Source organism: Cornus florida, unplaced genomic scaffold (assembly GCF_030987335.1).
Source record: "Cornus florida cultivar Cherokee Brave unplaced genomic scaffold, ASM3098733v1 CherokeeBrave_3.0.0_Hap2_Chr02, whole genome shotgun sequence".
Classification (NCBI taxonomy): Eukaryota; Viridiplantae; Streptophyta; class Magnoliopsida; order Cornales; family Cornaceae; genus Cornus; species Cornus florida.
In genome coordinates, this window is record NW_026775572.1 from 22,828,155 (window position 1) to 22,946,066 (window position 117,912).

Genomic DNA, 117,912 nt, shown 5'->3' on the forward strand with positions numbered 1-117,912 from the left:
TATCCAACAATAATCCAACATGCACAGTTGACAATACAATTTATAAATGTAATTATCGACAAATTTATATATCCAACAGTAAACAGTAAACCATTTATGTGTAAGCACCAACTGTTTTATATTAAGCATGCTAAACCTTATAATTTAACAGGCCTAATTAATACCACTCCATACAGTTCCATGATTAATAATACGAACCATAAATGTACTCTCACTTACATCCAAATAAGCGAAACTTAGTATATAAATTTACAGGCTTACCTTAGAATACTCCACAGTTGTTTAGGAACTATTAAAACACTTAATATATTTATACATTCTTGTTTTATTATATGCATGTAATCATATTGTGATCTAACATGCCTATAAATTATTCCAGAACCATAACCAACCCATAACTCCATTCACAGATAAACTGCTAATTGTGCAGTTTAAATCCTTAGTCCACAATAGTCCACTGATTTACCTAGAAATTATATACTGTTCCAAACAATAACATTAATTGGTTTATTATGTATTAGCAAGCCCTCTAAAGATCTAAATTAATCTCAGACATCAACCAAAGTTCCCATTCACAGCTCCTAAACATATCTGCCAAGTCCAAACAAGTCCAAAACTCGTAGAAAACCAACAAAACTGGAAAAACATGAAAGGAGCCAGCTCCAAACAAGTTGGAGCCGCCTCCAAACAAGATGGAGCCGGCTCCAAACCACTTGGAGCCACCTCCAAGTTAATTAGAGCCGTCTCCATGATTCCATAGAGCCGCCTTTCTTTCCCCTCTTCTCTTATCTGTTTGTTTCGTCTCCGATGAACTCCATGGCTTCCATCCCTCCCCGCTACAGTCTCTAACGCTTTTAATTATGTTTAGACTTAACCAGAGAAGATCTATCTAACTCCTTTAGGCATTGATTAACAGCAATTACAAGAATTAATACACAGTCGAACACAAGACAAATAAATTACAACTCGTTTCAACACATACTGATATAATAAGTTTTAAACATGCATAGTCAATTAATTCCGTTTAATGATTTCCTGGAACTGCTTAAGCATGCAAAAAACACGAGTAAAAGGGAAAGAGTGAGATTAGAACTTGCCTTTGAGATTTCGGTTCAAAAATCCCAACGTCGTCTTCTAAGTTCTCCGGTGAACTACTATAATTCTCATCCGTTCCTTCTCTGCCTCTACTATCGTGAATAGGGTTCTAAAACCCTAGGCAGAACGTATTACACATATTTATAGGCCACCCTTAAACCTAAGTCCAACTAAACCTTAAACTGAAACTCGGCCCATCGAGAAAGCTAGTTTAAAACTATGTCAGTTACTTATGTGTAAACTCTATAGGCAAGCAACCCTACAGTTACGTTAACAACGAATTAAATTTAATTAAATAAAATCATACCATTAAATTAACTAATTAAAACAAACAAAATTTTAAAAAATTAATTACAACAAAACAACATATATACACTTAAACAATACAAATGAAATTTAAACAATAAAGAAAATATTTAAACAATAAAGAAAATACTAGGACTATCCTTTTTGAAATTAGGGGTATTATAATGCCTACCATCAATCACTTCATCCACAACAACCAAACATACCAATGACTACATACTACCTACCTTATTATGCAATCCTATACTACACAACTAAAACTGACCACTATACCTCACCTCGAGACTCTCTCGACAACTGTGACAACCTACAACCCCGCTCATCAACCGAGCAATACAATCAACTCACCGAGATTCAATTACCCGCAACACACTCCCGTAGATATCAAAAACAAGAATCACTCCTCTATAAACCAGTCTCTAAAATAGATTCTCACAACCCATGAACTGAATCACATCAAACGATCGGTCACCTGGTACTGGCATGACTCCAGTAAATGTCTACGTCACCCTAGACTCATAGAGTCCAACAATTCCCTTAACCACCATAACCAACACGATTCCTTAGACCAAACTAGAATACTCAAAATACACATCTATAACCCATAGACTACACTTAAGACTTTAGTAACCTCTATCACACCTACCACAAATTGGTTCAAAGAGAACCCCTGTATAAACCGCAACCTAAGTCATAAACACTAACTTCTAAAAGTCATACACACCTCACGAAAACCTCACATCGTAGACCTGACCTCCATGATCACAGGAACCCACGCGCTAACACATAAAACTCATACGTCTCCCCCTGGACATTGCACTGTACCGTAGCAATCGTTCGAAGGTCGTGCCCCAAGCACTACGCCCTAAAAACAATGAAAAAACTGAAGCAACCATGCACTGAATAGCTCGATCCATGAGCTAAAGACCTACATCATTCATTCGATAAGAACTGGCACTCAAACAACCCTAGAGCAACAGAGCTCCTCCCCTACTCAGGTTAAAACTTACACAGCCATCAATGCTGCAACAAGTACTCTACTGTACTAGCAACCACCCCATGCTCGACCGCATAAACACATATAAGTATATAAATATATACATATACCAAATAATTGAAACTCACAATACCATACGAAACATGCTTCCATACCCATGCCCATTACTTGTCACATTAGCTGTAATGACCCAGTCATTTACATTCCTTTCATTTTTCTGAAATTTCACGGATAAATTTTTTCCGTTTAATTTTCTTTCTGAGTTCTATTTCTCGTCGCTTGGTGTCGTCTTGAGTGCTCGGAAATGGTTTCTGAGACTCTTTCGTTCGGATTGACAACTTCTTTTGAGGACCAAGTCATTTCCACATTTTTATTTTTTCAACACTATTCACTTTTCGTCCTTTTCCTTATTCTGTCTTTTCCTCATTTGTCACTTTGTTGGCAAAACCTCACTTTTCATGCTTGGAGTTGCTTTTTGACTTCACGTGCCTTCATTCTAAGTGGTTTCCACGAAATACGTATCTTTACTTTTGCAAGAAAGTACTCTGGTTGCTCCCGGTGTCCATAAGGGCATGGATGCACAGTTCTCCAGAATCTTTTTCTTTTCTTGGAGTTTTTTTTCATAAATATCTTTTGAAGATATTTTATTTCAGGGGTTTTTAAGAAAATATTTTTGGAAGATATTTTCATTCTAGGTCATTAATGTAGTTAACCATTTTTGGAGGGGCCATTGTGCAATTAACGAAAGTTATTACAAAAATGTCTCGTTTTGAGCCTGGATCCTCGTACGAGATTCATTTTCACATTTCGTCGAGTCGTGTATTCCTAGAATTCTGTTCTGATCATTTTTCTCCAGTTTTACAGTTTCTGACTCTAGTTGTCGCCGAACTTGTTCAGGGCATATCTCTCTGCTCGGAACTCAGTTTTTGACGTTGTTTCTTTTGTTGTTCATATTTTATCATTTTGAATCTTTTTTGTTCATGAAGTTTTTCCATTTGAGCGTGTTTGCTCAAATTCCACTTTTCCGGACCCGGCGGGACCATTTCGGGGCACTTTTAGGGTTTTTCTATAAATAGGGGACTTAAAGAAGAAAAAATCAAATTTTTCTCTTCTTCTTCCTTTCTTGGCCGGTAGCCATTAATGTCCATGGAGCTGCCACCTTCTCTCTCTTCCATTGATCCACTTTTCCTTAGTGAAAAGTCTTCGGCTTTAACGTTTATTGTTCTCCTCGACGTGCTCTACCTTTCACCCTTAATTGAATCCATTTCTGACCAGAGTTCGGGTTTGAAGTCAAGTTGTGATTTTCATGGGGCTTCCTTGGGATTTTTGTTCATCGTGTTGTCCCCAACAAAACCCTTCGGTATCGTTGGATTCGGAGCACTTTTCTTTCAGTGGGAATTTGAGATTTTCATCTCAACTTGAGGTAGGGGGTGTTATAATTTATGATTCTTGTTATATAGCATGTTATTGATGCTTTTACAACATGTATGCTTGTTTTTGTTCAAGATGTAGAAATTTATTTAAATTTAATTTATATTCTACTTAATTGTACCATGCTTGTTTTCCATTTTTGACTTGATATACGGCATGGCCATGACTTAATCCTTGACATATATTAATCTTGAATCATTTGAACAACTTTTGAAATCTAAAGATTTACTTAATTTTCAATTAATTAAATTCCACATGATGTTATCTTGCTCACCTTGTAAAATTGATGTGATATTTGCAATCACCATGGAATGGACATTCACATATATTATTTTGAGAATTTTTGGACAACTTTGCTTTTTGGAGAAATTAATTAATTAGGTTAATTAATTTCTACTTAGTATTCTAATGAATTAGACTTGTATTTCATGGGGCTTTTGCCTAATTATCATGTATCATGACTTGTTACAACTTAGCTCCATTAATGTGGTTAATGAACTTGCACCCTTACATTGGAATGATTTAATTGTTCAAGAATTGTTAAACCAATAATTAAATCATTAATCTTATACTTGTGGTATATTTACATCAATGGATTCCTTGTGTTTTAAATCCTAGTTTGTAGTCTATGTAGATGCATACTACTATTTCTTGACATTTCACATGCCATTATAGTGATAACTTAGGGCATGACTTGTGTGTTCCAAAATCTTGGTTGTGCATGGAATGTGGTTTAATGCATTACTTGTATCTTGATACACGCTTGGTTGCACAACTTGTTGATTTTGGAACTTGGGATATCAATCAAGAATTGACATGGCTAGGACTTGGTTTTAGTACGGGAGATATTAAGAGCTCACTATCTTATAGTGCGCACTAGGGGAAGGTACCCAAGGGTTAGTAGCCCTAAAGTGATCCCAATAGTACGGCTTTAATCCGGGCGATATCCGAGTTTTTACATTGGTTGATTTCACTCTTTAAATTTCAAGTTGCTATTCCTTGAAGATTTAAATTTGTCGTGTATGTGAAATGCCCCAATCTTGTTTCATTGCATAGATTTTATGCTTCATTCGTGATTTCATATATAACCTTGTTGTGTTAATTGGAATGTTCCAATCTTATTTTATTGCATAGATATTATGCCTTATCCTTGATTTCATGTATTAAACTTTTCGTGTCATGTGGAATGATCTAACTTACTTAAATTGCATAGGCATCATGCATTATCCTTGATTTCAAGCTTGTCCTTGTCGTGTTAATTGAATTATTTCAATCTTGTTAACTTTCTTAGTTATCTCGTTTCATGTTACTTCGTGTTATCGTGACTTAGGAATGATCCAATACGTGTAACTTGACTTAGATTCTAGGTGGCATTGACCATATGTAATGATTTACATCAACATGCAAAACCTCTAAACCCTTAGATTTCAAGTGTTATCTCTTGAAGATCTAAGAACCTTGTCATGTTATATAGAGTATTTCCTACCTTGTTTAATTGCATAGACATTATGCTTTATCATGGATTTCACTCCTTAAGTTTCAAGTGTCCATTCCTTGAAGACTTAAGAACCTCTTGTATTATATGAAATGCCCCAATCTTGTTTACTTGCATAGATATTATGCCTTGTTCTTGATTTCTTGTATAACTTCTATTGTGTTAATGTCCCAATCATGTAAATTGTATTGATAATGTGATTCTTGTATTCTAGTATCTTCTTGTCGTGTTGAATGAATATTTCCAAATCTTGCTTAATTGTATTGATAATGCAATTCATGTTAATCTATATTCAAGTATATTTCCTATCGTGTTCTTTGGATTATCCCAAACTTGATTCGTTTCATATATGTATGTATATCATGATTCTTGTTGACATTGCTCTATAGTAGCTTAGGATGCTCCCTGAGTCGAACCTTTGACATAGACGTTAGGTGGCATGACCCTTTTGAATCGTTTCATGCTAGTCTAAAAATCTAAAAAAAATCGAGTCGATGCATGCTCATTCTCTACGAGTAAACTTGTTTACTCACCCCGAACTTACTGGGGGGCTGTTTCAGGTACAAAAACTTGGTTCGTGATGTTCATCATTGCTTGGATGATTGTAAACTTGAGGGTTTTAAATTCTTGTAAAGGTTGGCTTGAAATGCTATTTGTAGCCTTTTTTGTAAAAATGTGTATATTTGATTCTAGACATATAATGTGTACATAAGTACACTCTTTACAATGTATTTGATATGTATGAGATGAGGCTGGAGGCCAATATCATGTATCTTGTATCCTATGTAACTTTTGATTTCATGAAATATTAAGAAAATATTAAAAAATGCTAAGTCCCTTCATAACTTTTGCATCGGGTGTGGGAATTCCATTTTTTATTCTTTTATAGGGTCTCATTAATCATGTTTGAAGTGTGGCCAAGGGCCAAACGGTAATTTGAAATCATTTGTCAATTTTGGTTTTCATTTTTCCCATTTCAAGTTCATTTTGCCTTTTTGCCCGTTGGTGGGTCGGATTTTGCATCGGCGGTATTTTTAAGCCATGGACCATTGTAGCGCGTCTAAATAGGTAAGTTACGTTTGCGTGCATGGTCGTTTTCATGAAAAACCTCATCCTTGGTGATTTGAGCTTCCTATGAACTCATTTCGAATTTTTATTGCAAAATCTGATTTAGGGGCATTCTTGACTTTTCACATCGGTTTCATTTTCTTCTTTTGACATGATCGCTTAGAAAATGTGATTTTTGGGGGGGTTTCTTCTTCGTGTTTTTGCAGAAAATATCATCTTGCTATCGGAAATCCATTGCAAAGTTCGGCTTTCTGTTTTTCACCGTAACAACTTTTTGGACCTTCATGACCTGATTTCATGGAGGGGCATTTTGGGCATCTTAAAGTGAGTTTTTTTTTATTCTTCTTTAAATGTTATGTAGAAAACTCAATTTTGAGGGGGGTTTCTTCTTTGTGTTTTTCCAAAAAATGTCATCTAGGGCCTCAAAAACTCAATTTTTTGCCGAAAAACTGCTGCCAGGTTTTTGGGTTGAGGGTACTGGTTTTTGCCATCTAACCAGTTAGATGGGGTCTTGTAACCGGTTAGATGAGTGTGGGCAGTGTTTTGGTGGTCATTTTTGGTATTCTAACCGGTTAGAAGGGCTTGGTAACCGATTAGATGACTTAGAGTTAACTATTTTGACCGTTTTACCACTCTTTCTTCCGTTAGCCATATCTTCTTCATCCGAACTCCGAATTAAGTGATTCTTGAGTCTAAGTTCATTAATTTTTCATTATATTTCCAATGGTGTACTCGGTAGCATCCACTTTCAGGTTAGAAATGACCGTTTTGCCCCTAGGCCCATTCTTGTCCATTTTTGAAACGCCGTTTCCGCATTTGTTTTTCTTTGGGTTCTGTGACCTCATTGAGTGTCACATTGGTGTCTTAGAGATGCGTTATATCTCTAAAGACCATTGTTTCATCTTTTGCTTCCGCATTCTGATCCAGTTTGGGTCATCACAGGACACACTGGGTTGAAAAATCCATGGTCGTCACATTAGCATAAAAGAAAATTGTACCCACTGTGCCTACTGCTTGCCACCGTCATGCATCTCATGCCTTCCACCTTATCATATATAACATGATTCCAAATAACATAAACACTTTATTTATATATACCAACAATTTAAACACGTAAGCACTTAACAAATAGGTATGCTTTCAAAACTGTAATCATATAAGCAAGTAACAAGTAGGCATGTTTCTCAAAACAACAAACACTTTAACATACAACACCTTTAAATCACTCAAGTCCCACTTAGGTCAACTGTGATACCCCTCGGATTCGAGACATGGGTTGATCAGGCCCAGGCCCAAACCCGGGGGAATATCAATCAATTAATATGTAATCGAACACAGAATACAAGATGAAATACGAAAAAAACAAAAATAATAATAAGCTGGAAGAATCTAGAAATACAATCCTTTATAATTAAATACTTAAAACCTGATAATCCAAAACTTCATAAGTTTACAACTCGGGAATCCATCCATTAGACCCCTTATTAAAATTCTCCAAAAGATGCTGAAATAATAAAAATAAATTCCAAAGCTAACATAGAGAAGATTCCTACATAATCGGAGGAATGAATAGCTGAATCTGTTCTGCACGTCCAAACTCTAACCCTGGAACTGACGAGCACCTGAAAAATAAAGGAGTGGGTCAGGCCCACATGCAAGTCCTAATCTATTACAATCCAAACAGTAATCCGATACGCAGATACATCCTAGGAAGACTCAACAATATCTAGAATAGTCCATATATGTATATAGTACACACTATAGGACGCTCGCTAGTCTAATAGGTTTGTCTTAGCCTGAATAGAAGGCAACGTGCAAATACGCACCCTAAGGTGGGCATGAGTACCTAGACCTACCAGGGAACAACACCTATGTCCAGTTATCCATCCTAGGCGATATACGCGCCCTAACCATGGTCATGAGACTCAAGCTCATACCACGACACCATATAATATATATATAAAATCCGTACTCCTCCTAATACAATATACCATCCATCTGTGTAGTGGTCTGATATATGTATAACAAATCCATCCTGGAACCATAGTAGGTCATTCAGTTCACAATTGATATGACACATGTAGGTGATGGACTTAACCTATACAATTAATCCATACCTTAATCCATGTTAGATAGGACTTAGTATTTAATCTAGTCCACATCTAGTATGTCACCGTCCCATACCGGTACATACCATCCTCCAATTTAACATAGTTGATAAAAAAATATTAAATAATCATCAACCATTATCCATAATATGCACAAATACCATTTAATACATATAACAAGTCAATAGGAATTATTACAGAATCCATATCACATTTTAATCATTTAAAATGCTAATACAAATCATAATACTCCGATGCTCCATAGAATCCTTAAATTGATAAAACTTATCAATTTATTCCCAATCAAGAATAGATGATTTTAAACACTTACTATTCTTATACTTTTGTTTAAATATTATTAAACAATAAATTATATAACATGGTAATTCCAAACACTAGTACCTAGTTTAATGTTCAAAATCGCCGATAAATCAATACAATCATGACAACTTGAGTATCATGTTTAATCTAATCTAGGTATAGTTAAATATAAGTAATTCACAATACTTATAATACTGGGCTAATATTCCATTATACATATTTAGATCATATATAAAAAACCTTACCCAATTTCAGTAATCAAAACCCACAAGACAGTGTACAAGTTACCAGTTTTCTTTTAGGTTCTCCTTGCTCTAATCTTTAATCTAGCTATGAATTAATATTTCTCCACATGAAACCAGCCTTAAACAATCCAACCCATCATTGAAAACAATTTAAATTAATTGCAGAACCTTGAAAATCCAATGGTTTTAACAAAAACTCGTCACAGTATGTTTCAAGAAGAGCAGGCTCATTAAAAATGGGAGCCTGTTCCAACTTTTCACCTAGAACCGGCTCTAGGATCCCAGAGCCGGCTCCATGATGCCTAGAGCCGGCTCTCCCCTTTGGGAGCCGGCTCTAAGAAGGTTGGGAGCCTTCTCTCCCTCCTCTCTTAGCAGCCTCTTCCGTTTAGCTTTGAGTCCTTCAATTTCAGTAATTCGCAGAACCTCTGTGATGTGTTCTAGATCATATTCAAGGTTCAATCTTAGTCCTAGATAAGTCTAAACCACTGAAATCCAGTCCTAAGATGTGAAGGAACACATGTTTTTAAGCCATGTTTACAAAACCTCTGTTAGAAAGTTTAAGCAACTAACCGTAAATTACTTCAGTGCTCTTTTTATATATACTGTTCTAAATTCTTGTTCTTGAATTCAAACCCAATCCTAGAATAGTTTATAGTCATCCAATCACCTTATTAATCCCAACTGTAGCAAAGCTTAAACATAAACCACAGAAGACTCAAATGACAGAACCTCAAAAGAAATGCAAAATAATTACATCAACGAGTCTAACAAAATTCATACATGCATAACAGACTTGTTTTAATGTTTATTTAAATCTGTTATATCCTTGAATAAATCCCTGGAATCTACACTAGGCATGCACATAACATGAATTATAGAGAAAGAGAAGATCAGAAACTTGCCTTGAGTTTCAGACTTTGAAACTCTACTTCCACAGTTTTTGTAATCTTTCTTGAACTGCTCTACCAATTCCCCAAGTTCACGCTCTGTGTCTTAGCAGCCCTTGGTGATACAGACGTAGCTTTATGTTTTCTAAAACCCTAAACCCCAGTATGTACATGTATATATAGGCTTCAATTTACCCAACCCTATTCCAAGTCTGACTATAAATCGGCCAACGATAAATCCTAAAACCCTAAATTTAGATAAATAAAATAATTACCCCGTGAAAAATTAAACATTTAAATTAAACCAATTAAGTTAAATAAATTAAATTAAGTCAATTAATTAATTCAAAGAACACCAAAACCAATTAAAATAACAATTAAATAAAATCACAATTAATTCAAACATTCCAGCAAGCAAATAATCAATAAAATAAAATAAAATGCAATTAAACAAATAAATAAATACCAATTAAATACGTGTCACATAGGTAAATAATTAAATAAAATAATTAAACCAAATAATCACGCAAAAATACAATAAAAATAATAAATAAATGCCGAGACTATCCTTTTAAAATTAGGGGTATTACATCAACCCTACCCGTCGTCCTTAGGTTTTTGAACCTAACGCTCTGATACCAAATTTGTAACGACCCGAACCCAAGGGTTCGAATCGCTAACCGGGTCCTTACCCGAACCCGAGGTCAACTAAAGACATTACCATCCTTTCCTATGTCAATACTTAATATACGTGTCATCCCAAAGTTTATAAATAAAATAAAATAAATAAATAATAATAATAAAATGAGATCATGGCTACAAAGTATATCAAAATAGTCCACTAACCCATCAAAACCTGTGGAGGAACGTCTCCGCCACTTCCTTTCTGTATCCTGAAAAATGTTAAAATAATGGGGTGAGCTAAACGCTCAGTAGGAAGTGTCTAAGACACACTTCTTACGACCCCGTGAATCCACATAAGGAATAGAGTACAAGTAGATGGGATCATACCTCGGGGAAAACAAGTAAAACAACGATAATATCAATAAATAAATATACACAAGTCGTCTAACCACCAAATGTACAATGTATGCCAACGAAATGCCTTGCCATGCCATGTTGCTCCCTATTTCCGAAACAATACCGTTCCAACTTCCAAACCGTTAGTGCAATCCGACCCAAGGCACCTCCAAGGCGTCAGGAACCATAAGGCACCTTAAAGACGTCGTATCCGGCCTAGTTAGCTCAACCATACTCCCTTCTAGACTATACTAATAACACGGATCGCTAGGCGCCTCTTAGGCGTTCGGTTTTCACAAACACTTTTTTTTTAAAAAAACTTTTCCCAAAAACAATTTCATTTGTTTTAAAAACAAACTTTTCCCTTTATTTTTCCAATGGTAATGCATGAATTATGGAAATCTTTCAATGCGATGACAATATAGAAATTTCAAACATATCATTCACATCATTCAAGTATGTTTAAAACATAATTTTTCACACAATATCACGTTCTCATATTTATAAATTATGGCATTTTACATACTTTCAATTCGCAAATCCAACAACTTAAATACATTAGGCATAAAATAAAGTCATTTATTTTCATAACAACAACATCACTTTCATAACAATTTAAAATCATAAGACATATAATACATCAACACTAAGCATGCTTCTTCACCACAATAATTTAATCATATTCATAAGTTTACTTAACACATAGCATGCCTTTATCACATTAAATACCAACAACCACAACAAACATAATCAAGATAATTACAATTAAGCATGCTTAAAGTCAAATTAAAGGAAAAATTCAGAAGAAATCTAAGAAATTGTGGATTAAAGCACCCATACCTCATAGGATGCAAAACCCCCAATTTTGCCCAATCCAAGCCCTAGATTCGAACTTCCTAAGGTGCCCAAAAGTGTGAATTGTTCCTATCAAAATGGAGATTTCATCAAGCTCTCTAACTTTGTTCAAGGAAGTGCCATCAAATTCCCACAATTGCTAGGCTTAATCAAGCCTTAAAATTGAAGAAGAAAAGAAAAAGAAAAAGAAAAGCAAGGGGAGAGAGAGACTGCCGGGTGAGAGGGGAGAATGAGACCACAAATTGGTCTCTTGTCCACTAATTCAAAGGTGAGTGGGAAGTGGGTCTCACCACTATGCAAAACAACCAACCTTTTTTTTTTTTTTTTTTTCTTAAACATTACAGAAAGAGTAAAGTTCAGCGGGGTTTATTGCACTTTACCCAATAATAAATAATACGCTGAAGAAAACTAATGAATAATAATTTTCATTAATAACTCTCCAACGATTACAATTCGGGAATCCCATAACTCAAGGACCCCTTAACCAAAATCTACTATCCAGAAATTCATCAATAAATACTGAAGTAATAATATCCTACATTGAAATAAAATAAAAATAATGGATAAGTCCTCCAGTTGCTGATCCTCAACCTTGAGACTTGGACCTTCTAATAATCTGAAAAATAATCATGAGTTAGACCCACGAACAAGTTCTCTCTACCAGACCTCTGAAAATCAATAAAGAAATCATCTCTGACCAAAACTAAACTTAATAATTTTTATTTTTATCTTTAATAAACAATGATACACATATAAATAAATAATTATATATAAATATAACAGTTACATCTATTACTAGGGTCATTAATTCCAAAACCATTACCAATGATTAAATAATAGTTATTCCTAGACCAATTCACAATTTCTTTTAAAGAAAAGTTCCTTAACCTCAATCCCGTCCTAGACAGTTAATTAAACATTTAAACAATGTAATTAATTAATATTATATTTAATTCAAAACCCAATAATAATTTAATTATTTAAATCACACATCCAATTTCTAGGCTTTGACAATCGTCCATGTCTCTACCAACATTATTTTATTAATATATATAAAATAATACATTAACCTAGATTATTCTAATTTAAGAATATCCAATCTTAATCCAACCTACACATACAATAACCTTAAATGAAATTTTAATCATCTAACACATAGCAATTTAATTATGTTTTGGTAATTCAACCATGACATTATAAATATATTTATTTATATATTGGCAACTCAACCATGCCTCCTTAAGTATATTTATTTATACATTGGCAATTCAACCGTGCATCTACAAGTATATTTATTTATACATTGACAATTCAACCATGCATCTACAAGTATATTTATCTATACATTGACAATTCAACCATGCATCTACAAGTATATTTATCTATACATTGACAATTCAACCATGCATTCACAAATATATATATTTATACTTTTAAAATAACAACTCATCCATGCTTTCTATGTATATATTTTATTCATACAAATACCTAGGCAATATATTTAAGCCTTTGGCAACTCATCCGTGCCTATAATTCAGCCATGTACCAAACCTTAAAATTAATTTAACAACAAAACAAATCATACATAGGCATTCTATGCATATTATACGCATATTGTTAATTTAACAACGAGCATATCAGGATATACCAAAATAAAAAAATAATATTAATAATCTTAAATAATATATACATATACACATATATTATTTAATATATATATATATATATATATATATATATATGTATAACACATTCTTTAATAATCCTTAATTATTTAAAACCATATATACATATATATTAATAATTATATATATATATACACACACACACACACGTCCATCCAAATAACTTATAAATAAATTAAAGGGGCAAGTGCAAGAAACACCCCCGTAGTATACATTTCATAGCACTTTTACTCCCTATTTAAAAAGGTGTGCAAAAAACACCCCTATTCTTTTTAATATATGCAAAAACACTCATCAATTAATATAATGCCCATTTTACCCTTTTACTCTTTCAAAAATACCCCTCCCAAACCTTACTCTCCACCCCAAAATGGCAACCACTGGGAAAAATGAGTACATATTTTACGATTCTTTATGTTGAGGGCCGGCCACTGAAAGGGATCCGGGCGCTAATGGTTGGGCTTTGGTCCCTTCTCCTTGACTTTGAAATATCACACGGATGCGAAGTACCACGGCTCAGTATCCCGCCATCACCGTGCCCAGGTCCTTGGAATAAAATGTTACCATATTGCTTTTGCTCATTAACAAATGATTATAACCAGAATTTATGACTAAAACCAACGGATAAAGCGATTAGCGATTCTGATGTTAAAACCCTTCACATTGCTAAAATAAAATATATATGCTATTCAATGGACTTGCAGAGAAACATTGTGAATAGGCATGAAAAGATGGAAAACAAGTGAAATTTACCTTCCCTGAGGTATTGAACTAGTGGCTTGAAGTAACCTGCCTCTGCCATATGAAGGGCATTCTGAGTATTACTTGACAAAGTATTTAAAAACATCCCTGCATCATTCGAACCGACTGGATCATCTCCATTGAAAATGGTAACCAACATAATTATGCACCCTCGAATTCTCCCAATCCTTCTTCTGAGCGCAGATAGATCCGAGAGACTTAACAATAGCCCCACTGCTTCCTCCTCTACATCCCGCGTCAAGGACTTCACCAGCATCGACAAACACCCAACATCTACTATTTTTTCCTGTACACTACTTAACTATGTCAGGCACAAATCAAATAGTTCTTCAAATTTTAATAATTTAAAATAATGCATACCCTAAGTTACACAGCCGACCGCAGTTCACTGCCACGAGTTCAACGTCATAGCTGCCGCGAGTTCACCATCACAGTCCGTTGCTTGCCGACTGCCGATTCAGTCCAGCCCTCCACCGGCCGAGCTCTCCTTGCCATTCTCCATCTCTTGCTCGCCACCACTTCTATCACGGCCGAGCCACATCACCGAGCTCTCTCTTACTTGCCACCGCCTCCATCACAGCCAAGCCCATCTTTTACTTGCCCGCCGGTGCCGTGCTGACTCATCATAGCCAAGTCCTCCGTTCCAAGCTCGCCAGTCAAGCCGTCGTTTCACCCATCCCTCACCACCCAAACCCAAATTCCAGTTAAAGGCGTTGAGGAACTAATCCTCGGATTTTGACGGTGAAGAGTTGCTGATTCCGGCACGGACGGCTGATGAAGAAGAAGAAGGGCTAAACCCTTTTTAGTTATTTCACAATATATATATATATATATTATAAAATGTGTTGCTAAGGGCATTTTAGTCCAATTTGAATAAATATGACCTATTTGCACAAATGTCATAGTTTAGGGGTGTTTTTTGCAAGGAAGGGGTGCAATATGCACTGTAAGCATAGTATATGGGTGTTTTTTTGCACTTGACCCTAAATTAAACCAGATATACACATATATAAATAAATATGTAAATATATATACCTCCTTCTATCACCAATATATCAATTTAATTATATTTATGCAAATTAAATACTACTAAATATCGTCATAAATGTTTTCCCATAAATACTTCATCTCGGTGTAAATAATTTTGCGACACCGTCTTACTAAAACAAAAATATCTTCTAGTATGATGGGAATCTGATAATGAAATTGGTACCATTGGAAAAAGGACGAAAAATCCTTAAATTTGAGCTCAAGAATGACCCAATTTCGATTTAAGATGGCTGAGTTATGACTGTTTCAATTTCAAGTGTCGAAATAGGCCAATAGGGATTTCCCACGCGCGCCCACGCGCTTACCATGCACTTACACGTGCAGGATTCAAGCTCTATGTGTGTTGGCGCATTCTGATTGGCTGGAGTCTTTCAGCTCCTGTGAGCTCGCCCACACCAGATTATAGCATTGAGCTCACATGAATGCACCCACACCAAATTAGTTCACTTGAGCTCACATGTATGCACCCACACCTAATTATCTCACCTGAGCTCACATGTATACAGCCACACCAGATCCTCTTACCTGAGCTCATATGTATACACCCACACCAGATCAACTGCCCATTAATCAAGACCCATCAGAAGTCCAGATTTCATGCGTACCGTAATAGCATGTGCCGCATCACACCGGATCGTTTTCAGTCATCATCTCAATGCACCAGCGACCCAGATCTACATGCACACCTATATCTATACTCACACCACATTAGATTATTCACCCCCTTGTCTAATGCGCTGATTCACAGACATGCATATATATATGTATAAACAGTATATATTTATATATAATTTTCCAACAATTATAAAAAAATAAAATATAATAAATTCCTAAAAATATAGAAAAATATCAAAAAATTCAAAAAAATTACAAAAAATTTCCAAAAATTCTATAAACCCTAAATAACCCTCTTGGGTCATAGATTAAACATACAGTTAATTTGAAACATATACAACCTATATATATATATAATTAAAATTTAACAATTCCAAAAATAATAATAATAATAAATCATGTTTTTAATACTCCGATTTAATCCTGATTTAATCAAATAAAATTAATCTAAACATTGATACTTAAGGTGAAAACCTTATGAGTTCTAAAAGAAAAGTTAGAGAAGAACTCGTCTAAAGGTTTCAAAGCAAAACCGACGCTTCAAGACTCTCCAATCCTGACATCCTCTTTCTCCGATCGAGCCTCCTCTTTGTCAGCCTTCTCTTCTTCTTCTCTTTCCTAAATTAATTAAACCAAATAATATATGTGTATATGTATATATCATTTAAGATTATTATTATTAATATTCTTATTTGGTATATAGTATGGTATGCTGTCCAGTGATACAGTAATCTCCTCCTCGGTCGTCTCCTCCATATAGAACAAATAGGTGCTTGTTGTTACATTTAAAGTTTGTACATGGTTGAATTGTAGGCATATATGAGTTGCCAAAGGCATAAATAAATTGGCTTATTAATTGTATGAATAGAATACATACATAAGAAGCAGGGATGAGTTGCTAGTTTAAAAGTATAAATAAATATACATGTGTAGGCATGGTTGAATTGCCAATGTATAAATAAATATACATAAGAAGGCATGGTTAAGTTGCCAATATATAAATAAATATATTTATAATGGCATGGTTGTTTTGCCAAAGCATAAGTTAATGGTTATGTGTATTAGATGTTTAAATTGTATCTATGATTATTGTATGTATAGGTTTGATTAAGAGTAGATGTTCTTAAATTAGAATAATCTAATACTTACAAGTTAGTATATTATTTTATATATATTAATAAAATAATATTGGTGGAGACATGGATGATTTGTCAAAGCCTATATATTGGCTATGTGATTTAAATAATTAAAATTATTATTTGGTATTTGATTAAATGGAATATTCCTTTAAATATAGTTTATTGCTTAAATAATTAATTAACTGTCTAGGATGGGATTAATGTTAAAGAACTTTTTTTTAAAAGAAATGGTGGATTGGTCTAGGTATGATTATTATTTAATCATTGATAATGGTTTTGGAATTAATGAATCTAGTAATAGATGTGACTGTTTTATTTATATATATGTATATCATTGTTTATTAAAGATAAAAACTTTACTAGATTTGGTTTTGGTCAGAGTTGATCTGCTAATTGGTTTTTAGAGGCCTAGTAGAGAGAACTTGCTCGTGGGTTTGACCCACTTATTTTTATCTTTTAGGTTATTAGAGGTTAAAGTTTCAAGGTTGAGGATCCGCAATTAGAAGACTTATCCGTTCTTTTAGTTTATTTCAAAGTAGGATGATAGACTTATTTTTATAGTTGATTGGATTATTGGATAATGTTTTAAGGGGTTCAGGAGTTACGGGATTTCCGAGTTGTAATTGTTGGAGGATTATTAATTAATGAAATATTTATTTATTAGTTTTTTTCAGCTGTTTATTTATTTATTTTATTATTCATCTTTGTATTCCATGCTTGTTTGAAATACTTTAATTTTTTTGATATCCTTTAATTTTGCGCGCGGATCTGATCAACCCGTGTTCCGAAATTAAGGGGTATTTTTTGCAGCTTAGGGGGTGGTTATATTGTGATGACCCTGTGGGCGGGTGTGCCGTGGGCGGGCGTAAAACATTGTCAAGCTACTACACTGGCGAGTTATGGGTGCACAATCCCACATTATCTAGGCAAGGGAAATGTGAAGTACTTATATGTAGGTGTGTCACTCCAATTGGCATGAGGCATTTTTAGGTAAAGCCCAAGAGCAAAACCGTGCAGGTTTAGGCTCAAAGCAGACAATATCATACCATGTGGTGGAGTGAGTCCTTACAAATGGTATCAGAGCCTGACCCAGCCAGAAGTGTGTCTGTAATGAACCGGTCATTTTCTTTCCTTTCATTTTCTCAGATTTTCATGGATATTTTTTTCCGTTGATCTTTTCCTTTCAGAGTTCGGTTTTTTGCCACTTAATGTCATCTTGAGTGCTCGGAGATGGTTTCCGAGACTATTTTCCTTGGATTGACGACTTCCTTTGAGGACTGAGTCATTTTTACATTTTCACTTTTGTGACACTATTCACATTTCGTCTTTTTCTCGATTGTCACTTTATTAGTATAACCTCACTTTTCGTGTTCAGATTTGATTCCGGTTTTGCATGCATCCACGATATTTAAATTCCATACTATGTGTATTTTCACTTTTGTAGAAAAGTATGCTAAGTGCTTACTTTTCTTGTAAAGGGTATAGACGCATAACCTTTTTGTAATATTATAAACTTTTGGGGTTTTTGTGTAATTACTGTAAAGTAATTATTTTTCGTCTTAGAGACCATTTTGCAATTTAATTTGGAAGATATTTTCAAAAAGGACCTTTTTGTAATTTTTAAAAAGTGTGACAAGTGTCACTCTCTCATTGGTCCACTTGTTGACATGTGTGTGGAAATACTTTGATGCCTTGGATGATGACATGTTGTGATACCCCTCAGATCCGAGACACGGGTTGATCAGGCCCAGGCCCAAACCCGAGGGATATCAAACAATTAATATGTAACCGAACACAGAATACAAGATAAAATAAGAAATAAAAATAATAAGCTGGAAGAGTGCTAACTGAAAATCCTTAAGATATAAATATTGAAATCCAAAAGTTTACAACTCGGGAATCCATCCATTGGACTCCTTATTGAAATTCTCCAAAAGATACTGAAATAATAAAAATAAAATCCAAAGCTAACATAGAGAAGGTTCCTACATAATCGGAGGAATGAATAGCTGTATCTATTCTGCATGTCCAAGCTCTAACCCTGGAACTGACGAACACCTAAAAAATAAAGAAGTGGGTCAGGCCCACATGCAAGTCCTAATCTACTACAATCCAAACAGTAATCCGATACGCAGATACATCTTAGGAAGACTCAACAATATCTAGAGTAGTCCATATAAGTATATAGTACACACTATAGGACGCTCGCTAGTCCAGTAGGTTTGTCTCAGCCTGAATAGAAGGCAACATGCAAATACGTACCCTAAGGTGGGCATGAGTACCTAGACCTACCAGGGAACAACACCTATGTCCAGTTATCCATCCTAGGCGATATACACGCCCTAACCATGGTCATGAGACTCAAGCTTATACCACGGCACCATATAATATATATATAAAGTCCGTACTCCTCCTAATACAGTATACCATCCATCTGTGTAGTGGTCTGATATATGTACAACAAATCCATCCTGAAATCCTAGTAGGTCATTCAATTCACAACTGATATGACACATGTAGATGATGGACTTAACCTTTATGATTAATCCATACCTTAATCCAAATTAGGTAGGACTTAATGTTGGAATTAGTCCATACCTAGTATGTCACCGTCCCATACCGGTACATACCATCCTCCAGTTAACAGAGTTGATAAAATAGTATTAGATAGTCATCAACCCAACTCCCAAATTATGCACAAACCAAATTAATCCATAATTATAAAACTTAGGCATTCAGTCCAGGCATAGAAATTATATTCCAACCATTAAATTTGTTATTTATAACACATAGCATTTATAGCATGCATCAAATTCACTAATTGATAAAATTAACTGAATTGTTATATCAATTACTTACAACCAAACATAGATAATTCCAAGAATTTTACTATGCTTATAAAACTGTCTAAACATAATTAAAACAGTAATAAATAAAAATCCCAATTCCAGTCCGTTAATTGACAAAACAAAGGCATGCAATTTATTTCTCCAAACAGTGCCATAACTGGTGCAATTTATATCTAGTTTAAATCATCAGTTAATTCCATCCATATCTACATCTAATTATACTACTATATGCTTAAACCATAATAAAAACATAACTAGCAGTTTAAGATTATACAGAGAAATCAAAATTTCAAAAATAATAGACAAAAGAAAATTAATTCTTCAATCATCCTCCTACGATTCTCTGTTTAAACTAAAGTTAATTCCATCCTCCATACCTACTTGTAACCATGCTTCCAAACATTTTTATAAGTCTTTGGCAATGATTTACACTCTCCAGTAGCTTTTAAATGATTTTAGAAAACCAATTTTCAGCCCAAACGGACCCTAAAATCAACATGCTGGCTAATTAAAGAGGAAGCAGGCTCTAGAAAAAAGTAGAGCCTGCTCTTCCCATCTAGAGCCGGCTCTAGCCTTACTAGAGCCTGCTCTAGTGCACCAAGAGCCGGCTCCTCCTTTTTGGGAGCCGGCTCTAAGGGTTTTGGAAGCCTCTTCTTCCTTCCTTAGCAGCCTTTTGTCCGTTTAAACTTCGTCTTCTCCGATTCCCGTGAGTACCAGTCCTCTGTGGTAACTTTTATTACATGTTTTAAGTTCCATCCCAGTTCCAAATTAATCACAAGACAATGGTACACAATCAAAACTTGAATTTAATTAAACATCAGTTTTTTTTTAAACAACGGCAGTAGGATTCAAAACTGAAATTTTAAACAACTGCAAAACAGATTAATTCTATAATTTTAAACACTGATTAACATGCATACAAGATGTATTTAAAACTTATTTTAATCCCTGGAGTCTTCCTAAACATGCACAGAACACAGATTAAAGGGATAGAGTGGAACAGAGACTTGCCTTGAGTTTCAGACTTTGAAACTCTAAACCTCCGTCTCTGAATTGTCCGTCAACGTCGTCGACTACTGTCTTACTCCTTCGACGCTCTTGGTTCAACCCAGAAAACACCCAGTCCAACCTTCCTTGAACCTCTCTGTATAATACTCAAGTTCCCTCTCTGTTTCTCTGCTCTCACAACTCTTTGTATCACTGTATACGGGAATAGAGTTTTATGTATTTTTTTCCTCAAACTCTAAACCCACATAAGGTCATATATATAGGCATAGTAATCCAACCCTAATCCTTGTATAATTTGAGCCCTAATGCAACACTTAGTCGGCCCAAGAATAACTTAAGTTATAACCTATGTCTGCTAATACGTGAATAAACAGAAAACACAATTCTAATTTAAACCAATTTAATTAAATAAAACCAATTATTAATTAAGTCAAATAAAACACCATAAAACAATTTAATTTAAAATAATTTAATAAAAGAAAACCAAACAATTTAATCAATTAATTAAAACAAAAAAAAACAAATTTAAATAACCATGGAAGAACACACAATTAACAATTTAAATAAAAGATTAAACAATTAAATAAATGCCAACACGCAATTAAACAATTAAATAAAAGATTAAATAATTAAATAAATGCCAGGACTATCCTTTTAAAATTAGGGGTATTACACATGTGGAGGGTGGAGATTTAACCACTTGTTGGCCTAGGATTGGTGCATTTGTTGGCTTGGATGGTTGACAAGTGTAGGTTTGAGATTAAGCCTAGGATAGAGCCTTGGATGAGTGACAAGTGTATGCTCCAAATTAAGTCTTGCAATTGTTTTTGGACCACTTTGTGATTATAGTTTTAAAGAAGGGTTTTTGTGCAATTGACCATAGATGTGTGTGTTGACCATGGTGTGAGTGAGTGGAGGATTTCTACTTCCTCTACTCACACATTTTCACATTATTTCATTTCCTTCCTCGCCAAAAACCGTAGCCTCAATGGATGGAGCTTGAAACCTTAGGTCTTGACCTTGATTTTTTAGAGCCTTCCATTGATTTTCAAGCTTGAACTTGGGAATACTTTTTGTTCCCCTCATCTTCTTCTTCATAACCCTTGAAGGGTTTACCATTTTGTGTTGATTTGCCTTGGATTTTAGAGAGACACTTCTCTAGTAAGGTAGGGGATGTTATAGGGTTATATTTTTGTTTCTTGCATGCTATTGATGCTTTTAAAAGTTGTATGTATGTCTTTTGTTAATTTAAGAAATTAGTGATTTATCATATCTTGCATATAACTCATTTTAGACTTGGTAAATGGCATGGACTTGAGTTGATCTTTGATATATATTAATTTTGAATGATTTAAATGAGTTTTCAAAGCTAGAGATTAAATGGATTTAATTTGATTTAAATTCTAGTAAATTGTATTTTACTTGTATTCCATTTTAGACTTGAGATATGGTATGACCATGACTTGGTGTTTGATATATATTAATTTGGGATTATTTGAATAACTTTTCAAATCTAGAGATTTGATTAATTTAAATTAATTAAATTCTATATGATGCTATCTTGCTCATTTGACACTTTTGATTTGATGTATGTAATGAGCATGCTATGTTGTTTAACATATATTAATTTGAGGTTATTCTAATTTGATTTGAAATCTAGAGAATTTGATTATCTTGTTTAATTAAATTCTATCTAATGGCTCCATGGATTTATTGGTATTTTAGAAATTGTTTCTATATTCAAATCATAGACTTGAACTTGTTATGTATTCACTTTGTTGTGTTTTGAGCATTGGACAACTTTGTTGTTATATTTATATTCATTAGAACATGTTTTCTTTATGGAATATATTGATGCCATCTGTAATAAATTGCACACTTTGTAATTGACATTATATATGCCATTTTAGAATTGAAACTCTAAGGCATGGATTGTGTGGTTTTAACCTACTTGTGCATGGAAGGTGGTTTTCATGCATTATATAAATTATGTATAAGTTGTGAACTTATTTGGTTTATTTTGGAGTCTTGGGACATTGTTGTTACAAATGACATGGCTAGAGTTTGGCTCTAGTGCGGGAGGTATGAGTTCTCCCCAATTGAGATAGTGCACACTTATGGTGGTTTTCCCTGCGGGTTAGTGCTCGGAAAAACCATTGAGGTCTCGGCAGAATTCCAAGCTTAGATATCCAAGTCTTCCACTATTTGTTTTCACATTCAATTCCAAGTTAGCAATCATGTTTATATTGTAACTTGTGGTTTTAGTTATTGGCGATTTTGATGTTGCTAAGTACATCCATATTTATGATTTTAATGAATCATTTTGATATTGTTAAGTACATTTATGTTTATGATTTTAATGAATCATTTTGATGTTGTTAAGCACATCTATGTTTTATGATTTTTGTGAATCATTTTGATGTTGTTAAGCGCATCTATGTTTTATGATTTTAGTGAATCATTGTGAACCTTGATGTTGTTAAGTACATTATGCCTTATATGTTCAAATGTGGTTTATGAATGATCCTATAGATTCATTTGGAATATAGACGTTAGGTGGCATGACCCACTTTGGTTATTCTAGCATTTTAAATTTCAAGTTGATAACTTTGAGAATCTACATCTTGTTGTTTTGTATAGCATGCTCTCATGTTACTTGAATTGCGCGAATGATGTGATTTGTGCTAGAAATGATCTTAGGTAGCTTAGGATGCTCCCTGGGTCACACTTTGACATAGACGTTAGGTGGTATGAGCCCTTTTAACATGTTTCACCTTAAGGTGATAAAATTGTAAAAAGTTAGGTCGATGCATGCTCCTCTCCTACGAGTAGCTTTATATTACTCACCCACGTTGTGGGGATATTTTTCAGGTATAGGAATTAAAGTTGAGACTCTCATTATGCTTGGATGGTTTGTGGACTTGGAGGTTTCCATCTTTGTAAAGGTTGGCTTGGAATGCCATTTGTAACCTTATTTGTCAAATGTGTATATTTGATACTAAACTTGTAGCGTGTGCCTAAGCACACTTTTTGATTCTCATTTTATGTATATGACATGAGGCCAAGAGCCAAACTTCTTTTGAAATCACATATATGTCATGGATGTTAAATTTTCCCTTTAATGAGAATATATGAAAATTTTACATTTTTGTATGTTATTTTGCACCAGAGTGTGCATTGTGTATGAGATTCATCCATCAGCATTCATTAATCATGTATGAAGTGTGGCCAAGGGCCAAACAGTAATTTCCAACCATTTGTTAATTTTGGTTTTCAAAATTTTCATTTCAAGTTCATTTTCGCCTTTTTGGACGTCGGGGGGTCAGATTTTGCATCAGTCGTTTCGGGGAGCTGCGGACCATTCCCGCGCGCTCAAAATCACTTATTAGGTTTGCGTGCATATTCGTTTTCGTTTAAGCCTAGAAGTGCATTTGGGGTCAAATGAATGTTTGGTGCAAACTTACATTTTTGCCGTTTTGAGCCTAAACTAAGCATAAGGGCATTGTGGGATTTTCACATGAAAAATAAAGTTTTCTTTTGGCATGGTTGGCTAGAAACATGATTTTGAGGGGGGTTTCTTCTTTGTGTTTTTTTTAAAAAAAGGCCCAAAAAGTCCTTAAAATTGCATTTCAAGTTGGCATTTCAGGTGCAGCCTACAGTAGAACGAGCACTCCAAAGGGGGTTCGAGCGCTCCAACTTTGGATAGAACTCTCGGGGCTAATTACGAGGGCTCGTAGCCCTTGCTCGAGCGCTCGAGGTACTGTTCACGGGTATATGTGTGTGTCTTGGTTCAGCACTGTACCTCCGACTTCAAATCATCATATCTTATTTGTTTTAACTCCGAATTGGTCCGTTCTTGAATCTAAATTGACCGCGTCGAAATAAAATTTCCAATGGTACCAATTAGAGCTTTATATTCTTCTTGTAGCTCAAGATATTCAAGTTTTAGAAATGTGGTGTCTGTTTTTGGTTTGAACCGGGATAGGGTTTCCCTTCCTTCGATTTCAGAACTTGATATCTTTGTCGTCCGGACTCCGAATCAGGTGATACTTGAGTCTAAATTCATTAATTTTTCGTTGTCTTTCCAATGGTGTGCACGGTGGCACCTATTTCAATGTGGAATGACCATTTTGCCCTTAGGTTCATTCTTGTCCGTTTTTGAAACATCGCTTCGGCATTTGTTTTCTTTGGGTTCCGTGACCTCATTGAGGGTCACATTGGTGTCTTAGAGACGTGTTGTATCTCTAGAGACCATTTTTCTATCCTTTGCTTCCGCATTTTGGATCCATTTCGGGTCATCACAGGACACACTGGGTTGAAAAATCCAGGGTCGTCACAGTGTCGACTGGGACGTCGGGCCTCCAAGGGAGGTGGATTGTGATGACCTTGTGGGCGGGTGTGCCGTGGGCGGGTGCAAGACACTATCATGCTACCATACTGGCGAGTTACAGGTGCACAATCCCATATCGCCTGGGTAAGGGAATGGTGAAGTGCTTAAATGTAAGTGTGTCACTCCAATTGGTATGAAGCCTTATGGGGTAAAGCCCAAGAGCAAAATCATGTGGGCTCAGGCCCAAAGTGGACAATATCATATCATGTGGTGGAGTGAGTCGTTATAGTGACCTGGACGGTGGTCAATGGCTTATAGTGGCTAGCGTAGCTGAGAGTGTTGTTGAAGGTAAAGAACTGTTTGGAGCAATTGGGTATGTCTATAAGGACTAGAATGTCGACAATGAAAAGGTGTTTGGCTTGGGCTTGAACGAATTGGATGCCGGCGTCATTGCAAAGGATTTGAATTTTGAACATGGTGTCTGGGTTGGTGGAGAGTTGACCGGCGAGGCGGGGAAGTGACAGAGAGTTAGAGAGAGGGAGAGAGTTTGAGGAGAGAGATGAAAGAGTCCAATTGGAGATGAGGTGGGCGTGAGAGTACGACACCCTTTTGGATGTATTGGCATGAGAGCATTGGGAGATCAGAGACAGAGAGTTTGAGAGTCTTTAAGTTTGATTTGTGATCTGGGAAGACAGTGCAATTGGAAAGGATGACAACTGAAGAAGACGGCATTTTGATGGATATATTGATTGAGTTGGGGTTTTTGTTTGTGGGAGTGAGTAAAGATGGGAGAGGCTTTGTGGTATGTACAAAGACTGCAGAAGTGGTGTGGGATTGGGATTCATGCACTTGGGTGGTGGTTTCATGGGTTAGTTGGTCTTTGTATGATTTTCTCTCTCTTTTCTAGCTCTATATTTATTATATTGATTTTGAGTACAGGTATATTATGAAGACATTCTCAGCGTACTCAATACTGTCTCTTCTTTTTGGGATCACAGTTTTAACATGAAAATTATATATAAACATGTATGGGTCACACACAATGATGGAAGGAGTTGGAAGAAAAATAAAGAAATTCTTTTTTATTATTATTATAAAGAAATCCATGAACTCCAATTTCAACCTTTAACCTTTTATTGTAAAAAAGAAGAAAGTTCCATTGAAAAAAACAATAATTATTTAATTTTGCAGTAAAAAAATGAAAAAAAAAATATTAGGGAGGAAGAGTTTATATTATTTTTTCATATAAAAATGCAAGTATTGTTTTTTAATATATAAATTATTTCAGAACTCATGTAACTGTAAATTAAAAAATCCGTACCACCAACCTTTGTAATTAAGTGGTACTTTTTCATGTTAATTAGATGGCAGAAAATTAAGAGTTTAAGTAACAAATTGAGTGTGAAAATTAAGAGTAATATATATTATATATAGAATGCTTAAAAACAATGAATTCCTGTATTTAGTTAAAGAGGAAAGAGTAAAGAAAATTAAAAATTATTTTCATGTTTGTAAAAAAACTCTTATATTTTTAAAAGTGTGCAAAAAATCCTGTGTTTTCAAAGGGATATTTTAGGTAGTGCAAAAGGGCAGTTTAGGTATTAAAGGCCAATTTTTAGTCACATACACGGTCCATGCCAATTTTCATAGTCAGAAGTCCTTATTTGCACTATTTTGAAACTACATGGGTGACATTTGAACACCAAAGATGTTATTTGCACACTTTTGAAACTACAAGGTGTCTTTTGCATTTACCCACATAATAAAATTATTTTTATGAGACCTCTACTCCCATTGGGGGCTCACTTAATTGCGTTATGATGACAAGTCTCTCACTTCTTGTAATTAATTAGTTGTCACTCATTCACATTGGGGACTATTTTATTTTTAAATGTCTCAAATTAGTTGTTTATTTTGAAAAGTTAAAACAAATAAATCTTATCTTTTTATCATTGTACTTTATATTTTTTAAAAAATTCAAATTTAGTAACTATACATTATTAAACCATAAAGGGCAAATTGATAATATTAAAAAAGATCAATACATTATTAATTAACTTTAATTTTTAAACATGGTCTTCTGATATGAGACGGTATTAATTTTGTGTGGTTGGAAAGTGGGCCATCCTACATCACAAAATCTGGAGCCAAGATAGTCAAATCACATCCTTACCTTTGAATCACACTCACAACATGATGATGCCACTTGGCGGATCTTTGTAATCTCAAGTTCATCGATTCACACAAAAACATTCCCCAAAAAGAATAAAAAATGTCATAATTAATTTCCCTCCTCATGTAAAACAAACATCACCCTTCTATGCTCTTCGTAGTTTCCGCTTCTCTGAAGCAGAAACCATTTACCCCTCTTTCTCTCTGTCTCTCTCTCTCATTTCACAATTCATTCTCTTTCTGCTCTCTCTCTACAATGGAGAGCTTTGCATTCTCCTCTCCATCTTCAACCTCTTCGTTCTCTCTCTACTCTCGCTTCTCTCTCCACGCCAGATCACGGCCTTCGCTCTTCAAATCAACACCGTCAATATCTCCCAAGCCTTCACTTCGATCCATATCCTCCCTCCGATCACCTTCCTCTTTCTCTACTCTCTATCCCCTCAATCCCAGACCCTTCCTCTTCAATCCTCTCCAAAAACCCTACACCACCCGCAAACCAATCCAAGCCTCATCACCATCATCACCTGATGACAACAGAGGCTCTATCGCCGAATCGAAGCCTCAAGGCGCTAAACTCATACCGTTGATCATCTCACTCTCTATTGGTCTGATTGTTCGTTTCCTCGTCCCGAAACCGCCGGAGGTTTCGATGCAAGCATGGCAATTGCTCTCAATTTTCACATCGACGATCGCCGGACTCGTGCTGAGTCCGTTGCCGGTCGGTGCATGGGCATTTTTAGGGCTCACAACGTCAATTTTGACGAAAACCTTAACTTTCTCGTCCGCTTTTAGTGCGTTCACTAATGAGGTGATTTGGTTGATTGTGATCTCGTTTTTCTTCGCTCGGGGGTTTGTGAAGACCGGGTTGGGTGATCGAATTGCGACGTATTTTGTGAAGTGGTTGGGGAAAAGTACTCTAGGCCTGTCTTATGGGTTGACCATTAGTGAAACTCTTATCGCTCCGGCTATGCCGAGCACGACGGCTAGGGCTGGAGGTGTGTTTTTGCCTATTATTAAGTCATTGTCGCTCTCAGCTGGTAGTAAACCAGGTCACCCATCGGCGAAGAGGCTTGGGTCTTATTTGGTTCAATCTCAGTTTCAGGTTAGTTCAGTATTTAATTGTTTTATATTATACATCTCTGTTTATTGAATTGGATTAAAGAAATAGTTTTATATTATACATCTCTGTTATTGAACTGAATTAAAGAACTTGTTGTATGTTGAGATTGTTTGCTAACAAATGTGGGTAGATGTCAACTTCTTATATATTTTAGTGCTCATTTACTGGGATATGTTTATTGTAGTGCTAAGCTTGGGAAGTTTTTTTATTCGTTTTTCATTTTTTGGCTTTTTGATCTGAGGTAAAGTGTGGATACGTTTGATTATGTATTACAAAAATGGTATTCCTTTTTGGGTACAGAAAGAGAGGAGGAAATGACACTAACAAACTAATGAAGTCGATTTGCTTATGGCATAAAGTTGGATAGGGCAGTGAACCTGAAATTATTTCAAAAAGTTGTCCTATAATTATTCAGTTTTTTTCAAAATTATCACATTTATTTGGGGAAGTATAATGAAATAATTTTAGCATATGATCCTACTAGATAAACTATCTCTCTCTCATTTTTTTTTTTTTTTTTTTTTTTTCCTTTTAAATAATTGGATGATTATGTTAGAGACTGCATATTGTTAAATGAGTATTATCATGTTGATCAAAGGGCAGAATTTACTATGTTTTGTTGATTGGTCAATCAGCTACTCCATTTGGTCATACTTTTATCTTTTTTTCTTGATCAATATTCAATCAGAATACATTTTCGTTATTAGAATTTTTTATTCAGCTTGTAATTCTATCGTTGAATTTAAATTTTTGTGATCATGTAGTATCCGATGACTTATGCATTGCTCTTGTGTGATGCATGACAGTCGGCTTGTAATTCTAGTGCTCTTTTCCTAACTGCTGCAGCTCAAAATCTGCTGTGCCTCAAACTAGCCGAGGAACTCGGGGTGATAATTGTGAACCCATGGGTATCTTGGTTTAAGGCTGCTAGTTTACCTGCAGTTGTTTCTCTCCTAGTTACTCCATTGGTGTTGTATAAGCTTTATCCTCCTGAAATCAAAGACACACCAGATGCCCCTGCTATGGCTACAAAAAAACTGGAGCTTATGGGTCCTGTCACAAAAAATGAATGGGTAATGGTTGGAACAATGCTTCTTGCAGTCTCTTTGTGGGTCTTTGGGTAAGTACTACTATTTCCTACTTCACATTGATTCATATAGAGTCCTGTCAGAGTACTACTTTAGGAAAATCTTTCCATTATATTATTGTGCGTTTTTATTTCTTTTGGTGATAATATTTAGCTACATGTTATTAGATAAAAGTAAACATAGATGAAATATGCTTTTCACTATTCATAGCCATTAATTTTCCTTTTTTGAGTTAATAGCGATTGACCTTAACCTCACCCATCCCATTTAGATGTCATGATAGTTCCTTTCTACTCTGCCGCAAGCTTATGATATGAATATATGGACTTCACATCTAAAATGTAAGTGTTTTGTGACATTAAACAATTCCAGATATTGGATATGAGACGTCATATGCTTCTGTTGGCTATGAAATGAATACATCTGTTGAAATCCCATATTCATTGGAGGCCAAAAGGTAAACAGTAAATAAAGACACCATAGTAACTTATTGACCTACTGGAGTTTTTTTAGAAAAAAAATTCGGGAGTTTATCATCAAACTTCTTGATGTTGTCGTGGATGCTTTATTGGATGTTTAAGAAATCACACTAGTGTTGGCTGGTAATTGCTGTCCCTCAATATTGGTCAGCATCAACTCCACTAGGGTTATTGATATTATATTGATGATTATCATCATGTAAAGCACGTGGCTGTGGTTTTATGGTTGATTTATGTTCTTTGCTTCACTTCCCTGCTTGGAATGCAACAGTTGTTGTTAGAGAAATTACATTTTGTCCAGTGCTTTGATTTTTTGGGTTAATTGATTAATATTATTATAAGTTGTAAATATTGTTTGTATCTTTTGAGCGCATGAATTCGTGATGTTCACCACCAGGCCATTCGTCCATGTGCTACAAACTCTTCTCCCCAAAGGGGAGGTGAAGGTTCAAGCCCCCAGTAGACATTTGTGGTGATGTGTGAGTCTGTGCAAGTATTTACCTAATCAAAAATAAAATAGAATAAAATAAAAAAAATCATGATTTTTAAAATTGATTGCTAGATATATCTAATAAATCACTTATTGCATTTAAACTGACTTGTCATATTCCATTTGCTTGCATGTCATGAATTGATTAAGCTTACAATTAAGTGGGCAACTCGGGCAGGTTGAGTAGTCAACTTGAGATGTCTGTGATACGAAACCCCAAGCCCAAAACTGATTTCAACCTAATGGGTCCAACCAAGCATATTTTTCGAAACTCGGGTTACAATAGAGGAGACATGGTATATAATAAGAAAAAATGGATGGTCGACCCCATTCACATGGTACAAAGGCAAGGATGATGATTAATACTAATATTAACATAGGCTGGGTTCGGGTTGGGATCCACTTAACACGTCTGCCTAACCAAACCTAAACTGAAAATTGAGTTTAAAGCCAAATATGTGCAACAAAAGGTACCACCCATGCCCTTTTGAAGACTGGGTTGGGCCAAGTTGCATGCCTAGAGCCCGTTTGGAATTGCCGTTAGAATGATGAAAGCACTTTTAACAGTAGAGTTGTTACAAAATTGCTGTTAATAAAAATCATGTTATGTGCTTGGTAATGCATTTTATAAAACACTTTTATACTTGAAGCACGTATAAATTTGTTTGGTAACAGTGTTGTTTAAAACACTTTTATTATTAATTTACTGTATTAGACATACACTAATAACGATGTTGTATGATATTAATGTGAGTGATTCATTCACCTGGCATGTTTGTTGGTTAACATTGCATGATTACGTGTTATAAAACTAATTTAAATACACGTTACAACTGAAAATGCTATAATGTTTGTGTGGCTTATTAGATATAATGCGAACAATGACAGTGATGCAGAACAGTAAGGGATAAAATTGTATTTATAAAGAAAAGTGAGGGATTATATTGTTAAAAAAAAGTAGTTACCTAATTCTACCTCGAGCGCAATTCCAAAAGCTACTATTTCTGGCTTCACGTAAAGCCACTTTTTTTAGGAAATCTCTACAGCCTAAACACACTTTCTTTAGTCACCAAATACCTCTAACCGTAGTTTTTTAAAACCTACGCGCTTTTTAGCTACAGAGAAGCAATCCCAAATAGGTACCTAGTCAAAATATATATAAATCTCAAGTCTGCATATGTATGAATCCTATTTAAAGCCAATGGTATCACTGGCCGAGTGCTGAAGTGGAACTGTGAAACCGGTGTTGGTATCTAAACCTTATCAGGCATATGCATATGCATGTTGCATTGGAACTCTGATAGATTTCCATGCTCATATTACGTGTATAGGCAGATTAGTTTATGCAGGATCTTCTAACAATGTAATAGATTCAGCACCTTGATAATCCATATGACTAGACTACGCTGCACAAGAAAACTTTGGCGTGCCACAAGCTTTCTACAATTTTGTGTCAGGTTATATTTTCTTGAGCTTCTTTGGGATAGACCATTCACATTCTGGCTTATAGATGACTTTCAATCATCACACAATGACGGTGTGCAATCCTTGGGAAAAGTGGAAGTGAAAATTTAGCTTGCCCTCAATCATCTTTAATCAATCTTCATACATGTGGTGATTTTGGTTCACTGAATTGTTTTGGAACCACCTTATGTTTTAAGTAACTTCTTATTTGTCCAACTAGAACTTTATACATTGACTTCTGCCAGTCCATTGTGAAACAAATCCATGGTTGACAGTATATTGCATGAAATGATCGGCATATTTGCACCACCACTACAATATCCGTGACACAGTTTGCTTGGATGGTAGCTGAAATCTCAATTTCTGGTGGCTATTTTTAATTTTTAATTTTTAATCTTGTAGTCATTATTTACTAAAATTTAAAATCTCTGATATAGCTTGGTCTGTGAACAGAGACGCTCTTGGTATAGCAAGTGTTGTTGCTGCTATGCTTGGCTTATCGATACTCTTATTGTTGGGGGTGCTTGATTGGGATGACTGCCTAAGTGAAAAATCAGCATGGGATACCTTGGCTTGGTTTGCAGTTCTAGTGGGCATGGCAGGCCAATTGACAAACCTTGGCATCGTAAGCTGGATGTCTAGTTGCGTAGCCAAATTGCTTCATTCTTTCTCCTTGAGTTGGCCTGTTGCATTTGGTATTCTTCAGGCTGCTTACTTCTTCATCCACTACTTATTTGCAAGTCAAACTGGTCATGTGGGAGCTTTATTCTCTGCATTTCTTGCCATGCACTTGGCGTCTGGGGTGCCTGGTGGGTTGGCAGCACTGGCTTTAGCTTACAATACAAACTTATTTGGTGCTTTGACACATTATAGCAGTGGTCAGGCTGCTGTATACTATGGAGGTATGTCTATTTCCATTGACTCACTTTTGCTTCATCTATTTATTTGTAAAGTTCACTTTGATCTGGTAACCAATTTACATAACTTCTTTTTTCCCTTCTGATCGATCAAAATTATTATTCCATATTTAGGTTTTGCTTATAGTTTCTTTTAGTTAATAAATATCTGTTTTTTATAAGATGGACAAAGAGGAACTCAAATTTTGGAATCTATAATAAAATTCTTATCTGAATAAAATTCTATTTACCTATTTGTAGATTTTATTGGGAAGCCATGGAGTACTAATCCTTTTTTTTCTTTTCTTTTTTCTTTTTTCTTTTTTTGTCTTCTCTAATCTTAATATACATGATGGCATGAAGACTGATCAGTATTCCTTTGCTTTGTTTCCACAGCTGGTTATGTAGACCTTCCAGATTTATTCAAGGTGGGCTTTATAATGGCTTTTGTTAATGCCGTGATCTGGGGAGTTGTTGGGGGTTTCTGGTGGAAGTTCTTGGGTCTATATTGATTATCAATTTTCATGTAAGTAGGTGCTAATTTTCCCCCTGTTGTACGATGCCGATGCCCATTTGTTCCTGGGCATGGTCAAGTACATGGTCATTTTCTTTTGAAATTATTCTTCACATTTTAAGTGATTACCTTTTTTAGTTTGAGCTCATTCTCTGGTGCAATAATGCTCATTGCAATTTTAAAGATAAACTTAAATTTTGCAGAATTTAAGAAATGAATTATTTAAATATCATAATACTTCTGATTACATATGTTTTCTGATTGTTTCTTTACATCAATCTCTTCCAATTGTTGTATCACATGATCAGTAGACTGGTACCAAGGTGTCAAGCTCTGAACGTTTCACTCTTTTTCTTTTTTTTTTTATGTTTTGGGCTATTTTTCTGTTTTGTTAGGAAGATGTGATTTTTTTTATGATTGTGAGAAACAATCATGAAAGAGGGAGGAGTTTGTATCGGGAACTCTTCTGATATTATTGAAATTCAATGGTTGGAATAGTAAGGAGTTTCAATTTTAGACATGTCATATATACGGTATAGAAGGTAACTCCTCCTCCCACCGAAATGGCATCCACAATTGAAGTCCTTGGAAACCAGAAACTGCAGTTTGTTTGATGTCTGTCAAGTGGACTTCTGGCAGATGTACACTCTGTCCCTTTTTTAGCTGTGCTAGAAATTTCATACACCACCACCAAGAGAAAAAATGGGCTCACATACACAACACTATGTTGTGCTTTGATGCAGTCATTACTAGGTGAATGGCGCAGATCAGATTTTGAAATATGGGTTGCCTGTAAACGAACTGATCTACATGCTAGCTATTGCCAAGCCACCAATACTTGTTGATTTTCCTTATTTTGCCATTTTTTTCATCTTTTATTATTATTATTTTTATGTATTTGTGGTGGTATGATCCCATAAAGAACATTACTAATTTAGGAAAGTTACTTGAATGCAGCATGAATCGATCAAACTAAAATATACCATATTAACTTTCTCAGACATGCAGAACCGTCCTTTTAAAAACCTTGATGAATAGTTTATTGCATGCGCGCTCTGCAACATGAATATAGTCGAGTTAAATCTTTAGTGGATTAATCAAAATGGAGATTAATGTACCATGAGCGTCATAAAAAAAATGGCTTTGAACAACGTTGACAAGGTTGGTGTATTATAGTACAACACAACCGATCAGAAGTAGGAACCAAATATCAACGACGTGTAAAATAATACAGCGGACAAATCCTAAAACAATCGGTCACTAATATCTACGTGAACACATCTTTCGCTTTGCCATCATTTGGTGCTGACATTGACATGATATTTATACCATCGAGAGTAGCAAATGCATTTGTTCCTGAACATTGCAAATGTGTTTTGAACGAATTAACAAGATGGACTGTACCATACATATATAACCTTTGATCTGCTTAATCGGACCGCCTTTCTTTCTCTCTCTACTTTTTCTCTCGCCTCTCTCTAACCTCAGCTGCCTCCCTTTCATCTGCTATCTTCTGCTCCCCACTCCCTCCCATAGGGGTGGGGAGGGGCCGATCCTTGCCTCCCACCGATAAATAAACTCGGCGTGGTGTAAATAGTTTTGCTCAGTGGGTTTTGTCTCGGGTTAGATCCCTAATCTATGTTGGGTTTTGGTGTCTCCGCCTTTTGTGCAGGGTTTGGGTGATTTTTTCCCCAGTTGGCTGTGCCTTGTGGATACAGCCTTGGAATTGTTGCCTTGATGATGGCATGACCTTTGGGTCACTCCCGTTGCTGCTCTTCTCCCTGGGTAGTCTGCTTGTGTTTTTTGACTTGTTTCTTAATAAATCGGAGGCCTGTTCTTCAGTTTTTATTGTATTGCTTCTTGATTTGTTTGCCTTTGTACACTTATGACGGTGTTTGTAATGCTGTATGGCATGGCATTTTTCTTACCCAAAAAAAAAAAAAGACGGGACTAGCATACCAATTTATTGCTTATGAGGACACATTTATCCGCCTAAAGAAACCAGGACGAAGTTGCAATTGAGAAAACAGTCCTCAATTACAATTTCTGTGTTGAGTATTGTTTTTTTTCGCCCCACAATAGTTAGTTGGGAGAGTGGAGGAATCGAACTTGGTGAGGGACACTTTAGGCCTTAGGCCACAACTTTGGGATGTCTTACACTTTGATGGAAAAAGGAGAACATGAAGACATCTATAACGAGAACTTCAATTTTTAGAAGAAAAAAAGCATTATATTCATTGAACAAATATTTTCATTTGCATCCTTACGAATTCAATGCAGCATTCAATGGTAACAATTACAAGCTTTGGTCTACAATATATATATATTTTTCATGAATAACTACAAATTAATATAATTCAAATCATAGGCTGTTTTTTGTTGTATACAAGTGATGCCCGTGTATAGTTTTAACTGTATGCCCCTCTTGCCGGCTGTAGGCTTTTCTGAGTGGGAAATTTTTTTGGTGGATTGATTGGCAGCATCGAAACATCTGCAGAATCTGCACATCTTGTAGGTATTCTGAAACAAAATCTACAACCACTTGCAGAATTTTCACCACTTCTAATCAACTGTTTCCTGTGGAAGTGTGAAGTATCTGTCATCTGGTGGGCCCTGGCTTCCTGATGTCCATTGAATGATCATCAATATCATAATCATCAGCAGCATAATTCCTACGGTCTACAGTTGGATGTTGCAATCTCTGGAATATTTCATCAAGGGATTCAGATGATGAAACTCTCGAGTGTTTATCCTGAACCTGTGGTAAAGGAAGGAATTTCTTGGCCTCTATATTAGACTTCAGATTTTTAAAACCTGTCTTCATTGATTGCCACGTTGAGGCTAATCCAGAAGATGGTTCAACTGCCATGTTCTGAGAGTTGCCTGTTTCAGATAAAGAGGCTGTGGAGGGGGCTAAGTTTTTCCCTGTCGAATTTAAATTGGTCTCCTGTTTACCCTGTTGTGACCTTATTGCTGTGTACTTTCTGCTGATGGCTTCTCTGCTAGTTTCATGTTCGGGCTCTGCTCTTGAAAGTTTTGAATAACCTCTTTTTCCATCGTCCATCAAACCAGTTGTCCCTTCCATTTCAACAGCAACCTTTCCAAATACCATTTCCAAGTTCAGACGTGATATAAAGGTACCATATTGTGTAAAAATAATAATTAATTTTTTATTTTTATTTTAAAGAAACAGCTTCGTAGGTTCAAGAGCATTGTATAAGGCCTGAAGGCACAGCACATGTTGTACCACATGAGCTGCCAGCCACGGCAAGTTTCTATTTGTGCCATGGTAGAACAACTATGATTAATTTGATAAAAAAAATTTCAAAAAAACGAGAAGCTTCTATCCATGTTATTTGAGTAAAGGTACTTCATTTAGTGTCCAAGCATGTGCCAAATAAAACATAGCTTGGAAGAATAAAAAAATAATGCATTTTAAGTCCCAAATACGCTGGCATTTTAAATGGCATGCTTTGTTAACGACAAACAAATGAGAAGTGGTTCTTATACTTCTGGGATTTACATACCGTGCTATTGCTGCTAGTCTCGAGATCCATACTCACGCTGTTGAAATTCCTTGCTAATGGAATAACAAGTTCACCAACTTTATGTCCTTGTTCAAGCCAAGACCGTTCTACAAAAAGGAAAAATAACATAATTTACAATATTCGAGCAACAATATACCAATTCTGCAATTATAGAAAAGAAAAGAAAACTAAACAAACTGTTCCCTTTCTTTAGTTTTTTGATATAGTAGCCCTTAGCTCCAAGGTTGAAGAACTGAGAATTTCCAAATGCCCATAATTGCTTAACGCAATAAAAAGAGTGATGTCAACTACGTGATCCGCAAGAGTCATGATGTCATAATTTACTCACCTTTCTGCAAAATAATTAATCCTGATGGATTGAATCCATCTATATCATCAGATTCGCTTTGGAAGCTGAATATCTTCCAGTTTCCAAAATAATTAATGACCCGATCAAAAAAATTGCTTGCAATCAATATTGTGTACATAACCATGATAAGTGGATAGATTTTATTGAATCCTTTGCCAAAGAAAGGAACAGCATGATCGATATTCCCCATTCTCTGCACATGAAACAGAGATTTGTTAATGCTTTGTGTTGTACAGTCAATAATTAAGAGAGGAGAAAATACACTACCATTTCTAAACTAAGAGATGAATGCAGATAATAGAATCATCATCATCCTTGCCTTATTCACATATGAATTGGACCAGCCACATGAATCCTTTGTCTCCATTCATTTCTATTACCCGCCATATCAACTAATGACTATGTTTAACTTTTTAAAGTCATTTTTAGAACTTCATCCCAAATTATTTTTGGTCTCCCTTCCATCTCTTACGTTCTATGGAAATTAAACTTTCTCTTCTCACCGGTGCATCTATAAGTCTCTAGTGTATGTGCTCAAACCATCCAAGTCTGCCACACCTAATTTTTCTTTTAAACTTTTCATTTGTGACCCTATCTCTTCTAATCACTCCAACCATCCATCTTAGAATTCTCATTTCAGCTACATGAAGACATTCTCGTCTCTTTTCTAAAGCCCAAAACTCCGCTCCATAAAGCACAGATGGCCTAATAACTGTCCTATAGAATTTTCTCTTTTATCACATAAAGATGCCACTAGCTTGTCTCCATTTTGTCAACCTTGATCCAATTCTACTGGTCATATTACAATCTCTCTCTCCATAACGAAAGTGGTTATTTTGAGTTACCTAATTTTTCTTTTAAACTTTTCATTTATGACCCTATCTCTTCTAATCACTCCAACCATCCATCTTAGAATTCTCATTTCAGCTACATGAAGACGTTCTCGTTTCTTTTTTAAAGCCCCAAATTCCACTCCATAAAGCACAGATGGCCTAATAACTGTCCTATAGAATTTTCTCTTTTATCACATAAAGATGCCACTAGCTTGTCTCCATTTTGTCAACCTTGATCCAATTCTACTAGTTATATTACAATCTCTCTCTCCATAACGAAAGTGGTTATTTTGAGTAATGTTTCTGTTATCACGTGTTATCCGATTCTTTATTGAATTTATATTCCATATATTCCGTTTTAGTTTGATTAAGGGTTAAATTACTAAATACATTAACCTCCCCTGAGATAACCTCCGAACACCACCACCCCCAACCACGATGGCCACCACTCCCTACTAGGGTTGTGAGCCGAGCCGAGCCATGGGTTGTCGGGCTCGGTTTGTCACTTATAGAGAGCCATTCCAGCCAAGCTCGGGTTCAGATCGGCTCAGGCTTAGATACATACCCAACAAATCACTGATGAGATAAATCACAACATCTTCTTCATGAAATGCATCTCAATCTCCGACAAGAAAGAAACAGAACAAATAAAGAACAAACTTTCAAGAAGTAAATAAAATCTTACATGGTTTTAGAAACTGTAGTATATCTTCCATTGTAGCTCCACCTTAAGATCCATTTGCTAGAGAAAGAGTGGGGGAGATAGAGAGAGATCTAAGAAATGGGGTATGCAGTGGGCTGCCGGCAGGGTACACGGTGGATCTGGAGAACGTTTGCGGCAGAGATGCTGGAGAACGTTTGAGGCGATAGATTGTAGTCTTCTAGGGTTTTTTTCTTATCAGTTATCCCTTTTCCTTTAGAATTCAATGGCTGATATGGGTTTAAATCCAAATGCTGAGCTGGAATCTTATATCATGTGGGATGATGGGTTAATGAATTCTTTGGGCCTTACTAGTGAGTTTGGCCAAACTTATATCATATTGACTAAATGTTTTAAATGTGAAAATTGAAATGTAAATGGGATTCTAACTAAACAAGCATGTTCACGAGCCGAGCTCAACATTGTTTAGGCTCGGCTTGTTTAGTAAACGAGGAAAGAGATCGAGATCGAGCTCGCCTCGTTTACTAAACCACCAAGCCCGAGCCAAGATTGAACAATGTTGGCGCTATATATATATATATATATAAAGGCAAATTGCAAAAAAAAAAAAAATAAAAAAAAATAAAATAAAATAAAAAACCTTGATTTGAGATCCTGGCTGTGGTGTATTACAGCTCTGTCCACGGTGACGTTCATCACACGGTTCGATTAAGGCACCAAGAATCAGACGGCCTGAGTGCCACGTTTGCTGTTTCGTAGGGTGGGTTGTGAATGTTTAAGGTCGATGCGTGGAAGAATAATTGGCACCCGATGTTGGGATTGCATCGAATAGTCCTGGTGGGAAATTAACTGGTGGATCAAGACAGTGCACGGTATATTTGTGAGTAATTTTATGCATTGTGTTTTCTCTTTGTTCTAAATGACAAATTATGTAACCATAGATTTTTCTGGGAACCACATTATGTCTTCAGTATAATATGTATGCACAAGGCTTTCAGTATAATATGTATGCACAAGGCTCTTAGGTTGTTGATTTAGACTCCTGTACTCTTTTTGTTTGTTTTGATATGTTGGTTTGCGCCAAATTCCCACATTGATTGATTGTATTTGGTCTATAATTTATCTGTTTAGATCTACAATTCTTTTTCATTTTTCACCCCGGGGAAGTCTAAGTTTGGATGCCTCCAAATACAGAAAAAGGAATGTGGCCTTTCAAAGTATTTGGGGACATCCAAACTTAGAATTCCCCGGGGCGAAAAAAGAAAAAGAAAAAGAAAAAGAAACACAATAAATCAATTATAGATCTAAAGAGATAAATTATAGATCAAATACAGTCGATCGATGTGGGCAATTTGGTACAAACCAACATATCAAAACAAACAAAAATGGTACCAGAGCGTAAATCAACAACATTAAAGCCTTGTGCATTCATATTACATTGAAGGCATAACGTAGTTCCCAGAAAAATATATGGTATCATAATTTGTCATTTAGAACAAAGAGCAAACACATAAAAATTACTCACAAATAAACCGTGCATTGCCTGGATCCACCAGTTAATTTCCCACCAGCACCATTCGATGCGATCCCAACATGGAAGTCTGGGCAATAAACCCTTGTGAACTGCCATCTAGTCTTCCACGCACTGACCTTGAACCTAACCCAACCAAAGAACCTCAAATTGAACCCCGCACCCCCATGCTTCCGCTCCTGATTGATGGCATTCACTACCCACCCTTTGACAAAAGTCGACGATGCAACAAACGTGGCCTTCACGGCCAATGAATTCTTGGTGCCCCGATCAAACCGTGGGACGAACGACGCCATGGACAGAGCCTCCGATCTGTAATACACCACGACCATGATCCCAAATCAAGGGTTTTTTTTTTTTTTGGCAATTCGCCCTCCCTTTTTTTCAAGCATTACATATTAATTGATCTCAAATCATTTACTCAAAAAAGGGCATGAGAACTCACTAGTTTATAGAATTATGCTGTTTCTATCTCCTACATTTATAAAGAACTCACTAGTTTCACCACACACACTACAAAATCTTGTAATTGTGTCCATATACATATCTTGCATACTCTATATTATTTGCATGAGAGTTTGCTTTCTTTCTAGGACCCAGCAAATTATATTTCTTGGAATCCTATCATACACTTTTCTACGTCTTTAAAACCCATATGTACATCATTTTGCAGACTCCTACACTCATTCAACTAATTGTCTAAATAAAGATATAGCTTCCATTGTTCATCTTCCTGACATGAATCCGAATTGGTTTTCGGATAAGTGAATTCCTTCCTTAATATTTGTTCTATCATTTCCCATAGTTTTATCGCATGACTCATTAATTTAATTCTTCTATAATCATCACGATTTTGTATATCCCCTTTATTTTCGTATATTGGTATTATTGTACTTTTCCTCCACTTATTTGGCACCATACCTTCTTTTAGAATGCTGTTAAAAAACTTTGTTAGCCACTCAATTCCTACCTTCCCTGATGTTCTGCAAGCTTATATGGGTATATTATTAGGGCCTTCCATTTTATTACTCCCCATCTTCTGAAGTGTGTCCTCTACACTTCCTTCTTTATTGGTGATCTTGTTTATCATTCCTATGTTAAATTCATGTACTTCAACTTCTTCTCTAGGGTATTCCCCATTTATTAGATTTTGAAAGTAGCTTTTCCGTCTTAGTAGTATCTCATTTTCTTTGTCTAATATCGTATTATCTATGTCCTTAATACACTTAAAATGGGATGGAGGGAGTATTTGAAATTACAGGGGTAAGGACTCATGTACAAATCTACATGACAGACAGATGAATATTCAGCGGAAAAACATTACAACTTTAGCCCATCAAACCTCTAAAAAGGTTAACCAGCCCTCTCTCTCTTTTAAACTCTTTCAAACAGTAATTTGCCTAACTGCCAAATGCTTAAAGTTCTATTGCAAACATATAGACTATGTTACATGGAATCAAATACATAAGTTGGGAACACGTATGAGTCAAAGCGTCTGGTTTAGCCCAAAACCGGGACACAAGGAGACGATTAAATATTCATATTATTTATTTTCTTTTATTTTCTAGAAGAAAAAAAAAAAAAAATGTGTTTTCACTCATTCTGAATCAAAAGGAACAAAATAAAAGAGTTTTTATAATGAATTTGAGTTGTTGGATATCCTTCTTAGATGCATGTCCATAATTGTCAAACAAATCTCTTATTCTCATGTTTGTGCATCTACTGTCTGCCACAGGTAGTTCATGCATTTTTTTTAAAAGTCCACGTAAAATAGCATATGCACATCTTAACCTATAAATATATATATTTGGTTCCACTTCCATTGTCCGTAGAGGTCTAAAAGGAAAAATAAATTTTGATCAGGGTTTATCTTGGGTTCGAATTTTCAATATCTGAGTTTATGTACACTTCTACTGATATATCTAAAATGATCATCAAAGCCTTATCTGGAATCGATGCATGAATGACACCTCTCGTATAAAATATAAAGAATATAAGTCGGACTATTTATAATCTGCATATTAAAGGATGCTGTAAACCAAAGATGGTATGGATACTAGAAATCAAAAGATCGACACAAAAAGGACTGACCTGTTCAAAGATAGTCTTCTTGGCATCCTTGCCAAGACTAATAAGATTGAGGAAGTTGTACGAAATTGGAGGCGCATATCTTGCAACCATCCTGGTAGAGATATGAAATTTATTATCATAATCATCACAAAAGAAAAACCTTAAATAAATTTCTTCCATTATCAAAACAAATAAAAGAAAAAACATACGAGCATATCATAAGCAAGCTGACAGAACTCGTTTGTCTTGGCGTCAGTGAGTAAAACGTCAACATTCCAATTTTGAATAAGGAATAATATGTGCACACACACATATACATCAGAGGAACGAACGCAGCTATCTGCAGGAAAAAGGAAAATATATATGTATATCAATGCATGATAACACAGGAAAATTCACTTGGATATAAGTCCCTCGGTTAATCTAATTGTTAACTTCTTTATCATATAGTGAATTGATCTCGACTGGAATAAGTCGCATGGTTTTTCATCCTTTAGGGTTTTTTACATTAAAATATTGTCTCTGCTCTCCTTTACTTATTATGGATGCATGATTGTGGTTGTGTTGAAGGAATTTCAAACCTAACGGATGTAAACAAAAATCCAACTCACAATCATAATAACTAACTAATTAAATTAAACAAGGATCAACAGTAATTCAAAAAGTTAGTCTGCTGCAAAATAATATCTATAAGAGCTATTTCAAACCCCCCCTCCCCCTCTTCTTCTAGGCCTAAGTCACCACTCACACTCTGTCATACCGGAGCCTTGGGTAACGATCTTACATTCCTACAGTGGTCATCAGCAGATGAAATTTTTACTTCTAGAAATTGAAGATTTGTTTTCCACCAAAAATGTAATTGTGGAAGTTAAAAAACTTAACAAAAAAAATTTGTAACAAAAATTACCTGCAGGAGCCCCTCTTGATTCCTTACTGTGTTTATAAGAATGGAGAATAGAGATAAATCAACTCCACTAGGAAGTAAAGTAGCCTCAGCCAGAAGAATAGCAACTGACATGCAACCCAACATAATGGCCAATAGTTTCTTAAGTTGCTTCCTTAGTACACACCGCCAAACCAACTCTGCAAGCAATTACCAATCACTTGAGAATCAATATTATTTAGTTAAAATGTGAACACCACCTAAGAAAAGAAATAATATTGTTTCTATTTCATCTAGTATCTTATATGATGCTGTTTTGTTTCCCAAGGCATTCTTAAGAAAGGACTCTCTTCAATTTCAATGCAATAATAGATGGAATGGTTTGCTCTTTCTTTTAATGCAGTTATCCAGTCTCCTAAGTGTCAATCAAGACTAAAAACACAAGTTAAGAACATAGTAAGAATTATAAAATTAACGCAAGGACCAAAATAGGTACTATATTTCATGAAAATGCAGCTGGGTTTCAACCCCCATAATAAAAGGCCAGCGCTTTAGTAAAAAAATGCAAAAGCAGATCAAATAATTTCACAAAATTGATCTACTTAAGAAACAACTTTAAATTTTGATAATTACCAGTCATATCAAAAAGAGATCCAAGTTTGCCCCTACGTTCAGGCCTGAAGCTTGAGATAAATTTCCTGCAAAAAGAAAAAAATAAAAAAATAGATATCGACAATCAAAAGAAACAAACATGAAGTTACACTTGCCACACATGCAACAGAAAGAAGTCATGTGTAGTATTATTGATGAAATTAACCTTAGCTCAATTGTAGAGTATGCACTACAGTGTCGCAGGCAGCATGTAATAAGACTAGCAATGTTATGTAATTTTCGGCTTGGTCCATGATCTCCTTAATTTGACACAATAATTATCAAGTTCAAAATAATCAAATTGGGAACATCAACATATCAGAAGAGAGAGAAATGGGATGCTATGCTCAGCTCCTTCCTGTTAATTTCTACAATATACACAACTAAGAGTTGAAGTAAAAATTTGACCATTCACAATTGAGTAAAAATAGTAAGGTTCTCCCAAACTGTTGTTGCATGTTTACGTTGTCTTGTGACTAGAGAGTTGTGGACTTCCTGCTCTGTGTTTAGGATCCATTGGGTCACGACGATATCAGTGTTTAAGGCATAAAGGGACTGGAATAGGATACAAGGTCTGAAGGAGAAATAGGCAGGCATAGAGAGCAGCACCCCTTTTATTTGGTGGTGAATTTCAAAGGAATGGAATAGGTAAACTTAGGAAGATGAAAGAGCTTCTGGACAAATGGGTGTGTGAGTTTAAATGTATAGAACATGTCTGTGTGTACCCAATTTTAGGACATGTTTTACCATAAGATTAGAGATTCAGGAAGGTCCAACATAGAGACATACATCAGCATCCAAAACTCGTATCCAAGTCCTAGTAAAATAGGTATGTTAGGGAATATTAGCTGTCTAGATGTTTGCTCCTTTTAGAGACACACATACAGTGTGTGTCCGAGTTGTGCCCCCCTTTGAACCTCTTTAATGATTTATTTTACATAAAAAACACACATTGAATTTTATTTCAAAATCAGCTAAAAAACAACCTTCAGCTAGGTCCTTTCTTATTGTTATTACTTAGGTTAAAGGCATATATTCATTTTCACCAAACTCTGTCACTTACCCTTGTGACTTTCACTTATCCTCATTATCTTCTACGCGTTACACACCTTACAATTGCAGTGATTGCTTTCTCCACTCCCTATTAATTAATTCATTTTGCCCCAATCATTGCCACTAACAACTTCTCACAAGTCACTTACACATCCATTCTTACCTGCCACTTATGTATGAAAATCCTCATAAAAGAACTTCATAACAAAAGCCACTTGACTATTTAAAATTTATGTACCATAAAAGTCTAGTTTAAGGCCATCCTCCATTATTTCCTCCCAATATAATAGGTGTGCATGATGACCAATACTCCAAAGCACCTCTGCGACACATGCATCACAATAAAATTTCTTAGACATGGTCATCATAGACTCCTCCCTCTGTATTGATTACTGTCCCAAATAAAAAGAATAATCATTCTTAATATCTTCATAAATATCCAGGAAATAAGCACAACAGGCACTATCCAAAGATATCAACACCACGTAACACTCAACTCCATAAACACAAGGACGGCGTATTGGAAAATGCAGCAGAAAACAATTTCACTGTTCAAATATTACGATGATGTAAACATAATTTTAATCAGCATAATTATATTATAATCAAACATAAGACCAAGGGAACTATGAAATACGAGGAGAATAACGTACTGTCTCAGATTGATGCAGGACCATAGAATGATTGTAAGCACAAGGAAATAAGTGATAAGTCATGAAAGATTGTTAAATTATACAAAGAAAGACAGGCTACCAAAAAAGATAAAATAACTGTGCAGGGACGATACAGTATGAACGCATGTCAAATAGGTTCCCTGCATTCCTAAGAGATGAGTGATATGTATATTAGCAAAAACTATGTAGAGCTTCAGTGAAAGGAAAAACAAGCCTGGATTGAGGGCGAACCATCCAGTCGCATCGCGACGATCATAATTCTTCATGGTGTCTTCCAGCTCAAGGGCCTCAGTAACAAAATTCATGTATTCACTGCAAATGGTAATAAAAAAAATAAAAAATAAAAACTTAATAGAAATACCATTGAAAATAAATTTTAAAAAATCATTCATAATTAAAATTTAATAAATAAACAAGTGTTTGTATACATCAAGGGCAATTGAATAATGAATGTCACTAGTGAATTACCAAGTTTCCTTTACTATTAAAATGTCAGATAAGAGCACTACCTAATTGGAGAACCTATTTCTTATACAAGTCTAATAAATATTTATACTGTTAGTGCATAATTATGCTAAGGTAGTAATTAATTATTTATAACCATAGAATGCATAAGTCAGGATTGAAAAACAAAAATGGGAAACTTTACACACAACAAACATACAAACTCTTTGAAAAAAATTCTATAAAATGCACCAGGATTGAAAGCCAAAAATGGGAAACTTTACACATAATAAACAAACAAATTCTTTGAGATGCATTCTTTTTTTTCAAACTTTTAGAAGCTAATATACAAGTAGCTAAAATGAGACAAAGCAGACTGTTGGGTGGTTAAAAAAGAAATAAGAACATTGTGTAATGTATTCTTTCCACAGTAAATGCATAATTATGCAATGAAGTAGTAATGAATTATTTAAATAACCATAGAACGCACAAATAAGGATTGAAAAAAAAATTGGGATACTTTACACACAATAAACACAAACTCTTTGAAATATATTCTTCCTTTTTAAACTTTTAAAAGCTAATATACAAGAATGTAGCTAAAAAAGGCAAAGCAGAATGTTGGGTGGTTAAAAAAGAAATAAGAACGACGCATTCATGTAACTGAAAATTTTGATATGGATGTTAAAAGTGACTTTAGAAGAGAGAGGATTAATAATCAACGTGTGACCAAAAATTAGTAACAAGACTATATATAACATGAGATATGGCTTGTAATAGAAAAGAATGGAAAAAGAAAAATCAAATGGTTGACTCCATTTATATGGGATAATGGAGTAATAAAGGCGAGGATAATAATGATACAAGCATATAACTAAAATGTTATGTATTAGCTCAGGTTCCTTTAAGATCAAACTGTATGCACCCTAGTTAGCAAATTCGTGAATCATACAAGATTTATACATGTATGATTTATATGTGAATGTACGCGTTTTTAGAAAATACTCCCACATCTTGAAACTATATGAAACTCTTTGATTCGTCTAGCGTTCAATTCGATTTTTAGATTGACTTGTATCCCAACCCTTTTCCCCATCCTTTTGTCATTCTAATTCCATATTTTGCTCAAACACAAATTCTGATTCCATATTTTTCTCAAACACAAATTCTGAAGGCGTAAACTACCGCCTTTTGCATCGAATCACCAATTTTTTTCACTCTTTTTAGACCAGCTATGAAATCAACAATGAATGCATTGACTATGCCAATTGACGCTGAAGAGGGATGACAGGTTCTCTCTCTGAATTTTTTTATTTTTATTTTTTTTTTCTTTTCCCCTAAGCCCGCTGTCTTGATCACTACAAGACATGAACAGTAGTGTTTGATCAAGTAATGGAATATAAAATGTTTAAATATGGGTGCATCGAACATTGTCATAGAACTTGTGAGAAAGAGACCAGAAGGAGATTCTAGATTAAATTCTTAGTTATCTTTGACTTTTATATTTGTCTTTGAGCAAAATATGAATTAGAATTTGCAAAAAGAAAGGAAAAAAGTTTGGGGTATAGGGCAATCTAAAAAACGAATTGAATGCTCAACTATTATAAGGTAGACCGATTAAAGAGTTTCATTCGATTTTAAGGTAAAATTTTTACCACATCTTTCAAAACTAATCGACAAACGAGAGTATTTCCTAAAGAAACATTTGTACGTGTATAAGTTGCGTGTGATTCCCGAATTTGCTAACTAGGATAGCAAGGAGGCAAAACAAGGAAAAGGCTACCCCAAAAAAAAAGAAAAAAGAAAAAAAAGAAGAAGGATTTATTCCACCTCTTCATTTCTCCCCCCCATACTACGTTTTTGGCAAATAACCCATTGATCTTAAAAAGAGTTTGCACATAGCACCTTACTGTCCCATGACTGTTAATATAATGTCAGAAAGTGATATTGTAAGCTTTAGAAGACGTTTTTACCTATATATTGACAAAAATATATGCCACTATTTGCGAAAAAAGGAACTTATATTATTTACCAAAAACAAAATGAACTATATTTTACAAAAATATTTCCTAAATTTTCGATTCCAATTCTATGTGACGACATATGCCTTTGGGCAATTATGTACTTTTACAGTTTTCAATTAAAATGTAATATCAAATTTTTTCTCTTACACGAGGGAATAAAGTCATTTTACCTTATTCCTAATAGCCATGTGTAGGGCTGCAAATGAGCCGAGCCGAGCCGAGCTTGGGGTTGTTCGGGTTCAGCTCGCCAAAATCAAAGACTTGCTCGGGCTTGGCTCGGGCTCGGATGAGCTTGGCTAGGGTATGTTCGGGCCCGGCTCGTCCTTGTTTGGTTGGGCTCGGGCTCGGCTCAAGCTAGTTTATGTGTGTGTGTGTGTGTGTGTACACAACCACATGCGTATATACACACAAAAACATCTCAAGATCTGTTTATATATGTACACACATACTTAGAAGATGAAAGTCCCATGGCCGTCGATCTCCGTCAGCGCTTGATTCTCAACCATCGTCTGTGTTCTGGGCTAGTGATGTGTATGGCACTTGTTGGTCTTCTTCAAAGTTGAAACCAAGATGAAAGAGAAAGAGTGAGAAGATAGAGAGATATTTGAGAGAAAGATGAAAGAGAAAGAGTGAGAAGATGGAGAGATATTTGAGAGAAATAATTCATATCCAGTGTGAGAGAAAGCGAAGTGTGGATGCGGCCATTAGGGTTTCAAGTGATAGTGAAGTGAATTGGGTATATGTTGTCCTAAAGTTTGTTTAGGGCCGTTGGATTTTAATGTAATCTAATGGCTTATATGGTATTAGTTTTATGGGCCTTAACAAGTAGGCTTAAAACATAAGGAACTTTGGGCCACACTTCTGAAATATATATGAGCTACCATCTTCAATATAAAAATAAGAATATAATGGGCTTCTTAAACAATCCTAATGAGCCAAGCTCAGCATTGCTCAAGCTCGGATCGTTTATGTCACGAATGAGCCCGAGCCGAGCTTTTAACGAGCCGAGCCTGAACTGTTCAAGAACGGCTCGGTTCATTTGCAGCCCTAGCCATGTGACTGTAAGGGGGCTGTGTTTTTTGGTTTTGTTTTGTTATTATTATCTTTTTGGGGTAGAGAAGGAGAATATTTGCCAAGAACTTAGTACAGGGGAGTAAAGCGTAATAAATTGATACTATAGAGGGTTATGTGCAATTAACCCAAGTGAAAATGACAGTCCAAAGGAATAAAACACAATAAAATAGCCTTAATGTTGAGAAACCGATTAACATAATAACAACCAATTCCAATCAAAAGTAATAGTTGGCCACGGCTAATCTAGGAAAAACAAATTAAATAAATAAGCACATCAATATACCCAAATCAATTATAGCATGCAGATTGAACCTTAAAAGAATTATTTGGCAAATACAACCACCAAAATCACTTCAGTAGTTCTGTTAGCATGTACCTTCTATATCGGTAGTATTCCTCTTGAGCTCTCCTAAGTTGACGCCTAAGAGTCGCCATTGATTTTTCATCGGTGTCATAATCCATATCATTTTCACCTAATCTTCCACCTTGTGGTTTGAAAGAGGGGTCTTCTCTGAACTGGAAAAGAGAAATTGTGAAAAGGTTAAGAGTATATCAGAACTATATGTATTTCCAGCCATAAAACACACAAGATCAAAAAATTACCATCTGAAGCAACATATTGTCAATAATATTCATGTATGGTCGCAAAGGATCACGCTTGGACATTTGCTTTGACGTTGCTTGAGCAACCTAATTCAATAAACCATCAGAATATGCCAGTTTGGACAGTTGAGAGAGAGAGGGAGAGAGAGAGAGAGAGATTTCATATCAAATCATCATTCAAGTTTTATATGCTTCAACAGAATGCTAGACAATTATGATATATAATTGATATCAAAGGCGACAATGCAAATCTTCCCATTATGCTAGCCTAGGACTAGGCATCGGTCTAAGGATAGGTTCCAAGGCCATTTAGGCTAGAATATATATATATATATATATATATATATATATATATATATATATATATAGAATAAGCCACATTAATAACATTATGGTGGTTTCTAAGAAAAATAATTTTTATCATTGCCAAAATTAAGAGGATGTTGCCTCCACCTTTAATAACTCAATTCCGTTAAGTCAATAACAATCAGTGTAAATTGCACTGACCTCCCCTGAGGTTGGTTTCGACAATATACATGGACCTCCCCCCTTGATTGCCAAATTACACTGACCTCCCTGTCACTGTGTCACACCTGTCGGTTGGATGGCATTAACGATTCTTGTGTAATTACATCTCTGCCTTTTTGTATATATATAGTATTTACAGAGACCTAACCCACCATTGCGAATTGGCCTGCAAACTTGGTCCCATCTCACCAAATGAAACTTAAGGCCCTCCTTGGGAAATGGTTGTGGAGGTTTGGGGTGGAGAGACATCGGATTTGGAGGAGGGTTGTGGCATGTCGTTTTGGGGAAATGAGAGGAGGGTGGAGTTCTTTGGAAGTTAGAGATCCTCGGGGGGTGGGGGTTTGGAAATTTATTCGAAAGGGTTGGGATGATTTTTCCAAGCACATTCGGTTTCGTCTCAGAGATGGGAGGAGGATTCGCTTCTGGGAGGATGTGTGGTGTGGAGATATGTCTCTTGCCCTCGCCTTTTCTCAGCTTTACAGGATTGCTACGGATAAGCAGGCCAAGGTGGTTAACTGTTATCATCTTGATAATGGAAGACTAGTTTGGGATGTTTGATTCAGGCGTTCCTTTCAGGATTGGGAGGTCGAGGAGGTCATTCGTTTCTTGGAGTTGTTATATCGCCAGAGGATTGTGGAGGAGGATTCGGACTGTTGGTCTTGGATTGCAAACTCTCAGGGGCGCTTTGAGGTGAGGTCTTTCTTCAAGTGCCTCTCTTTTGTTCCTGGAGTTCGTTTCCCTTGGAAGTCTGTTTGGCGATCCAAGGCTCCTCTTAAGGTGGCTTTCTTTGTGTGGACTTCGGTCCTGGGTAGGATTTTAACCCAGGATAATCTGAGAAGGAGAAGCCAGGTGGTGGTCAACCGTTGCTCTATGTGTCTTAGTGATGAGGAGTCTGTGAATCACCTTCTTATTCATTGCCCTTTGGCTAGAGAGTGTTGGGTTTTGATGCTTGGCTTATTTGGTGTTTCTTGGGTTTTGCCTGGATCTGCTAGAGGATTGATTGAGGCGTGGAGAGGTTGCCCTGTGGGGGCTCTCAGTCAGGATGCGTGGAGGGCTACGCCGCTTTTTGTGTGGTGGTGTTTATGGCTTGAAAGGAATGGGAGATTCTTTGAAGGAAAGGCTTTGTCGATTTCGGTACTTAAATTCTCGATTATTTGTACTCTTTTTTGTTGGGTTTCAGGAAGAGATCATTGTTCTTTGGAGGAAGTAGTTGATTTTTTAGCCTCTTTGAAGGCTTGAGGCCTTTGTGGCCTTTTGTATTTGCTTGGGTTCCGCTCCCCTTCTGAGCGTTTTTTTTTTTTAATTTTTACTTATCAAAAAAAAAAAAAAATTACAATAAACATGTTTTTTTGAAAAGACCAAAATGCCCATCTGTCAAATCACCCTTTGTCAAATCTATTTTTCACCTACTACGATTAAACTCCTCCCATTTACTCCTCTCCATCTCTCTGATGTAGAACAGCTCGCTTACGATTATCTAAGCATATAGGATCATCGCAAATCAGGGAGGCTGAAAAGGTAAGGAGAATAGAAGAAATAAATAAATAAATAAGGAAAAGTCAAAAGGAAGATTGGTGGTGGAGTTCACAATAGGCAACACCGTGACTGGTGTAGTTGCCAACAATAGATAGCTTGATTGAAGATTGCAAGATTTAAGGAGGATTTAGCTCCATCAAATCTCAGCAAATATCTTTTTGAATTTCCCCATTAGTATAGCTTGATTAAAGATTGCAAGATTTAAGGAGAATTCTGCTCCATCAAATATCTTTTTTGAATTTCCCCTTTAGTATTATTTCACGGATGCTTTATTTTATTTTTATGTTTGACTTGCCTATATAAAGGCAAAAGATGTAAGTTTGCAAGCAGAATATTATCAATATAATTTCAGTTTTCTTTCTTGTGGGTCTGTTCTTTGTGAATTCAAAGGTTTAAACCTATTCTTTATCGTTTCCGCTACGTTACTCTCCATCTCTTTGTCTGGATTAGGGTTTGATTTTGGGTTTCTGGTAGCCTAAACCATCACAATTAGGGTTCAAATTGAAGATATTATTTAGGGTTTATGACTATATACACTATTCTATGGTTCATATCGAGGTTTTAGTTAGGGTTCGCATCAAGGGCTCGATTTTGGGGTTCGTCTAAACCATCACAGCGAGGGTTTGGTTTGGTTTGGTTTTAGGGTTTTAATGTACAAATCGCAGGTTTCATTTTCTAATAGCGCTTTGTGGGTTCGTATCAGGTTATTATTGTTAGATGTATCTATATCTCTAAAGACTCCGTGGCCAATCAAAACTAGCATAATGAAATACCTTGTGTTTTTTTCATTCATTTTAATGTATTCTAATGGCTTGGGACCAAAGTGATTAGTTGTTTGAATTCAGACTCACCACTCATTGAATATCGAATAAAATTTATATATATATATATGCGTATCGAGCTAATTGTGCCTTGAGATTGATCTTTTCCTGGTAGAAACTGTAGAATAGCTTATAAATACATAAGAGGGAGAGAGATAAGAAGGGGAGTGTGGGAACCCAACTTGTAGAACCAAAATACAATGACGATTATATCATTTTTTTACCACAGGAGGGTATTTGTGTAATTTCATTTGAGTAAGTGGGATTACATCTGTCAACACCGAAATAAAAGGGCACTTTTGGAACTTTCAACCCCAAAAAAACTTACATCATCATCTGCACGCGTCGACCGCGCTGACCAATAACAGATGTTAACGGGCGGAAACATGAAGATACTAACCTCAAGGGAGGTCAGTGTAATTTGATAATCAATGGGGGAAGTCCGTGTATATTGGCGAAACCTCAGGGGAGGGTCAGTGTAATTTACCCTAAGAATTATGTTGGAAAATTTTGTAGAACAAAATTGGAGTATGTAACTTTTGTTTTAATTTCTAACTTAGGTTATAAGATTTAAAATTTTAGTGTTAATTATTACCTCCCAAGGTCGAAGAAGAAATTGCAAGCTACATTCAAGGGTAATTAGGTAATCTTCATCTACGAGGCTACAAAGGTAATTCAACACATTGATGCACTCAACAAATTATAGTTCATGCATGCATAATTAGGATTTCCAAGTTTACATGATTTATTCTTATTTCATTCCCTAAAATCTTTTAAAGCATGAATTGGTTAAGTTTATAAAAACTTTCTAATTGATTTTCTAAAGGTTACAATACACTTCGATTAATCGAGGGCTTCTAGAGTATAGTCAATCGATTGACGTATTCTCGATCAATCAAATTGTTTGAAAAATTAGTCTCCAAGTTGGTTTTAAACTCTATAAACCCTAGTCTCTTTATATCTCTTCTTTTTTTTTTTTTGATGAGATCTTTACATCTCATCTTTGCTTATATACATACACTCAGCTATGTAGAATATATACATCTCTCTTACTTAGATATTGTTAGCATCTCAGATACCCACTCACCAATTTGAGGGGGAGTGTTAGCATATATGATGGCCACAATTTATGGAATGACTTACCATATTAGCAGAGATTTGTACGCTATAAAATATGTTTGCTATAAAATATGCTGTGATTTGATTTAGATTTGATTTATTCTCCTTATTCTTCTTTTTATATTTCTTCTTGGTATAAGAGCCAAGGTGGTCCGACTGCAATGAGGGCATTGCGAGTTCAGCACCACCCATTCGGGAATGATCTAAGGTGACATCGCCCATCCGGGAGGTGTAAGGTAGGCAGGGTGGTCCGACCTCAATGAGGGCATTGCGAGTTTAGCACCACTTATTCATAAATGGCCCGAGGAGACATAGTTGTTTCTTTTTATGGTCTGAGGAGAGACATTGTTGATTCTTTCATCTACGTTGTTTAAACATATGTATGAAGGGGAATGGTCTGAGGAGACATTGTTGATTCTTCCATCTACATGTTTTAAACATGTGTATGAAGGGAAATGGTCTGAGAAGACATTGTTGATTGTTTTTTTTTTTTGTTTTTGATAAGTAAAAAGACATTGTTGATTGTTTACGGTCTGAGGAGACATGATTGGTTGTTTATGGTCTGAGGAGACACGATTGGTTGTTTATGGTCTGAGGAGACATTGTTAATTGTTTATTGTCCGAAGAGACATTTTTGATTTGTTGATCGGCACTTCATCTAAGAGAAAATCATCGCTAGTCAGATTTGCACTCCATTTGTCACAAGCTCTCAATAGCTTGTAGACATTCTTACAAAGGGCATCAGCAAGCAAGATTGTGTTTGAGAATGCATTGTCCAAGATATCCATACACCAACTTGAGGGGGAGCGTAAGCAGATATGTTAGCCACGGTTTATAGAATGTCTTACCATATTAGTATATATTTTGATTATGCCATAGAATATGCTTAGATTTGATTTCGATTTCATTTAATTTCCTTTCTTGTAATACAAGCATGTGCTCTTTTATCTATAAATACTAGAGCTGTGAATGAGTGATTATCTCATTCTAGCCTTTACACAATTCTCTCATTTTTCTTCTTTTTATATTTCTTCTTTCTACTTGGTATTAGAGTCAGGGTGGTCTGACTGCAATAAAGGAATTACGAGTTCGACACTACCCATTCGGGAATAGTCTAAGGTGACATCACCCATCCGGGAGGTGTTGGGTAGATAGGGTGGTCCAACCTCAATGAGGGCGTTGCGAGTTTAGCACCACCCTTTCAGAAATGGTCTGAGGAGACATAGTTGTTTCTTTTTTATAGTTTGAGGAGACATTGTTGATTATTTTATCTACATTGTTTAAACATATGTATGAAGGGGAATGGTTTGAAAAGACATTGTTGATTCTTCCATCTACATGTTTTAAACATGCAAAGGGAAATGGTCTAAGGAGACATTGTTGGTTGTTTACGGTCTGAGGAGACATGATTGGTTGTTTATGGTCTGAGGAGACATTGTTAACTGCTTATGGTCCGAGGATACATTTTTGATTTGTTGATCGGCACTTCATTTGAGAGAAAATCATCGCTAGTCAGATTTGCACTCTGCAACTTGTAGATTTTGAAGAAGGGTGCTAGCAAGACTCTGTTTGAAGATGCATTGTCCAAGTTGGGCATTTTAAATATCCACACACCAATTTGAGGAGGAGTGTTAGCAGATATGATAGCCACAAATTATGGAATGACTTACCATATTAGCAGAGATTTGATTATGCTATAGAAAATGTTGTGATTTGATTTACATTTGATTTGTGACATTCATGGAGAGAGCATTATTTGTGAACTTAAAAGTGCATCATTATTTTTCTTTTTGCATTCATCATTCTAGTGTTGGTGGGTGTGAATCATGTGTTGACAATTGTTGCTATAGACTTTAACGAAGAGTTCAACACAGCTATTCAATCCTTGCACAAAAATCGATGCCTAGACGACTAGTTGCTAAAATTGAAATCACTAGAGAAGTAAAATCGTGAGCAACAGATGCTATTGACAAGCATACAGACATCCTGGGGACCTTCAGAGGAAGGTTTGGTGTTCATTTATGTTAAGTGGTAACCGGGGGATTCTTGAGGTAGAATTTGTTAACCAAGATTGCACTTACTTTCTTGCATAGTAGATTTTGGTTTACCTGAACTAGGTCCTATGGTTTTTCTCCCTGGGTTCACATAAAATCTTTGAGTCCATTGTTTTACTTTATATGCTCATAACTGAAGGATTATTAAATTTTTATTACCTACTACGAATTAATTTGGTATGGCCTTAGATAGAGCGGAATGAAACAACATGATTCATGTAGCCGACCCTAAGTAATTAGGAAAAGGTTCTGTTTTTTGTTGTTTTTGAATTTTTGTTAAGTTAACCCAAGGGTTGGCTCAAGTGGGTAAGAAATTGGCACTGCTGCCTCAGGAAGCATCAGGTCTAATAAGGTGTGTGAGTATCAACAAGGGGAAAAAAAAAACAAAACAAAACAAAAAATTTGTTAAGTGAGTTTTAAATTTGAAAATTTGATTACTCCACTGATCAAACCTCCCTCTAGGACTAGATCACAAACCTTGCACTTCAAAGCCTCGTTTTCTGGTCCTTAGCCCCATCAAATTCTTTTACATGTAAATTCACACTTCCAATAATAATATATTGTGATTAAGATAAATCCTAATCTCACTCTTTTAACAACCCTACTTAACATCTCCCTTCTCTTTATTCTAGCAAACCCTAACATCATCCTTTATCAATACAAAAATGTGACAATACGGCAAAGCAGATGCTCACAAGTCACAACTCATGGTAAATGGCAAGACTAAACATATTAACATTTAAAAACACAAACAACAAATTAAATCTAGGATAATTTACATTTCCAAGAAATTGACTAGGCGAATCACTTGATACACCGACAATAAAGTAGATTGACAATAACTCTTGGTAAATTGATAAACTCTCTCCAGAGAAATCCAATTGACAGCTCATTTGTTAGGTTGCAAAGTAAATCAGTAGAGTGTTCCGTAAAAAGAAACCAAAATTTGGTCCCGTAGGTGAAACAGTTAGCTCAGACACCTTTCGGTAAATTTACAATAACCCTCTCTAGAAAAATTCAATTGAGAAACAGTCTGTTGGGTTTAAAGTAGTTCTGTGAAGTTTAACACTGGTGAAAATCAAGTCAGGTGGAATGACATGCATAAAATCCCCTTTAGCAGACAACAATATCCAAAATTTGGTTTTGAAGTCATTCAGTCAACTCTCACACCTGTTGGTAAATTAACAATAATTCACTCTAGAAAAAATACAATTGACAAACTGTTCGTTGGGCTGTACAGTAGATTCATACAACTTTCTGTTCTTGAAATGTATAAAAACCTAGTGGAATGACCTAAACGGAATAAGTTTTAGCTAACAACTAGGCTCTTAATTATGATAGGTGATCTTTAAGCTATGAAGCATGCACACACAAATACAGGAGACTGATACCAAGCGTACAAATTCAGCAATAGAATAAACTTTCAAGAAGCAAAATAAAGAGAAGGTGATGATACAAGGATAAATATGAATATATTGTTTAACCTAGTACATATGTATATAGATTTAGTATACATGTATACAAATAAGCATAATAATATAAAAATCATGTGTAAATTTAAAATAATAATTGTTGTCAAACATAGATTATGACTACATTTCACTTATAAAAAAATAATTATGAGAAACAAGTATTTTTATGAATCTATCATGTATCTAGCTTATAATATTAACACTGGGAAAGATAGAGATAGATTGCTAAGGACATGGATCAAATTAGATGCATTAAGGATATAAATCAAAATAAAAAAGTTAAAGAGATGGCATATTAAATAGATAGAAAGATTGTTTCAACTACTTTTGTATGAGGAATATTTTAGATAAGAAATTATATTCGATGCAAATAATAAGGGAATGATAAATAAGATTGGTAAGAGAGAAATAGAGGATGCACTTAAAAAGATGGGTAATAAAAAAGTGGTGGGACCTGACAACATAATAGAAGTTTGGGACAATTGGGAATTGAATGCCTAACAAAATTATTCAACATAATCTTAAATGAAGGAACAAAACCAAATGAATGGAGAAAAAGTACAATTGTTCCAATTTATAAAAATAAAGGTGATATACAAATTTATAGTATTTATCGAGGAAAAACTTTAATGACTCGTACAATGAAATTATGGGAAAGGGTTATAGAACAAAGAATAAGAAACGAAACCACAGTGACTGAAAATCAATTTGGATTTATGCCAGGACGATCTACTATGGAGGCCATTTACTTAGGAAATTGATAGAAAAATGTAGAAGTGAGCAAATATATTTACACATGGTTTTCATTTAGGGAAGGTGTATGTGGGAAAACTAACAATTTCTCTATAAAGGAGGGTTTGCATCAAGGCTGAAATAACGAAACATATACAAGAAGACATCCCATGGTGCATGTTGTTTGCGAGGAAGACTCGAGTATCAAATTACAAACTTGGCGAAATAAACTAGAAACAAAAGGTCTAAATATTAGTAGTCTAGGATAGAATATATGGAATGTAAAGTTAATAAAGAATCGAAAAGTAATAATATAACACTAGATATGGTCACTAAAATCATCATTTTCGTTACTTAAGATCAGTAATACAAGAAAATGGGGAAATAGATGATGATATTACTAGAAAGTTTGGAATAGGTTGGACTAAATGGAGACAAACTAGTGGTATCTTATTTGATAAAAATACCAAACATATTAAAAGGAAAACTTTAAAGGACGGTCATTAAGCCAGCTATATTATATGCGACTGAAATGAGGATGTTGAGGTGGATGATAAGAGTTGATATGGATGATAAGAGTGAATAAAAAAGATAAGAGTTGCTAATCAAAATGTGAGGGAGACTCAAGGAATAGCGCCCATTAGTGACAAAATAAGAGAAACTAGACTGAGGTGGTATAGAGACATAGAACGTAGACCCATTGATGAGCCCGTAAAGGAGGGAAAACCAGACTGCATCCAACTTGTGAAACTTTTAAGTGTATAATTCTATTAACCAATTTTTGTTTGCCTTTGATTGGAGTTGGTACAAGACTTATTATGTGCTGACTCGCAAAGCTATTGAATGAAACATACAACTCAGAAATTCTCAGTCTCCTTTGAAAAACAACTGAGACAGTGACATTCTTAGCTCCCGACATTAATACTGTTCAAAACCTCAGTCTCTATTTAGGTCCGACGTATCTCTCTCCTCCTCCGAGTCCTCCCAAAAAACAAAAAAACAGAAGCAAAATCATTTTTCCAGTGAAGCACTTTGTCCTAATGACTCCAATATGTGGAAAGCCAAAAAAATAAAGATTTGCATTGTAAAGGGGGAATAATACTTACTACAATAGCATTTGAAAATTCTTGATGAGCATCATCAAGTTTTACAGCCATTTTAGCCACTTTATGAGAGAGAATCTTTTGACGAGTGGTCCAATCAGCGTTTTTCCAAATACCCTTCGGAATTTCACTCAATCCAAAGCCAAGAAGAAATGCACCAGTAACTAGTCCAAAAGTATTTGAACAACCCATGGCGAAACCAAGAAGATTATTATTCCTGCATACCCAATATCAAGTATCTGAGGAAAGATATGGACAAAACAAATATTGAAAAGAATCAAAGGGAACTAAGATGTATAAGTTAAAAACCATGCACTGATGGTGGTTGAAAAGGCATATAATAAGATTTTAAGACAGATAAAGACAACCATACATGCCAAATAAATTTAAGAAAAGCATGAATTCTATGCTACAACTTCCTTCAGTAATCTTCCAAAAATATAGAACCTATTGAAAGTAGTAGTAACAAGATACCATAATAATATATGTCGCTTCTCATTCACAACCCTTTTTTTTTTTTTTTAACAAATACTTCTCATTCACAACCTTCCCTAAGTGAAAACCCTCAAAATGCCCAAAATACAAGTACGAAAATAAATATGCATCTCATATTCATATTGTCACTGACTTGAAAAATCTGAATGCATAATTATTATTCTTTACAATCCGCTTAAAGGAGGATCATAGGTGTCTCACATTCCTAGCATGCCAAAAGGCCTAAAACACCATAAAGCCTTGGCCAACTGGAGGCCTTGGGAAAGAATCACCAAACGATTTGAATTAAAACTGCTCCAACAAACATCTAAGTTCAATGCCTTTGGTCCCTTTTACATGGCATGAGAGAGAGCAACGCAAATTAGAACCCAACAAACTACATTCACATATGTTTATTCACAATTTAGAACCTAAAAACGTTCAATCTTAACCATTATCTTCAAACAGTGTTATTATTTAAACCATTTTGAAGAGATTTATCATCACGCAACCATTCACAGCATTATCAAACAAACAATTCAAATGCTTTAATACTAAAGACCCTGCCAACCAAATGCACGTGTGAATAAGAACAGAAAGACAAACAAAATTTAAACAACTTGGTGGCAAAAGTTCAAAACTCATAAAAATTGCAACAATTAGTTGAGAAGGGCAAGAAACAAACCAGTTTTTATGCAACATGATGAGCAGTATAAGTCCAAAAAGTGCGACCGAACCTACACACAGGTAGAAGACTAAGTTCACATGTACACTAGTCTTCAATCTTTCTGTCACTGTGAAGTCCCCAGCATCTTCATAACCCTGAATTATAGGCACCACAGCCCTGCTTAGAGAAATAGTTTCATATAAATCTATGAGAAGTGCATCTTTAATTGACATAACAATAAAAAATATGCAGTTGCGCAGCTACAAATTCAATCCTCATAAATGACAGGAAAGAAATACTAAACAACTTCTGATCATGAACAAAAAGTTAAGCTACCAATTGTCTCAAAATAGTTCCTCATAATTTCCTGACTGATATCTATGTTTATAAAGTTTCTTCTACTCATAATTAAGGTTTTGAATAGAGATAATGATGGTATATACAAGAGAAAATAGAGCTCAAAACTGCAACACAAAAGAAAATAAAGAATGTAATTTATGCGTCAACAAACTAAAAGATTGCAGCGCAGAACAATGACATTAATTGCATATTCATTCAAAATATGCAAATAAGTAAAGACAATCTAAACCTCTTTTGATAACAAGAGGTGGAGTGGCTGAAGCATCCTAACTAACAGACTGGTAGATTCAAAGCTTGTTTCTGAATCACCTGACAATTTTTTTTTTCAAAAGCATTTAAAATGTTCACTCATTTAGTTTTTTGGAAAAATAAATCCAAATCAAACAGTTGAAAAATCTAAAGATCTTTTGATAAGAAGAGCTGGAGTGGCTCAAGCATCCTAACTAATAGACCAATATCTTCAGCGTTGTTTCTGAGTCACCTGGCAATATTATCAAAACCAATTTAGATGTTCAGTTGTTTAGTTTTCCTGCAAAATTAGCCCACATCGAACAGCTAACAAACTATTTTTCCTACAAGGTACTTACAAACACGCTTGTGATTTGAGGCACCTACTCAAAAAATTAGAAATGAAGAAAAATATATGTACAAGATGTTCGAGGATAATCACACATGCTGACAGTATAACAAATCACATATGATGACAGTTCTTAATGAGTAAAGTATGAACAATACATATAAACAAATATATTTTCCAAAAGTAATACAATACAATTAAGCTGTCCCCCACAGTCCACTAGGTGAATTCAGGAGAAGGCAGACCATCTTAAACTAGGGTCTTATGAATGACAAATAAACAAGTAATACCATACCAAGTAAGTAAAAAAGTACTCCAATAAGACCAGCTCCAAAAGAAAGAGATTCCTCCATTGGGCTGACTATTAAGTGCCTGCAAAGATGATGAAGGGATTCAGCTACATCCATGAAATAAATGATAAAAATTAAAGCCATAAATTTAACAATTCCTCTAAGTCAGGATTCACATCTCTTGCAATGAACTGAATTGAATTTCCAGGACTTCCTCTGGGAAACGATGAAACCCATCATAAATTCATTCATATTTAGAGAACACTTTGCACAGCTTCTTAATATCCTTCAACAAGCCAATGGCGCCAACCCATAAGGTGAATGTTTGCCATTATCTTGGTTGAACCCTGGTCTCTCTCTCTCTCTCTCTCTCTCTCTCTCTCTCTCTCTCTCTCTCTCCTTTCCATTGGATATACTTGATAAAGTATTGATCCCAACTTCAAAAAATCATCTGAAGTTTAGTAAATACATTATCCAGACAAACTAGCAATAATTTAGTAATAAAAGAACCAAAAGGCACCATAAGAGATGATTGAAACACAGTTTTAACTGTTCATCTAAGCACTGATCACAGATACACTCTGAATGCATCAATAATGAGTTGAAAGTAAGAATATTGCCTTAGAGTGACAATGTGACATATTAAAGATCAAACAGGCCTTTTCAACCTAATGCTATAGGCTGTTATATGGTTGAATATATTTAAAATAAATAAAAAGCAACTGACTTAATAATATTTAAAAACAATGAACATATATATAAAGACAAACTAACTTGTATGGTTGAATCACGGTAACTTAGAACACGGAATACATAACTCTAAAAATAACATAGAATAATATTAAGACTATTTTGTTGGTCTAGGTTGAAAAATTGATTCAAATTGCAACTCTTCCAGATCACAAAATATTTCTTCAACTATGAGGAGTTTGTGTAGATGCCGCCTACAAGATTTGAGACCAACCAAAAACTGCCCAACTGAAATAGGGTTCTCCAGTATCCAATTTCTTTCAACCAAGCACAAAAGCAAAAACAACTACATCTCACCACCCAATTTCCCAAATCGTTGAACATATCAACAAAGAGATTGTGAAATGCACTCCTTCCTTAATTTTCATCATTCAATCATAAAAATTTCACCACAAAAATTGGAGAGAAAGAAGGCAAGAATTTTCAAGACCAATACGAGGGATCAAAACGTGAATTTGAAGGAAAAGATTGTAAAAAGAGAATGAAATTGAAATGTACCGTCCAAATGTCGTCAGGGACGAGGACGATGATGGAGAGAGAACAGAACCAGGTGTATCCGACGGTGAAGAGGACGTAGAGAGGCACATCGGGACCTTTGAAGTACCTCAGCGTCAGGATCACCATGCCCAACGTCAGAGGCAGCGAGATCAGATAGAATATCCACATCTTTCTCTCTCTTCTCTCTTCTCTCTTCCTATCTCTCTCTTCTCTGTCTCTCCTGTTTCGTTGAATGAAGTAGTTTCAGGAGCTTGACGTTAAAGAAAAGAAGCTTTAAGGTGAATGAATTGGTGAAATGGTGGTCCCAGTCAAAAACTGAGCCCCGGTCGTTGTGTTGTGTATTGTATTTCATATGGGCCATTTTATACTAGCAATGAAGTCGTTCCTGTACGGGTTTCATATCTTTTTATATTATAGGCCAAAAAAAAGCATAAAACCCTTAAATATCAAAAATCAGCATTTTGTACCTCAACTATAAGAAATGAGCAGTTTGACCCCTAATAGCCCTTTCCGGCTTGAGTTTACTTTCTGATCTAACTCCAAAACTGCCTTTGCAATATGACCATTGTAACCCTGTGCCTATATATATATATAATTGAGGGGGGTTTTATATATATATATTTTTTTTGCCTATATTATAACTTTTCTTGAATGGACTCTACGTCATCATTATTTTGTGGAGCAATAGTCTGATTTTTTTTTAACAGAAATAGTGTGATTCAGTTGTAGGTGGGGGATTGGTACAAAATTTGTAAGTATGGAAATAGTTTTATATTTTTGAAAAACTGAAAATAGAGAATTATACAAAAAAATTCTTGCTTGGTTTAATTTTTTGAAAATTTAGTTATAAAAATATCTGTTTTCAACTATTTTAGAGTTACAAATAAAGTATACCCTTATATTCTGCTGCCAGCCAACAAATTCAAAATGTTTTAAACAGTTTTCTTTTTACGTTTTAAAAATATATATATAATAATAGAGCTTTTTCTTTTTTTTTTTTTTTTTTTTTTAAAACAACTGAAAATCAAAAAATTATATAAAAATTTATTTGATTGACAATTTTTAATTCAGTTAAAAAATAAATAAATATTTACTTTAAAATTGAATCAATCCGGTAGTTTTTTTTTTTTTAGGTTTCCTCTTCCACTTTGGTGTCCACTCCCAGTGAGTATCATGTCATCTTGCATTAGTAGATCTTATGTAGGTGATATTAAGATTTTCTCACATTAGTGGAGTTTGTTATATGTGAGCATCATTCTTGTCCTAAAAACAAAAAGGAAAAGCGTGCATTTAGTAATTCAGTGGATGTAAAAAACAAAAATGGATTGCTCAAAGTGTTGAAGCTTTACAATTTTAATAATCATCTAAATCAAATGACATTTCACCCTTGCGTTTCAAATGATTCTTTCAACACCATAGGGTCTTTTTCTTACAATACAATCTGATTATGTCATGTATGAATTTTATTTTTTATTTTTCCCCTTTCTTGTGCGTTTTGGCCAGAAATTGAAACCCAGATGGTTGCTCCTGAATTTAATATAATTCTCTATTTATTCAATTTAACATTGCATTTTATGGAGTCGCTGAATAACTTTAACCTGCGTGGAGAATTGAAATGTTTCTGTTAAATGTTGGAATACACCCCATCTTATTTCAAGTACAGAGTACACTGCAAAGCAGGGGACTAAGCATTGTTCTGAGAAAGTATTCATGCTAACATTTAAATAATAATAATAATAATAAATAAAATAAAATAAAATAAAATAAAAGAAGGAAATACTTTCATAGGATAAGAGAAACAATGAAATGTAAATAAAGATAAAAATGGGAAACTTATAAAATTAACTACAAAGTTCATAGATCAAGGGATGAACTTCTTAAAACCACAATAGAATGGATGGAGGACCAAACTTCTCCAATCAAAAAAGCAAATAGGAGATGAGTGAGATACTAATGCGAAAATAACTAACTTCACTGCTGCTCATCCTCGCGCTTGGATGTGATCTCATCTCCCCCGTCATCCTAAAAAGGGGTCCGGATCAGTAACATGAAAGTATAATGTTCTGAACGAAAAATATGAAAGAACATACAACGATCATCATAAAAGAATGAAAGTAAAACCTGCATGTCTGAGGTCCACAAAGTCAGATTATCACGAAGAAGTTGCATTATCAGAGTGCTATCCTTGTAGGATTCCTCTCCCAGTGTATCCAGCTCCGCGATCGCTTCATCAAAAGCCTGATTTTTTTTATTTTTTTGGAGTAAAGTGTGATTAGAAAACGAGGAACACAACCCACAAAAGCTACACAAAGACCTAATAAAACCCTGATAACAGTCTTAATTAAAGTTGCATTATCAGAGTGCTATCCTTGTAGGATTCCTCTCCCAGTGTATCCAGCTCCGCGATCGCTTCATCAAAAGCCTGATTTTTTATTTTTTTATTTTTATGAGTAAAGCATCATTAGAAAATGAGGAACACAACCCACAAAAGCTACACAAAGACCGAATAAAACCCTGATAACAGTCTTAATTAAAGTCCAAAGCATAACAGTGTTTTGGCATATGCCAAAGCCAACAACAGTTCAAGAAATGAATCTGGTCAACTATAGAAAGGATTGGTTACAAAAGACCAAACACATTTGCCTCTAAAATTTGAATCATGGGGCCCACAGGTGGTCCTTTGCATCTGGTTAGGGCAATTCATGAGACAAAAAAGGGTCGCAATGATGTTTGAGTTTGAACAAGTGTTGAAAGGAGGGTGACAACATAATGGTCCTTTGTTAGATTTAAAACCGACATTTTGATTGAAGGAACATGCAGAAAGAAACCAAAAAAATAAAATAAATATATAAAATATAAGCCATCACCAAGCATGATTCTATCTATTTATCTTGCCAATATCTATAATTAGCAACATAAAATCAAAGTTTTAAACTAGAGTTTCAAGATATGTTCTGTTACCTGTTTTGCAAGACTACAAGCTCGATCAGGTGAATTCAAAATTTCATAATAAAACACAGAGAAATTAAGAGCCAGTCCTAGCCGAATTGGATGAGTCGGAGCCAAATCTGCATTTGCTATATCCTGGAAACATGATATTAAATAAAGACCAAAATAATTAATCATCAACAGTGATCATATCATGATTATAAAAATATTAAAATGTATTTTCATCCAAATTCAAGTATCACCAAGATAAACCTGTAGATTCAATAAGAAGATCAAGATTTCCCATAACCGCAGAGTCATGAAGGCATAAAATTCACATTAAACTTTTCAATTGAACGAGACGAAAAGCAATAGAAATCAAAATAAACTGAGTTATCTCATATGGACACTTCTAAATGTGTTTAGGTCAAACACGAACCTGATCAACAAAAGTAAGGCAGAAGAAATTAAAAGTTCAATGGGATTTTCCAAAGTAAAATTTTCACATGTAGGACTCAATTACATACACATTCTTCAGTTTACACTGAAAAATCAATTCTTTTTTACATCCTTACATAGAACAAATACCCAATATCTACAGTTATAAAAGAACTACGAATTCATAAATCCCAAGAAATTAACAAACATCTCATCATACACATTCACAAAATTTTGCAAGAATAGTGAAACAAAATGTCCCTCATTAAATCAAATTGAACAAATACCATTTATATTCATAAAAAATAAAAATAATAAATAATAACAAAAAAAAAAAAAAAACTACGTTTTAGAGTATCTTGAACTAATTTAACTCAAATTTCAGTCACAATGAAAGCAACAATGTCAAACGTGTCAATGCATAATTCTATATAATTTCTCCAAATACAAACCGCAATAAATAAATAAAAAGCATAAAAATTTTCAATTCATCAACCGATCAAATTATATCCACACACAATTGCACAAACCTGCGCAGACTTATACGCATTGAGCGTATTCTCGGCAGCCTCCTTCCTGTCTCCTCCGGTCTTGAACTCCGCCAAATACCTATGATAATCTCCCTTCATCTTCAAATAGAAGACCTTGGAATCCCCGGCGTTGGCCGTGGGTATCAATTTCGAATCGAGCAGTTTGAGAATGCCGTCGCAGATCGAAGAGAGCTCGGTCTCGATCTTGGTCCGGTAGTCCTTGATGGTGGCGACGTGGTCGGAGTTGCCGCGAGACTCCTCCTTCTGCTCGATCGACGATATGATCCGCCAGGAAGCCCGGCGTGCGCCGATCACGTTCTTGTACGCCACGGAAAGGAGGTTGCGCTCCTCCACCGTCAGCTCCTCGGAGTCGCCGACGGCGGTGGACACCTTCTCCATAAACTCCACCATCTCTTCGTAGCGTTCGGCTTGCTCGGCCAGTTTCGCCATGTACACGTTTTCTTCGCGGGTAGAAAGGGAAGCCATTGGTGGAATTTGGTCGAGATCTGATCTCAAAATGTGGTTTTTAGAGAGAGAAAGAGAGATGGAGAAAGGAAGCAGTAACTGGAGAGAGAGAGAGAGAGGCGAATTGGTGATTCAATTTTTGCAGATGTTACAGAGATAACATGGAATTATGGATTTTTAATTTTATTTATTTATTTATTTATTCTTACCTTACTTTAGCTTTTTCTTAATTTTATTTTAGGTAAGGAGATTATATTTATAGTTCACTTTCTACCTTTTTATTTTTAATTTTTTAAAAAAAGTTGTAAAACCAAGAATGTTCAATAATTTCAATTACATTGTCTGTGGCCACCTCTCACTACTTATATATTTATATTTCAGTTAGAATTTTTAAATTATTGAAAGGACAAAATTACTCCTTAAAAGTGGAGTATATAGATTTTCTAATACTACAAAGTACAAACTGAATGTATATTTTTAATGCTTTTTTTCTTTAAAAAATAATTATTATTATTATTATGTTTTATTATTTTATTTTTTAAGTAAATTACAGTCACTCACTTGACCAAGACCACAGAGGTCCAAAGTCCAAACTATGAACTATGAACCTATTTTTTTTTTTTTTTGGCATTATCCAATGGAGCATTAACAAAATTCTGGTTTGAATTATATTTAGTTTTAGGTTTTTTTTTTTTAATCAAATATAAATGTAACAGTGTTGCTTTTCTCCTTGTGAATCAACTTCTATGAACTACATAAAATAAAAAAAAAAAATGGAAACTATGCCTGCTTCAATTTATTAATTTCATTGTGCTTTTAAACGTTCCATCCCCAGAAGTGAGAATTTCATTCATTCAACCTCTCTGTTTGATAAAATACAAATTGTGTTCTCAAATGGAAATCCAAACATCCAATGGTTCGGATTTATCGTTCGTCACCTCCAAATGCTTTATCAAAGTTTCACCAGCAAAAGGGTTCGAAACTGTCACAGTGTACTCTCCATGAAAAATGCGGTTTGCATAGACCCCATTCTTGCCGGTCACTCCTTGTAAGCTCTCAGTCTTCCACTCCCTAATTAAATTGTCAATAACATCTCCGGGAGGCAAGTTCGTGAAATTCAGGTCTGTCAAACACATATAACCACAACCTCCTTGCTTCCGCGCTGACCACATTATGATTCCTTCAACAGCAGGATGTGAATACAACTCCCTCATGATTTCCTCCAAGTATTTAGCCTGTCAATTAAAATTCAAACTCATCAACATTAGAACGTCTAACAAAACCAGGGAAAATAATAAGTCTAACATAAGTTTTCAATTATCTAGGAAGATTACCTGATTTGGGCCTTTTGTAACATCTAATTCTGTAATCCATAAAGGATTTTTGGTTGTGCCAAGAACATCTAAGCACGCGCGCATATAAGCTAGATCCAGCTCCCTGAAATGAGCTTGTAATCCAATTCCTAACACCATTTCTTCATTTCCCGGAAAAGATCTGATCTCCTTGAGCTTTTCCAGAAACTTAGATGGAATGGCATCCAAGTCTGTCGGATCCTCCAATGTATTAAACTCATTTACGAACAAAGGTGTCTTGTTATCTAGCGCGTGTGCAATCTTGTAGAACATGGCGGAAGCATTTGGACCTATTTTATCTTCGAAGAATGAGAAGTGCATATTCTCATTCACCACATCCCATGCAATAAACTCACCGGAATACCTTGACATTACTGAACCAATTCGTCGCACTGCTGCACTCAAAAGCTCTTTTGGGGATAAAGATTTGACCCAATCCATGATCTGTTTCGTATCATCCCAAAAAATGGTATGGCCTCTCACTGAAATCCTATGCTGTTTAGCAAACGCGAGCATGGCATCTGAGAGAGAGTAGTTCTCATGTCTAGGAATTACCTCGTTGGAATACCATTTCATTTCATTGTCAAAAACTGTTGTAGTAAATCGCTTGGCGAACCAGTTTTGGTAAGCCTTGTTTTCTATGATACTCGGTGCAATGGCAGAACCAAGTGGGAAATGAGGCCTTGTATGCTTGATGTTAATTTTCACTCCTTGGAGCCTTTTTCCTTTCTTGTTAGAGACATGGAATCTAACTTCTCTCTTTCTTATCTGCAAAAGAAAATAAAGCTTTTTGCATAGTGATAGCCCTCACTCTGTATTGGTGATTTGGTGTCAATGATAAGAAACTGTTTATGCAGACCTAGAAAATGCTTTAACAACACAAAATTGAAGCATAGATAAAATTACCTTGTCTATGCTTTTGGATTGTTGGTCTCTCCATTGACTTCTAGTAAATGGTTGTAGAGACACATTATCTACCCATAACTCAATGCCGGTGTTTTGGCTCTACAGAAATCAATAACAATAAGAAAAAACCCAATGTTGTTAGGGCATGATGAGTCTTCTGAGGATCGAAATCATAATGTACCTCAAAATAGAGCTCGGCTGGCATGGTGACATTCACGGTGAGCCCTCCTTTTATCATAGACCAGCAGCCGGATTGAGCTATAACAGAGCCCACAGTCATACTAATTTTTTGTGAATTTCTGAATTTAGCTGCCACTATCTCATTTCCTTCACTAATTTGTACCCAAGCTGGAAACATTCCAAAATGTTTGTCAAAACAAGTTTTTAGAAATTCAAGAAACAATCATTTATAGGTAAATTACCTGAAAATGTATATAAAAGCCCTTCCTCTAAGTATAGCCACTGTGAGAAACTGTCATATGGTTGACTTCTGTTGTAGGCTACAATAAACTTGTTCCCCATGCTTGCTCTTCTCACTTCAATTTTCGCATCTCCAAACACACCCCATCCTTCTAAGCCACTTTCAAAGTTAGGATTCGCCACTAATCCTCCTTCATATTGAGGTTCTAGAGGATTAACCAAGCACTGAAAATTGGAAAAAGCATTTTATTAGGGGGTGTTTTATTCAAACAACCATTGTTCATGTCATATTTTTATGTCAAATTTGAGATAATATAAACAATTTGATTTATTGCTTCCCTTTTCTCAATTCTTCTTTGAAGTTTTGATAGTGATTATTAAACATTGCTTTAGCAATCTAATGACTAATAATAACATGCTAATAAAATTAATGAATATGCATTGCATTCAATCAGATAGCCATAAAAGCTTCCAATGCTTGCCTTGTCACCAAGGGCTCCTTCCAAAGGCAAACGAGTGTGTGTGTGTGTGAGATTTACCTACCGGGAAAAAATGATAAGACTTGATTGAAATTTGAGTTTGCTAAAAAATTACATATAATGATTGCTGACATAGAGAATAGAAGAATTATATGTTACCTGGATGGTTGCAGAGTAGTTGTACAATGAAGCCTCAATTGCAAATCCTATATGAAGCAAAAGAGGTGAAGGCTCAGGTTTAATCCACTAGGGGGAAAGGAAATTATGAACTCTATCGATTTGGTCGAAAATTTAGTGAAGTTCAAGTACCTGTATATTTCCATCTCTTTAAAGAAAAATAAGGATAAAAAAAAAATGAAAAATTTTGTTTAGCTCTCTTATGTGACTAATTAAGATTTTTCATCAATTCCCTGAAAGGAAATCCTTTGTACTCGCATTTTTCTTATTGAAAGAGAACTTTTTTTGCAACTGTTTCTTCATTGAGATAAATAGAGAGCTTGTAACAACTCTCATCACCCTATTTAGACACAATATTGTCGACTGTCGGCTCTCCCGGATCAAAGACCTCTTAACTTTGGAGTTCTGATGGGTTCACGGCCTTAAAACGCGTTGTGTCATAGAAGGGTGTTGAACCTTATATATAGCACTTCACCTTTCCAGACAATGTGGGATCATGACGCCTTGTAGCCTGTCAGTGTGGTATTTCGTTCAGTGTCTCGCACCCGCTCACATCACAGCCGCCCATATAGGTCGTCACAATCACCCCTCATGGGGCCCAACTTCCTCGTTGGCCACATTTCTAGTTAGGCTCCGACTCTGATACCATTTGTAATAACTCTCACCCTACTCAAACACAATATTGTTCGTTTTTGGCTCTCCCGACCCAGGGACTTCCCAGGAGGTCACACATCCTGGTACTTCTCCAGAGTAAGCAGACTTAACTTTGGAGTTCTGATGGGTTCACAGCCGTCACGGCTTTAAAACGCGTTGTGTCATAAAAGGGTGTTGAACCTTACATAACACTTCACCTTCTTCCGATGATATGGGATCATGATACCCTGTAGCCTGCCAGTGTGATAGCTCGTCCAGTGTCTCGCACCCGTCAACATCACACCCGCCCACAGAGTTGGTCACATAGTACCACTCTAGATGAATAATAGCTGGAAAAACAAACATGGCTTAGTGTTTTTTTCAGAAAATTGAATGATTAGAAAACTATTGTATGGTCTAGTTTGGATTGAAGAATTGAATAGAATGTTAACGAGGGAAGTGGTTTCAGATGTTTTATGGAGTGCGCGATTATACAAACCTGCCAAAAGTAGAGACCATAGCACCACAAATATTTTGGTTTCATTGTAAAGCTTCATTTGTCCAACAAGAATAAGATCCTGAAAGAAAGAAAACATGGTTTAAGTTATGGTAAAAATTTAAAAGAAATTAAAAAAAAAAAAAAAAAAAAAAAAAAAAGGATTAATTATTTAAACCATCCCTTTAAAATCTAATTGTCATTTGGCCACTGATTTGTTTGGTTAACAATGTGAACTTGATAAACAATCTTGCATATTAAAAATGCAACATAATTCTTCTACACTATGTAAACTATGTTTTTGGAATCATGAAAAACAAAATCAAGATGGCATTTCAAATGTAGACTGAAACTTAAAGTAATGCATTGATGGTGAAAAGCAATAACTTGAATGTTGATTCTCCTTTCCTTTCCTTTCTAATTTGTTGGATCTTCAACTCTCTCTCTTCTCTCCTCTGTTTTTAAGTTCATTACAAGTGAGAATTAGGACCATGAAAGGTAAATAAATTCTAACTTGTCAGGGGTTTTATGCTCTTCTGTTAGCCAAAGGCTGAAATTAATGCTTTTGGCTTTGAAATTAAATAAAATATTTTGTTTACGGAAACGGTGTATAGATGCAGGTGCAACTTACATAAATACCACTTAAATGTATCTTAATACTGAAAAACGGTTACAGTTTTAAGAGCCTAGCATTATATATTTTACGGATGGTTGCATATTTTATACAATATATCCCTTTAAACAAGATCATCATATTTCCATAGTTGTCATAAATTATTGATTGGTTTTTTTAAGGTCAGACAGAATATGTGAGATTGTGAATTTGTGAGACACCAGTCATTAATCAATTATTTTGAAAGTTTGATTTTTTAATGCAACAAAAGAGATTTTTATTTTTACTTTTATTTTATTATTATTATTTTTTTGCAACAATGAGGGAGGTAGGTTAAGAACGCCTTTAAACTTTGGATACAGATTCTCTCCATACAAATCTTTCTCTAGCTCTCTCCAAACTTAATCCAAAGTCAATATTAAAACACATGATTTGAGATCACTTACCTATAGTACACTGTTTTGGAACCAAACGGGACCTTAACGGCAAATCTTTTCTATACAAATTCAATACCCAAATTTCTCTCTCTTACACTTACCAAAAAAAATTCCCTTGTTTTTTAATCTCTCCTTAATCTTCTCTTTGACTAATGATGTAATTTTACTTATTTAAGTTTAAGGAACAGAGGAAGTTCCATTATATTATATTTTGACTGATACTGAAGATTCAACAATATCTTCGTGGTTGAGAGTTGAGACTATTGATCAACAGAAGACCCAATATCTTCGTGTGTTCTTGGTTTAATATAAGAACCATCTCCTCTACAAAATCGCATAAGAAAATATACCTCTGTGAGAGTTGATAGATGACAAAAGATTTTTTTGAATGATTTCTTGAAATACCGAAACGTGATCTAGGGTATTTAAAACACCCAAATCAATTATTTGGTCTCAAATACCCAAATTAAATCGAAATCTTCGTGGCTTCAAGACATCAGTGAAGGTTGAGATTGAATGGAAAAGAGATAAGCGTGAAATGTTTTTTTTTTTTTTTTTTTTTCAAAAAAAGGGTTTCGTACAAAGAGAATATTAAGGAGAGATGAAAAAAGCGAGGAAATTTTTTTTGGTAAACGTAAGCGAGAGAAATTTGGATATTGAATTTGTTTACTTGGTCTCAAAACGGTATAATGTAGGTAAGTGATCTCAAATCACGTGTATTAATATTGACCTTTGGATTAAGTTTGGAGAGAGTTGGAAAGAAATTTATATGGAGGGGATCGTATCCTTAAACTTTTGTGTTAAAAAATTGAACATGAAGTCAGCAACTCAGCATAAGAAATTTATTTTGCATCTTAATTTTGCGGGATAAAACAAGTTATTGTAAATGGGATTGGGAAGATTATGGACATTATTTTGCAAAATTAGAGTGAAGCACTACATTTCCTAATATTATGTAGTGATACACTTTCTAATATTATGGACATAAATGTATTTTTGAAGAATAATCATATATTTTATTTGAAAAATGATATTTACGGCGATGAATTTGACCGATTTGCCAGTTAGAATCCTAGGTGGCGTCGAGCTGGCGAAAAAAAAAAACAAAACAAAAAGAAAGGGCTCGGTGCAATCCATTCATCTTCCCCGGTCTCTCCTCTCTCTCTAACCTCCCTCGAGTTGCAGATCTGATCTGAACACAAGGGAAACGGTGAGACAGGTAGAGAGTTGCATCTGTGGAGAAGAAGCAGAGACACGGCCGGCGAAGCTGATCGGAATAGACAATCGGAAAGTATACAAACCGGCACCGACTAATCTGTTTAGAACAGAAGAGCCCGGGGTAGGTGGTGTCGTTGTCTGCCGAAGGTGGAGATTGGCACCGACGGGAACAGTCTCTTCACGGCGTCGTAGAAGGCAATAAGATAGGCGGCGGTGGGCGCGTGTAAACGTGTCGGCCGACGGTGACGATGAATCATGGAAGACGCCGGTGAGTTTGGTTCAATTTTTTTAGATCGCGAAATTTCAGATTGTCATCGTTGTGCGTGGGTCGCCTGTGGCTGTCACGAGTTGTGTCTTCACCGTAGGAAACTGGTCTGATTTTGCTGTCGTTGTTTGCATAGGTGAGGCTTCATCGGTTCTTTGTCCTTTTGGACACAATAAAGGTTGTATTTGGATGGCAAATCGTATACATACATCTTCAAATCCTTCAACAAACCTTGATGGGTTCTGGGTTGTTGTATAAATGTGGTGTTGGGTGATTCGAAGAGGGCACGGGAGGTTAATGGTAAGCTTTTAGATAGAGAAAGGAGGTGATTTTAGAGAGAGAATCAGTGGGTTCGTGGGTATTGGGGGTTTGGATGATGAGATAAGAAGTGAAGAAATAGAAGGAGAGAGAAAACCAGCGAACCCATTTGAAGTACCTGTACCAAAAGATGTGATCTTCATGTTGTCTTCCATGTTTGCTCTGTACAAGTCGCATCCTCACAACTATTGCTTGCTCTGTACAACTATTGCTTGTCACAATCATTGGATTTGAAGTTAGGATTGGTGGATTCAAAGAGACACCACCAAAAACTGCCGACAGTGAAATCCCGGCGATGATGGAGAAGAAAGCAGATCGGCGACGGAGGAGGACTCCACTCCAAGCAACGGCACCACCTACCCCGGGCTAATCTTTTCGCGCGTTGTGATCGGAAAATGGCGCGTGTGATGATGTGAACTCGTTGTATGATTAATTTATGCCGGATGGAGTGCCACATCATTTCTGCCTTGCAAATCGGCCAGACATTGCTGCCTGTCTATCATGACCCATTTTATGGGCGCGAATCACCTGTGCAATTCCTATACGGTTTAATTTTTAAATAATCCATATTTGGCCACATCATTTTTCAGCTAACCGACACAAAGTGTTTGGCCATTTATAACTACGTCACAGAATTTAAAAAGTAACCTCATTATTTTTAAAAGGAAACATCACCACTTTTAATTTCAAATAATACCACCATTTATAAGTAACATTTCACCAAATAACATCACACAGTCTAAAAAGTAACATCACCACCATTTAAGTAACAATTGCACCACCATTTATAAGTAACATTTTACCACCATTTATAAGTAACATCACAAAAGTCTAAAAGTAATATCACCATTTATAAGAAGGTAATATCACTACTTAAATGGTGATGATGTTACTTTTTAGACTATGTGATATTATTTTTAGACTTATGTGATGTTACTTATAAATGGTGGTGAAATGTTACTTGGTGCAATTGTCAAACACATTCTTAGTGTCTGTTAAGTGGAGTAAAACGTGACCAAACCAAGGCCACTTACCGCTCACTGTAGAAAATAGCACGGGAAAGTCACAGCAGGTGATTCGCGCCCCCATTTTATTTATATATATATAATAAAGAATCTAGTGCAAGAGAAGAAAGCTGAATGTAAATATCATCACTCAAATAGAATTGGGATAAAATTAGGAGTGTTAATTTGATTGGTTAGGGAAATAGGATATAATTACAATATGGTGGATTTGTTGATGTAATTTTTATTATTTTCAAAAATAGGGAGATTATGAAAATAAGTACACTTAGATATTTGTCGAATCCGGTCCAAACACGTGTCAAATAAGTTAGAAAAATTCTAAAAAGTGAATATTTATTTTTCTGTTGGACACGAAATACAAATATCTAACTTTAAGTTTCAAATTAATGATTTTATTAATGATTATAGAGATTAAATGGAAAAAAATTATTTATACAAAACAACATATATTTTATTATTATTTTTTAACGTATTCATGTTGTACCTAGTTTTTGAAAATTTATTACTTACCTTATCCCACATTACTCTCACTTGAATCCATCTAATGCATGAGGAGACTTGGACTTTTCCAGCTTCCCAAAGAGGTCCTAACAACGAACCTCATTGATTAATTTCTTATTGCATTATTTCGAATTTATTTTAGTTTTAGAGTGTATTATCAAAGATCATTGTTGATTTCCTCTATGCCAAATCAACTTATACGAGCTACTAAAAAAACAAAGTCATGCTCACTATGCATTCTTTAATTTTTCAATGTTGTGTTGAACTTTTCATCCTCAGAACTTCAGAAGTATAAATCATACTAGTTACATTACACTTCACTGGTCATATGTTTTCCATACTGAGTTTTAATCTAAATTTCAATCTATCAGCAATTCAACTCTCCGATCAAAATGCTAGATACTAATCGATTCACAATTTCATTCATTCAACTTTTTTGTTAGCCAAAACACAAATTGTGTTGTCAAATGGATATCCAAACATCAAATGGTTCAGATTTATCACTCGTCACCACCAAATGCTTTGTCAAATTTTCACCAGCAAAAGCGTTCGAAACTGTTACAATGTACTCTCCATGAAAAATGTGGTTTGCGTAGACTCCATTCTCGTCGGTCACTCCTTGTAAGTTATCTGTCTTCCACTCTTCAATTAACTTGTCGACAACATCTCCGGCAGGCAAGTTCTTGAAATCGTTGTTTGTTAAGCACATGTTACTGCAACCTGTTGGTTTCCACCCTGACCACACTATGATTCCTTCAACAGCAGGATGCGAATATGCCTCCCTCATAATTTCTTCCAAGTATGTAGCCTATCAATTAAGAAACAAACTCATCAACACCGGCTTAGAAAACGAATTAATGGGATGATTAGTTTAATACAAGTGCTTATTTATCAAGGAAAATTACCTGATTCGAGCCCCTTTCAACGTCTAATTCTGTAATCCATATAGGCATTTTGGTCGCGCCAAGAAAATCTAAGCTTGCGCGCATATAAGCTATGTTTGGCTCGCTGAAATGACCTTGTAATCCAATCCCTACCACCATTTCTTCATTTCCCAGAAAAGATTTGATCTTTCTAAGTTTCTCCACATACTTTGCTGGAATGGAGTTCATGTCTTCCACGTACTCCAAAGTATTATACTCGTTCATGAACATAGGTGTTTCGTAATCTAGAGCTTGTGCAATCTTGTAGAACATAGCAGAAGCATTTGGACCTATTTTATCTTCAAAGAAGGAGAAGTGTAAATTCTCATTCATGACATCCCACGCAATAACCTCACCAGAATACCTCGACATTATTGAACCCATTCGGGTCATAGCTGCACTCAGAAGCTCTTTTGGGGACATAGATCTGACCCAATCCATATTATATTTTGGATTATCCCAAAATATGTTATGGCCTCTCACTGAAATTCTGTGCTGTTTAGCGAACGCAAGCATGGCATCTGGGATAGAGTAGTTTTCATGTCCACGAATTTCCTCGGTGAAATACCATTTCATTTCATTGTCAAATGTTGTTGCAGTAAACCGCTTGGTGAACCAGTTTTGGTAAGCTTTGTTTTCTAAGATAGTCAGTGCAGTGGCACAACCTAGTGGGAAATGAGGCCTTGTTTGCTTGATGTTAATTTTCACTCCTTGGAGCCTTTTCCCTTTCTTGTTAGAGACATGGAATCGCACTCTTCTCTTTCGTATCTGCACAAGAAAATATATAGCTTCTTGCATAGTGATCAACTCTGTCATCTTAGAAACCAAAACAAGCATCAATGGTCACCCTTACTCTATATTGGTATATGATAAGAAGTACATTGTTAATGCAGAACTAGAAAATGCTATAAGAACACAAAATTGAGCTACAACTTGCTTACCTTCTTTAGGCTTTTGGATTGTTGATCTCTCCATTGACTTCTAGTAAATGGTTGTAGAGACACATTATCTACCCATAACTCAATACTGGTGTTTTTGCTCTATAGAAATCGAAAATAGCAATTTCTAAGAAAAAAGCCGATATTGTTAGGTCATGATGAGTATTATGAGGATCCGATTCATAATGTACCTCAAAATGGAGCTCGGCTGGCATGGTGACATCCACGGTGAGCCCTCCTTTTAGCATAGACCAGCAGCCAGGTTGAGCTATAACAGAGCCCACAATCATACTAAGGTTTTGTGAATTTCTGAATTTAGCTACTACAATCTCATTTCCTTCACTAATTTGTACCCAGGCTGCAGGAAACATTCCAAAATGTTGTCAAAAGTTCAAAACAAGTTTTCTGGAAACCAAAGAAACAGTCATTTATCGGTAAATTACCTGAAAATGAGTATAAAAGCCCTTCCTCCAAGTACAGCCATTGTGAGAAACTATCATATGGTTGACTTCTATTGTAGGCTACAATAAACTTGTTACCCATGCTTGCTCTTCTCGCTTCAATTTTCGCATCTCCAAACCTACCCCATCCTTCTATGCCATCTTCAAAGTTAGGATTAGCCACTAACCCTCCTTCATATTGAGGCTCTAGAGGATTAACCAGGCACTGATATTTGGAAAAAGCATTTTATTATTGGGTTCTTATTCAAACGACTATTGTTCATGTAATGTTTTTATGGCACATTTGAGATCATATAGACAATTTAATTTATTGCTTTCCATTTCTCAATTCTTCTTTGTAGTTTTGTCACTAATCATTAAGATTGTTTTAGCAGTCCAATGGCTAATGATATCATACTGATAAAATTAATGAATATGAAGTGCATTCAATCAGATAGCCCGTGGTCATCAAATTAATAAGAGCTTCTCATGCTAGCCTCGTCACCAAGGGCTCTGCCTAAGTGGTATGTCGTCCTCCTTCCAAATGGAAGGTTGAGGATTTGAGCCACCAATGGAGCAAATGAGTTTGTGTGTGTGTGTGTGTGTGAAAGTTGAGTTTGCTAAAAAATTACATGTATTGTTTGCTTACATGGAGAATAGAAGGATCATATGTTACCTCAATGCTTGCAGAGTAGTTGTACAATGAAGCCTCACTTGTACGTCCTATATGAACCAAAAGAGGTGAAGGCTCAGGTTTAGTCCATTAGGGGCAAAAAAGAAATTATGAACTCTATTGATGTGGTTGAAAATTTAATGAAGTTCTTGTAAATGGAAATCAATGAAATATATATATATATATATATATATATATATATATATATATATATATATATTATTTAGCTCTGTTATTTATGTGACTAATTAAGATTTGTCATCAATCCCCTTCTTGAAAGAAAAAGATCTTTACACTTGCATTTTTCTTAGTGGCTTAGTGCTTCTTAGAAAATTGACTAACTTAATTCAGGTGTTCTAAGGAGTTACGATACAAACCTGCTAAAAGTAGAGACCATAGCACCACAAATAATTTGGCTTCAGTGAAAACCTTCATTTCTCCAGCAAGAACAAGACCCTGAAAGAAAGAAAGAAAACATAATCATTAAACATCTAAAAAAAATGATTAATGCATTATTAAACCATCACTTTGAAAATCTAATTGTCATTTGGCCACTGATTTGTTTGGTAAACAATCACAACTTGAAAAACAATAACTTGAATGTTGATTCTCCTTCCCTTCCCTTTCCTTCCATTCTTTCCAATTTGCTGGATCTTCAAGTCTCTCTCCTCTTTCTTCTGTTTTTTAAGTTCATTACAAGTGAGAGTTAGGACAATGAAACGTACATACAAACCAATCAAATCTAACATGTCACGGGTTCTATGCTCCACTACCAGTCAAAGGCTGAAGTTGATGCGTTTAGCATTGAACCAAATCAGATATTCCTTCTTCCTGGTTAATACTAAATCATGTACTATTCTAAATTCTCTTTAAAATTAAATGAAACGCTTTGTAACCGAATAAAAAGAGGTGGAACTCACGTGAGCTCCACTTGAATGCATCTGAAAGTTAAGAAATACTTGATCCTCGATTAAGATTCACAATATCGGTGAGCAACTCTTGATTCTCGTTTTAGATTCACAATGTCGGTGAGCCTGACACTATTTTAAAATTATTCCTTAATGCGTTACAAATTTCAAACTATGTGAATGCAAGTTGAAAGTTAGAGGGGTTATATATTTACGCAATCTCTCACTCCAAACAAACTTCATGAATTGGACCACACTACTAAATTTGCATCACACAAAGTAAAGATGAGCTATAACTTTTACACCTCAACATTAGGATGAAGGCCGTCGTATTTCCATATGTGTCTTAAATCATTGATTGGCATGACAAGGACTATATATCTTATAAGCAATACATACATACATACATATATATATATATATATATATATATATATATATATATATGTGCATCACACAAAGTAAAGATGAGCTATAACTTTTACACCTCAACATTAGGATGAAGGCCGTCGTATTTCCATATATGTCTTAAATCATTGATTGGCATGACAAGGACTATATATCTTATAAGCAATACATACATACGTATATATATAATTTTTTTTTTTCCTTTTTATATTTTGTGGTCCATGTTAAATCATTGATGCGGTATTCACAAAGAGTAATAACATTAAACACTCAATTTTTCTGCACATGCGCTATGTTTTTCCTTTTCTTAGCACACTCACAAACTACAATAGTGTAACAAGTATTTATGCGCTCCACCTTTGAGAGAGAATTTTGTTATCTCATTTATTAAATAAATAAATAGAGTTGAGTTGAAGAAAAAATAGAGTGAGAATATGATTTTCATTTTTTAAAAAATGTTAAGAATAATAACCATTTCATGCGAAGTTACACGTTATTTCGTGGTAGGATAAGGAAGTTCACTACGAGTGCTTTTGAATTTATATATTAATTAGTATGAAGTTAGCTTAAGAAATTTATTTTGCATCCTAATTAAGCAATAAAACAAGCTATTGTAGGTAGGATTGGGAATTTAAGACTTTTTTGGTAAATACTTTTGTTTGCTAGACTCTATATATCTCTATATCTATATAATAATATATTGTTGTATTTCATTGCCTATATCCAACACCTTTATTTCAAAAATGTAATACTCATCACCTATTTTGAAATGATATTACTAATTTGAACTAAAGAGTGTTACATTCTCAAAGTAATTGGCCCAAACTCGATATAAAATTAATCATTAAATTAAAAAAGAAAAAAAGAAAAAGAAAAAGAAAGAAGAAGCTGAGAATGCTACACCGATTTTAGACCCAAAAAAACTGAAAATGCTAAGCTTGGTTAACCCAAAACCAAAGCCCATATCTAAACTTAGTTGGTCAGTATTGACTCGACCCACAACACACCAACCCAACCCAAAAGACTTGTATATATTTTATGGGCCCACAATTTGAACCATGTTATTCGGCCTGGGAGAGATTTCCTTTCTCCACATTGAGGAGTTGCAGAGTTGATTGAAGATGAAGGTTTTGATCCCTAAAACTAAGGGTGTTCAAAAAATTCGGTAAACCAAAAAATCGGATCGTACCATACGAAATTGGGCGGTTTGGTCATGCTATATAGCGATTTGGTCTGATCCTTGACTCAAAATTATGGAACCGTAACTTCTCGATCCGGTCCTGATTTAGGGTCGTGCTGGACCGGACCAGCCAGGACCGAACCATTATTATGTTGTATATATATATATATATATATACAGTAGTGTTCAATTGCTCCTTGAGAGTAAGAAATTAAATACTCATTTTTAATTGTAGCCTTAAGATATATATATATATACAGTAGTGTTCAATTGCTCCCTGAGAGTAAGAAATTAAATACTCATTTTTAATTGTAGCCTTAAGATCTAATCATACAACAATTAGTTAATTTACTTTTATTATCTTTATTTTAAGAAACTTACATTTTCTATCGTAAAAGAAAAATGACAGAATTAGACAATTTATTAAAGGAAACAAGAATAAAATAATTTGGTTACTTTTTACCAATTTCGCAAGCAGTCACTAAGACGAAGTAAAATTAATCTAAAATTAAAATTCATCATTTTTAGTTTTTTTCCATACTTTTATCAATTCTATTTATAAATTATGAAAAAACTTAGGATTTGCAATAATATTATACATATTTTGGCATGTTTTTACCGATTAAAACTTTGAACATTTAATTTACCAAAAAATATAAAAAATAAAAAAGCACTGAAAACATTTAGATGGATATATAATAATATATTAAGAGTTTTTTTGAATTATTTTTCTAAAAAGTTTATGAAGTCAATAGTAGTATCCTAATTTTAAATTAGTTGCTGAACAAATTCAAAATATTTTATTAAGCTGAGTATAAAACATGGATCAATCTTGAAATTTGAGTTTTGATTATAATCAATACTTCTCAAAAAATCTTTATTTAATGGCCATTTTATTTTTCTCTTTTGATTAACCTTTTTTGGTTTATATTGTTGCTTGCTAATTTGTTGAATAAACAACTAGATTATTTCATTTTTGTTTCCTTTAATAAATTGTCTCATTCTGTCATTTTTAATGGTATGGAAAGAAAATATAAGTTTCTTAAAATGAAGAAAATAAAAGCCAATTAAGTAATTGCCGTAAGATTAGATTCTAAGGTTACTGAATATCTAATTTCTTGCTCCCATGAAGCAATTGAACACTACTGTATATTTATATACGTATATCGTATCTTAAACCTAAACAAAATAAAGTTCTCACGTGCCCCATTTCTTTCTTTTATACTTTAAATTTCTTTTAAAAAAAGTTTAAATTTTCTTTCAAAAAAAAAAAACTTTGCTCCCCTCTAAATTAAAATAAAAAAGAAATCAACTAAAACAGACAAATCGAACAGAACCAAATCGCAAAAAACCGATTTGGCTTGGTTTGGTTCCATAAACATTATAGTTCGATCTAATTTAAAAAATAATAGAACTATTATAAATAATTTAGTTTCAAAATACTCCCAATTCAGTCCAAACCGGACCATGCACTCCCACCTAAAAGGCTAAAACCCAATTTCAGTTCATTACTCTATTGGGTTCACTAATTTATATATATAGTTTATTTTGCAGTTTAATATAGCGAACCCAACCACTGTGTCCCAGAAAATGCTTGAAATCGATGACGATGAGAAGCTGTAAGTCTCTCTTTATATGCGTGTGTGTTTGTGAATTTATATATATATCCGTATTTTTTCGGTAAGACACGTTCTTGCTGAGAAAAACGAGGAAAAGAAAAGAAAATGATGTTTTTAATATTTGTGTTTCATCTTGATTTATCCTTCTCGATTTTTGTTTCTTTTGGCTTCCAAACTTATGGGAAATCTGACATTCCTTCAGATTTCTTTATGCATCTAGTATTTTCCTTGCAACCAAAAGGAATGCAGTAGTGGTTTTTGATCTGTCTTTCGTTGAGTGAATAAACAGTATACAAGATGTAACATAGGAGGATTTAAAATTTTGTATTGCCTTCACATTTGGTATATATGAAGTGAGTCAAGCGGGTATTAGCAAATTTGATTTCACTTCCGTTGATTTTAACCCACTGGCCAGGTTCAATTTGATCCTTTCAATCAAATTCCGGTTTCCTAAGATAATAGATAGATATGTGCACTCTTAATCACTGCTTTCGGAGTCTATATCCGAATTACTTCGGGTAGAAATATTGAATTTTCTCTACTTATGCAGTTATAGTATTCATGCTGTTTACTAGGAGAGGAAGCTCTGAGAACTTCCCCTTTGTTCTGAAGAATGAAATGTCCCACAGATGGAATGTTGGATTACCATAAAACCCTTGTTCTTTATGTATGTAAGGAGCTATTGTCATGGCATTATATAGCTTAACAATCTTTAATTGTCAAATTTTAGGTTTTTCGTTGCAGCTTATATGCGCATATTGGTTCTTTACTTAAGACATAATATCGTGAATTCATGACTTATAATCCATTTACACCGTTACTTTGATTACTAAAATCATTGTTGGTTTCTGGAGGGGTTCTCTGACTGTGCTGTTATGCCATTGCCTTGAGCAATTATGCTTCATTGTTAGTTGTTTAGTTTTTCTTTGCTTAAAATTTATAAATCCTGTTATTTGTGCATGTAATATGCTGGATTTTTTTATTTTTTATTTATTTTATACAATTTATCAGTTAAAATATTAGAAACTGCAAAGGGCTATGCTGTCTAATGACTTATTACTTATGTATTTCCTTATATATTGTGATACATTGTATGTCCAATTCTACAAAAGGTTAAAATATATATTTGATCTTCAATGAATTGTTGGGTTACAGTGTAAAGTATGTTTGTTTTATTAATTTCTTTATTGATGCTAGTTGCTACCTGTTGTATGAATGATATAAATTTTTACATTTTTATAATATTATACTTGATATTATTTATCTGTTATTGACTTAAAGCTTGTTCCAGCCACTCTTAACTGACATTTTTACATACAGCCTTGCCTTCTTTGACAAGTGGCTGGCACAGGAGGTCAGTGGTGATTCTCTTGGCGAGGTATACTATTACCACTCTCCTTCCATCTGCTTAAAAATTTTCTGATGAGCAATCTAGTCATGCTGAAACTTATCCTTTTGCTTGACTGGAGTTCAAGGGTTAAGCTCAGCAGCTCCGGAAAATGTGAGAAAAGCTCAAAAGTATGGGTGGCTGTGACAAACCATGAAGCAGGGAGTTCTGACTCCTGGTCGTGTTCGTCTTTTACTTCATGGAGGTCGGTGAATTGGGGGCATTTTATTTTGTGATAGTGAACCTAACGAATTCATTGAGGTCGCATTTGGAAACAACCACACTACTTTTGGGCATGCTTTTGCAATTTGTGTAGGCTCTTTCGTCGTAGTTACAGTGATGCTCTTAATTGTTTTTCTTTATCACCATTTAAGTTGGCAATCCTATTTGTGGAATAACTCTCCCCCTCTCCCATCTCTAATAAAATGAATCCTTAAATGCAAGAATTGCAAGTTTTTTCTTTTATTGTGGTGTAATCCGCCTTGAACTCATAAACTATCAATCTTCAGATACCTTCTTTTTTTGTTTGCTCAAGTTTCTTTGGTTGAGCTTTATCAGAAATCAAATGTCGCTAAATGAAGTTGATTCTACTTCATGTTCACTTGAACAGGCTCTGCTTGCTTCCATGGTTATGGAAGGTGCAAAGGAGAGCGGAGAAGGAAGGCTGTTCGCGGGTGCATTTTTCAGCCATGCCCTATCTGTTTTGAACCTGGTCATAGTCAAGAAGGGTGAGAAAGCGCTGCCTGGATAGGCTGACACTGAGAAACCCAATATGAGAGGTCCAAAGAGGGCATCAAAGATCCGGAAGCTCCTCAACCTCTCCAAAGAGGATGATGTCCGGAAGTATGTCAATACATACCCATACACTTGCTACAAAATCTGGTAGGGCTTGCATCATGTCTTTTTTATTTTTATTACCTGAGATGAAAAGTGAAAGGGGAATAGCAAGGAAATTTCATCTTGCTGCGGGTTTTCGAATAATTTAAGCATGTAGCTCAAGTGTTTTACATGCTACTGCCTCATTAACTTGCAACTATTATGTTATCTGCACGCTGCACCCAAAGATTTAAAATGATGAAAGCTAGTTGGAGACAGTCATCTTGTGCGATTGGTATGCATAAATGATTTATTAGGTTTCCAGCCATCATATCAATTGATGGGTTGTAACCATTAGGATTTTTTTTATGGTGTATCTGATTTATTAGGTTTCCAGCCATCTTCAGTGTATCTTATCCATATGTACAATGACCAATAATATTTAGACACGTTGGCATATAATTTTAAAATGAGACCCATACTTAATGATAAAATCAACTATAAGTCCTATTTTTCTTTTTTAATGACAAAAAAACTATCAATTCTCCATAAGTAATGTTCCCCTATATTAGTTATGAATATCTCAAACTTTCACCTTTACCCCTAATAATTTGTAATTATATATTTGTAGTGAATTTTATTTTTCTGCAAAGTTCATTTATCTAAAGTTTTAAACCCAATCAAAGTTCATTAATAATTTGTAACACTTACTTTGCCTCTTTGGAGACTCGAGCCCTCACCATCCACTTTGGGAGGCAGAGAATATAGACTCATAATAGTTGTGTCACACATCTTTAAAGCTGTAGTTAGAAGTAGAAGCATTACTCTTTTTTATTTTTATGTTGTAATTTATTTTTTTCGAGTAATTACATTCACTCACTTAACCACCAAATGACCAAGAACGATAGAAGTCCTAACTATGGACCTCACTGATTAATTTCTTTTTGTTTTATCAAGATCATTGTTGCTTTCGTCCATGTGAATCAACTTCACTGAGCTACTCAAAAAACACAAACATTCAACCAATATATAATGCTAACTATTCATGCTTTAGTTTATGAGCTACATTGTTTTTGTTGAAGTACAAATCATTATGTAGTTTCATAACAGCTCATTGATCATATGTTTTCCATACTGAGTTTTTATCTAAATTTCGATATATTAACAATTCAACTTTAATCAAAATGCTAGATGAGAAATTTCATTCATTCAACCTATTTGCTAGACAAAACACAATTGTGTTGTCAAATAGAAATCCAAACATCAAATGGTTTGGATTTATCATTCGTCACCTCCAAATGCTTCGTCAAATTTTCACCAGCAAAAGGGTACAAAACTGTGACAATGTGCTCTCCATGAAAAATGCGGCTTGCATAGACTCCATTCTTGTCAGTCAATCCTTGTAAGTTATCAGTCTTCCACTCCTCAATTAACTTGTCAACAACATCTCCAGCAGGCAAGTTCTTGAAATTGTTGTCTGTTAAACACATATTACTACAACCTGTTGGTTTCCACCCTGACCACACTATGATCCCTTCAACAGCAGGATGTGAATATGCCTCCCTCATGATTTCTTCCAAGTATGTAGCCTGTCAATTAAAAAACAAACTCATCAACACTCGAATGGCTTAGAAAACGAATTAATGGAAGAAAAAAAACTCTAATGTAAGTTTTTATTTATCAAGGGAAATTACCTGATTCGGGCCTCTTTCAACATCTAATTCTGTAATCCATATAGGCATTTTGGTTGCGCCAAGAACATCTAAGCATGAGCGCATATAAGGTATGTTCAGCTTACTGAAATGAGCTTGTAATCAATCCCTACCACCATTTCTTCATTTCCCGGAAAAGATCTGATCTCCCTAAGTTTCTCCAGGTACTTATCTGCAATGGCATTTGTGTCTCTTGCATACTCCAAAGTGTTAAACTCATTCATGAACATTGGTGTTTTGTAATCTAGCGCTTGTGCAATCTTGTAGAACATGGCAGAAGCATTTGGACCTATTTTATCTTCAAAGAATGAGAAGTGCAGATTCTCATTCATGACATCCCATGCAATAACCTCACCAGAATACCTCGACATTATTGAACCCATTCGGCGCACAGCTGCATTCACAAGCTCTTTTGGGGATAAAGATTTGATCCAATTCATATTCTCCTTTGGATCATCCCAAAAAATATTATGGCCTCTCACTGAAATTCTGTGCTGTTTAGCAAATGCAAGCATAGCATCTGAGATAGAGTAGTTTTCATGTCCACGAATTTCCTCGGTGAAATACCATTTCATTTCATTGTCAAAAGTTGTTGCAGTAAACCGCTTGGTGAACCAGTTTTGGTAGGCCTTGTTTTCTAAGATAGTCAGTGCAGTGGCACAACCTAGTGGGAAATGAGGTCTTGTTTGCTTGACGTTAATTTTCACTCCTTTGAGCCTTTTCCCATTCTTGTCAGTGACATGGAATCGCACTTCCCTCGTTCTCATCTGCACAAGAAAATATAGCTTTTTGCATATTGATCACCTCACCCTCACTCTGAAGCTGTTTATGCTGTCTGAGAACATGCTATGATAAGTACACAAGATTGAAGCTTAGATAAACTTACCTTCTTACCAACGGGCCAGTGGCCTAGCGGTATCGGCCTCTTATTTCCCAAAGGGAGGTCAAAGGTTCAACTCTCAGAAGAGACGTATGTGTGAGTACCAACTCAAAAAAATAATAATAATAAATAAATAAATAAATTTACCTTCTTTATGCTTTTGGATTGTTGAGCTCTCCATTGACTTCTAGTAAAGGGTTGTAGAGACACATTATCTAACCATAACTCAATACTGGTGTTTTTGCTCTACAGAAGTTGAAAATAGTAGTTTCTATTAAAGAAAAACCAATGTTATTAGGGCATGATGAGTATTATCAGGAACACAATCATAATGTACCTCAAAATAGAGCTCGGCTGGCATGGTGACATTCACGGTGAGCCCTCCTTTTAGCATAGACCAGCAGCCAGATTGAGCTATGACAGTGCCCACAATCATACTGCGATTTTGTGAATTTTTGAATTGAGCTACAACAATCTCATTTCCTTCACTAATTTGTACCCAAGCTGGTAATATTCCAAAGTGCTGTCAATATGAGTTCTTAGAAATCCAGGAAACAATCGTTTTATCAATAAATTACCTGAAAATGTGTATAAAAGCCCTTCCTCTAAATATAGCCATTGTGAGAAACTATCATATGGTTGACTTCTGTTGTAGGCTACAATAAACTTGTTTCCCATGCTTCCTCTTCTCACTTCAATGTTCGCGCCTTCAAAACCAACCCATCCTTCTAAGCCATTTTCAAAGGTAGGATTAGCCACTAATCCTCCTCCATATTGAGGCTCTAGAGGATTAACCAAGCACTGAAAATGGGGGGAAAAAAAAAATGCATTTTATTAGGGGGTTCTTATTGAAACAAAAATTGTTCATGTAATGTTTTTATGGCACATTTGAGATCATAAATGGGGCAAATGTGTGTGGGGAAAAAATAGAGTTTGCTAACTGTTTTATTACATATAGAATAGAAGGATTATATGTTACCTTGATGCTTGTAGAGTAGTCGTACAATGAAGCCTCAATTGCATGTCCTATATGAACCAAAAGAGAGGTTATGGTAAAAAATAAATTATGAAATCTATTGTTGTGGTAAAAAAAATGAGTGAAAGTTCTTCTAGTACTAGTAAATTTCCATCTTTTTGAAGGAAAACAAGGATATAGAACATGGCAAAAATTGAGTAGTTGGATAACTATATCTTCTTGTTTTGATTGAAGAAATGTATAGAATGTTAATGAGAGAAGTGAATTCAGATGTTGGATGGAGTGTGTGATTATACAAACCTGCTAAAAGTAGAGAGCATAGCACCACAAATAATTTGGTTTCAGCGTAAACCTTCATTTTTACAACAAGAGCATACATTGAAGGTTGATTCTCCTTTCCTTTCCCTTCCCTTCCCTTCCTTTCCCTCTGCTTTGCTGGATCTTCAACTGTCTCTCCTTTCTGTTCTTTTTTAAGTTCAAGTGAGAATTAGGACCATGAAACAACATACTTGTAAACCAATAAAATAATAATAATAATAAATACTATGGTTAATGCTTCTCAATTTAAAATTAAAGGTTCACCATTTTGCTGAGATTAAGGCGTGTTTAGCTTTGACCCAAATAAGATATTCCTTTTTCTTGGTTAATGCTAAATCACGTGCTATTCTATACTCAATCTAAAAGGAAAAAACAATAATAATAAATACTATGTCAACAATGGTGAACCAAATAAAAGGGTTGAAAAGAAAATAATTAAAAATTGCCTACAGCCTTCATGTGACTATGTGAGACTACAGACTGGTTCTTAAGGCCTAAGGTGGCTCACAAGCTGACTTTTTCTCCTCTTCGCAGGAGTCCTCCTTCCCATTGGATTTCCCCGGCTTGTTAGAGTGATCTCATCTTCTTCTTCTTTTATTTATTTATTTTTTATTTTTTTAGCACTCCTTCCTTTTCCCCTTTCTCATCCTCTGTCAATTCCATTACTTTCGATTTCTTTTCTGATCTTGGGTGGTCTCTATGAGATGGAGTCTTCCTTCTCTCATCTCCGTCACTCCTCTGGTTTGTCGGGCCAGAAGGGTAAAAGGGAGTTGTGGGGCATAAAGTCAGGAATTTCGCGCACTGGACGGATTGTGACCCCATCCTTGCTGCTCTTCCCTTTTGATCCAGGTATTGTGTCTATTTCTTTTATTTTCCTGTCTATTATACTGTGTTTCTTGGTGTTTGTTGTTTTTAGGGTTCTATGCTTGCCTTGTTTTTCTTCTTCCCATGGGTGGGAAGGCTTCTGTCTGGTGGCTGGGTTTTCCGGTTATCGCATTACTCAGCGATATTTTTCTAAGGAGGTTATTGATTATGTGGTTGCAGAGTCGCCGAGGCCGTATTTGCCTTTGCTGTCTTGGTGTCGGCGGCATTTACTAGGTAATCATCCACGTCTTTTTGGGCACATCTGGCCACCAAAGTTATTCAATCTTGCAAGGGCGATGTTTATGCTTCATCAGATCTGGAGTTTCAAGGCCTATGTTCTACTGATTCATGGCCATGATGCTGTAGCTTGTTTGCCAGCCCTTTATTCTTCCCCGATCAGCGTTGTGTTTAATGCCACTGACTATGGGTTGTGGTTGGACGTTGCCGGACTGAATGGCCAGGTTAGTACATATCCGATGTGGATATTTGTTGCTACTAATTATGCTTGGTAGGGGTACTATGTTGCAGATAGAGTTCACGATGATAGAGTTTAAGGGGATGGCAGCACGTCGGCGATCTATCAATCCACTCCGTTCCGGCGATGTGCGTTGTTATGTCGTCCTCATTTGTCACCTTGTGCTGTGTGGTGTCAGTTGTGGGCCCACCTGTCAAAGATAATAATGATGGTAATAATGGTGCGTGGGAAGGAAGCCACTTCAGCAGGTTCTAGTGGGTTTGGCCCATTCATTGTGGTTATTCCTGATGATGTTCAGTAATCTTGTCTTGTTTGCCATGTAATCCTCAAGTGATGTAATCTTGTCTTGTTTGCCAGGTAAAAAAAAAAAAAAAAAAAAAAAATGTTGGCTCACAAACAAGTCCATTTCTTTCAACTGTATTTCTTTGTGCCCATGCAACTACTTTATTTCAAGAATGTAATATCTGTTATTTTTAATTAATAGATTAATTCAAAATAATAGATATTACAAATTTTTTTTTTTTTTTTGCCTAGCAACAGAATGCCCTACAGCATCTTCAAGAACTGAACAACAAAACTAAACAACCAAAGGGCACAAAAGAACCAAAGCCCCTAAAAAACAAGACATTAGTTTAACGTGTCAACACGAGGTTGAACATCACCAACCAAAAGAGCCAACTGTATAGCAAAAGACTGCGATGGAGAGGATTCCAAGTTAACAGAATCGCCAGTCTATGCACCAAGAGGAATGTTACGCGCATCACCAAACGAAAATTGATCCGTGACCAAACACGTCGTAAGAGGAGCCACTAAAACCTTAGGCTTCTTTGTAATGACCCTAGCTGATGCCAAAATTTTAAAAAAAATTCTGTATAACCTCCCCTAAAAATGGGCCTTCAACAACCTGTCCCAATACACAAAGCACATAAAATCATCTAGCATCCCATTCATCCGTTCATTATACCTTAACATAGTTCCTTTCATGGTGGAACATTCACACACCAATTAGTCTAAATTATCATAATTACAGTCCCAAAATACAAGATTAATATTAAAAGTCCATGTCTTACAACGTTATATGATACAATTACATGGAAATATATACCATGATTCCATTAGTTTCATTTACATTAAATAAAAGATAAGTTCGTTCTTAAATTACAAGGCCATGAATACTAACTTAGTTACATTTCCACAACTATGAATATACATAGAATGGTCAAAATACAAAATAACAAACAACCTTCTAACAACTTTCAAGTTTGCGGAGGATTGTCATCCGCCGTTTCTTTGCCATGACCTGAAAAAAATAACAAGTATGCAGGGTGAGCTATATGCTCAGTAGGTGACACTTAAGACACGCATCTTGTGTCTCCGTGAATCCAAACATAGAATAGGTCAATGGGAATGGGGATCATACAATATCGGGATAATACAACATTCCAATCAAACTCAAGTACAAACAATGCAATGCCATGAAATGCGAATGCATGCCGATGTCGCTCCCCGTTTTCACATTTAAAATCCATCTCTTTCAAACTGTTAATATAACCCGCCCTTTGGTGACCCCGCAGCGACACGAGAGGAGGATTGGCTAGTGTCCCTAACCCTTAGTAACCCCGCGGCGTCATTATGGGGCCCAGCTAACTCAACCACGCTAGGGCGACTCCCTAGTCCCCTCTAGGCTATATTAACACTCCGACCCTTTGGTACCCCCGCGGCGACCGGGTTTTTCAAAAACACTTTCATCAAAATACTTTTCCCCAAAACTCCCTATTTTCATTTCAAAAACAATCTTTCCAATCATGTCTCATGGTATGCATGTACATCATGTTCTTAATGCCATGGAAGTGAATGCTTTCACATTATACAATTGTGCATACATTACAAGTACTCTAGGGAAATTACACATGCCATCACATATCATTCTAGCAAGTTTTACAACAATATAAGCATGGTAAATCAATTTATCAGACAAGGAAATTAGTCAAATAAATATGTTCTCATACAACTCAAGTAACACATTTAATCATAAACTCACATATAACACTTACATCATCTTTAATACAATTAATTCAAAAATAAGCATGCTTTTCAACAATTTAGGAGGTATAATTCACAAAAGAGCAAGAACATCATGAATTAAGGGCCCCTACCTCAAGATTGCACAAAACCCTTAAAATGGGTCCTTAAATTCGAGCTCCTGAAGAGGACCAAAAGCTGGAATTTCTGGTACTAGCACGTAGAGCTCGTCGTGCTCGTCGTTTTGCCTCAAACGGCACCTAAATCCGCCAAGAATTGAGAGAGAAATCAAGGATTGAAGTTGAAAAAGAAAAAAGAAAAGAAAAAAAAAAAAACAGAAGTAGCGAGAGAGAGAGATTTAAGCTGCCCGAGAAAGAAAGCAAATTGGAATTAAATGGGTCTGTAATGACCCTTATATCTCAGGTGGGCCCCACAGTTGAAAAGTCATTAGATAAGTCAAAAACTTTACATTCTCCCCAACTTAAAAAAAGATTTCGTCCCCGAAATCAAGACATACCTGGAGAAGAAAACAACTCTGGATACTTGGAGCGAACCTCCTGTTCGAGCTCCCAAGTAGCCTCCTCGACTCCGTGGTGTCTCCAAAGGATTTTCACCATGGGTATCGTCTTGTTCCTCAACACCTTCTGTTGTGTGTCAAGGATCTGATATGGTCCTTCCTCGTAGGAAACATCCTCATCAATGTCTATATCAACCCAACTCAAAATGTGAGATGGATCTGGCTCGTACTTTCGTAACATCGATACATGGAAAACATTGTGGACCCTATCCAACTGTGGTGGCAAAGCAAGTCTGTAGGCAACTTCTCCTACACGGTCCAAAATCTCAAATGGTCCAATGAATCGTGGAGACAACTTGCCACTTTTCCCGAATCTCATCAATCCCTTCCGTGGAGAAACCCGAAGAAAAACGTGGTCTCCCACCTCAAAGGATAACGATCGTCTCCGCTTATCCGCATAACTCTTCTGTCGACTCTGAGCTGTAAGTAACCTCTGTCTTATCAACTTAATCTTCTCAGTAGTCTCGAGTACAATGTCGGTCCTAAGGCGGCTGTCTCGCCTACCTCAGTCCAACAAACAGGAGACCTACAAGGTCTACCATACAACGCCTCAAATGGAGCCATCTGAATACTCGCCTGATAACTGTTGTTGTAGGCAAATTCAATAAGTGGAAGGTGATCCTCCCAACTACCACCTAAGTCAAGCACACATGCCCGAAGCATATCCTCCAAAATCTGGATAGTACGCTCCGACTGACCGTCAGTCTGTGGATGGAATGCCGTACTCAGGTGCAACGCTGAGCCAAACGCTGCTTGAAGTCCTTCCCAAAACTTCAAAGTGAACTTGGCATCCCTATCTGAAACAATGGTTACTGGAACTCCATGCAACCTTACAATCTCATTCACATAAAGAACACCAAGCTTCTCTGCATCATCTGTTGCCTTAATAGGCAAAAAGTGAGCCGTCTTGGTCAATCTGTCAATGATGACCTATACGGACTCATTGCCCCTTCGTGACCTTGGAAGACCTGTCATAAAATCTATAGCAATATGCTCCCATTTCCATTGCGCTACAGGTAATGGTTGCAACAAACCGGCTGGTCTCTGATGCTTGGCCTTCACCTGCTGACAGGTAAGGCATCTAGCCACAAACTGTGCAATATCTTTTTTCATCCCGTTCCACCAATACTAACGTCTCAAATTGTGATACATCTTGGTACCACCTGGATGAACTGCAAAGCGGGAAGTGTAAAACTCCCGTAAGACGTCCTCACGACAAACAGTAGGAACCACCAACAAACCCCTGAACCGTAGACCCCCATCTGCATACAAGGCCCAATCTTTCACTGTCTCACCACTAGAGATCAAAGCGTGAATGGCATCTAAATCCGGGTCCTGTCTCTGTGACTCAATCACTCGTACAACAAGAGTAGGCTGAGCCATAAGACTAAACAAGAATGCCGGTTCGCTATCAACATCATCATCAAAACAATACAATCCCATCTCTGCCAAATCCTTAAGCATCTTCCACTTCCGAATAGCCAGACAGGCCAAAGTTCCACGAGATTTTCGGCTTAAGGCATCTGCTACCACATTTGCCTTGCCCGGATGATATTGCAAGTCAAAATTATAATCTTCCAAGAATTCAACCCATCTTCTCTGTCTATTGTTCAAGTCCTTTTGGGAGAAAAGGTACTTGAGACTTTTATGATCCGAGTACACCTCGAATCTTTCACCGTACAAGTAGTGTCTCCAACACTTCAAAGCAAACACAACTGCCGCCAACTCCAAATCATGAGTAGGGTAGTTGTACTCGTGAGTCTTCAACTGTCGAGACCCATAAGCCACTACTCTACCATCTTGCATCAACACACACCCTAAACCATCACGTGAAGCATCACAATAGATCACATAACCCAAGCCATGCTCAGGTATCACCAACACTGGAGCCGTAGTCAATCTTGTCTTCAATTCCTGGAAAGATGACTCACAGGCTTCATTCCATGCAAACTTAATCCCTTTCCGGGTTAAACGGGTCATAGACGCTGCCAAACGGGAGAAATCTTTCACAAATCTCCGATAGTAACGCGCTAGACCAAGAAAACTACGGATCTCAAACACATTCTTAGGTTGCTCCCAATTCAAAACAGCTTTAATCTTTGATGGATCAACTGACACTCCGCCTTCTGAAACAACATGTCCCAAAAACTTCACCTCTTGTAGCCAAAACTCACATTTCTCATATTTGGCATACAACCGGTGCTCCCGCAAAATCTGTAAAACAATACTTAAATGGATCTCGTGTTCCTCCCGAGATCGTGAATACACAAGAATGTCATCCACGAAAACTACCACAAACTGGTCCAAGTAATCGTAAAAGATGCGGTTCATTAAGTCCATGAATGCCGCTGGAGCATTAGTCAAGCCAAAAGGCATAACAAGGAACTTATAGTGTCCATACCGTGTACGGAATGCTGTCTTCGGGATATCCTCATCCCTAACCCGCAACTGATAATAGCTAGACCTCAAGTCAATCTTGGAGAAACAACTGGCTCCCCTCAACTGATCAAATAAATCATCTATCCTTAGCAAAGGATACTTGTTCTTGATGGTGGCGTGATTCAACTTCCGATAATCGATGCACAATCTCAAAGAACCATCTTTCTTCTTAGCAAACAAGACCGGTGCGCCCCATGGTGACACACTCGGTCGGATGAAACCTTTCATCCTCAAATCATCAAGCTGTCTTTTTAATTCCTCCAATTCAATTGGTGCCATACGATACGGTGCCATAGAAATTGGCACGGTACCTGGCATTAACTCAATAGAGAACTCCACTTCTCGGTGTGGAGGCAACTCTGTCAAATCCTCCGGAAACACATCCAGAAAATCACGAACAACTGCAGGATAATATTCTTCCATAACATCATCCTCTTCGGCTATAAGGGTAGCCAAAAAGTAATCACCACGACTCCGTCCACGAATTCCATAAAACGATGAAATGTGGGAATCACTCCGATCTCCCACGAAAAAGAAACAGTCTCCCTCGGGAGTACAAACTGTAACCCTTCCTCTGAAACAGTCGATCATGGCATGAAAGGAAGCTAACCAATCCATCCCGAGAATGACATCAAAGCTAGTCATTTCTAGGAGGATAAGGTCAAACACAAAAGTCCGCCCGGCTATCACAATGGAACAGTCCCTCACGACTCGGCTCAAAGACACTGAAACTCCAACTGGCGTATCAACACATAACGCCCGATCCATAAAACTGACCTCTAACCCCGATGCAAGTGCAAATGATGATGAAATGAAAGAATGAAAGGCACTAGAATCAAACAAAACACGGGCCCAAGAACCAAACACTGGAAATATACCTCGGAGAACTGAAGATCCAGGAGATGCATCAGTCGGTGCAAGGGTAAAGACACGCCCCTCCGGTGCCTGTGCCTGTGCCTGTGAACTACTAATCTGAACACCAGACTGTTGTGCCGACACAGTAGGAGTATCCCTCCTAACTGGTCGTGAACCATGAGAAGATAAGGCAGGCTGTGGTGGTGGCGGCGGTGGTCTGAAACCTGATTGAACCGTAGCCGACTGTAACGGCCTCTGCCGTGACCCTCTGCCACTAGTGGTGCTTGCTCCCTGACTCGGACAGTCCCGAATCAAATGGCCCTGCTGGCCACACCCATAACAAGCTTTTGGAGCTGAAGAAACTGAAGTCAATCTCATAGGACAACTGGACTTGTAATGCCCAGGCTGCTGACATTGAAAGCAAACAACTGCACTTTTATCGGACCCAGCTGGCAACGGAGTGGTAGGAGCAGATCGTACAGACTGCTGTCCCTGAAACTGAGATGGACCGCCCCTGTTCCTTTTCCAAGAAGATCCTTCTGAAGATGGCCCTGCACCCCTCTTTTGCTTCAACTACTTTCTTCTTGCATCCTTCTCTTTATTATCAGCTTCCAGCATCAAAGCCCTTTCCACTGCTTCAGAGTAAACCTTAATGAACTGTTCTGTGATCAACGGCCTCATCCGATCATTAAGACCAGAAACAAACTTCCGAGTCTTGTTAACTTCATCTCTCACCATTTCTGGAGCAAAGCGAGAAAGTGAAGTGAACTTGTTTTCATATTCTGCCACTGACATGCTCCCTTGGATAAGGTTATGAAACTGGTCTTGTAACTCCCATCTTTTGGAAAGCGGAAAGTACTTTTCATAAAACAATTCCTTGAACTTGTCCCAACTCATCTCTTCTACCTTGTATCGGCTCGTAACCGACTTCCACCATAATTTAGCATCCTTAGCAAACTTATAAGTAGCTAGGATAATCTTCAAATGATCCTCTGTCACATCCATAGAAGTCAATTGAGTTTCAACTTGCTCCATGTAGTCATCTGCTATCATTGGATCCGCACCGCCCTTAAACATAACCGGCATCAGCTGAGAAAACCCCTAATAATCTTGAGGCGCTTCTGAGCTGGCGTCTCCTCAACTTGAACTGTAGGTTGTGGTGTCGATTGCGACTGAGTAGCAATCGTTGCCCTCACGACATTTTGCAACAAACGATTAAACTCTGGTGCCACAGAACCTTCACCCACTTCTACGGGTGCTTCAATATTATCCCTCCTTGTGGGGACAGTTCTCGAGGGAATCAAGTCCCTAAGAAGTGTGTCCTCATCATTTAGCTCCTCCGGATTAGAGCTGGAGCTCTCGCCAACATCACCCCTAGTTGGTCTAGGGCCAACTTCCCTAATTTCCTCACGCCGTGACATCGTTCTATAAAACAAAGGAAACAATTCAATAACAATAACACTAAGGTCCAACCGTGAACAACCCAACGCAAAAACATACTGTACAAACATTTAGCATGTAATACTATGCAATGAACACATTAATGTAAGCATATAAACACATAAGCACGTAAGCAAGTAAGCAGTTAAGCATGCTTTTTCACATAGCAAAACACTTTTCCAAACAAGGAAATAACAATTCAAATGACTTCCCAGACAACCTTAGGCAAGCCTCTACTCGTCGTCCTAATGGTATTCGAACCATCGCTCTGATACCAAATTTGTAACGACCCTAGCTGATGCCAAAATTTTAAAAAAAATTCTACATAACCTCCCCTAAAAATGGGCCTTCAATAACCTGTCCCAATACACAAAGCACATAAAATCATCTAGCATCCCATTCATCCGTTCATTATACCTTAACATAATTCCTTTCATGGTGGAACATCCACACACCAATTAGTCTAAATTATCATAATTACAGTCCCAAAATACAAGATTAATATTTAAAGTCCATGTCTTACAACGTTATATGATACAATTACATGGAAATATATACCATGATTCCATTAGTTTCATTTACATTAAACAAAAGATAAGTTCGTTCTTAAATTACAAGGCCATGAATACTAACTTAGTTACATTTCCACAACTATGAATATACATAGAATGGTCAAAATACAAAATAGCAAACAACCTTCTAACAACTTTCAAGTTTGCGGAGGATTGTCATCCGCCGTTTCTTTGCCATGACCTGAAAAAAATAATAAGTATGCAGGGTGAGCTATATGCTCAGTAGGTGACACTTAAGACACGCATCTTGTGTCCCCGTGAATCCAAACATAGAATAGGTCAATGTGAATGGGGATCATACAATATCGGGATAATACAACATTCCAATCAAACTCAAGTACAAACAATGCAATGCAATGAAATGCGAATGCATGTCGATGTCGCTCCCCGTTTTCACATTTAAAATCCATCTCTTTCAAACTGTTAAAATAACCCGCCCTTTGGTGACTCCGCAGCGACACGAGAGGAGGATTGGCTAGTGTCCCTGACCCTTGGTAACCCCGCGGCGTCATTATGGGGCCCAGCTAACTCAACCACGCTAGGGCGACTCCCTAATCCCCTCTAGGCTATATTAACACTCCAGCCCTTTGGTACCCCCGCGACGACCGGGTTTTCCAAAAACACTTTCATCAAAATACTTTTCCCCAAAACTCTCTATTTTCATTTCAAAAACAATCTTCCCAATCATGTCTCATGGTATGCATGTACATCATGTTCTTAATGCCATGGAAGTGAAGGCTTTCACATTATACAATTGTGCATACATTACAAGTACTCTAGGGAAATTACACATGCTATCCCATATCATTCTAGCAAGTTTTACAATAATATAAGCATGGTAAATCAATTTATCAGACAAGGAAATTAGTCAAATAAACATGTTCTCATACAACTCAAGTAACACATTTAATCATAACCTCACATATAACACTTACATCATCTTTAATACAATTAATTCAAAAATAAGCATGCTTTTCAACAATTTAGGAGGTATAATTCACAAAAGAGCAAGAAAATCATGAATTAAGGGCCCCTACCACAATATTGCACAAAACCCTTAAAATGGGTCCTTAAATTCGAGCTCCCAAAGAGGACCAAAAGCTGAAATTTCTGGTACTAGCACGTAGAGCTCGTCGTGCTCGTCGTTTTGCCTCTAACGGCACCTAAATCCGCCAAGAATTGAGAGAGAAATCAAGGATTGAAGTTGAAAAAGAAAAAAGAAAAGAAAAAAAAAACAGAAGCAGCGAGAGAGAGAGATTTAAGCTGCCCGAGAGAGAAAGCAAATTGGAATTAAATGGGTCTGTAATGACCTTTATATCTCAGGTGGGCCTTACAGTTGAAAAGTCATTATACTAATTATATATATAGAAAAGTCAAAAATTTTACATTCTTCCCATCAATCGGAGTTGATCCCTGGCCCAAAACAAGATTGACTGGGCGACGCTTATGACTGTTTCTCGAGGGAAAAGAGCTCTGGCTTTGAGATGATGCCTAAGAATCAGAAGAATGGCCTTTATGAGGCACCGCCGGACCTTTACCTTTCCGACCACCTTTGGAAAGTTAATCCCATCGCGACAAAGGCAACACCTACCCTTGGCCCTGAGAAACGGAGGGCACACATTGAACTAGCTCCTCAATATGAGCTGAAACAACAAAACTCTGAGAGGGGGAGCCGTGAACTTCATTATTGGCCGAACCATACATTCTCAAAGTAATATAATATGGATGATGTAGGAACATAATCTTGAATGACACGGGTGGAGGATGATATAGATAGTAGTAGATAAACATCTGTTGAGTGTAGAACTCGTAAAAAAAAAAAAATAGGTTGTTCAACTTCAAAAAGTCTACCTTCATGACTATAAAATAACAAATATTAATTATTTAATATTAAAAAAAAAAAAAAATCTGTATGGGCATATTTGAGAGAAAGAGAGAGGGAGAGACTATCTATTGAGTTATATATTAAAATAAAAGATAAAAAAACCAAATTTTGATCTTTGCAGTTATGTTATAATTAGATATATTTCAACTTGAATCTATTTCTTATTTATATCATATATATATATGTATGTATGTATGTATGTATGTATCTATTGTGTGTATATGTGTTGATACTTTTGTCTTAAATGTGTGTACAACATTCCTAAAGGCTCCGTTTGGTTAGATGTAAATAAGTTAGAAAAGAAAAGAAATAGAAAGTGAAGTGAATGAAAAGAAAAAAAAATTTCTAGTTTGTATTTGGTTAGTATGAAAATTTATCCAAGAAAATTGTAAAAAAATATTAGTTTGTTAGTTTGGATAGTATGAAAGTGAAAAGAAAGTGATTATGCACACAAAACTACCCTTATGAATTAAAATGATAAATTATTAAATTCAAATATATTATTGTTTATATTTATTTTTATTATTTATATTTAGAATAAGGCTTCATAATATTTTCTAGGTAAAACTAATTATTAGTTTAAGATAAACAAATTAAAAAAAATTAGAGACTACTGTTTGGGAGAAAAATTAAATATTTCACCATATAAAAGATATATATATATATATAATAGATCTTGCTTCTAAATAAAATTTTTTATTTTTTTTAATCCTCTGTTCTATGTTGCAATTCTAGCTACTCATAATCCGGTATGTATATATCCATACCGGATTATGAGTAGCTAGAATTGCAACATAGAACATCCATACCGGATTATGAGTAGCTAGAATTGCAACATAGAACAGAGGATTAAAAAAAATAAAAAATTTTATTTAGAAGCAAGATCTATTTTACCATGAATTTGGTTAGTATTAAAGTCTTTCGAGAAAGTTATGATAAAATATTTACTTATCAAAAAAAAAAAAAAAAGTTATGATAAAATATGATTTTATTAATTTGGGTAGGATGAAAGTGGAAAAAAAATAATTCTACTTACCAAAATTACTTTTATATAAGTTAGAATTTAAAAAATAAATATTGTTCAATAGGTGATTAAAAAAAAATTTATAATAAAATAAGGCAAACTAATTTTTAAAGGTTGGATTACACATAATTAGAGAGCAGAGGAGGCTCAACTAATTATTAATATTTTTTTCTTTTATTTTTGAACCTTCCCATTAGATACGTGGATTATACTAAAAAAGATGCACCTATCCTATTTTATTGAAAGAAAAAAAAAAAAAAAATTATTGTTTCATAAAAATAGTTGTTGAAAACTCACATAGTCACAAAAGAGAGAATTACCCAACAACAAATACAATCAGGTTAGTTGGATAAAATAAGGAGGGTAAAATAAAAAGGGACTTCTTTCACGGGAAAATACTATTTTCGCGTGTTTTGTGCGTGAATTTTTTTTTGGGACAAATAGACCGACGCGGGAAACTAGATTTTCTCTTTCTTTTCTTTTCCCTTCTATCCAAACTCCAAAAAAGTTTAAAATTTTTCTCTTTTCTTTCTTTCCTAATTGATTCCATCTAACCAAACGAAGCCAAAAAGAAAAGAAAATGCACGGAAAAAATACTCACAAAAGGACATCCTTTTGCCCAAATTCAATATAAAGCCCATGCATGCGCTTCCAAAGTGGAATAAAATTAGCCAAAAAAAAAAAAGAAGAAGAAAAAAAAAAAAAAAATCTATAATACAGCGATTTTTAGACCCAAAAAATAACCGAAAATGCAATAATACTACTTGAATCTAATAAACCCAAAACCAAACCAAGCCCATCTATAAACATGAGTATTTCCCCGGCCCACAACACAGACGACCCATTCAAACGCACCAACCAGAGAGACTCGTTAAGTCCGTTGTAGGGATGTACGGCTATATAAATTAAATGGGCCCACAATTTGAAGCCCTAATATTTGGCCGCGAAGAGTTTCCTTTCTCTACATTGGAGAAGTGCGGAATTGATTGAAGATGAAGGTTTTGATCTCTAAAACCCTGATTACAATTCACTTCTCTCTATTGGTTTTTCGGTTTTCATTTTGGTATTAATTTATTTTGCAGTTCAATATAGCGAACCCAACCACTGGGTGCCAGAAAAAGCTTGAAATCGATGACGATCAGAAGCTGTATGTCTCTCTCTCTATTATATATATGTGTTGTGTGTGTAAGTACATATAATCCGTGCGCTTGCCGAGAAAAACGAGGAAAAGAAAGGAAAATGATGTTTTAAGTGTTTACGTTTCATCTTGATTTTTGTTTCTTTTGGTTTATGAAAATACGACATTCGATCAAGTTTCTTTCTGTTTCTAGTATTTTCCTGGCAACCAAAAGGACTGCAGTAATGCTTTTGATCTCTGCCTTTCGTTGAGTCGGCATTGATTTCACTTCGGTTGATTTCTGACTAATTTGGCTCTTCAAGCAAAATTCAGGTTTCTTATGATGATAGAGACAGATATATACACTCTAAACTACTCCTTTAGGAGTCTTAATTCCAACTAATTGGGGTAGAAAAACTGAATTTTTTTCTTCTTATGCAGTTATAGAATTCATGTTGGTTACTAGAAGATAAAAACTCAGAGAATTCCCCTTTCTGTTGAAGGATGAAATGCCCAACAGACAAAACGTTGGATTACCATAAACTCTTGTTCTTTATCTATGTAAGGAGCAATTGTCATGGCATCATATAGCTTAACAATCTTTAATTGTCAGATTTTAGGTTTTTCGTTGTAGTGTACTGCTGCTAGTGCATATTGGTTCTTTACTTAAGACATTATATCATGAATTTGTGACTTATAATCCATTTACACCATTACTTTGATGGCTGAAAGCATTGTTGGTTTCTGGAGGGGTTCTCTGACTCTGCTGTTATGCCAGTGCCTTGAGCAATTAAGCTTCATTGTTGGTTGTGGAGTTTTTTCTTAGCTTAAAATTTATAAATGCTGTTATTTGCACAAGTAATATGTTGGAATTTTTTTTTTTTCCCACAATTAATCAGTTTAAAATCTTAGATACTGCCAAGGGCCATGCTATCTAATGATTTAATGCTTCTTTATTTCCTTATATATTGTGATACAATTGTATGTCCAATTCTACAAAAGGTTTAAATATATATTTGATCTCCAATGAATTGGTGGGTCTTAGTGTAAGTTTGTTTTCTTTGAATAATTTCTTGAGTTTATTCATGCTAGTTGCTACCTATTGTATGAATGATACAAATTTTTACATCTTTATAATATTAGACTTCATATTATTTATTTGTTGTTGACTTAAAATTTGTTACAGCCATTCTTAACTGACATTTTAACGTACAGCCGTGCTTTCTTTGACAAGCGGATCTCGCAGGAGGTCAGTGGTGATTCTCTTGGCGAGGTATACTATTACCACTCTCCTTCCGTTTGCTTAAATATTTTCTGATGAGTAAAATCTAGTCATTCTGAAACCTTTCCTTTTGTTTGACAGGAGTTCAAGGGTTATGTTTTCAAAATTATGGGTGGCTGTGACAAGCAAGGATTCCCCATGAAGCAGGGAGTTCTGACTCCTGGTCGTGTTCGTCTTTTACTTCATAGAGGTTGGTGAATTGGGGGCACTTTATTTTGTGATTGTGAACCTGGCAAATTCATTGAGGTGGCATTTGGTAACCACACTACTTTTTGGCATGCTTTTGCATTTTGTGTAGGATCTTTCTTTGTAGTTACAGTGATGGTCTTAATTTTTGTTATTTATCATCATTTAGGTTGGTAATCCTATTTGTGGAATAACACTCTCCCTCTCCCCATCTCTAATGAAATGAATCATTAAATGCAAGAATTGCAAGTTTTTTCTTTTATTGTGGTGTAATCCACCTTGAACTTGTAAACTATTAATCTTCAGATACCTTCTTTTTTTGGCTCAAGTTTCTTTTGGTTGAGCTTGTGTCAGAATTCAAATGTCCCTAAATGAAGTTGATTCTACTTCATGTTTATTTGAACAGGCTCTGCTTGCTTCCGTGGTTATGGAAGGCGCAAAGGAGAGCGAAGAAGGAAGTCTGTTCGTGGGTGCATTGTCAGCCAAGACCTATCTGTTTTGAACTTGGTCATAGTGAAGAAGGGTGAGAATGAGCTGCCTGGATTGACTGACACCGAGAAACCCAGGATGAGAGGTCCAAAGAGGGCATCAAAGATCCGGAAGCTCTTCAACCTCTCCAAAGAGGATGATGTCCGGAAGTATGTCAATACATACCGCCGTACATTTACTACAAAATCTGGTAGGGCTTGCATCATGTCTTTTTATTTTTTATTACTTGACTATGAAAAGTGAAAGGGGAATAGGAAGGAAATTTCATCTTGCTGCAGGTTTTATAATGCTTTCAGCATGTAGCTAAAGTGTTTCATTGAATTGCAGACTACTATGTTGTCTGCATAGTGCACCTAAAGATTTAAAATGATGAAGTTGTCCCCAATCATTTATCGCAATGACAGCAATCCTTTCTCATGTCGAGCATATATAAGTTTTTCCTTCTTGAATTGACAATATTGTTGGGTTTGCAATGCATGCTTCTTTTTTATTATTTGTTACCCTTCTTGTGGTTGATATTATGTGTTACGTGGACATGATGTTACTTCTAGTTAGATTATTTTTATTAGTCAATAGGTCATTTTCTGGGAAAGGATTTGGTAAAAAGCGAAAAAACTTTCCGAAATGATTTGTTAGGTTTCCAGCATCATATATGAGGAATTTTAGATGGTGTATCTACTTTGTTTTTTTATTTTATTAAATTAATATGATTTCATTTGTTTGGTGGGGACAGGGAAGAAGTGCAGTAAGGCCCCGAAGATACAGCGACTGGTAACACCATTGACTCTACAGAGGAAGCGAGCTAGGATTGCAGAGAAGAAGAAGAGAATCGCAAAGGCCAAGTCAGAGGCAGCTGATTACCAAAAACTCCTTGCCACCCGCTTGAAAGAGCAGCGGGAACGTCGTAGCGAGAGCTTGGCAAAGAGGAGATCCAAGCTTTCTGCTGCTTCTAAACCATCAGTTTCTGCATAGAAAATGTTTGCAGTCTTGATGAATAATTAGCATACAACTGCTCCTTTTTGGTAGTGTTATTAAATAATGCAGTTGTTTTAGTAACTTCCGAGTATTGTTCCTTTTTTCGATGCGGTTGGATGTTATGTGCATGTTATTTTTGAATGTTGTCGAGTTCAATGCCTTGTTAAGTTGCATTGGTTTTTTCTTCAAAATGAGTTATGGAAATCTTTTCTTTTTTATTTTTGCTTACCCGTCCGATTACCTAACCAAAGATTTTGATCTCCTTGGACTGTATGAATGGCATTGACAAAACAAAATTACAATCAAATAGCAATTTAAAGCCTTATTCAACAGTTTGGTTTGTCCAGTATTTCCAATTATCCATTTTACGATTTGATTTGTCCCAACTTTTGAGCTGAGCAAATTAGTTTCTCTTTCAGCACGAGAATCTTGAAAAATGTTACCTTTCAAAAAATAAAAATAAAAAACTGTAAAAATGCAATGGTGAAAGAAGGATAGAGAAATTGTAACCTCCAAAGCTAACAATGATTTTATTCATAATATGTTGTAGATTCCCTAGACATGTTTTTATACAGGAAAATCAACTAGAGCAAACGAAGTCAGCTAGCAGACCCACAACAGTGAAAAATATGTGCCTCTGCTAAAACCAGCTTTCACAATAGTGAATAATATGGCCTCTGCTACAATCAGCTTCGAGTAAGGAATCAGGATGCAACTTTGGCAGAGCTGAAACTCTGAAAAATCCAACTCGGTATCGGCTTCTTGTACTTGGTAGGATGTTTTCCATTTGCCCTTGCCGATACCCACAACGGTGCTAAAGTTGCCCGTTGTTTATTTTCCTGTGATCAGTAGTTCAAAATGTTAAAAGTAGATCAGAACCGAAGAAATATCACCCACTTTATAAATGCTCTAACAAATTCGGATGATTGAATATGAGCTACATGTCTGGTGTTGCCACTGAGTACCTCATTCTTTTGAGAGGGGGAAAAACTGAAAATGTACAACCAAAATGACTTACTAACAACCCCAAAACATGTTTAGGAATTCGAGTTTTACTCGGATCACAGAATGATAGATATCTAACATGGAGCTACTATGCAATCAATATTGAGAGAATTCGTATTCCCATTCTCACCTGCTGATATTGTGTCCATCAAAACTTCAAGATGTGAGGACAAGAATCAGAGTCAGGTGAATGGCAGCTTCGGAATATATCTTCTAGAGACGATTCTAGCTGCTACCAACCCAGCAGCCAAAGCAGCTCCAAATAAGGCATGCAATCTCACACAATAATACTTGGCCATAAATATTTTTGTTTTGTCCTGTAATAATGTATTTTCAGAACCACAAGTTAGAAGTGCAACAGAGGCACCCTGAACTAAATGAACAAGCATTCTAGCTTGTTCACTAAGATGTGAATGTAATAAGCCTGAAAGTCACGGGTTCGAATCAAGGAATCGACCTCTCCGAATCGGGGTTAAGGCTGCGTATATCTGACCCTCTCCAAACCCCACAATGGAGGGAGCCTCGTGCACTAGGCTAACTTTTTTATTATATATATATCTGTAATTGATGGGGTGTCCATCCAATGGCATGCACCCTAGATTGCAAAACCATAAAATAGTGAAAGTATGAATCAATGGGATTTCAATTCTAAAGACTAAATAGGTTTTGCCACTCACCTTGTGGTTCTCTTGTACATAGTCAACCACTAGCTTTCCTATGGGTAATGTCAGTGCACAAAGAAACTGAAACAATACCATGAGTTAGATTAAAACAATGTAATTGGGGTAAATCCAGAATGGAATACTCTATCAGGTGCCAAAGACGAGAAAACCTTAAATTGAAAATTCATCACGCCAAAAAATATATTTTAGCAATTCAAGAAAACTTACAATGCAAGTAAAAGGAAGAGATTTGCTAAGACCAAAAGCAAACAACAGTAAATAGAGAGTCATCACGGCCACTTTCACAACCTCTGAACCTGATTCAGTACCAAGTCTAACCTGAATCCATATAAAAAGAAAAACCATGCCAATTATTCTAGTGAATTTCCTTTTGACATTTAAGGTTCAAAGTAGTGCTTACCAGAGGGGACATTTTTCCAACAGCCCTGTCACCCTTTACCTGTCATGTACCTTGTTCACGTCAGCTATACAAAGTTGAGTGTAATAATAGGGAAAATAGCAGAGAGGAAAAAATATACCTGATGAAAGTGACTACAAAATAGGATTAGGGATGTGGTGAGGCCAACAAGGAGTGATGCAGCAAGGACTGTGCCAGTAATGGGAAGATTGTTCAACTCACTGTCATAATCACCAAAACTCAATATTCAGATGACATGTACTTGAAAGTCGAGACTATAATGGAAAGTGTTCAGAATAGCTATGCAACCTTTTGCTGCTTTGCAACAAGTAGAAGGCAGTAGTGGCAAATGGGCCGAATGCTGAAAAGCACAATGGCTCTCCCAGCCCCTGGTAACTTAACCGAAATGGTGGGCACTGCAAACAAAAATTTTTAACCAGATATGTGTATCACCAACTACAAAGAACTTGTTGCAAATATAAGCACTTAAGAAATAAGATTGTTGGATGTTCCTCAATTTCATGAAAGATGATTGGTATTATATTGCTTCTGATTGAATAATTAGGGCATCAGTGAAATATAATGGCATTCTTTACAAGTTTCTCTCTTTGTGGTAAGTCGGAAGTAGAGCATGAAGCTTTTGTGCCAACAAGGCAGGAAGCTAAGCCAAGGAATCTAAGTCATCTAAGCGAGGGAGTTTGACATGAATTTAAGGGCTGACAACAAGATTTTAATATATATATATATGTATATTGATAAGTAAGATTTGATATATTTAGAAACAAAAATAAGAAAGCATAATTTACATTTATTTTGACAAATGTAATCTCGTACTTAAAATAGTCAATAGTTGAAGTTATTGAAAAATGAAATCTTTAATAGGATCATTACAGGATCAATTGCATCCACTATCATTGACCTATTATTATAAAGCTGGCTGAAAAACTGCTGATCTAAGAGGCAATCTAATATTTCAGGTGCTTTCCTGAATCACTATAGAGTAGCAATCACAATACCTTTAAAATTTCTAAAAATTTATATATACTGACAGGACTTACAGTACCTGGTATATGTAACCACAAGTAATTGCACAAGCCAGTAATAATATTGCACGCACATTTCCAGCTTCAATTGATGCCCAAGTAAGCCCCATGAAGCCAAGTGCAAGTAGTAAGTAGGCAGCAAAAAGGGTTCCTGTACGGCTTCCCAAAGCGCAATGCAAGGTACAGTAGGCCAATTGTTATTTTTGTACATCAAAGCAAAGAATATACAAAAAAGAAAGAATAAAAGCAGAAATAGAAACAAATATAGAAAAATGGAACTTGCTAGTGTTCACTAACTCTTACCTGCCAACCATGTTTACAACTGACTCTTTCTTGTTCTTATCTGCTCCTGTATCAAAATCATAAACGTCGTTGCTGCCATATTACACAGATATGAATACACAGCCCAAACCAAGGAATTAAAAATAGTTCTGCCATGAAGATGATAATCTGCCAATTGTGTTGTGTTAACATTTAGTGAACATGCAAGAGGGAACTCACCACCTGGTAGGTCCAGTCTGTGATCTTCTGGATGAAAACCCATTATAGTTTTCACATTTGATAATAAATAACCAATACGGAAAGCAGAAACAAGTTGAAGAAATATATGTAAAAATAATAATAAATAAATAAAAAAAGCGGAGAAAAGAGGTAAAATGACAAAAGCCAAGAAGCGATATAATGAAGTCCACAAAAGCAAATCAATAAGGGGTTTAATGCCCAATGTGGTATTCAGGCCTCTGTCCACCTGGAAGATTCTTCTTTCCTCTATGGTGAAAGAGGGCATATTACCCCTCCCCCTCCCCGGAACACTATCAGAACCCAAGTCAAAGATCTCTTCTTCTTTCATGTTTTTTCTTATTTATAAATAAGAAGTAAGAGCTCCCACCAAGCTAGAAGTTCACTTCCATGAGCTACAAGTCAGATAACATTAAATATATCTAAATCTCCTTTTCCCAACAATTTGTGGTAGCCAATAGCCAGGAAGATGTATGGTTCATAAGCAACCGTTCATGACCCTTTGTTTGGATGTGCGTATGTATACCCACATGTGTGTTCACCTCGATATGGTAATAACATGCTTGTGCATTACGGATCTATAGTGCATCTAGTCTACCAATTCTAAGGTCTATTGGTAAGATAGCTTTAACTTATCATGTAATTTACATGTCAAGGAAGTCAATTGTCAGCACCATCACAAACAATTTCATTGTGTCACATTTTGAGCTAGCTTGCTCATATTCAGTCAAATTAATCTCAGTTACAAATGCATCTGACCTTAAGTTGAGCCAAGTGATGATAAGAACTGAGGAAGCCATAAGCACAAGATACTGCCTAAGTGAACAAAGGCCAGTCTGCAAATACGCAGCTGCACTTCCTACCTGTTTGCAGAAACTAGAAAGAGTGAGACACATATAAAGCGTTATTCGGTTTGTAGTAGAAAAGCATGGCTAAACTTTTAATTTCCAGTAATCCATTAATAAACAGAACCAAAACTCAAGAAATTTTAATTGACTATATAATCGTGTGAGACTTTATTATTGCACCCCATGATGTCTTCAACGATACACTTCACTTTTTGAAAGAAGAGACATGATATCATATATTGTTCGAGTTTTAATGAGAGATTGTACCACAGTCCTGAGCTGCTATTTGCATTCCATGACTTAAGCCTCGTCTTGTTGTTTTGGATATCACAATGTCAACATCTTGCTTTTATAATGGGAATTACATTCAGGCTGACACCCCTCTTTGTTGTAAAAAGGGAACACTAATTAAAAGATTTTGCTTGTCAGGATTATCTCACAAGGACACTCTAGCAGCCTCATTTTCCCTGCTGCATACAAACTCATTGACTTCTTTAAGAAGCCTCAAAACATTCACTTTCCCCTCTTTGCAAACGCTGCCCAAAATGTCTATTTCTGAGTCTAGGATCCACCATGAATATATTAGTGTTAGATATAGTACATTTTGTTGTACACATATTACCAGACATGTACACAATCCGGTAATAGTTCTTTATCTGTGCTGCTGCGTGTATCTCTAAATAACTTGGATCTTTGCATTAACTTACATCTGACTTTGATTTCTTCAGCATTTGTCAAGAACAAAAGAAACTTATTTTGAGTTTTAAGCTTTTTTCTTCAGCATTTGTCAAAGAACAACAGAAACTTATTTTGGACAAAAAAAAAAAAAAGAAATATTGCACTGATACCTACTTATTACTTGGCGACTACAGTGAAGCCCACCCCCCACCCCCCCCCCCCCCCCCAAAAAAAAAAAAAAAAAAATCAATGAACCATAGAAATATTATTGGAAAGAGTTTGAAAAAATTACAGTGAGAGGAACCAAGGCAACAGAGTAGATCGGTAATTTGATTGCCCTCCATATCAAGGTTGCTCTAGAAATATTCTCTTCCTTTTCCTCTTCATAACTAGAGTCAGAAAGATCAGCTCTACACTTGGAGGAAGTCTGCCTATGTTGGTGTTGTTGCTTTAATTCTGATCGTCTTAAATAAGCCCTAATGGAATATCTTTGAGTACTATGGCGATGATGTGATGATTTTTTGACAGCATCTGACACGGAGACTATTGGATAACTCCTGAGAAATAAAATAGTGTCAGCACATCCAGTAATGTAAGACATTTTCTCTACGGTTCCAAAACTTGCATGCTACCAACATGAACTAGTATTGAGGTAATAAAACGAAACTAAGGAAGCAAGTAGTAAATAAATAAAATTGGCACCAACTATCTATGATGTCTCAGTTGGCCACTAAAACAATCAACATTAAGATGCAGACATCTTGCATTTTCTTCTAAAGAATGAGCAGTGAGATTACAGCATACTTCCCTAAGAGTTATTAGGTTCAGAAGTAAAATTTTTAAGAATTTCACCTCATAGAAATTTTGGTTTTTTTCTTGGATGAATTTATGAGAGAAGAACAAGAAAAAGTCTTTCCAAAGTCCAACGGCTTGAGAAAGCACATTTATGGTGGCAGAACTACCACCATCATACTTTTTCCATACTAAATCGACATCTTGCAAGAATTGGATACAAGGTTCAAAAGTTCAACGAGGGATGCAGCTTGCCTTGTGATGTAACTTTGGTTCAGGAAATAACCGTTGAGTATCTTCAGACCAGACCCACAGGTAAGGATACAGAATGTGGCTGCCATTGCTAGCTACTTGTGTGGATATTATCTACAAACAGGGGAAGACATATTAATTCTTTTATGATATTTACTGAACTCCCAAAGGCCAAAATAAAAAAATTTAACAGTCCTAAGTATTATTAATAAGGTAGATAATAAGACTAAAGCGACTAGTGATAAAGAAGTTATTAGTAGTATGGCCCTATAGCCATTAATACAGAAGTGTAGTTCGAAAGTACATCACTGCAAATATAACATCCTTAAAATAAAAGGAAAATAACAACTCCAGATTTTCCTCCTCACCCCGACACCGATAAACAAGAAAAATCTTCATTTCAGAAAATTCAAGAAAACAATTTTCTATCCAGAAGATCTATAGAATGAAAAAATAGATAACAAACATCACATGAAGATGGATACACAATTTTGAATTAAGATGGTTCTGATTGTTTATGATGACTAGGCAAAAAAAAAAAAAAAATTTGGTTGCTCAAACTTTTCCTACTGAATAGAGTATCAGTATTATAAAACTCAAATAACTTAATATTGAATTAGAATCATCTTCATGGTGTGTAATCACATGACTTCATGTTGAATCATCGGAAAACGAAAACAAAAATCCTTGCCCAGCACAATGCTTGCATATGCAGTGGTTGGGTTAACACATTTTCATCAACATATTTCATTCAATCATTTTGTAGAACTATTGGATTCATCTTTTGGCCATATATCATAATGAGTCATGATTGAGTTTGTAATGCATATGAGATGTTCACAATCACTATACAATTTTAGCCCTAATCTTCTTGAATTCATACACACCGCTTATAACTAACCATTGCAAAACTTCACAACATCATATGGCATTAGGATTATAATTGAGAGCATTACAAAGACCAATTCACTGTTTATAAATACAAAACAATTAATAATTGAGGAAATTACAACAATTTTACGTATATTTCAAAGAAGACAATGTTACGATACCTGGAACTGGCAGCTCGCTCTCGCTCTCTCTCTCTAAAATGGTGATATTGACAGAGAAATTAGAGTGGGAGAGCATTTGAGAATTATTGGTTCATCTTCAGGTGTATCTTATCCTTATATTTCATGACCAATAATATATTGACATTTGGCATAAAAATTTAAAAGAAATCCATACTAATTACGTAGTAATTATAAAATCAAGAGAAAATATGCTTTGGCCCATGGCAGTTGTAGTCATGGTTGTGGTATCAGCGGTACTCAAAACAAAATTAGTGTAAATTGGTCCAATTGATCGGTATAAAACACTTTTAAAAATATCTCATATCAGTCAATACAGTGAATCAAAATTATAGTATAGTAATAAAGTTATGACCTTCGAAATAAGAAAAAGTTAAGATTTTGTATCCCATATTATACTTGAAAGGTCCTATACTCCATCAAATATAAAGATTACATCATTATTAGTGAATCGAATTTGATGATTTAATTTTCATTGCATCTTGATTCTATACAATCCTCTCCGACATTAGAGAGGATTCTTGTCGTAAAAGTGATTATGTGGCAAAATGGAGAGGTTGGGAAACTCGTTTGGTTATACAGCTTTTGTTGGCTAGTCTCTGTTCCATATAGCCAGTCTTTAATCAACAATAAGTACTATTTTTATAAATCCATTGTTTATCTATGAAGTAAACAAGTCAAATTTGAACATAGTTTTTTAAGTTTGAAGTTGCGTTCGTCTAGTTAAGTTTGTATAGGAAAGACCAATTTTTATACAATACTTTATCCTATTGATTATAAATCCAGCCCAAACTCACGACCAACTCCTTACTGAAAAAGCCCAAACTCGCACGTAAATAAGCCCAACTCCATTTAACCTATTAGTCACACTTCTCGTGAGACCAACTCCTTTATGCAATGATGGGCTAATACGTTAAATGGAGTTGGGCTTATTTATTAAAAACTCATATTTAAAAACATAAACCAAATAAATTTTTTCTTCCCAAAATTTACTTAATTGTACCAAATTAACCAAATAAGCGTTAACATTCTTTCAATGATAAAGGGAATTTTATATAAGGTAAAGTGCGAAAAAAACCTCTTGTATGTCCAAATTTACAAATAATCCCCTAAAGTATTTTTTGTGCATCAAACCTTTTAAGTTCTTACATTTAGTTGCAAAATGTCCCATTACCTCGACTATTTTTCATTAAATGATCATAGTGTTATTTCTTATTGAATTACACTTGACTATTTTTTTTGTTAAAATAAATTATGAAAAAAATTCATACTAATTTTATTAAATATTCTCCATTAAATTTGCATAATTTTGTCTTTAATTTTGAAATTAATTATTTAAATAAAAATCTTAAGAATATTTTGAAATAATTTAAGTAATTTCTTAAATTTTCATGAATATATTGCATAAAAAAAGAAGATATATATATATATTTTTTACATAATTTATGAATTTTCCTTGAATATTGTATGAAAAATAATGTCTTTTTTTACACTAATTATTTATTTATTTATATAAAATGAGTAAAATAAGTTTTATTATAATAAGTTAATCATTTAAAAAAATGGTAACTATTAATCTATTTATTATTTTTCATTTTAATGATAAATTGATACTAATTATAAAATTAAGGTGAATAGTATAATTAATTTTTGAATAAGAGAAAATATAATAAAAAATAATTTAAAAAGAAATGATAATTTTAATAAGAAAGAATAAAATAATTTTCTGTGATGAATTTGTCTTTAATTGCAACAAATTAATAGTTCAGGGAATAATAAAATTATTTACAAAAGAACAATAGTACATAGAATTTTTTTACACTTTACCCAATGTAAGTTATAATTGTAAAAAAGTATTTTTCACATTATAAACGATGAGAACTTCTTTTGTCCTCGCCCAAAACCAATCCTTAAACGGGAAGGGTACAATATGTGTCATTCTGAGACTGAAGTGTAGCTAATTCACATTTTAAAAGAAAAAATCCATTCACGTAGTGATCCTCCAAACACAAGAAAATTACATTGATTGCAAGAGTGGTTTAAAATTACAAGGTTAAAAATATCAACGAGTTTTACTCAATTTTTTTGGTGCAACAACCCCTACCCCTTCCCCTTATAGGTCACATTTGGTGTTCTGTGAATGGTTGTTGTTATAACAATCAATGAGGTAAGAATTGATCTGTAATATAAAACTGATAGACAATACGACAATTGTAGCAATTTTTTATTATTTTTTTTCATACTGATTCAAGACTTAAAATATTTGAAACTTTAAATGTCACTTATACCTCGAAGCTGGAGGGTAAAAAAAAAAAAAAAAAAGGAGGAGGAGGATAGTGTGAGGGTGTATTTTGATGAATTAAATAAAGAAAAAAGAAAAGATATGGAGGAATAGTTATCCCTTCCTATTCCTTATATGTTTTCTCTCCCAATTTGAGAAGATATGGAGGAAAATGATAGTGAAGTAAGTTATAAATTATTAACACCAAAAATGTTTTTTACAAATTAACATACAGAAAAATAATTTCATTTATGTCCCAATATGCTTAATGGCATGTAAGGATGTATATGACAATACTAAAAGTTATTAAAAATTTTAGGATGTGAAGGGATTGAGTCGGATAAATATAACATATACAACAAAAATAAAATTTTCACATATTCATATAAAAGGTTAAAGATTGTTGTTACCTTCAATCATGTTGAATGGTTCATCTTAACCTTGTGATACTTTTTTTTTTTTTTTTTTTTTACTCATGACATTGAACTATAAACAAGAAACAAGATTTTGAAAATGAATAATGTATGGAGTGGTTATGAAAGGGTAGGACAATAATTTAGTCACTATCCTTTCTTTTTTTTTTATCTTTTCTATTTTATCCAAACAAAAATAACTATCATTTCTTTTCTTTTCTCCCCTATTTATCCAAACACGAATAAAAATTATTACTATCATTTATTTTCATTTCTTTTCTTTCCTAACTAATACTATCATTTCTTTTCTTTTCTCCTCTATTTATTCAAACACACCCTAAGTATCATACCAAACACCCATTCATGTCACTGCATAATCTCTCTCTATCACACAGCTACTTCTTCACCAAGATTTTGCATGGCTAAGGCTTCACCACTTCAATCAAACAAGCCCTACTGATCAACTACTATCAGTCACCAAGATGCTAAAACAATCAGACCACTTTGAACAGAACAAGTCAATGCAAATCTGCATAGTACTGATCAGATATTGATCGGCAACAATTAACTTCAGTTGCCGGAAAATTAGTGGTGATCATGTGTTGTTGACATGAGAACACCATAGGTGACAGGTTCAAATGGCAAACATACATGGTTTCACCATTTAATGAATTTCAAAAAAAAAAAAAAAATAACACATATGTACATTGAAACCTTATGGTCTTTGACGTACATAATTAACTAGGAAATGTTTAGGCAATTATTCTTGAATTTGAATGGTTCCTTACATTTTACATATATGTTATGTTTAAAAGTACCGAATCGAAGTCGTGAGTCTAACTTGAAATTCGGTGTTTCCTAACATGATCATATAATATATTTTTAGTGGAATTAGTTCTCTGTCCTATTGCATTATGTGAATCAGTAGTGAATGAATTTAGACTCACCGACAAGCCATTATGAATTACAGTTGAGGGTCATAACGACAAAGATGCGACGTTTTGAAAGTCGGCAATTTGTTCAATTCAATACAATTTGAGGCCGAGATATGACAATGACGATGACTATCCATAAATATGAGTAGGAACATGTTATTTTCTATTGGTAACTATTGTTTTCTTGATGTGATTCATTCATTTCAATATTTATTTGTTATAATGTAATAAGAACAACTGAATCAAATTAAACAAACTTAAAAGGTTAGTGCCGCTAGCTACTTAACCTAATGACAAAGATGCTCACCTGACGTTCTGAAAGTTGGCAGTTTGTCCAATTCAATGCAATTTGAGGCAGAGATGGATGCAAACTATAAAATTAGGCCATTTAAAATCATGGTACACTGTAAGATGGATCATTGAATTCTAATATTTATGTATTGTTTTCTTCGTCTAAATTAGATCTTTTGAATTTCATGACCCTATAAGATGTATCTCTAACTACCATTAACAATTCAAAACTTCAAAAGAATAAGAAATGAGGGGAGTTAGAGAAGTAACAGAAATAAAAGAGTTCTGTATGTTTTAAATCTGATAAAATTGATTTTATGTTACAGGAGTATACAACAATCTTCCAATCAACAAGTCTTATAAACTCTTACCGACCAAAAAAAGTTCTACAATCTTCACTGGCCTGGACATCCATTTAATCCTTCTTTTTTCTTCTTCTTCTTCTTCCTTTTCTTTTTTCCCCTTTGGGGAGTGAAATTAATCTTTTAATCCTTTGGTTCCAAGAGTTGGAGGCTAAGAAGCACACATACAGGGATACAATATGACACGATACGGGTACGGTGATACGATAAATCTAAAAAAAAATGAGATATGAGTACGGTTCGATACGGCAATAAAAAATTAATAAATTCTATTTATATATATATATATATATATATATATATATAGATTATTAATTTTTAGTCAATTTTTTTAAAAATATTATGAATCTAAATCATTAATATAATATAGAAGTTCATTTCACAACAAGTAAAACAAGCATCCTAGTTATCACTTAATAAAACTTTGACATTTTCTTAATAATTATACTATATTATTATTGTTGAAAAAATTGTATTTTAATATTTAAATTTGTTAAAAATATGTTATGAAGTGTCTGAGAAGTGTCGAATACACAGTCGAAATACATAAGAAGTGTTGGATACGTGTTAGAAATTAAAAAGTATATTTCAAAATTATGAATACGTTTAAGAAGTAATCGAATACATATTGGTGAATATTCGTAAATTATCGGTATCCGACAGATATTCGATACAAGTGTGTTGCTCTCCTAAAAACATCCGTGCTTCCTAGGTCAGAGATCTTGAATTCGTATCCTCTCCATTAAGGCCAATTAAAATTGGCACGGAGAATGGAGTTTGCTGTATATCTCAAAGAAATTAATCTCACCCAAATGGGAGAGATACCCCCTCTAGTAGGGAAAAAAGATATATATATATATATATATATATATATATATATATATATGTTCTTTT

The 117,912-nt window shown here is 35.4% G+C and overlaps 10 protein-coding genes and 1 long non-coding RNA gene across 22 annotated transcripts; 4 read left to right on the forward strand and 7 right to left on the reverse strand.

The window, feature by feature from the left end:
- The first annotated feature begins 27,559 nt into the window (after window positions 1–27,559).
- Window positions 27,560–33,637, forward strand: LOC132294248 (dicarboxylate transporter 2.1, chloroplastic). Its single transcript, XM_059792029.1, has 4 exons — window positions 27,560–28,540; window positions 29,365–29,678; window positions 32,533–32,981; window positions 33,372–33,637. Exons 1-4 carry the CDS (start codon window positions 27,587–27,589, stop codon window positions 33,485–33,487), a joined length of 1,833 nt encoding a protein of 610 aa, XP_059648012.1. The 5' UTR covers window positions 27,560–27,586; the 3' UTR covers window positions 33,488–33,637.
- A 2,060-nt stretch (window positions 33,638–35,697) lies between these two features.
- LOC132294249 (uncharacterized) lies at window positions 35,698–63,197 on the reverse strand. 3 transcript variants are annotated; one of them, XM_059792030.1, is made up of 15 exons: window positions 62,869–63,197; window positions 61,626–61,702; window positions 60,412–60,570; window positions 59,256–59,469; window positions 49,888–49,974; window positions 49,661–49,800; window positions 45,974–46,054; window positions 45,822–45,890; window positions 43,998–44,062; window positions 43,389–43,564; window positions 42,691–42,821; window positions 42,503–42,593; window positions 37,366–37,579; window positions 37,017–37,123; window positions 35,698–36,586 (listed from the first exon to the last, which is right to left on the reverse strand). In XM_059792030.1, exons 1-15 carry the CDS (start codon window positions 63,034–63,036, stop codon window positions 36,089–36,091), a joined length of 2,277 nt encoding a protein of 758 aa, XP_059648013.1. In that variant the 5' UTR covers window positions 63,037–63,197; the 3' UTR covers window positions 35,698–36,088. The 3 variants fall into 3 exon arrangements, with proteins under 3 accessions (XP_059648013.1, XP_059648014.1, XP_059648015.1); XM_059792031.1 differs by lacking the exon at window positions 45,822–45,890 and having other exon boundaries at window positions 62,869–63,196; XM_059792032.1 differs by lacking the exon at window positions 62,869–63,197 and having other exon boundaries at window positions 60,412–60,548.
- A 1,461-nt stretch (window positions 63,198–64,658) lies between these two features.
- On the reverse strand, window positions 64,659–67,440 carry LOC132294250 (14-3-3-like protein B). 2 transcript variants are annotated; one of them, XM_059792033.1, is made up of 4 exons: window positions 66,765–67,438; window positions 65,830–65,952; window positions 64,990–65,106; window positions 64,659–64,890 (listed from the first exon to the last, which is right to left on the reverse strand). In XM_059792033.1, exons 1-4 carry the CDS (start codon window positions 67,248–67,250, stop codon window positions 64,840–64,842), a joined length of 777 nt encoding a protein of 258 aa, XP_059648016.1. In that variant the 5' UTR covers window positions 67,251–67,438; the 3' UTR covers window positions 64,659–64,839. The 2 variants fall into 2 exon arrangements, 1 of the variants encoding a protein (XP_059648016.1); XR_009478014.1 differs by having other exon boundaries at window positions 64,861–64,890; window positions 64,990–65,290; window positions 66,765–67,440.
- Window positions 67,441–68,119: 679 nt separating this feature from the next.
- LOC132295843 (endo-1,4-beta-xylanase 5-like) lies at window positions 68,120–71,792 on the reverse strand. The gene is made up of 8 exons (XM_059794117.1): window positions 71,696–71,792; window positions 71,415–71,546; window positions 70,546–70,592; window positions 69,910–70,132; window positions 69,669–69,835; window positions 69,488–69,586; window positions 68,564–69,349; window positions 68,120–68,464 (listed from the first exon to the last, which is right to left on the reverse strand). The coding sequence occupies exons 1-8, from the start codon at window positions 71,790–71,792 to the stop codon at window positions 68,120–68,122; spliced, it is 1,896 nt and encodes a 631-aa protein (XP_059650100.1).
- Window positions 71,793–73,857: 2,065 nt separating this feature from the next.
- LOC132294251 (uncharacterized) lies at window positions 73,858–75,125 on the forward strand. The gene is made up of 2 exons (XR_009478015.1): window positions 73,858–74,228; window positions 74,362–75,125. It is a non-coding gene; the product is annotated as an uncharacterized LOC132294251 (long non-coding RNA).
- Window positions 75,126–76,477: 1,352 nt separating this feature from the next.
- Window positions 76,478–80,108, reverse strand: LOC132294253 (endo-1,4-beta-xylanase 4-like). 5 transcript variants are annotated; one of them, XM_059792035.1, is made up of 9 exons: window positions 79,964–80,108; window positions 79,640–79,720; window positions 79,421–79,499; window positions 79,047–79,093; window positions 78,374–78,596; window positions 78,122–78,288; window positions 77,934–78,032; window positions 76,975–77,760; window positions 76,478–76,877 (listed from the first exon to the last, which is right to left on the reverse strand). In XM_059792035.1, the coding sequence occupies exons 1-9, from the start codon at window positions 79,982–79,984 to the stop codon at window positions 76,533–76,535; spliced, it is 1,848 nt and encodes a 615-aa protein (XP_059648018.1). In that variant the 5' UTR covers window positions 79,985–80,108; the 3' UTR covers window positions 76,478–76,532. The 5 variants fall into 5 exon arrangements, with proteins under 5 accessions (XP_059648018.1, XP_059648020.1, XP_059648021.1 ...); XM_059792037.1 differs by lacking the exon at window positions 79,640–79,720 and having other exon boundaries at window positions 79,964–80,107; XM_059792038.1 differs by lacking the exon at window positions 79,964–80,108 and adding an exon at window positions 79,817–79,834 and having other exon boundaries at window positions 79,421–79,720.
- Window positions 80,109–87,150: 7,042 nt separating this feature from the next.
- LOC132295844 (endo-1,4-beta-xylanase 4-like) lies at window positions 87,151–89,797 on the reverse strand. The gene is made up of 7 exons (XM_059794118.1): window positions 89,756–89,797; window positions 89,230–89,389; window positions 88,933–88,979; window positions 88,532–88,754; window positions 88,291–88,457; window positions 88,101–88,199; window positions 87,151–87,840 (listed from the first exon to the last, which is right to left on the reverse strand). Exons 1-7 carry the CDS (start codon window positions 89,795–89,797, stop codon window positions 87,151–87,153), a joined length of 1,428 nt encoding a protein of 475 aa, XP_059650101.1.
- On the forward strand, window positions 88,204–91,127 carry LOC132294254 (uncharacterized). The gene is made up of 2 exons (XM_059792039.1): window positions 88,204–90,096; window positions 90,292–91,127. Exons 1-2 carry the CDS (start codon window positions 89,952–89,954, stop codon window positions 90,621–90,623), a joined length of 477 nt encoding a protein of 158 aa, XP_059648022.1. The 5' UTR covers window positions 88,204–89,951; the 3' UTR covers window positions 90,624–91,127.
- Window positions 91,128–92,668: 1,541 nt separating this feature from the next.
- LOC132295845 (uncharacterized) lies at window positions 92,669–97,416 on the reverse strand. Its single transcript, XM_059794119.1, has 4 exons — window positions 97,363–97,416; window positions 96,503–96,800; window positions 94,144–94,153; window positions 92,669–93,658 (listed from the first exon to the last, which is right to left on the reverse strand). Exons 1-4 carry the CDS (start codon window positions 97,414–97,416, stop codon window positions 93,115–93,117), a joined length of 906 nt encoding a protein of 301 aa, XP_059650102.1. The 3' UTR covers window positions 92,669–93,114.
- Window positions 97,417–102,340: 4,924 nt separating this feature from the next.
- Window positions 102,341–105,667, forward strand: LOC132294256 (small ribosomal subunit protein eS6-like). Of its 2 annotated transcripts, XM_059792042.1 has the most exons (6): window positions 102,341–102,398; window positions 102,483–102,547; window positions 103,733–103,790; window positions 103,881–103,989; window positions 104,392–104,664; window positions 105,208–105,667. In XM_059792042.1, exons 1-6 carry the CDS (start codon window positions 102,393–102,395, stop codon window positions 105,444–105,446), a joined length of 750 nt encoding a protein of 249 aa, XP_059648025.1. In that variant the 5' UTR covers window positions 102,341–102,392; the 3' UTR covers window positions 105,447–105,667. The 2 variants fall into 2 exon arrangements, with proteins under 2 accessions (XP_059648025.1, XP_059648026.1); XM_059792043.1 differs by lacking the exons at window positions 102,341–102,398; window positions 102,483–102,547 and adding an exon at window positions 102,561–103,078.
- Window positions 105,668–105,944: 277 nt separating this feature from the next.
- LOC132294255 (2-carboxy-1,4-naphthoquinone phytyltransferase, chloroplastic) lies at window positions 105,945–112,800 on the reverse strand. 4 transcript variants are annotated; one of them, XR_009478018.1, is made up of 13 exons: window positions 112,719–112,800; window positions 111,670–111,780; window positions 110,915–111,179; window positions 109,856–109,959; window positions 108,881–108,952; window positions 108,598–108,736; window positions 107,844–107,950; window positions 107,656–107,755; window positions 107,538–107,576; window positions 107,345–107,455; window positions 107,132–107,197; window positions 106,585–106,771; window positions 105,945–106,288 (listed from the first exon to the last, which is right to left on the reverse strand). XR_009478018.1 is itself a non-coding variant. In XM_059792040.1 (12 exons), the coding sequence occupies exons 2-12, from the start codon at window positions 111,753–111,755 to the stop codon at window positions 106,637–106,639; spliced, it is 1,224 nt and encodes a 407-aa protein (XP_059648023.1). In that variant the 5' UTR covers window positions 111,756–111,780; window positions 112,719–112,800; the 3' UTR covers window positions 106,584–106,636. The 4 variants fall into 4 exon arrangements, 2 of the variants coding, with proteins under 2 accessions (XP_059648023.1, XP_059648024.1); XR_009478019.1 differs by lacking the exon at window positions 105,945–106,288 and adding an exon at window positions 106,912–107,049 and having other exon boundaries at window positions 106,584–106,771; XM_059792040.1 differs by lacking the exon at window positions 105,945–106,288 and having other exon boundaries at window positions 106,584–106,771.
- Window positions 112,801–117,912: the final 5,112 nt, after the last annotated feature.

Coding starts and splice junctions, on each gene's coding strand:
- LOC132294249 (XM_059792030.1), bottom strand. CDS start 63,036: ATGTGGATATTCTATCTGATCTCGCTGCCTCTGACGTTGGGCATGGTG. Junction 49,801..49,887: donor ACAATATGTTGCTTCAGATG/GTAATTTTTTGA, acceptor TCTCTTTTCCAG/TTCAGAGAAGACCCCTCTTT. Junction 45,891..45,973: donor CGTCGCGATGCGACTGGATG/GTTCGCCCTCAA, acceptor CTCATCTCTTAG/GAATGCAGGGAACCTATTTG.
- LOC132295844 (XM_059794118.1), bottom strand. CDS start 89,797: ATGGGAAGGAGGACTCCTGCGAAGAGGAGAAAAAGTCAGCTT. Junction 89,390..89,755: donor AGAGGAGAAAAAGTCAGCTT/GTGAGCCACCTT, acceptor AAAAAAGAACAG/AAAGGAGAGACAGTTGAAGA. Junction 88,200..88,290: donor CAGCCGAGCTCTATTTTGAG/GTACATTATGAT, acceptor CAACTTCTGTAG/AGCAAAAACACCAGTATTGA.
- LOC132294250 (XM_059792033.1), bottom strand. CDS start 67,250: ATGGCTTCCCTTTCTACCCGCGAAGAAAACGTGTACATGGCGAAACTG. Junction 65,107..65,829: donor CTTGTAGTCTTGCAAAACAG/GTAACAGAACAT, acceptor AAAAAAAATCAG/GCTTTTGATGAAGCGATCGC. Junction 64,891..64,989: donor TGTGGACCTCAGACATGCAG/GTTTTACTTTCA, acceptor ACCCCTTTTTAG/GATGACGGGGGAGATGAGAT.
- LOC132294256 (XM_059792042.1), top strand. Junction 102,548..103,732: donor ATCGATGACGATCAGAAGCT/GTATGTCTCTCT, acceptor TTTAACGTACAG/CCGTGCTTTCTTTGACAAGC. Junction 104,665..105,207: donor TACATTTACTACAAAATCTG/GTAGGGCTTGCA, acceptor TGGTGGGGACAG/GGAAGAAGTGCAGTAAGGCC.
- LOC132294255 (XM_059792040.1), bottom strand. CDS start 111,755: ATGGCAGCCACATTCTGTATCCTTACCTGTGGGTCTGGTCTGAAGATA. Junction 111,180..111,669: donor AACCAAAGTTACATCACAAG/GCAAGCTGCATC, acceptor TTTATTTCTCAG/GAGTTATCCAATAGTCTCCG. Junction 109,960..110,914: donor TTGCCTTGGTTCCTCTCACT/GTAATTTTTTCA, acceptor TTCTGCAAACAG/GTAGGAAGTGCAGCTGCGTA.
- LOC132295843 (XM_059794117.1), bottom strand. CDS start 71,792: ATGTTTTCTTTCTTTCAGGATCTTATTCTTGTTGGACAAATGAAGCTT. Junction 70,593..71,414: donor TCCCATATCATCGGAAGAAG/GTGAAGTGTTAT, acceptor TGCTTCATATAG/GATTTGCAATTGAGGCTTCA. Junction 68,465..68,563: donor TTACAAAAGGCCCAAATCAG/GTAATCTTCCTA, acceptor TTTAATTGACAG/GCTAAATACTTGGAGGAAAT.
- LOC132294248 (XM_059792029.1), top strand. CDS start 27,587: ATGCTCTTCGTAGTTTCCGCTTCTCTGAAGCAGAAACCATTTACCCCT. Junction 29,679..32,532: donor GTCTCTTTGTGGGTCTTTGG/GTAAGTACTACT, acceptor GTCTGTGAACAG/AGACGCTCTTGGTATAGCAA. Junction 32,982..33,371: donor GGCTGCTGTATACTATGGAG/GTATGTCTATTT, acceptor TTGTTTCCACAG/CTGGTTATGTAGACCTTCCA.
- LOC132295845 (XM_059794119.1), bottom strand. CDS start 97,416: ATGGTGGAAGTCGGTTACGAGCCGATACAAGGTAGAAGAGATGAGTTG. Junction 96,801..97,362: donor GAAGAGATGAGTTGGGACAA/GTTCAAGGAATT, acceptor TGTGGCCAGCAG/GGCCATTTGATTCGGGACTG.
- LOC132294253 (XM_059792034.1), bottom strand. CDS start 79,792: ATGTTAGATTTGATTGGTTTGTATGTACGTTTCATTGTCCTAACTCTC. Junction 79,500..79,639: donor GAAGGAGAATCAACATTCAA/GTTATTGTTTTT, acceptor TCTTTCTTTCAG/GGTCTTGTTCTTGCTGGAGA. Junction 79,094..79,420: donor ATGGTCTCTACTTTTAGCAG/GTTTGTATCGTA, acceptor TGGTTCATATAG/GACGTACAAGTGAGGCTTCA.
- LOC132294254 (XM_059792039.1), top strand. CDS start 89,952: ATGGAGTCTTCCTTCTCTCATCTCCGTCACTCCTCTGGTTTGTCGGGC. Junction 90,097..90,291: donor GCTCTTCCCTTTTGATCCAG/GTATTGTGTCTA, acceptor ATGTGGTTGCAG/AGTCGCCGAGGCCGTATTTG.